Source organism: Lycium barbarum, chromosome 6 (genome assembly GCF_019175385.1).
Source record: "Lycium barbarum isolate Lr01 chromosome 6, ASM1917538v2, whole genome shotgun sequence".
Taxonomy (NCBI): domain Eukaryota; kingdom Viridiplantae; phylum Streptophyta; class Magnoliopsida; order Solanales; family Solanaceae; genus Lycium; species Lycium barbarum.
In genome coordinates this window covers 109,689,975-109,834,153 of record NC_083342.1, presented here as the reverse complement: position 1 = coordinate 109,834,153, position 144,179 = coordinate 109,689,975, and the positions used below count along the sequence as shown (strand labels likewise).

At 35.5% G+C, this 144,179-nt stretch overlaps 11 protein-coding genes across 17 annotated transcripts; 5 read left to right on the top strand and 6 right to left on the bottom strand.

Moving 5' to 3' along the window:
• Nucleotides 1-8,031: 8,031 nt before the first annotated feature.
• LOC132645420 (auxin response factor 11-like) lies at nt 8,032-12,877 on the top strand. 4 transcript variants are annotated; one of them, XM_060362393.1, is made up of 14 exons: nt 8,032-8,394; nt 9,057-9,172; nt 9,276-9,371; nt 9,467-9,523; nt 9,682-9,834; nt 10,091-10,175; nt 10,335-10,425; nt 10,563-10,727; nt 10,828-10,941; nt 11,030-11,102; nt 11,184-11,331; nt 11,424-12,031; nt 12,114-12,301; nt 12,380-12,877. In XM_060362393.1, the coding sequence occupies exons 2-14, from the start codon at nt 9,059-9,061 to the stop codon at nt 12,534-12,536; spliced, it is 2,049 nt and encodes a 682-aa protein (XP_060218376.1). In that variant the 5' UTR covers nt 8,032-8,394; nt 9,057-9,058; the 3' UTR covers nt 12,537-12,877. The 4 variants fall into 4 exon arrangements, with proteins under 4 accessions (XP_060218376.1, XP_060218375.1, XP_060218373.1 ...); XM_060362392.1 differs by having other exon boundaries at nt 8,032-8,420; XM_060362390.1 differs by lacking the exon at nt 8,032-8,394 and adding an exon at nt 8,416-8,556.
• A 15,682-nt stretch (nt 12,878-28,559) lies between these two features.
• On the top strand, nt 28,560-30,887 carry LOC132645423 (uncharacterized protein At4g00950-like). Its single transcript, XM_060362399.1, has 2 exons — nt 28,560-29,400; nt 30,638-30,887. The coding sequence occupies exons 1-2, from the start codon at nt 28,783-28,785 to the stop codon at nt 30,713-30,715; spliced, it is 696 nt and encodes a 231-aa protein (XP_060218382.1). The 5' UTR covers nt 28,560-28,782; the 3' UTR covers nt 30,716-30,887.
• Nucleotides 30,888-31,458: 571 nt separating this feature from the next.
• Nucleotides 31,459-33,949, bottom strand: LOC132645424 (uncharacterized). The gene is made up of 3 exons (XM_060362400.1): nt 33,792-33,949; nt 32,346-32,428; nt 31,459-31,723 (listed from the first exon to the last, which is right to left on the bottom strand). Exons 1-3 carry the CDS (start codon nt 33,868-33,870, stop codon nt 31,688-31,690), a joined length of 198 nt encoding a protein of 65 aa, XP_060218383.1. The 5' UTR covers nt 33,871-33,949; the 3' UTR covers nt 31,459-31,687.
• Nucleotides 33,950-35,003: 1,054 nt separating this feature from the next.
• LOC132645421 (uncharacterized) lies at nt 35,004-39,389 on the bottom strand. 3 transcript variants are annotated; one of them, XM_060362395.1, is made up of 3 exons: nt 39,233-39,389; nt 36,835-37,775; nt 35,004-35,843 (listed from the first exon to the last, which is right to left on the bottom strand). In XM_060362395.1, exons 2-3 carry the CDS (start codon nt 37,746-37,748, stop codon nt 35,375-35,377), a joined length of 1,383 nt encoding a protein of 460 aa, XP_060218378.1. In that variant the 5' UTR covers nt 37,749-37,775; nt 39,233-39,389; the 3' UTR covers nt 35,004-35,374. The 3 variants fall into 3 exon arrangements, with proteins under 3 accessions (XP_060218378.1, XP_060218379.1, XP_060218380.1); XM_060362396.1 differs by having other exon boundaries at nt 39,137-39,292; XM_060362397.1 differs by lacking the exon at nt 39,233-39,389 and adding an exon at nt 39,074-39,190.
• A 13,382-nt stretch (nt 39,390-52,771) lies between these two features.
• LOC132644367 (uncharacterized) lies at nt 52,772-54,340 on the top strand. The gene has a single exon (XM_060360960.1). It carries the CDS (start codon nt 52,772-52,774, stop codon nt 54,338-54,340), a length of 1,569 nt encoding a protein of 522 aa, XP_060216943.1.
• Nucleotides 54,341-63,939: 9,599 nt separating this feature from the next.
• LOC132645419 (uncharacterized) lies at nt 63,940-86,087 on the bottom strand. Of its 2 annotated transcripts, none has more exons than XM_060362388.1 (16): nt 85,616-86,087; nt 81,244-83,925; nt 79,358-79,772; nt 77,950-78,178; nt 75,511-75,675; nt 75,121-75,393; nt 74,757-75,002; nt 73,110-73,502; nt 71,634-73,019; nt 71,453-71,509; nt 69,121-69,525; nt 68,558-68,781; nt 66,038-66,171; nt 65,360-65,611; nt 65,082-65,260; nt 63,940-64,980 (listed from the first exon to the last, which is right to left on the bottom strand). In XM_060362388.1, exons 1-16 carry the CDS (start codon nt 86,022-86,024, stop codon nt 64,879-64,881), a joined length of 7,551 nt encoding a protein of 2,516 aa, XP_060218371.1. In that variant the 5' UTR covers nt 86,025-86,087; the 3' UTR covers nt 63,940-64,878. The 2 variants fall into 2 exon arrangements, with proteins under 2 accessions (XP_060218371.1, XP_060218372.1); XM_060362389.1 differs by lacking the exon at nt 85,616-86,087 and adding an exon at nt 85,128-85,223 and having other exon boundaries at nt 81,244-83,905.
• Nucleotides 86,088-108,375: 22,288 nt separating this feature from the next.
• On the top strand, nt 108,376-110,521 carry LOC132645422 (dof zinc finger protein DOF2.5-like). Its single transcript, XM_060362398.1, has 3 exons — nt 108,376-108,671; nt 109,043-109,508; nt 109,816-110,521. The coding sequence occupies exons 1-3, from the start codon at nt 108,648-108,650 to the stop codon at nt 110,187-110,189; spliced, it is 864 nt and encodes a 287-aa protein (XP_060218381.1). The 5' UTR covers nt 108,376-108,647; the 3' UTR covers nt 110,190-110,521.
• A 3,548-nt stretch (nt 110,522-114,069) lies between these two features.
• On the bottom strand, nt 114,070-119,543 carry LOC132645418 (uncharacterized). Its single transcript, XM_060362387.1, has 3 exons — nt 119,165-119,543; nt 117,156-117,304; nt 114,070-114,438 (listed from the first exon to the last, which is right to left on the bottom strand). Exons 1-3 carry the CDS (start codon nt 119,348-119,350, stop codon nt 114,300-114,302), a joined length of 474 nt encoding a protein of 157 aa, XP_060218370.1. The 5' UTR covers nt 119,351-119,543; the 3' UTR covers nt 114,070-114,299.
• Nucleotides 119,544-125,625: 6,082 nt separating this feature from the next.
• Nucleotides 125,626-128,149, top strand: LOC132599962 (aluminum-activated malate transporter 10). Its single transcript, XM_060313106.1, has 6 exons — nt 125,626-126,126; nt 126,226-126,366; nt 126,481-126,753; nt 126,840-126,958; nt 127,060-127,203; nt 127,318-128,149. Exons 1-6 carry the CDS (start codon nt 125,787-125,789, stop codon nt 127,804-127,806), a joined length of 1,506 nt encoding a protein of 501 aa, XP_060169089.1. The 5' UTR covers nt 125,626-125,786; the 3' UTR covers nt 127,807-128,149.
• A 1,246-nt stretch (nt 128,150-129,395) lies between these two features.
• On the bottom strand, nt 129,396-132,840 carry LOC132645417 (protein LEAD-SENSITIVE 1). The gene is made up of 2 exons (XM_060362386.1): nt 132,677-132,840; nt 129,396-130,270 (listed from the first exon to the last, which is right to left on the bottom strand). Exons 1-2 carry the CDS (start codon nt 132,768-132,770, stop codon nt 129,600-129,602), a joined length of 765 nt encoding a protein of 254 aa, XP_060218369.1. The 5' UTR covers nt 132,771-132,840; the 3' UTR covers nt 129,396-129,599.
• A 1,362-nt stretch (nt 132,841-134,202) lies between these two features.
• Nucleotides 134,203-142,815, bottom strand: LOC132645416 (bifunctional fucokinase/fucose pyrophosphorylase). Its single transcript, XM_060362384.1, has 7 exons — nt 142,210-142,815; nt 140,458-140,698; nt 139,890-140,254; nt 138,745-138,871; nt 137,061-138,071; nt 136,095-136,825; nt 134,203-135,004 (listed from the first exon to the last, which is right to left on the bottom strand). Exons 1-7 carry the CDS (start codon nt 142,537-142,539, stop codon nt 134,606-134,608), a joined length of 3,204 nt encoding a protein of 1,067 aa, XP_060218367.1. The 5' UTR covers nt 142,540-142,815; the 3' UTR covers nt 134,203-134,605.
• Nucleotides 142,816-144,179: the final 1,364 nt, after the last annotated feature.

The window sequence follows — 144,179 nt, the reverse complement described above, 5'->3', positions numbered from 1 at the left end:
TAATTTCAAATTAATAATATTTTAATTTTAATTGATTATAAAAATTAAAAGCATACCTTTTTTGTGAGAACATCATGGGATTGGATGTTTGACAAAAAAGAATATTTATAAATATAATGCCATAACACTATTCAAATGTTTGACAATAATTCTATCAACTGTAAGTGAAAAATAAACAACATGCAATGTGAAATAACAAGTCAATAGTACTAAAGCAGATATTTTTAAAATAAAAAAATATAACCTAAATTCAAAATCCGAAAGAATATTTTTAACATAATACTCTTATGTCAAATTCTAACGTTACATAAGTAATTTTCAATATAACATAAGTAAATATTCCTATAATTCAAAAGAAAGTGAAAATATAAGTCAATAAACTCATTGACAACGAAATTCCACTTTAATAACTTCACTTTTTATATGCCAAGTTTGCTAATGACTCGTTCTTTCTAAATACAAATAATTAAAAAGTAAAAATAAAAAAGAAATTAAATAATAGAAATAAAAAATAATTTATAAAAGAAAAGAAATTAAAATAAAATAAGTAATTAAATAATAGAAATTAAAATAAATTAAAAAAGAAAAGAAATTAAAATAAAATTAAAAAGAAATAAACTAAAAGTAACCATGTAATTACAGGGTGTAATTACACCAATTCTCAACCCCCCCCCCCCCCCCCCCCCCCCCTCGTGAGAATTGGAGAGTGTAATTACACCCAATTCCCACCTACCTTTGTAATTACCTGGTCAAACAGACAGGCCAAACTGTGTAATTACACCCAGTTCCAATTACTTGGGTGACTTTCCAAACAGGCCCTCAGTAATAAAATAAGGGAAATCAATTTTATTGCTCAATTTTTAATAGTTAAGTAACTTTTTATTGAAGAAAAATAATATTTGGTGGGATATGTTAATAACACCTTAATTTCTAGTAAAATTTATTTAGACATTAGAACTATGGTATGTTCTGATTGAGCACCTGAATACATGATACAACAACAACAACAACTACAACAAGCCCAATAGAATCCCACCATGTGGGGTCTGGGGAGGGTAGAGTGTACGCAGACCTAACCCGCACCTTGAAAGGTAGGGCGGCTATTTCCGAAAGACCTTCGGCTCACACATCGATCACAATTTTGTGACGAGCGAATCCATCAAATTTTTTATTTTTTAAATAAAGAAATTATCTAGATAAAATTAGTGACAGGTGTTCTTTCTCATAACAAAGTTATGACGAATTTGTGACAAATCTTTATTTCTGTCACGAATTTGTGACGGAATTGTGATGGATTTTTATTCCTGTCTCAAATTTGTAACGGAATTGTGACAGACCATCATGTCTGATACAAATTAGTTAATTCTATCACGAATTTGTGACGGAATTGTGATGGATTTTTATTCCCGTCTCAAATTTGTAACGGAATTGTGACAGACCATCATGTCTTTTACAAATTAGTTAATTCTGTCACAAATTTGTCTCAATTTTGTGACAAATCCGTCTCAATTTTGTGACTTTTCAGTAATTTTATCTGAAGCAAAAAGGAAAAACGGAACAAATATCAATTCAATTTAAATACTTATAAAATAGTTTGCTACGTGAGATAGTGACTTCTTTAAAATTAGAAAAATGTCATATACTGCAGAGTGTTTCAATGAGTTGTAACTTTATTTTCTCTGACAATAAAATGAGATATGAATAATATAACGATGTTAAAAAACTAAATAATCAGGAAATACTTAAATTCCCAACTCACAAATAAAATAAGGGGATATGGATTCGTAATTCATTGATATGACGTGTTAAATTTTAATAGTAGTTGTATGTGTGAATCCGCGACTTAAGTAGAACAAAAAAAAAGTTGAATCAAACTAGTAAAAAAAAAAAAACACATTAATAGGTTTCACGCACGAAATTCTTGCGTGAATGTAATGATGCCATTATCCTTTTCTTTTTCTTCTGTGTAATACACTTCTACATTTAATAATAAGTGATCCATAGGTTATGCATACATCCATTCTTCTTCATTATGCCATTTTTATTACACCTTTTTTATTTAGGCACTTAAGTTTTAATTTAACAAGTATCTTTTTATTTTTTGGGGATTGAATAAGCATCTTAACTATAGTTAAAAGGCTAAATTATTGAGAAGTACTTTTAACTTTTGTTATTAAAAAAAAAAGAAGCTATCTCTCCACATTGTTTGGTATTATATCATTAATTACATAACAAAACACATATATACAAGGTTGCCACATATCCAACTTATAAGCAACTTATAAGCCAATCCAAACGGGCTCTAACTCATTTAATACGTAATTTATGATTTTTAAAGGATTTTGAAAAAAACATGACATAAAATATGGTTACTCTAAAATATTTATTGCTATTTAAAATTCCAATCATATAAATCATATATTTTGGGTGGGTGAAAGTAGATTCGAATTTAGAATGTTGAGACCCGTACCACAATCATATACAGAATTAAATACAAAAAAAAATAATTTCTTTCAACCCATCCTAACCCCCCCGCCCGAGTTTTTTTTTTTTTTTTTTAATAATAAAAGTTAAAAGTACTTCTCAATAATCTAGCCAATTAGAAAATGTAATTAATGATATAATACCAAACATTGTGGAGAGATAGCTTCTTCTTTTTTTAATAACAAAAGTTAAAAGTACTTCTCAATAATTTAGCCTTTTAACTATAGTTAAGATGCTTATTCAATCCCCAAAAAATAAAAAGATACTTGTTAAATTAAAACTTAAGTGTCTAAATAAAAAAGGTGTAATAAAAATGGCATAATGAAGAATAATGGATGTATGCATAACCTATGGATCACTTATTATTAAATGTAGAAGTGTATTACACAGAAGAAAAAGAAAAGGATAATGGCATCATTACATTCACGCACGAATTTCGTGCGTGAAACCTATTAATGTGTTTTTTTTTGTACTAGTTTGGTTCAATTTTTTTTTTATCCTACTTAAGTCGCGGATTCTTGTATGTGCACATTTTGTAAGATGCATGCATTTTGTCAATGCGCAATTGCATGTTTAATTATCACTATTATTTTATGTCCCCCTCTCCCATATTTCTGTTACGCCACAGAACTATACAAATAGCTCAAGTTTTAATGAACAATATTCAAAATTACACGAGATGTGATAGTCAATTAGTGGCTTGGTAATCAAAAGAAAAATGTCAATTAATAAAGATCAAAATTACCCTAAGAAACTCATGCAAGTTCTTTTATTTTTTCCGTTTAAAACTTAAAGTCTGATTGATGGATTTTTTCACGATTCGATAAGTTAAAAATATATTGTTTTATTTTCTTTATACCTCATTTAGCCTAGCAATTAATTAACTAAATAAATACACAGCTTAACTGAAGCTGTTTCTAAAACAAACTTGCATATTAAAATTTGGCCTTCGAGCTGATGTAATCAGTGTCAAATAATACACCATCCATGCTTAGAATTTTAAAATGGCGAATATATCGTAACGCTCAAGTTCCCCAGATTAATTTCGTGTTGTGTTTTCTTAATCATTCGGTATTCAGTTCATTTGCTCAAGGATTAATTTGAATTTGCGAGCCGAATAAACCTCTAAAAGGGGTTAAAACACTCTCATCCATTTTTTTTTCTTTATTTTTAAGACTTGAATCTTGAATCTTTAAATAAAGGTAGAGGGACTTCAACCATCTATCATATCGTTTGATCTTACTGTTGCTATTATTGCACGGTTTTAGACCTCTAATCTGCTATTAACTGTGTCTCTTAATAATTATCTAATTAATTAAGGCAATGTCATCATATGTTCAGGTGTTCGTTGAAAGATACAATAGCTCAAGTGTCTAAAAAGGAATTTTTCTTACAAAAAGAGGTCGTCTATATATTAAGCCATAGTAATTTTACTACACCATTTTTCAAATAACTAATAAGTAATCATATAAATAATAAACTATTACTCCCTCCGGCTCATAATAAGTGTCACTTTAGTCAAAAAAATTTGTCCCTATAATAAGTGTCACCTTAGAAAATCAAGACATAAATTAACTAGTTTTTTCCAATTCTGCCCTCAGATAATAAGCAACATCTAAATGATGATTGGAAAAGCCATATAATAACTTGGTATTGTTGGATTTTCAATGTCAAAAGGTTTATTTCTTGCGCATGCTTTAATCAAAAGGTAAAAGTAATTTATTTTATTATATAGGGGTAATTTGATAAATTTCACATTGTATTATTGATTTTTTAATATGCGTATTTTTTGCTAAGATGACACTTATTATAAGACGGAAGAAGTATATATAATTAGTTCTGGACAGTGCAGCACATTACCGTAAAGGCGCGTCGAACAAAAACTTGAGGGTGAAGCAGGAAGCTTACATTAAAGTGGGGCCTCAAAAGGACAGTGGCAGGTTGAGTAAATTGAGGTCATTACAAGGTTTATTTAATGCTAAAAACGGGCATCCAACAAATAAAGATAAATAGAAAATCAGTGAGGAAATATATTTTGCCGGGTTTACTCTCAACCAACAGAGGTTGCCTGCCATACTGCAGACAAAGAAAGAGACGCACGCCATAGATCACCCCTCATAACGTCGTCAAAGTTGACAGTTTTTACAACACCTCCTATTCTAGTGTGCTGTATTAGGGCTCTTCACCGGCCTGATTGGATCGGATTTAGCACATTTCGAATTATATTTTCAGATTTTAGATTTTTTAAAATGTACTCTGAATCCAATCCAAATTAACTTCGGATTGAATTTTTGATGTTTGGCTCGGATAAACATTTCAGATTTTCAGATCGAACTGTACGCCTTATTAAGATGCTTATAGCACTGGTGCAACATGCCAACATATCCCAACACCTAGTTCATAATCTTCATCAACCAATATTTAATAAAGTTCATTAAACAAAATAAACTTAAATCATCAACAAAGTAAACTGAAACCCCAAACAAATGTCTAATAACCTAAAATGAAAGTGTAACCGTTTATATGTATCCATATATTTTGGATTTTGGTCGGATTGGTTTAAAATTGTACCAATCCGTATCCGATACGTCTATCTGAAATTTAAAAAATATAATCCATATCCGAACCAAATATCTAAAATCCGAATAGCGTGGATCGGCTCGGATTCTCGGACATATCCGAATTGTGCACAACCCTAGTTTGTATGGTAGAAAAATATTTTTACCATCAAAAGTTACGGTGGGACAATGAAGGTTGTGAGGTAGATTTGGGTTCGAACTCAAAAATAAGATCTCATTCTTAATGGTAAACCTTTTAATTTTTAAAGTGAAATTTTCACGAAACAAATTCGGATTAATCCAAAAACTTATACCGCACACAAGATGGAAACAAAAGAAAATGATGGAAACCATTTCTATTATTTTGTTATAAAAGATATTTCTGAATGAGATTAATTTTCATCAACAGAGAAATGATGGCTTCACCTATAATTAACTGAATTTTGTAAGTAGCACAACTTTTTGGTCAAATAGCATGCTTCAATCAAGAGATATGTGTATGATTATCACATATTACATGCTTATACAAGAATCGATCTAAAAAGAATTATTTCTGATTTTATTTTTCATGTAAAATCTTCTTCTATGTACCAAAAGTGTGTGACTAAAAACATTACAATCTCGCGTACACCAACACAATGAATAAATTACACTGCCATTTTTTAATGTTGTTTTTCCATGACAAAAGAAAAAAATAGTCTAACAAACCTCAAATATAAGGTTGAAACACTATGAAAATTATTATCCTACTTCATGATCAAGAGGAAAAATGTTTATTAAAACAACTCATAAAGAAACACATTAAATCATAGTAACACATAAAAGTAACCTTTTAATTTTTCAATGCTATTCAAATAAATGGAGTAGTAACTTTTAAGTATTTAATCTTTATTACTCTCCTCTGTTCCAATTCGTTTGACACTTTTTTCTTTTCGAGAGTCAAACTTCTTAATTTTGATCATGTATTTAAACATAAATTTTTTAAAATTTTCAAAATAAATTTTACATGTATGAAAATTACTTAAAAAGTATTATAAGTCACCATAGTTAATAATTTAAATTTTTTAAAAGATTATGAAAAAATTACGGTAAAAAAATAACGCATTTGACTCTCAAAAAATGAAAAACATCAAAATAAATTAGGACAAAAGTAGTAATAATAGAATTAAATCAATTAAATTTCGTGTATATTTGGCTGCTATCAATATTCTAGGGGGTTACGCACTTACGCTTGTAAATGCTAAGCAGCCGTTATGTGAGGACCACCATTGTTTAATACAAGTCACGTTTACTCAACATCTCTAGTTACTTAACCTAACTATGGTTAAAGTTGACTTTTAGTAGCATCTATTCTTCTTATTCCATTCATGGCAAAATAAATAGGTATTCCCATAGCCTATAATTAGCATAGTTTAATGATATGTTGTCCATGAAAATGATAAAATGAAACTCCGTTCAAATAAAATACCATGATCTGAAGCAAAAAGGAAAAACGGAACAATTATCAATTCATTTTAGATATTTATAAAAAAAGGTTGATACATGATATAGTGACTTCTTTAAAATTAGATAAATATCATACTATTTTGTAAAGTGTTTCAATGAGTTGTAACTTTATTTTCTCTGACAATAAAATGAGATGAATAATATAACGATATTGAAAAAACTAAATGATCAGAAAATACTTAAATTTGCAACTCACAAATAAAATAAGGGGATATGGATTCGTAATTCATTGAAATGGCGTGTTAAATTTTAATAGTAGTAGTTATATGTGCACATTTTGTAAGATGCATGCATTTTGTCAATGCGCAATTGCATGTTTAATTGTCACTATTATTTTATGTTCCCCTCTACCATATTTCCGTTACGCCACAGAACTATACAAATAGCTCACGTTTTAATGAACAATATTTAAAATTACACGAGATGTGATAGTGAATTAGTGGCTTGGTAATCAAAAGAAAAATGTCAATTAACAAAGATCAAAATGACCTTAAGAAATTCATGCAAGTTTTATTTTTTCCGCTTAAAACTTAAAGTTTGATTGATGGATTTTTTCACGATTCAATAAGTTAAAAATATATTGTTTTATTTTCTTTATACCTCATTTATCCTAGCAATTAATTAACTAAATAAATATACAGCTTAATTGAAGCTTTTTCTAAAACGAACTTGCATTTCGATGTAATCAATGTCAAATACTACACCATCCATGCTTAGAGTTTAAAATGGCGAATATACCGTAACGCTCACAGAGTTCTCCAAATTAATTTCGTGTTGTGTTTTCTTAATCATTCGATATTCAATCCGTTTGCCCAAGGAGGCTAAACCACTCTCATCAGTTTTTTTTTTTTTTTTTTTTTCATTTTAAGACTTGAATCTAAAACTTTAATTAAAGGTGGAGGGACTTTAACCATCTATCATATCCTTTGGTCTTATTGTTGGTATTATTGCAGGGTTTTAGACCACCAATCTGCTATTAACTGTGTCTCTGAATAATTATATAATTAATTAATGAAATTAGAAGCCATTAGTACAGTGCATTATTCTTTTTCTATTCTCATTAGCAGTAACAAAAGAAATAAAAATAAGTACTTTCTTACTCACAAGTCTTAAACAAGGGGATTGCCTGTTGACATATATTTTCTAAATTATTTGAGCTAAATATTACACTTGGTAAAACGAGGGGACCTAAAATGAGAGTAAAATTTGCCAAAAAGGTTAAAAGACAGTTGAAAAGGGTGAGTGACAAAATCGTCAGATTTTATTATAAAAGTAAAAATCTTTTCCCATTACCTATAACTCAACTGAAAAAAAAAAGGGAAAGGTACGTACTTCCAATAAATAAATAAAGAAAAAAAAGTGTATGAAAAAGGTGGGTAGAAAAAGGAGTTAAAAATGCTTAACTGTGGTTAAACTTTAACCTTGGCATGTCCTAGTGAGTCAGTGAAATAAAAGCTTTTCATTTTCAGCTTATATAGAGGGAAGACGAAAAGATACATGTACAATTAAAGAGAGTGAAAAATATTAAGGAAGCAGTTTTTGGGATTTGGTAATGTTGATTCAGGTGATAATATGACCAAGAAAAAGTGGTTTTTTGCAACCCAAAAAAGGTGGTATTGGTAGCTAAAGAAGGACTGAAAGAAACAAGAGTGGTTTTGTAACTGAAAAAAAAGCAAACACTAGAAAGAGCACAAAAGCTGTTACATACACTTGTGTTTACATTTAGAGAGAGAAACAAACAAGGGTAGCTCAGAAAATGGCTGATTAACTGTTTTGTTTGTTAGTAAAAATTGGATCTTTGGAGTTGTTTTTGTTTGGATTTGTATATGTAATGATGATAATTTGGGTACGTTGAAGTGCGTGAACAATAAGGTTTCTTCTTCAAGCTTTCTTGTTAGCAATTAGCATCCTTTTTTTCTTTTTTTTCTTTTTGAGGGGTTTTAGTGGCCTTTAATTGTTCAATTTGAAGAACTTAGAGGAGCCTCTATGATACAAAATCAAAATACAGGTGAAAAACACTTGCTTATTCGGTTGTTTTTCCTTTTTTGTTTTATGGGTTTCTATGAAATTTTTGTTGTTTTCTATGAAGAGGTAGCAAAACTTGACTTTGCATCTGTTATTATGTTTGTTTCTCTTCTATTTCTTTGTCTTATTTTTTAATTGTTCTTAAAATTCTCAACTGTTACTTATGCAGCTAGATAAGGCTTTAGTTACTGCAATTTGCCTGATCATTTCATAAGTCATAAAATTCCTGATTTGGGATAAGTTCTGTTTTAATGAAAAATGTAGTTTAAATACCAATGAGCTAAAAAAATTTCCATATCATTGTTTCTTGAGTTTCATAACAACTACTGTAGAGTTCAATTCCTTTTTGTTTTTTTTTTTTAAGTCTCAGTGGCTTTGCTTCATTTCTTAGGCAAGCTCAAGTTTTTTTTTTCATTCTAATTATATGTCCTTTTATGTGAGTTTTGTTACATTTCTTTTTGTGGTTATTTTGTGTTTGAGTAGGTATGGGAAGTGATGATTTGTATACGGAGCTATGGAAGGCATGTGCAGGGCCTTTAGTGGATGTTCCTCGGGATGATGAACGAGTTTACTACTTTCCACAGGGTCACATAGAACAAGTATTTCTTTTGCAAACCCCTTTTATGATGCTAAGCTTCCATTCTTTTTAAAAAAAAAAAGAAATTTGCTATAGCTGTGTGTTTCTAATGGATGCATTTGTAGTTAGAGGCTTCGACAAATCAAGCTGTGAATCAACAAATTCCTTTGTTTAATCTTCCTTCTAAGATCCTCTGTCGCGTTGTTAACGTCCACTTACTGGTATGTTCTTGATTCTGAATTCTAGCTTTTGTTTATCGAATTCGTTGCCATTGTCCTGTTATGTTGAAGGAGGGAAGTTTGTCTTCAATTGACAGGCGGAGGCGGAGACTGATGAGGTTTATGCCCAGATCACTTTGCACCCTGAGGCAAAGGTACAATCAGTAGTAATTGCATTTTATTTTATACTGCATCTTTTCTAAGAATCCAGCAGTTAATGGTAAACAGAACATCAGTCCTGTCTAAGCCAATTTTCAGTTTAAATTAGTTTGATTAATTTTGTGTTTCATCACCTTAATTTCTTCTTTTGTAGCAAGAGGAGCCTTCTAAACCTGATCCATGTCCACCTGATCCACCAAAACGAACCGTTCACTCATTCAGTAAGATCTTAACCGCATCAGATACGAGCACTCATGGAGGATTCTCTGTTCTTCGGAAGCACGCTAATGAATGTCTCCCGCAACTGGTAATTCTTTCACTTTATCTTCACTCTATCCTTTTTGTTTTCAGAGAAAGATGGATGAAGAAAATGGGTTTAAAAATAACTTTACGTACTAGTATGTATTTTTTCAATATCAGCAACTGCTGTGTTAGATTTATATAACAAAACTGGCAGGAGGGAAGGTTAATTTCTTCTCCTTCCTGTCTTAGACTTGATTATTTTAGCAAATCTTTAGAGGGTTATATGTTCTGACATTTGGACTGGTATGTGGCATCAACAGGACATGACTCAGGCGACTCCGACCCAAGATTTGATCACCAAAGATCTTCATGGGTATGAGTGGCGATTTAAGCATATCTTTAGAGGTAATTTTTTTCTAGCGTGCAGGAAGAATAATCAATCTTGGTGGTTGAGTTTTTGAACTTGGAAACTCTCCCGGTATAATAGAATTTTTTTAATTGAATTTAGATTCTGGTATACGTGCATGCTGTCTTGGTTCCTTAATCGACCTAGTTACTTTTCAGGCCAACCTCGAAGACACTTGCTAACTACTGGATGGAGTACATTCGTAACATCCAAGAGATTAGTTGCTGGTGATGCTTTCGTATTCCTGAGGTGTTAACTCTCCTTTTCTCTCTCTCTTTTTTTTTTTTTTTACTTGTTAGGAATTGTTGCTGGTTCATTTTTGATAAAATTCAACCATAATTTTTATTTTCCATAAATAGATGTAATGTATGTCTTAAATATTGCAGGGATGAGAATGGAGAACTGCGTGTTGGGGTTCGACGTCTTGCTCGGCAGCAAAGCCCTATGCCTCAATCTGTGATATCCAGCCAATGTATGCATCTTGGAGTTCTTGCAACTGCATCTCATGCTATTTCAACACAGACTCTGTTTGTTGTGTATTATAAGCCAAGGTATTTTTCTTATATTCATGTAGATGCACAGAGTAAATGTTTACATGTGCTTGTTTTATGACATTTTCCTATTCTTCTGATACCATATGACATCAATCAGGACAAGCCAATTTATAGTTGGATTGAATAAGTATCTGGAGGCCGTGAGTCATGGGTTCTCAGTGGGTATGCGTTTCAGGATGAGGTTTGAAGGAGAAGATTCTCCTGAAAGAAGGTTCACTGTTCATATCCTTTTCTTGTGTGTTAATTTGAAGGCCATGCTGCTGTTGCAGCTTTTGATTTCTGCGAGTTTTAATTGTCAGGTTTACAGGAACGATAGTTGGAACTGGTGACATCTCCTCGCAATGGTCAGAATCTAAATGGCGATCCTTGAAGGTTAGGAATATGTTTGGATTCATAGATGGAAAAGTTTGACACATACATTGGTCTTGTTTTGACTATTTTGCTCCCTTCTAGATTCAATGGGATGAACCAGCATCCATAGTAAGGCCAGACAGGGTTTCACCATGGGAGATAGAGCCTTTTGTTGCTCCTACTTCTGTAGATGTTGCACAACCAGGAATAAAGAGCAAACGACCCCGTGCCCTTGAGCTTCCCCACACTGGTATGTAATAACTTCTGCACTCGTGTCTCACTTTTCCTTTCCCCTTATACAAGCCCAGTCATTGAAATTCAGCAATAATTTGTTTGTTGCAGAAATCGCTGTTGCCCCTGCTGCTTCTCCATTCTGGTACCCTGGATCTGGTCCTACTGTTGAAGTGAGCCACATAGGTAGTATTGCTGAAGTTCAAAGCCATGACAACCAACTATTCTGGTCTTCAAAGCAGAATAGCAGCCTCTCCAATGGCGTGAACAACAGTAGTTGTAGGACACATCTCAGTGGCGTTTGGCAGCATAGTATGCTTGCAAATGGTTCCCCTATTGAAGACAACAAGCAGCTGATCACACGATCAGCTCTGTTGGATTATGGTTCTCCGATGTCATCAAGGGCAAGTAATGCCCTCTTACTTGACAAAGTGGACAGGGGTAATAAGCGTGAGATCTCTTCTGCTTGTCGCTTATTTGGCATTGACTTGCGGAAAAACGCTAGTAGTACGCCTACTAGGGAGAAAGAAATACTTAGTGCTAATGTTATATCCAACTGTGCTGATGATGCACCCATTGTGCCTGGCGAGTCTGAAGTTGATAAGGACCAGAATGTAGAGCATCTGAATCCTTCGGAAGAAAAGAAACAAGTCCAATTGGAGGCACTACCAAAGGATACACACAAACAGGGCCTCACTTCTTCAAGAACTCGTACTAAGGTACAGAAGATAGTTTATGTTCTTTAGATTGTTGGAACGTTTGTTCACTTTAGTTACCTGTAAGCATAATTATCCAAATTAGGTGCAAATGCAAGGGGTTCGTGTTGGACGTGCGGTTGACTTGGCTGCACTAAGTGGTTATGATGATCTTATCAGTGAGCTGGAGAAGATATTCGATATCAAGGGAGAGCTTTGCCCTCGAAACAAATGGGAAGTTGTCTACACGGATGATGAGGGTGACATGATGCTTGTGGGGGATGATCCATGGCCGTGAGTCTCTGCAACTGTTTGAATTTTCATTTGCTATTCTGTTGGCTACATGTTTTAATTTAATTTATTTGATTGCAGGGAGTTCTGTAAGATGGTCAGGAGGATATTTATATATTCTAGTGAGCAAGTGAAGAAGATGAGTCCTAGGTGTAAGCTTCCTATTTTATCATTAGAAGGTGAAGGGACAATGCCGAGTGTAGAATCAGAGCTAAAATCTGAAGACTTGTTGATATAATGGCTACAATATATATGGGGTAAAAGGCTTAACGGGTAGACGTGTTTTCTTTTTATCTAGTTTTTGCTTGTTTCTCTTCTCTTATAAACTAGGAAGGATGTGGAGTTTGTGATCTGCTTCAAAGTAGCAGAGTACTGAGGAACTGGATTCGTGGATTAATCTTAGACTTTACTAATCATGTAGTTAAGGAACTTGGTGAAGGTTAGTTGTGGAAAATGTGAATACCTTTGTGGTTGTTGACAGGTTTTGGTGGGGTTTGATTTGATCAGTCTGTAAAAAAAGCAAACAATTGTAGACATGCTTGTTTCTTGATGACAAACTATGGTTGAGCTATTTCTTTATAGCACTGAGTGGAAAAGAGTGGCAGTGACTGTAACATAACAGCTATGAGAGTTTGTGGCCCCCCATTATCTTTTCAGGCTCTGCCTCATATCCGTACCATTAATTATTTGGCACATACTACTGACTTTACAATATATATACAGTATTTACATAGATTGATTTTTAAGGCCAATGCATATGCACATGGTTCACAGTAATGGTCCTTCTGAGCTCTGCATGTGATCTTCAACTAAGAAAATTATACTTTTAGGCCTGTGGTCCTAAAAGTTAGGAGTCTCATTCTATTCATGTTGTTTTTTTATTAAATCATTAGTTAGTTTTGGTGGGATTACAAATGACAGCCCTTTAGGGTGGCATAAGGATTAAAATGTGTGCGGATCTAATTCTGGTCTGTTAGTGAAGAAATTATAGTGAGGTTTGATAGCTAGTGTTGTTCTTTCTTGAATGTGGCCAAAGAGTTGATATCTCAAAAGATTTGTTGCTTTGAAAGGAGATAAAAAGCCACGTACAGTATCTTTATGACAAAGACCTGAAATATTTTTCGGTTTGGGGATCGTCTTTTTCTTTAATTTCAAATCTTTCAGGTCGTCATCCTCGTGCTACTCAAAATTTGCTTAGACTTTTTGGATTGTCCTTTAGTTTACAAAAGACTGGATATTTCTACTTTTTAAGAGGGGGGATGGGGTTGGGATGCTCATACTTGATAATATTTAGACTGTTTCTTCGACTTTACCTTGAGGGCTCAATGCTGGACAATGGGCCAAGCATTGAATAGCAACAATACTGTTCAATTAGGTATGACCCCTGCACACTGGACAACCATGTTACATGCGGTACTCTTTTAGCTGTTGGACCCTACTTTGGGCTGAGTCGTATTCAGAGTGGGGTGGGCAGGCTGTTACCTGACTCTCCAATGCATGCTTCATGCCCGAGCTAGCTTGAGGGGCATGTCAATGAGAGCCTGTGCTCCCACATGGTATAGCATCGTGCATAGGGATGCGCCCATACATGGCGCCACTAGTGCCGTTTGCAATTTCGTCCCCTATTTTAGCTTGATACCTTTATAGAAGCCTATCTCATCAAAACCTTAGCTCGCATTAATAAGCTGAAAGGAACTGTACCACTAGAATGGTGTGCTATTTGGATTGAGTTTTTCGGTAATAATTTACTGACTCAGACATTTAAGGGAGCACAAACACTTCATTTTCGTTGGGCATGGGACATGACTAGATGTACTAGTATTGATATGATTGTACATGTATCAAATCGAACTAGAATTTGACGTTCTCGGTTCTCTATTTTGATTTTAAGTACTATGTTTGTTAGAAGAAATTGCACGGTTTCCCTTCAAATGGACCGGTCTTTAATTTTTACCGTTCAAATGAGCTCGTCTTTAATTTTTGTCCTTCGAAATCGAACTTACGCCTAGCGGGGCGTAAGTTCTTTAAGGAATCATGCATAACTTATGGGTTATTATGATGCCAAAATATAAACTTATGTTTCGCGAAAAAGTTGTTTGTCTTCAGAGGCGGATTCAGGATTTGAAGTTTCCGGGTGCCATGCGTCATTCAATCAATTTGGGCTTTGGGTCGGATTATTCGTCTTTTCTGATGAAACATTTATTTATAGCAATATACAGAAGAGAAAAACATAAAAAAAAAAATAAAAAAAAAGGGGAAGCCCGGTGCACTAAGCTCCCGCTATGCGCGGGTTCCGGGGAAGGACCGGACCACAAGGGTCTATTGTACGTAGCCTTACCTTGCATTTCTGCAAGAACTTCCAATAATATTACTAATATCATAAATATTCATCATTCATTTACAATTGTCCTCGACGAGGTTTCATCTTCTGAAAATGATCAATGATGACATCATTACTTACATTTGTAAATACATCACGCTTTACGTAACAAACTAAACAATCATTCAAATATTGATCACCAATGCTATTCCGCACTTCATTTTGGATCCGCTTCATGGATGAGAATGCTCTCTCCACAGTTGCGGTAGCAACAGGTAAGATCAGAGTTAATTTCACAAGTAAATAAACAAGTGAATAAGTATCCACAAGATTTGCCTCAACCAATGCTTTTTCCAAATCACGAATTCCTTGCAAGTTGGAGAACTTGGGATTACCACTTCGCATATGAAATATGAAAGTATCGAGTTGGTAACTCAAATCTCTAATCTGTACTTCATGAAGAGGGTTTGTTTATTTGATGAGAATTGAGAAGAGAGAGTTTGTTTCTTTGATGAGAATTGAGAAGAGAGAGGTTTTTTTTTTTTTTTTTATGAGAAGGAAGAGAGGGAAACTTATGTTTTCAACTTTAAGAAATAAAAAAGTTCTGCCCAGTCATATTGCTGACTGCTTATTGTTGCTAGCAAGGTAAAAATAAAAATAAAGTGCAGCGTGCAGCCGCTAGGATTTGATCCTGCGACCAGACAGAAGAAAACAGAGCCCTTCGCCATTGGCACCAGAGGGGCATTTTGTAGTGAGGGTGCCACTTTAAATATTTGTATATAGTTTCTGTATATATACATAGGGTTTCGGGCGAAGCTTGTGGGTGGCGTGGCACTCCCACGACCTTAATGGATCCGCCCCTGTTTGTCTTGACTCTGGAGGGACAAAATTAAAAACCAGCACAAAGTAGGGCCAAAAGTGCAAATGACCCAATTGTTATCATGTTCAAGTCATGTTCTCTATATTTTATTTGTTTGTGCTAAAGGCTTATTAAATGGGCCGAAGGGCACAAATACCTGATTTTGGGACTGTCATATACATTTTTTTGTGCAGAGTACCGTAGAAATGCATTGGTCTTTAATTTTTGTCCCTTTCGCCTAATACCATGAGGTTTGGAATTCGAATCCCGACTCAGAAAAAAAAAAACAATTTCGTAAGGCAGAGTTTTGTAGCAAAATTAGACCTGTTCGGGCCAAAGTTAGGCCTTAAGGCAGAATTTTTCCTTCAGGTATAAGGCAAAACTCTGCCTTAAGGGAGAGTTTTGGCATGCCTGAAGGCAAAACTCTACCTTAAGATAGAGTTTGAAACTCTATCTGAAGGTAGCAAAATTCTTCCTGAAGCAAAATTTTGCATGCAAATCTCTGACTTGCGAATTCAAACTCTATCTTGCGATTTATTTTTTTTAATAATTTTTGACAGGGGGGTGTTTGTGCTGGGTGCGGGGGGGGGGGGGGGGGGGGGGGGGGGTTCGAACCTGAAACCAAGAAATTCTAACGAAGGACAAAAATTAAAGACCCACCCCCAAATAAGGGCGTTCTTGCGAATTGCCCTGTCATATAAGCCACGTGTCTGAAATTTAGGAACATAGTTGAGCCTAGTCCTTTTTGTCTATACTTCAAACACATATGGTTGAAAGTACAAACATTTTTGCCTAAACTTCAAAAGCACACATTGCTGAAGTGTAGCCATCTTTGCCTGATTTTAATTATATGTCGCTGGATTCAACCATTTTGCATGAACTTCACCCCACTTTTGTCTGCATTTCAGGCATATATGGCTAAAGTTTAGCAATTTTTGCTTGAACTTCAGGCATAAACACCTGAACTTCAATCATATGTAACTTCAGACATAGCGTCTGAAATTGTTATGAAATGAGTAGATACAAAAAAAAAATAAAAAAAAATAAAAAGTGAGTACATGTTAATTCCCGAAAATTTCTTACATCTAACAAGTTTATTTCAAATGGTTAAAAGCAACTGGATTTAGTTCCAACAACTGCAATCTTGATGATAAGATGCTCATAGCTCATACGGTAGTTTAGGCCCAATTACACTCTTCGGCCAAAACGTGCATAGTGTCATAGCGAGCTTAGAATGAGGGGAAAAGGACGCTGTGTGTCCAATCGGCCTAACTAATCCCACATTTGGCCAATATTTGGGCTTAATGTCACCAGAAGTCCACTCGGCCCAAACTAATCCACATTTGGCCATTGTTCTAAATTCTTTCAAACTTCACTTCTTTCTTTTTGTTTTTCCATATTGGTTTCATCCAGATCTATTGGTATGCACCCATTCCTTGCATATGGGTTTTCTATAGTCAAAATTCTATCTTTTACGTTCATACAAGTTCAGTTCATAATTCATTTTTGTATCTTGTAATGTTGGGAAGTAGGCAATTGTAGATCTGGATCAAGGTTTATGTGTAATAAGCCCGCATTCTTTTTATGCTTGATGCAAATTAGATCTGCTTCTTTCAAGTTATAGATCTGATTGAAGAGTTACATCATTGAGGATCTGATTGAAGAGTTACATCATTGAGGATCTTCCTTGGAACTTTTCATCGTCTGCTTATATTTGCTCTTGTACATTGTCTATGATTCCATTCACTGCTTATATACACAAATGATACATATTATATATACAAAAATGATACAATTTTTTATTCTATATAGGGCACTGTGCTGATACATATCTTATACACAAATGATACATATTATACAAAAATATACAGTTTCTACTCTATACAGGGCACTGTGCTGATACATATTATATACACAAATAATACATTATTATATACAAAAATGATACAGTTTTCTATTCTATATAGGGCACTATGCTGATACATATTATATACACAAATGTTACATATTATATACAAAAATGATACAGTTTTCTATTCTATATAGGGCACTGTGCTGATACATATTATATAGGGAAAATTTCAGTTATAAACAATTTATGGGTCAAAATTACATATTCATAGCCGATATTTTAAATTACAAACCTACAGCCCAACATTTCATGGCAAAACTTGAATATTCACCTTTATATAACAATATACAAATTTATACACCTACTGTAGATAATGTATACACCTTGTATAAAAGTTTATAATAATGTATAAGACTAGTATACAATATTATACAACAATATATAACTTTATACATCTACTGTAGACAATGTATAAACCTTGTATAAAAGTGTATAATAATGTATAAGACTAGTAAAAAACTGAAGAGGAAAAAAATGGCTATGGCGGGTAATTTAAAAAAGATGGGCTAAAACGGGTAAATATTTTTTCATAATTGGCATACAGTGTAAAATTCCCTATTATATACATAAATGATACATATTATGTACAAAAATGATACATACCTTAGTGATTCATATTTTATACAGTTTCTATACATTACAGATAGGTACTGATACATATTTTATACACAAATGATACATATTATATACAAAAATGATACATACCTTAGTGATTCATACAAAAAAAATCTAAAAATTGTCGTTGATAAAAAAGGAAATTATTACAAAAGAAAAAAACTTAGAAAGCCTTGAAGCTAACCAAAAAGAAAATGAAAACCTAAGTATTAAAACAAAAAATATTTATTTTATAGAGATACACAAGACACTAAGTGTAACACCTCGTACTCTCATACTAAACCATATCGGTAACATCCCGTAAGTTCGAATTAGGTCCTAATGGGTAATATTGGTATTATAATGACATGTTAGTTATATGAATCCCTTCGGAATGATTTCGGGCGATAGATAGTCTTTTTGAAGTCAAATCAAAAAGTGAAATCCTTAAGGCCTTCTAAATTTGTCTAAATCTGAGATAATCTTCAATCATTGCCAGTTTTAGAGAATGTGCATTAGTAATTTGAGAAAACTTTCTTCTTAAAAGTTGTAGATAATTGAAGTACCTTTCCAACGGTATACTTCGGAGATCAAACGGATATCCGTACAAAGAGTTATGACCATTTTACTGAAGGTGGCAGAGCTGAATCTTCATTCATGGCCAGTTTTTGAGAAAGTACGTTAGTAATTTGAGAAAACTTCCTTCTTGAAAGTTGTAGATAATTGAAATATCTTTCCAACGGTATATTGCGGAGATCAAACGGACCTCCGTACAAAGAGTTATGACCATTTTACTAAAGGTGGCAGAGCTGAATCTTCATTCATGGACAGTTTTCGAGAATTTGCGTTAGTAATTTGAGAAAACTTCCTTCTTGAAAGTTGTATATAATTGAAATACCTTTCCAACGGTATATTGTGGAGATCAAACGGACATGCTTAGAAAGAGTTATAGCCATTTTACTGAAGGGTGGCAGAGTTGAATCTTCACTGGAAATTTCACCCAATGTACGCCCAGGGAGTATTGGACGTACTTTCAAGGACGGGCCGTACATCCTAGGACGTACATTGTCCGTTTTTGGCAGAAAACTCGTTTAGAATGGGTATGGTCTTATTTTGTTCCCATTTTTCATTCTACCAAACCCTAAGGACGAAATTTTCCTCTCCCCAACTCAAGATACTCTAAGGTAAGCCATTCTAAGTCATTCCAAGTTAATTCTAACATGTACCCATGATTACTAATCAAGAATTCATCATTCCTAACCTAGGGTTTTCAACGAAACCCACATAAAGATCAAGATTCTAGCTTTTAGAGTTCTTCTTCAAAATTCAAGTCTTTAATTCAAGTTTTGGAGCGATTAAGGTATGTAGAACTTCTATCCACATGTGGGAATCTCTACGTTCTTCCCCACGCTCCGTTTCTTGATATCCATGAAGTTCAAATCCCAGGGCATTAAACCCAACATATTGATAGCCCGTATTTATGTATTTATGAACATGAATTTTGTATCTATATTCGTTATTGTATTCCTAATCTTCCATTACGGTTATTAGTAATCCTAGCTTAATCCATGAATCATGAATTCTTCCTCATGTGTTCTCATTATGTTTATATGAAGCTTCATAATTTTATCTAGCAAGTTACAAGCATGTTTTCAAGTTAATTATATAAGTATTTATGATTATTATTATTATTATTATTATTATTATTATTATTATTATTATTATTATTATTATTATTATTATTATTCATGAATCCAGAACATGTTTGCAAGACTATGACAAGTATCTCATGAAACCATGATCTCACAAGCTATCATGATAATTCACATGTTTTGGGATTTGCTTAGTTAATCGAGAAGACTCAGTAAAGCCTGAAACTACGTAGCCACCGTAGGATAAGGGTTGTCAGCAAGGAGGCAACACCTTCATTATGCAGTTTGGATCCTTACATGCTTATTATTATTTAAATCTCATATCCCTGGCAATGTGTGAGTGTTCTGCTGGTAGGACGCAAGTACCAGATCACGTTGTCGGTTATTCTATAGCATTCCCCACGTTACAAACAGTTATATATACATGTATTTCCATTGGTTATTGTTTTCAAACTTTACTCATGCTCATGTTCAGGTTATATTCAGTTTCAGTTCATGTCCTATACCTATATTGTGCCATGCTCTTCATTTCAGCAGGTTTTTACATACTAGTACTATTCACCATGTACTAACGTCCCTTTTTGCTCGGGGGTCTGCACTTCACGGTGCAGATACCGATTTTCAGGAGCATACACCTGCGCAGTAGAATCACCTCAGGTATCAGCTTATTGGTGAACCCCACTTCTCTCGGGGTTCAACATGGAGTCTGCACTAGTATTCAGTTTATGGTAGTCCAGGGCCATATCCTGGCAGTTAGTATTCAGACATGTTTTAAAGGTTTCATAGACAGATGTTAGTACACGGAGTCAATTGTGCTTTTATGTTTGCAGACTATTACGTTTTCATGATATGTCATGCTATGAGATTACTTCAAGACTTTATTCCGCAATTATGTTTTCATGATTCATTTAAATTGCATCATATAGATTATGTTGTTTTGATGCCCATGTTGACAAGCAAGTCATAAGGTTCGCTCGGACACATGCAAGCAAGGCCTGAGTGTCGTGTTGCGCCCATGCCATGGTTCGAAGCGTGACACTAAGTCCTCCTTTCTCTAATTATGTGAATTATTGTAAAAGAATTGAAAATAAGGATATATATAACATTATATTTTTTTTTTCACACACTTGTTGCAAAAGAGAGAGTCAATTATTAACGAGGAGATGAAATGAAAACAAAAATAATATATTCGTGTGCGGAGTTCTTGTTTCTGGAAGACAAGTTATTATATTAGGTGACTTGCAGTGATTAAATAAGGTACATATATATGTATTGACTAACGGATGTGATTAGTTTAGTGGGTATAATTTGGATTTGAAAGAACTTTGGCCATGGGATTAGTTTGGCCGAGACGTCCAATTATGTCCTTTGCCCTAGAATGCGTGTATGTTGGGCCGTGGAATATGTCGAGAAGTTGCAGGGACCAACTCGAAGGCCCTTTTCAATAGACACTGAAAAATAAAATCCAAAGCTTAATCTCTCATTTTAGGCATATATATATATATATATATATATATTTTATTTTTTTTTGGAAATTTCTGATGAAATCGAAGGCATTTCTTTTTCCTTGTTTTTTCTCCATTTATTGGTCCCTTTGACGCTGTGTTTCTTGAAATCTTGCGATCGTTTATAACAAAAATTGGAAAATCTTCACTACTTAGCTTTTATGAACTCTGAATTAACTTGAATAAAGTCTTAAATTCCCATAAAAAGTCGACCATTTAGATATTTTGTTACTCCTGTGCACCTCCACTTCCCCCGAACTATTTTAAATTTCGTTTTATGTTAATAAAATCAACCTAAAAGAGTTAGTACAATATATCAAAAGATGAAAGTAAGAAAAAATAAAGAGATAAAGAGAGATAAGAGCGGAGAACTTTCTTATTTCTTCCATACGTTTCCAAGGCTACAACAATGATACAACTATATATATAAGAATAAATTGAGTACGCCAAAAGGTGTGTCATAAACACGAGTTGTAACAATTTGGGAATTATTGTATAAATTAAGTGTAAAAGTAGTGGTCATGAAGTAATTTTCACTAGAATTATGGACATGAAGTAGTGAGTGTTATATATTTGGAAGAGTTATAGACATCCACATGTTGATATTTTCTTAACATTTTACATTTACCCCTGTATAGTTTTTCTTCTATTATTGGCTACAACCCACGTTGTGGAGCATAATTATTTGTTTAGTGATATAAAAGTATTCAAGTAAATAAATATGCAAAAGCAGAAAAATTAAGAGAAAATACATTAAAAATTTTGCTTTCTCCAAACTTCTTTTTTATGATTTAAATATAAAATGAGAAAGTTTCGGATAAAGCTAATATGATGTGAATCCTATCATGATTTTCACGTGAATAACTGAATAATAAGTATACTTATAAGAGAAAACTAATGTAATGAAGATATATCGCGTTTTAATGCTAAAAATTGTCGGTATCGTCAAGCTCTCGCTTTCTTTATAATATTTCCTATTAAAAACATGAAAAAGTCGAAATATAATAGTTAAAAAAAAAAATCTAATTCTCGGACGCAAGTTAGACATCTTATTTAGTTTTTAATAATATAATTTGTACATTCACAAACTCTATAAAAGCATTACAAGTCATAATTTATTGTTAAAACTATTTTAAAAAATTAATAAAATGCAACCAAAGAAGAATTTGACTTTTCAAATAGTAATAGTATCATTCTTTCTTTTAAAGAAAGCATATAAGTTATATCACCAACTCGATAATTAAGCACCATTCTTTTTTCGTTGCTCCAAGTGGTTAGCTTTTTACATTAGGAGACTAATAATTTAGTGGAATAAGCTTTTCGTTATTTTTTTTGGTGTTGCTTTTAAATGCAGCTTATCCTTGCTATCATCTCCATCCTTAAGGAAATAATTTAACTTTCTAGCACTACTCATTTGGAGTTTTATTTACCAACTTACGCCACTTTCCATTTATTTGGGTAACGATCGTTTGCAACTTAATTACGACATGTTTATCCCATCAACTATTAACGGAAAGATATCAAACCACATGTTGTCATACAATAACTCTAACTCTATGTATGACATTGTCAGGAAGAGAGAGATAGAAAAGAGAGAGAAACGAAAGACAAAGGGCAAATAGAATTAATGATCATTCCTTGAATGAAAATTAGGAATTGATCAGAAATGAAGTTTCTGACGATTTTACAAACTTAACATCATGATTTTCGGATACACCTCGAGTCGGCTTAAATTTCTAAAGTAACTCTCAAATAATCTGTTCCTTTAGTTACAATGCTAGCCTTCTAATCCGTGGGATTGAATTTGCTTTTGCTGTAAAAGAAATTGTGTCAAAGTTAAAAGAGGGTCGTAAAGTGATTTTACTTGAGAAAAACATTATGTTTTGAGTTCATTACTCAAATAGTCACTCAATTATTGATAATTATATATGCCGTAAAGTTTTTTTTTTTTTTTTTTTTAATTTGTCACATAAAATCACTTTCTATAACTATTTCAAAACCAAAAACAAAACCTGATCCCCTCCAGATATGACGTTGTCACTGATGTATTCTTAAGGATTTATGAAGAAGAGGTTGCATAGTATGAAAAAATCATTCTGGCTTGCAGGGATTTCATTTTTAATACTGGGATTAATTTAGTCAACATAAACTGATATAAATGCCAAATCAAGATTTGGGTGTTCGAACATTTACAAAATCGGCCAAGATAATTGTTAGTGCACTATAAAATAATGACTTTTACGCAACAACATAGAAGAAGACGACTTTACTACATACTCGTAAATAGTTGAAGACTTGAAGTGATCATTTAAGTAATGAACTCTCTATTGTTTAAAAGTTTTTTCGATTTCCGCCATTCCTATCTCTTAATTTTGTGGTACGTGCTTCATCGAATCCTCAAGTCGACTTTGCTTTCAACTTCAAATAATCTAATATCTTTTTCTAGGGTGCACGTATCCATCTGAATCTACATCATGTGGCATTTTATAAAGAAGCAATTCTAAGGAAGATATACTCGTGCGTTATTTGGAAACACAGGCTGGGGTGTTGGCAAATTAGCGTTCCACATATTTACATGAAAGGGAATGATTAACTACTTTGATATATCAATCACAAAAAAATTGGGAGTTTTGGTCCACAAATTAATAAGACAAAACATATATCAAATCAAGCTACTTTTGCTGATCTAAGGATGGATTTGAATTACCCTAAAGTTATCCCAGTATTTGGACTAAATTATCCCGGAGGTGGGATGAAATAATATCAACCTTGATGGGATAAGATGAGTTATCCTAGACTAACTTTGGGATAAACTTTATACCTTGTTTGGTTGAAGGTATAAATTTATCCCGAAATAAATTTATACCTTCAACCAAACAAGGTATAAAGTTAATCCTAGGATATTCCACCTTATCCCGCGTACCAAACAAATACACTGCTTTATGGCTCAGCCCTACAAAAAGCAAAAGGCTGGCCAGAAAAAATGCACACTTTTATTTCTACCACCGTTTGATTAAAGTGGTGGACAATTTGTATACTATTATAACATTTTCACGTTAACTTTTTTTCTTTTTTCTATAGATTATTTTAAAGTTTTGATTATTGAATGTTCACTTGATATTGTTTACTTGAGGAAAAGAACAATACAAAGTCAAAGGACGAGCCCAAAGATAAAGGTGCCCAGAAAAATAAACTCCTATCTTTGTTTCTCTTTAATGACTAGTATTCTTTATTTTTGGCCCTCTCCTTTTTCTTTCTTTAATTTGAAAATGATGTAGGAAAGACCCAACGTTTTCTTTCTTTTCCTTTTCTTTTTCTAAGTCTGAGTTGTTTCTTTTTCTGGCTGAGGTCTAAAATTGAATTTTTATAGCTGAATCATTTGGCTTTTTCACATTCTCACCTTTCTTCAATGCCAGCTTTGGTTTCTAGATTTAGTTACTTTTGCGTACAATACCAATATTCCTCCTCTTTTACTAGAATCATATTTAACTTTTCAAGGATTGATTTGAACAACTAGTCTCTAAAATCTTTCTGGCATAAGTGTATGTGCCTGTAAATTGTCGATGAGGAGAATAAGTGGGGATGGTTTATTTATTCATTTTTTTTTTTGGTTGGAAATGGAATGGTTCATGGTACTACCACGCTTCCTTTTTAAAGTGTTCAACATAATAGTTTCGTCTTAATTTATTAGTTTAACAATAATAATATTAAAAATCCCGGGAAAGAGAGCACAAAGAATGAAAAAAATGGTAGGTAGTAACACAGAAGGTCACCTAACTATTGGTAATGATCTCAAGGTCACGTTTCTTTGTTTTGTAACAACAAGGCCACCCAACTTACCTTATATCACATTGAAAGTCACCCAATAAATATTTGGCCAGTAAAATATGATATGACATTTAATTCAATCCACACGGACTTATCCTCTTTTTTATCTAAGTCCAAATGGCAAAAAGACCCGACCCGACCCGACCCAAATCCAAGTTAAACCTATTCTCTCTTAATTAAAATAGAGTTTCACTCTCTGAAAAAAAATTGGCCCATTATTTCATTAAAATCGTGTCGTCTTCTTTTTCTTTCTCTCAGGCGAAGTCCATAAAGATTTTTTTTAACGGCATAAAAGAATAAGGATATACTAAGATATAAACAAAGAAACCAGTAACGAAATTAGATTTCTCATATTCCTTCCATAACAAGATAACAGGCAGTTTGCAACTATTCTCTTATGTCGTTCAAAAAATCCTTATGAACTTCGCCCGAGAGAAAGGAAAAAGAAGACAACACAATTTTAATAAAATGATGGGCCAATTTTTTTCAACGAGAGTAAAACTCTATTTTAATTAAAAGAGAATAGGGTTAATAAGGGTTTTGGGTTTGGGTCGGGTCAGGTCTTTTTGCCATGTGGACTTAGAAAAAAAAAGTCTATGTGGACTAAATTAAATGTCATGTCATATTTTATTGGCCAAATATTTATTGAGTAACTTTTGATATGATATAGGAAAAATTAGGTGACCTTGTTGTTACAAAACAAAGAAACATGACCTTGAGAGATCATTATCATAGTTGGGTGACCTTATACGTTACTACTTCAAAAAAATGGTTATAAGCATAGTTAAACTAACTTCCTCATATATTTTACTAGTAAAGTTTGGACGTGAATACTTATATCAGTCCAAGGATTATATAACTGACATTAAAAATACCTCAACAGGGAGAGACGACGTGCGACGGGACCAGAAGCACCCCTTATTTCAAAGCAGGGAGGACGGGTTATTTAATATTTCATTTGATTGTCAAAGGCAAAATGAAGATCCCTATCTGTTATTTGGATATACCAGCAAAGATGTTTGATTTAACGAGGCTATTATGGGGAAAATAGCCTTGTAACCTCAGGAGAAGGAAAACATCCTCATAAAGGGAGTCACGTACAATGATTGTGCCCCAACTACTGTTTACAAAGAATTTAGGTCATTCTGCAAAATTATAAGATCATATATGGGGGTTGACGTCTGTCTTAGTATAGACGCATGGCAACTCGTCCGACATGATCTCCTTGTTCTCATCTAAGAGTTGTTTATTTTGACGCATTAAGGCATATCCTCTATACCCTTATCTTCGGAAACATCTTCAGTGTCATGCATGGTAAAGCTTGTACTAAACCTTTCCCCTCATGTAGTCATCGGCCTTCCCAGTCCTCCCTCCTTGCTTTTGGTGAAGTTGCGAGTTCATGACCAAAATTGGACTCGTGACAGATATACCAAGGAGTGCTATATATCTTTTTGAGCGATTCTTACCTCTCTACATGTATGGAATATTTCGCTGTGTCTTTTTCTCATTAGCCCACTTAGGAATTGCCACTTATTTAGAGTTGAGGAGAAAGGGGAAGGGACCTAATAATATAGTTGTAGGCATCACAGATTGACCTAATAAGCCTCTCCCTAACGAGCTCTATTCAATCTTCAACAAGTCCCATATCATTACCAGCAAACACTAATACATGAAGTGACACAAACTAAATATGGAGGGTAAAATATATGCCCAAAATATTGTCTATCAATTGTATATGCTTAGCTGTTTGATAAATCACAATAATTAAGTTAATATTAGTTCACATTTAGTGGATATTCTAACAATGACTAAAATAACTTTATTTGAAACTCCGTTTAACATAAAAAAAAAAAAAAAAAGGGCACGAGAAAACGACCAAAATATTCCTTAATGTATGGGTAGACTTATTTTTTTAAAGTCACGGAGATATTTTTTGAAACTTACCAGACCCGACCCACCAGAAAAAAAAATTACCATGTGGCTTTAGAAAATTATGTCTACTAAGGAAAATATAGGTAGACTTTTTTTTAATTAAAAAATAAATTAAATGATTTTTTTTTAAAAATTCCGTTAGTGAAAAGGGTATATTTGCACAATTTTGTAACTACAGGGGTATATTTGCACTATTTTTGTAACGGCAGGGGTATATATGCACCACTTTTATAATGAGGGACATATCTGCTCTAAATCGCAAAGTTTAGGGGTATATTTGCACCTTTTCCCTTGATAAAATGAGTGCAAGATAAGGACAATGTAGATTTCCTACAAGAAAAACTTTAATGGCACACATCATAAAGATAAAATAAACAATTTTGTATGAAATGAGGATAGCTTGATCTGGTTGAAAATTTTAAAAAAGCACCATCTAGAATTGACAAGCCATTTGCAGATTCAACAGGGACAGAAAGTTGAATTCCTGTTTTCTGTACATAAAAATGTGCAAAGGTCTTGACGTATGCGTGGCGTTAAGGCGATTTTTAGGTAAAATTCAAGCAAAAATGTCCAATCTATTTCTGAAAAGAGCTGACATTTCCTATTATGCTTTAGAATCCAATGCTATCCTTCATCCCAAGTCCCAAACAAACTGTAAATTCTCACAGGAAAAACATAAATTGAAAAGAAAACAAATACTTCTCCATCCTATTAAATATCATCGTCCAAGAACATTAATTATTTCACCAAATAATGTCAATCGAAGACTTTGTATAGCACAGGCTGCTACTATCTTTACAGTAAGTAAGTAATCATAACCATTCTTATAGTCAAAGCGCACTCAATATTTAGCAAATTATTATGGTCAAAATTTCTTCTTAATTTCAACCCTTTCATTTTCTCCATATAAACACTGGGCTAATCCACTAGTACGACACACTTTTTTCGTGCATATCTTAAAAATTGAATTAAAAAATATATCTATTCTAAGTTTACATTCATTGTCACATAAAATACTACTCTTTCCGTTTCACCTTTTTCGATACTATTCTTACTAGATTATTCGAAAAATGAAGCATTTCAATATTTTCCAAATGAGAAGCTTATATAGTCATACTAATGCTACAATATATTTAAGATCACAAATTTCAAAAGTATTATAGCCACACAAGAGTGATGAAATATTTAAGATCATACATTTAAAAAAAAAAAAAATTTATACCAAGACAAACTATGATAAACAAAAATGAAACTGAGGAAGTAAGAGCCTGTTTGGATGGGCTTAAAATAAGCAGCTTATAAGCCAAAAAAAAAATAAGTTGGGGTAGGCTAACTTATTTTTTTAAGCTTATAAGCTGTTTTTAGCTTATAAGCTGCTTTAGATAAGCTAAGCTAAATGGACTCAATTATTTTTTTGGACTTATTTTATGCACAAAATGGCTTTAAGCTGGCCAGTCAAACACTCAAAAAGCATGAAAAGAGCTTTTATAAGCAACTTATAAACCAATCCAAACGGGCTCTAAATATAGTGGAATAGACTTTAATTTCATGATTAGGCTTTGTATTTACGTAAGTAGATGAACACAAACGAGAAAAGCAAAAGTTATTCACATCATGTCAGCTAACAGTAAAGTCGAGTCAATTAATACAACATGATAGTATTCCAGAAGTCAAGAAGAACGTGGGAGCAAATGCATTATTTAGTCATTCGTCTTTTCCTCTGTATAAAAATGATCGGCCATAACTGATACTATTAGTCTGCTCTATACCTATGTGAACCAAACCATCAAAGAAACAAAAAAAAAAAAAAAACATACCCTTTCTTCCTTTTCTCTTCAAACTAAATAAAAACCCTATTACACGGCACCAAAACAACAGAGCCATGGGGACAAAAACAGAAACAAGTTCAACATTAAAGCTTCCTCTATTTTCAGTAAATTCACCTGATGATTTAGGGATGTTAACCCCTCTTCATACTTCAGCTTCAATACCATTTTCTTGGGAAGAAAAACCTGGTAAACCTCGTCCATGTACTGACCTAATCCCTCATCCAAACACCAATATTTTCAATGAGCCTAAATTATGCTTAGAGCCACCTCCTAGGCTTTACAATTACTACATGGAATCTACAAATAAAACCACATCTCCCACTACTGTTCTTGATGGCCCTTATATTACTAGCAAGCCCAAGTTTTCTTCTTTCAGGTTATTGAGGGATCGACGTCGTAGACTAGGGTCTTTTGATAGTAGTGCTAGTTCAGAAACAGGACAACTCAGTGCATTTGTTCTTGGTAAGAAGAAATCTGAAAGCAAAAGGTGGTGGCGCCGACCTATTGTTAAAAGTAAACCTGGTGATACTGATGAGTGTAGTTTTGGGTTTCCATCTTCTACAGATTCAACAGATTGTGTTAGTCTTAATAATGAATGCACTATTAAAATGGCAACACTTGAGAGAAGTGGAAGCTTCTCAGGTCACTCCCAGGCTAAGACTCACATTTGGGTAAGTCTTTGCAACTCCATATATTACTCCTAATCAATTCATCTCCTGATTGCAAATTCTTTAGTGAATCTTGATAATAGTTTTTTTTTTTTCCTTCTGCCCATTTCATGTCAACCAGTTCTTTTTATATCTTTATTTTTTTTAATTACTGATTCATACTCTGCGCCTAATCCCTTTACTCCAAAGCTTTTTTGTAATTAATGAACTATGATTTCAATGCTCCTCCAAAGTAGTGATAAGTTTCATGCGCTCTAAGCTGGAAGCCAGGGCGGACCTATAGTATTAAGTATTGCTTAGACCTTATACAATATTTGCAAATTTAGAACCCATATACCTCAAATCTAGACATGGCTGGAAGGTTAGCGGCCCCACCCTACCCTTTAAATGATTAACAATTTGTTCTTGTACTATAAAACGTTCAACTATTTCTATAACTTTTTGGAGTGAGATACTGTGATCGCTTATAGTCTTGTTACTTAGTTTACATTTTGTTTAATAAATAGAACTTGAAGAATTGCTGAATGATTTCATAAGTTAAACTAGAAACTACCTTGCACTTCCTTTTTGTAACGAGAGACTAATAGGATCCTAATGAAAAGAGATTGATTAATGAGAAAGCTTAATAACTGGGGCAGGTGAGGTTGAAGAAGCCGACAGTGGGGCTAGAGAAGGGGCCTAGTTAATTTCACTTTTAGGCAACGGGTAGGTATTAATTACACAATCCACAAATAGCTGTAAGCAAGTATGTCTCAATGTTTGTAAAAACTACTATTACACCATAGATGGGGTTGACTGAATTAGGTAGATGATGTCCCAAGTTATACGGCGCCCAATGTCATCGCAGTTAATGGAAAAGGGGGTGAAGGATATGGGCTGGCAGCTGATTGAAACCTGTTTTAGACAAGGACTAAAGGATTGGGATGTGTAGACTTTTCTCCTTGCACTTTTTTCTTGCTACGCTATCATTGTCAATATTCAACATGGCCATCCCAACATTTCTCAATTAAAGCTCCAAGGGTGTGTTAGCAATTAATAAAGTCGGTAAGAATTATGGGAGAGATAAAAGTTCATATGTGATTTTTTTAATATGCCTAAGATTGGTTGGCAAGAATTACAAAGTACATGTACTGAAAGGATACGAGGTAGTAACAAGTATCCAGTAGAATAGTCAGTATGTCTTCCATTGTTTGATCAGCATATGCTAAACTCAAGTATTGTTCTTGTTGAAATCTTACAGGCAACTATATACGAGGGTTTCAAGCAGGTAATACCATGGAAGAGCAAAAAATCAAAGAAAGAAGCGCTTCTCGGCTAACTTTCAATATCAGCTATTATGCTGATTAAATGAAGACTTGATATAGTTGCTTTCTCGAGTTAGTACTCCTGGTTAAATACGCAGGAGATATATAAACAAATGTATCGTGAATCGTCTGAATGTAGCAATTTACTACCATTAGCCTTATATTTCACTAGAACATTTTTGTACATATTGTGAGATCATTTTCTGGATTCCATTTTCACTTTACTCCTGCATCATCTTGAAGTGAATATTTACGGTTCGAATGGAGGTCATACCAGTCGCAAAGCTACACGACAAGCACACCCAAGCAGCTAGTATATCTGGCTTCCTCATAAGCAACACCCTGCCAGGAAAACTTTTTTGAGTTTCCCCCCGACAAATATACTTGGTAAATAGAGACACAAGGCAGTGAAGCCCTCTCCAATAGTCACCAACATAAAATTTGAGTTTCCATCTTGACAAATAAAGAACTAACAATAGAGACACAAGGCAGTGAAGCCTTCTCTCCAATATTCACCAACATAAAATTTGAGTTTCCATCTTGATAAATAAAGAACTAAGTATGTCATAGTATGGACATACTTCAGACAGGAAGCCTTTCCCTCCCAACAGTCGCTTACACTAGTAGCAATATGATTATATCGGATCACTTCAGTTATATACGAGGTTGCCAAATTAGAAAGAGGAAGGTGCTCAGACGAACTAAATTGTTGAGAGAAAACTAACCAGAAAGCAATTCCAAAAGAGACAAATCAGAATCATGATAAGCCTCAGATGCATTTAATTAGGTTGTAAGTGAAGCCTAATTCGGTATTTGAATCCAAGTGGCACTGTCAAGTGCTTACAAATGAGGAGAGCTCTCCCCTTAAACAAAATATTTAACTGTTATCCACAAAAAAAGACTTTATTTCCATTTCTGATCAAGATGAAACAAAAGGATGGAATAAGACTACAAGGAGCTAGTTGTACTAAAATCTCACAAGTCTCTTATCCTTGTTTTTTACCAGTCATACCCGCGACTACCTGCACAAAGTTGAAAACTATGTTAATCGACGAAGAGAATGAAAAGCAGCTGAAGATCTTCGTAGACGTACGACATAAATAACTTATAAGCAGTTTGAAAGTATTTCCGTACAGAATCTCTATTTGAGTCTGGAATGCTACGTGCAGCCAGTTTCTAGAGCTCTATGATATTAACCTTAGAGAGATATCTAGCAGCCAGTAGGACAAATTTAGACAAAGTGAATCTACGAGTGGTGGTTGATCGAAGAAGTAGAGGCTAAATCTCTTAACTCGCAACCAAATCTTGACTTAGCATTTATAACGAAAAATAATCACTTAGGTTGGCACAATTTGATGCTATAACACTCCCATACAATCTGAGACGAAGCATGTCACCTAACAGAAAACAAAAGTAAAAATGGATGACATTGATCCCATTTAGCACCCACAAGAATGTGAATGAATTGGCATAGGTTGTACAGGGACCATTTATGCTTATCCAGAAAAGATTACAACCTTTATGTATAAGCAAGAGAAAACAAAGCAGAAAACATATCTAAACATGATGAGGTAACGACTAAAAAGAGGAAAAAACATAGTTGCATAAACCAGCATAAAATAAAGAAGATAGAAAATTACTCACATCACTTAAAGCAGGAGCTGGAACTTGCTTGGATGATTCAAAAGAGTCCAGAATAGGCCTTACAACCGCAGGAAGGAAGAGACCTGAAATTGCAAGCAATATTAGACAAACTATTTCCCAATCAAAGAGAAAAGGCAGATGTGAATAAAAGGTTAAAAAGTGATTTCTTTCAAAACAGTATCCAATATATACTACTTCAGTAGGTAATTGAATTATCATCATTGCACAATGCATATTGACTCCAACTTCTTGAGTCGCTAATAGGAAGCACCAAGTCATTCAGCAAGAAAATTCTTTTGAGCTACTAACTACACACACTTCTTTCGCAAGAGGGCTTCCCAGTAAGGCTGACCTAATGGCTTGTGCCATACAGGAAACTCATCCACTACGTGTTAGTGAGAAGCAATAACAGACAACACCCATACGTACAACTAACAGGCAGTAAAGACTCTCTAGAAGAGCAGAAGGGGCAAAAAAACAGAGTTGTTGGTGAATTTTACCTGCACGATCATTGGCTAAACAGTTGCTCCAAATTTTCAAAACCAGTGGGGTCAGATGAATATGTCAATTAGTATATAGTCTCAATGAAAATATCCCACTTATTGATCAAAATTAAAATCTGAAAATGATCAGCTTTTACAATCTTAAACTAAATATAATTTGAAGAATATAGATAAACACGTGCAGAAGCTGAGGTTGATAACCGCTGCTCTTCCCACCATTCCGTTTCAGTACAGCACTTCCTGGTCTATTATTCCTATACTGTGGATTCATCTGCTTGATATGCAGATGAGTACATACTTAATGCTAAAAAACAGAAATGTACACTCTTCATTAGGTCTCACTCTGTCACCTCTATCAAAATGCAGCTGGTAAACTAGGCTAAGAGTTTAAGATGCATACTAGGGTTTTTTTTGGCCTTAATAGACCTCAGATATAGCTTTTGCATTCAGGAGTTAGGCTGATCTGAGCATGAAACACAATAAGAGGAACCCATTCTCTACAGTCAGTTCACAGATTCTGGGCCCCAACCCTTTACTACAACAACAACAACAACATACCCAGTGTACTCCCATTATCCCATTAATCGCAACTCCAAAAACCTCTATATATCCTCCATCACAGATGCTCCAATCACTACCTTAAGGTTGCACTAGTTATGCTATGAAAACCTACTTAGAACCTCAATAAAAATTATTGCCCAAATGCAAAATTAAAATACCCAAATTAGCGATCATATAAATTTACAGGGAGTTAATAATCAAGCATTCAGGGAAGCTGGTATCGAAATAATCATTATACGGAGCACAAAAAGATAAATGTTATGAACTCTGAAGAGATCAAGATTTGGTAGATTCAACAACAATAGAGGCCTGATTATTAAATTGAATAATCAGAAATGAAGACTATATGTATATTGCATCCCCAATCCAAGTAGAGAATTACCAAAGCCAGCGATGAGACAAGAGGCAGCTACCACAGGTTCCTGGACAACGAACATTCTCAACTTCCCCATTACTCCCATCTTCTTCTTCCCGTAGATTTCCCTATCGCCAGAATGGTGGCTATTTGTGCAACAATTGCGAGTTTAATGGGCTCCGTTATTTTCAAGCAACCCGGCCCATGTAACGCTCAGTGGCCCTATTTTGTGCTGGTCTTTCCTTCATTTTTCTCTCTCCTAACAAACAACTTTTTTGTGTGACAATAAAGCTTATATTTCCACATCCTAAAATTTATGCCCCAACGGCCTTGAAGACATAAGTTTAATTTTGAAGGGCAAAAATTAAAGACCAGTCCATTCGAAGGTCAACCCGTTGCAAATTCTACTTGTCCAACATCTTAGTTGAATGAATTTTTCAGAAACATTGAATTTTATGTAAATCTAGACCCCACTTGGTATGTTGTTGAATTTTATTCACAAACAGTGGCATAAGCAGATTTGCACAAGGGGGCTCAACTTATTTCACGGAGTAATTAGTATTTACTATCTCTCGCCAATATAGATACTAGATAATTTATGTCCAATAAGTCTTGGACAAATGAAAAAGAAGTCGCCTAATATGTTTGTAACGTAAGACCTTATAGTTATTGACCACTACCCTTAAAATATACATTTTTCTGAACGAAGGGGGGAATTTGTAGCATGGATGCAATGTTTGGAAATAGTTACGCAATTTTTATGGTCACAAACAGAAAGGGAAATGCAGTGAACAACAGTTTGAAGGAAATATATCAACAAGAAGTAGAAGATATTAGGTCAATATTTGATACTACTCAAAGAGCATGTGAAGGCTCAAAGTTTACCATTAGCGGATTATGAAATCAAGGCTAGTAGACTATAATTTAGACAATGGTAATCAAGATAAGATAAGATAGGGCGTCACAGAATCATTCAAATTACAGTGTTCATCTTTTCCTAAGGGATTCCAATTTGATCATTCACTCTATTGAGATAGTTATATACAGTCTAATATAATGATTTTGATAAAACCCAACGAAAAGAAGCGTAACTACATGTTTTTATAATTCAACCACATTTAAGATGACTAAAGAAATCATAATACAAGAATAAACTGATTAACTTCCCAAATAGCAATGAAGTATTTTGTCAATGTCATTGCATTCCTCTATCGTATTAAATGAAATGTAATCTAATAGGACACTGAACATATCTGACATATGTAGAAAATTCATAAGAGGAAAAAGAAATTACAGAGCATAATACTAATTCCCATGGATTCCTTCATCATGACTATACAAAACAGTCAATAGAAACCATGTTTCTGGTGAGGATAAAACATAACTGGCCTAAGGTATATGCATGCTTGCTTGTCTTCAAGTACAAGCTGAGGGAAAGCTCAGTGTTTCATTTTCAATTCAAGTACTAAAAGCTAAGACCAAAGTAATAGTAGAAATGATAATCATACACCTAACATACATAGACACAACCACCCAGTCAATTCCCCTGTGAACCAATCTTCACAAAACTAGTAAATATTAACAGGAAAATTGGATACAATCTACACAGCTCAGAACATCGGTAACATCCACCCGACCGTCCACCCAAGAAGCAACCCTGCACCAACCAGACCCAAACCTAGTGCAAAAACAACTGCATATCTGCTCAAGTCATACTTGGGACGGGCTCGTTTCACCCTAGCAGGCTTCTTCCGCGGTCTCTTTGGTTTCTGGGGCAACCATGGTAACATTACTGGTAATGTGGCCGATATGGGTTGGTTTTTGTTGTTTTTAATCTGGAAGTAGAAGTTCTCTAGTTGCAGTAGCTGGAACCATTGTTTGTAGGCAAAAAGTTGTGATGCTTGTCTAAAGACCAGCTGAACGACGTGCTCCTTCTCTGCAAAGGCTTGCTTTGCCACATTCTCAGCTTCCCTTGCACGCGTTTGAGAATGACGAAGTGCTTTTAGTAGTTGGGCCTTGCTTTCATCATCTCCAGATGTCTTCGTTTCAGGCACAAGCTTTTGGTCACTATTCCTCAAACTATGTATAAGTAAAAAAAAGCTCTTTTTAAGAACAAGTAGTAAAATAGACACACTAAAGAAATACTATTTGAAATCAACCTAGAAATATTAAAAAGGAAAAAGCGGATATCAGAGCATAGGCACATTCACGTGGAGGAGTAGATGATACTGCTATCTCCATTGATCACTTGTTCCGATGACAGAAAACTGATAACATGTTGCATGCATCAGATTGCCAGCTAATTGACAACATAATAAATCAATAAACTATGGTGGACAGAATGAACATCTAAAGAGCTGCTAAATCTGGAGTGAAGTGTCAATTTTATCAAAAGAGAATGTGAAATCAACAGTTCTCATGTTCATTGCGTTTGATGTGTGGGACAATCACACATGACAGCATAAGAAATCGACACACTTCTTTAAACTAAATAAAAATATCATCGTTCTCTTGAGTTTCCAAATTCTGAGAACCCATCTCAAGGAATTCAACTTCTTGAAGAAACATAATATCAGTAATTGGAGTATATATAAGGAATGGTTTGTCAGCACAAGAAAACTGAAAGTGAAAATACATGTTACTAGGTTTAGCAATTGGGTTCATAAATTTAAATTCCCTGTTTCTCTAAATGACTCCAGTTTGACAAAAAAGGACCAAGCAAGATAAAAACAAACTACAAGGATAGGTGCGACCCATTTCATATAAATTGTGCAATTCATCCTGGAAAAAGGCACGTTTGTCAACCGAGTGCAATAGAAAACCTGCCTTGAAGTCTCACAGTCAAGATAAGCACACGCACAGCAAAATCTAAATACGTCCTAAGCCGAGAAGAATGCTAGAGACACAGATATGGTCAACATATTTCGAGAGTTCAACCTCACGTATATGGATGCGTGTAATTGTATGTATGTGCAGTAGAGATTTTTCCCATTATTATTAGCATAGTTGTGAGTATAAAAACGATGAACAATACATTAAAATAGTGAGAGAAGCTAGTCTTACACAATACCTTGATGATTTGCAAGTGTGGAGCTGCAAGTTCCCTTCAGCATATAACTGAGATGGACGTTCAAAAGAAAGATTACCACGTTGATGAATATTCACAATATGTTGACGCATAGTTCCAGCTTTTGGACCCATAGAAGAAGCATAATTCTTACTGTCAACGTCCACATCGTGATCCCGTTTAACAAAATTATTCTGAGGCTGGGGAAGATCACAATTCTCCATAAAATAATGTGATCTCTGGGCAACCAATAAAGCAAGTTCCTCTCTGTCAGCAGTTCGCCACCATGGCTCCGTTTTCTCAACACCCATCCAGGGATACTCTGTATCAAATGAAAGTTCATCAACCAGACCTTTCTTACTTGCTTCATAAGGATAGTCTGTGTCCTCAAGGTTAAGACTATCCTTGGAAATCTCAGTAAACACATCTATTAGTTCTCTGCTTCCAACTCCCAAGCCACTGTTTACATGGCTTGTAGATCTTGTAACCTGAGAATCTAGAGATCGGCCAATACTGATTTCATCCGCGTAACCACCAACTTTTTCACTCTGATCACATAACTTGCTATTTTTAGAGGTTGAATCTGAAACTGGTCCAATATTCTCCATTTCTGAATCCAGAGAATCTACTGGTTCACTCACTAAGCCTCTTCGATACCCATAATTAGGTTGAAGATGCAGCCACCATCTTGAATTAGGGGATAAATCACAATATGAAGAGTTCCTGTTAAAGGGCTGGAAATATGTGCCAGACGCTTCGTGCGCATCAGCACCATTTGCAGGCTCAGTATCAACTTGTTTCAATGAGGGTGACGCTGATGAGCAGCATGCCAACTTTGGAGCTCGTTTGGCATCTTCCTGGACCAAACATCGATTAGCTACTCTTTGCCAAGCTGTTCTTGCTTCTGCCACCGCCATTATTAACTCATTCTTCTGCACATTTTGCTGTCACAGAGAAAAGTCAATCAGACACTGAGGGCATCAAGGTTCATGCATCTGACTGAGGACTTAAGTGAAAGCAAGCATATAAAACATGAACAATATTGACAAATAGATGTAACCTGATTTGCAGGAAAAGGACGTCATTACAAAAGCCAATAATTAGAAAGTTAACCAATGTGTTGTAGAACATAAAACATCACCAGGAACAAGACTCAATATTAAATACTAGAGTAGTTCTTTAAAGAGGAAGGGATAAGAATGCATGAAGACAAGACCTTTCATCACTCTCCCCTTGCAATGATCCAGTCCCAATTCATCTTTTACCCCACAAAATACTTCTTACGGTAATAAGTAACAGAAAGCCCACATACTCTACAAAATATGTGTGAAGCTCATTTCAAATTATAAAATACTTCACATCTCAAGTTTTCCATATGATAATACGTACAAATAGAGAATTAATTCAATCAACAAAATTAGGTGAATGCCTGTTCTATTCCTATCTTTGCTATAGATCATATTCTGGAACAGAGGAGTAATAATAGAAATAGGTGCCGAAAGACAGCCATACCTAAAGATACAATGATAAATTTGTGCACGGATTAATTAGACAACCTCACCAGTACAACAGTCTAAATCTGCCACCAAATATTATAAAATCCAATGGTTTTTGAAGCTAGCCAAGCCACCCTCACACACCAACAAATCCACAAAACAGAACCCAAAAGCAACACAAAAATGAAGCACCATTCAAGATGTTTGACCACAACTGCAAATTTACCCCTCCCTCTCTGAATATTCTGGAAGAATCTTTTTTTTTTTTCCTGCCCCTCAAAAAAATGTTTCAACCACAACTTACTTATTCCAAGTCCCACTGCAGGGAATCTCCCCTTGGGACTAATTTACTAGTCTTCTGATAGCAAATACACCAAAAAAGAGAACTTTACACAATCACATGCAAAGTCAACAACCACCAAATGAGCAAGATCAAATCCAAAATTCTTCCCCATTAAAACAATTCATACTAGATATTAAAGAAAACAACAGGGGTTAGCTAATAAGCAACTACAGATTTCTCACTATCATAATCCACAAAGAAGTAACTTAAGCTTGCATAATTAAGAACCATAAACATCAATCTTTTATAAGCACACTTAACTCCCAAAACCCATGTAGCAAATCTTTACATATTCATCATCAGCAGCAGCAGATACTAATACAGCAAACACTATTACACCACTTCAAGAAGCAAAAGAGAAGAACACCACAAGAAAATAATATAATAATAACAAGAAAATTACCAACAACTTCAAAGTTCAAACATGTCAATTAAATCAAACAATTATCTTTGAACATCTACTAACCTGAAAACAGTGAAGACAAGGGGAAAAAAAAAAAAAAAAGATGGATATGCAAGAGGATATATAATCTGGATGACGTGTTTTTTGGTTTATTCTTACTTTTAGTTTCGTTCAAAGGACACGATTTTTAGTCATCCTCTGTCAGAGAAAAGAGACCCACTACCACCCCTTAGCGCCAGCAGTTTTTTCAGCATACTTTTTTTTTCAGTTACTTCTTCGTCTGTCAGTTTTTGTTTACAGTTTTGCACGTTATCCTGTGTCGTTTTAATAGCTTTTCTCCTAAAGGACGTCATTTAATAGCTTTTCTTTATATTTTTCCTGAAAATTGAAATTTTGTATAATTCACACTACACTATGCCTAGCTTGTATATACAATACTTTTGTTTGTTATGTTTAGCTTTAAGGAAGAGACTTGTGATTAAACAAGACACGTTTTGCTCGCATTTTATTACATTTGAAGCGAAGAAAATACTAAAAACAATATTTGTGTGTAAAGGCAAGTAGGATGATCATATAACTTGTTGTTTTGGGGTCTGAGTCTCTAGTAAAATTTTCATATATACGAGTGAAAATTTGACACACGTGAACATAGTAGTGGAGTTGAAAAAGAAATACATATTACTGTTGATCAAAATTATGCTCCACCTAGAAATGTAACTCCCTTAATATGACACAGTTTGAGTCAATATGGTTTTTTTTTTTTTTAAATTAAAATCTTTTTAAATTTGAGATTTTAAATATGTCATAGCATTTATGTGGTTATAAAACTTATAATCTTAAATATGCTATTCCATAACATTTGTAAAGTTGTAAAAACTTCTCATGCAAAATAAATAAAAAGTATAAATTTAATTACTATAGAATTACATAAGTATATAATGTTATATAAATTTAACTGGAAGGGGTATATTATAAGTAGTGGAGTATATACGAATTACATAGTACAAACTATCTTTGCTGACTGGATGAATAGATAGGTAGTAGAAGATTAGATTGGGAATGGTGGGTCCGAGCAGTGATGAATAAGGGACCAGATTGTCTAATAATTGGGATCTACTACTATATACTATTACTTTCTTTTTTGCTATCATCAGTTGTATTTATTTGGCTTTAGCTTGCAAGGCATTGGTGGAATGTTTATTTCTTGATATTTTTATGATAATGATAAATTACCTACACATACTATTGAAAAAGACTCCAAAAGAGATCTCAAGTTGCAAGAAATCTGTTACTTTAGCTGTGGGGTTTTTTTCTTTCCAGTAGAAAGGGTTTTTTTTCTTTCCTGTAGAAATATAACGTGGTCCACTATTCTTATTGCTAGCAAAAGAAAATTGTAGAAGAATGATTTGAATAATGATCTCTTAAGACCAAAGGAACAATTTCTATTTATTTTATTTAACAATCAATAATAAAAGTCCATCTTATCAAGAAATTTTTCATTAGGATCGGATTCGAGACATTTAATTAACAGTAATCCATTCCGCCACACTACTTGATGTACAGGGAACGATCTAATAATTAACAAGTAATTTCCTTTGCTTTCTCCAAACAAAAGAATAAAATAAACTCCTTTCCTTCTATCATTTTCACGAAAGTTAATTAACTCCTTGATTAGTTGATTACATTAATTGGGAAAGACCAAACTTCAACTACTCCATCCGGCATTTCTTTAAAAGGAATTACTCCAGTAATTAGCAAATTCAAACGAAATCAAGAATCTTGTTGTCCTTTAATACTTCATCACATACATATTTTTAGTTTTTTCTTTCATCAAACTAGTGACATGTAAATAAATGTATGCCTTGTATAAATGTTAAAATATCACATCACGCTACCTAGAATAACAACAAAGTTTTAATGATATAAGCAAAAAATCAACGTTTGGAACTTTGGATGCGTTGCATTTTCTGGGACACAATTTGTATTTTTCGACTCCGTTGTGAAGTTGAGAAAACAGTGGATTATAAAGAAATAATTTATTCTAATCACATATTTTTATTTTTTATTTTTATTACATAGGGGTAGGGGAAGGGAAATGGGCGAGGGGATTACAACGTGGAGATTTGAACTCTCACCAACAAGGTGAAAATTCAGGTAACCAACTAACTGAGCTACTAGATTCCTACTTCTAATCGCATATTAAACACTCAAAACTAACTGAACGCAACCTCTTAGCAAAAAATTTGAAAAACTATAAGTTGTTTTATATTACTTTAGGTCTCAGTTCTGAATTACTTGAGATAACAATATGAATTATCTACTTCCATTTTTACCTTATCTTAGAATATCTAACAAATACTCCCTTCGGATCAAAAAAAGTGTCCACTTAGCCATTTGCATACCCTTAAGAACCTACTCACTCTAAGAAAAAAATATTTAAATTGACTAAACTATCCCTAATTAAATAAGCATTGAGATTTTATCACATAACACTTAATAGGAGCAAGTCTTAAAAGATAAGGTTAATTGTTTCTTGACTTAATAAGTGGATACCTTTTTTTATCAAAAAAAAAAAAGGCTAAGTGAACATTTTTTTTTATACAGAAGGAGTACAAGATAAGCTTTATTTATCTTTTAACCCATCGAAACTTTTTTTTCCCCCAATTGATACTCGAAATAAACTACGCTTTGCGGAAACCACAACGAACAATTTCCTTTTTTTCTAATAACCTAATATTTTTTATCTCTGAACTCATGATGCTCAATTCACTTTATTGAGTAATAGGTCATTGATTGCCAATTTTCTTAATTTAATTACTAATCAATTAAAAATTACACTAATTATATAAGCGTATGGGGCCCATCATAGCTAATGGAAACTTGTATAGTAGTACCCCAGAAAAGAAAAAACCATGTATATATATGCCCATTGGAATCCGCCAAAAGAAAGTAATATAGGTGTACGTGGAAGAGAAAGTTGTGTTTGTGCTTACTCAGCTAATAAATTGTGCTTTACGTGTCCTTTCCAAGTTCGGCTACAATAAGTCACAATACTAAAAGTTAGGTGGTGCCCCTCCCTGTTACTTCTAAGTTGGGATAAATCGTCAACACATGCATTATTTTATTGGTAATTAAGCCTCATCATTACAAAATTAGACTTTGTAGTTTAGTGTTTTTATTTACCGGGGACAAGTTCCACTTACCTATAAGTCTGTTATGCTGACTTGGAAGGATATTACTACAAGAACGAAATCATGTTGCTGGAAGAGGAAAATATTGTTATTAAATCATACGGCTTGTTATAAAACTATATAATTGGAAATAAACAAGAGAAGCAAATTAATAACTTTGTAGAAAGGAGGGAGAGATTGTATTTCACTTCTTGTTGATATCTCTTACAAATTGAGAACTTAACCATCTATTTATAGAGATGGTAAATCTCTTGATGAAGTCATCAATGACAACACCAAGAGTTAAAATCAAACTTGTGTTGCTTCATTTCTTCATTTCATACATGTCACCAAATGTACATGTACCTTGCTTCATTTTCTTCATTTCATACATGCCACCAAATGTACATGTACCTATTCTTTTTAGGACATGTGAAAAATCTAGACTCTATGGACATTCATATATATATATTTTATAACACTCCCCCTTGGATGTCCATTGATAGATAATATGCCTCGTTAAAACCTTACTAGAAAAAAATCCAGTGGGAAAAATTCTAGTGAAGGAAAAAGAGTACATATTTCTAATAATATACATTTTGGTTGCCTCATTAAAAACCTTACAAGAAAAACCCAGTGGGACAAAACCTTGTATGGAAAAAAGAGTACAACATGTATTAACTCCCCCTGATGAGAACTTCAGGCCAAATATTTGAGTCTTCGCATTCCAATCTTGTGCACCATCTTCTCGAAAGTTGCGGTTGGTAGAGACTTGGTGAACAAATCAGCCATATTATCACTTGAACGAATCTGTTGCACGTTGATATCACTATTCTTTTGGAGCTCGTGTGTGAAGAACAACTTTGGTGAAATGTGCTTTGTCCTATCTTATTTTATGAATCCTCCCTTCAATTGGGCAATGCATGCTGCATTATCTTCATATAAGATTATGGGTATTTTATCACATTTTAAACCACACATTTCTCGAATGAGATGTATCATTGACCTCAGCCACACAACTTCACGGCTCATTTCATGAATAACTATTATCCAGTATAATTTGATGAGGTATCCACAATAGACTACTTTGTAGATCTCCAAGATATGGCAGCGCCCCCACAAATAAATACATAGCCTGTTTGAGATTTAGCTTTGTGTGGGTCAGATAAATACCCTGCATCGGCATAACCAACAAGATCGGGACTGCAATTGCTAGAATAAAATAAGCCCAAATCGATAGTTCTCTTTAGATACCTCAATATGTGTTTAATTCCGTTCCAGTGTCTCTTTGTAGGAGCACAACTATGTCTCGCTAACACATTAACTGAAAATGCTATGTCAGGCCTTGTGGTATTGGCAAGATACATTAGTGCACCAATTGCACTAAGATATGGTACTTCTGGACCAAGAATTTCCTCATTCTTTTCTTGAGGTCGGAACGGATCTTTATTCGCATCAAGTGATCGAACAACCATCAGAGTACTTAATGGATGTGCTTCATCCATATAAAATCGTTTCAACACTTTCTCTGTATAGGCAGATTGATGGACAAAAATGTCATTTGTCAAATGTTCAATTTGCAAACCAAGGCATAATTTTATCTTTCCAAGATCTTTCATCTCAAATTCCTTCTTTAAATAATCAATTGCCTTTTTGAACTCTCCAGGAGTTCCAATAAGGTTTATGTCGTCAACATATACAACAAGTACAACAAACTCCGATCTTACTTTCTTTATAAAAACACATGGGCAAATTGCATCATTTGTATAGCCTTCCTTTAACAAATATTCACTAAGGCGGTTATACCACATGCACCCGGATTGCTTCAAACCATTAATAGATGGCGTGCCTCGTTAAAACCTTATTAGGAAAAAACCCCGTGGTAAAAAGTCCTAATGAAGGAAAAAGAGTACACATATCTAATAATACGCTTTGAGAGCTGCCTCATTAAAAACCTTACCAGGAAAACCCAAATGGGACAAAACCTTGGTCAAGGGAAAAAGAGTACAGTGCGTATTTACTCCCCCTGATTAAAGCATCACATAATTCTTGACGATGATGTAACAAATCTTGTATACCAACTTATCATATCTTGAGATTGACAGAGTTTTTATCAGATCTGTCAAATGATCATTTGACGAACTGGTTGATGATCTGCATCTTCCTTTCTCAGATAGAGTTGCATCATCGCCGTATAATATTGTTGCAATTAGGACAAGTACATCATGACTTGCTTCATAATCTCTTGTTGTCTTTCTATGATTTGACTGTCATGACAATAATCCTTCATGAAAATAGATAAAACATTTGGATTGAATTCTTATGTCGATCAGATGAATACCATGTATGTCCAAAACACTTGACAGTATTGGTTAGGACAAATACATTCATATCAGGGCTTTCATTTGCAATGTGCAGTTGATCTATTTCAATAACTCCATGTTGGAGTAAATTATATCATGCCTGTAGTTATAGCAAGATATATAAATGCATCAACTGCACAAATATATGGTACTTCAGGACCATTTCAATTTTCTCATTTCAGCAGATATAATCAAGTGCTTTTGGAAACTCTTCAAGAGCTCCAATAATATTCAAGTCATCAACTTGCATAATAATATGAAAGGTTCTGATTATCATATAGAGACAAGGGTAAACATGATCTTATTGGTACCCTTCGTCAATAAATATTCATTAAGGCGATTTCAGTACATCAGCCTTGATTCATTTAATCCATTTAAGGATTTATAAACAAGTTTTCCAAGAATTTGTATATGCTTCAGGCATTTTGAATCCTTCAGAAATTTTCATATAAATTTTGTCAAGTAATTCATATAGGATGTGAAAACATCTATTTCTATTTAAATGATATGACATCTTCTGGTGTCTGGACAGCAGGTCAAATAAGCTTTATGCTTACCAAGATGCGTCATTTCACTTGATAATAATTTCTAAGTCAGCATGCTTTAATAGACGTAGAATTTAGATCCTCACAATCTTTTACAATATTGCGCTATATTGTATCAAAATATTGTCGACAAGATATCATGTTGTATCGGTTCGCAATTCGACATAACTTACTGAGATCTCATCACTTCATTATTTTCAGGTACCTGAACCTCGCATAAGGTTTCATGAAGTGTTATGTCGTCGGCTCTTCAAGAGCACTTTGCCTCCTTATTATGATCATTTGCTCCTCCCTTTTTTCAAGGATTATTATATTTGGAACCGATTGGTCTACCATGCTCCATGCATGTTGTAGACTCTGTCCTTCAGGGACATTAGGAGCATTTTGCAGATGAAATATGAAATAGTTGGGTCAGGAAATGCTTCCAGCATTTGACTTGAATTATCTGAAGATCATACTGATGATAATTCACAACATATTTCTTAGCTGCTTATTCTCTCCCATTTATTTTAGTGACATATGTCCCCATTGTCTTTGGGAAAATCCATTTGTGTGCATCATGGTATATCCATTAATCATGTACCGCACATCAAATGCTAAAAGATGAAAATATCTAGTTCCTAACCCTGAACCAAATATGAGGGGAGAATTTATCAAAATTTATTGATCTGAAGCACACAAGTGTTGTTGTATGCAATATATCATATCTCAGACCAACTGTTGACACCCAATTTTGTCCCGCCTCTCCTCCGAAATACCTATTTACGCTTCTAATATTTTTGGAAAAATTAAAAAATATATATTGTATTTTACTATAATTACTAGCCTCTTATCAATACCGGTGTTCATTTTTTCTATTACAGTCACTAGCCATTATTTTATTATTATTATTATTATTATTATTATTATTATTATTACTATTATTTATTACTATTATTATAATTCACAATTTTTATCATTTTGGCATTTTACCAGCTCAGGCACACGCATCGCATGTATCTTTGCATAATTAAATAATAGTGTTTATTTTATTGCGGATTTTTCGAAATATTATTGCACGGCTATTGCAACGCCATTTTTTTATCTGAGCATTAAGGATTGCATATTTCATATTGAGCAATATTTTAACACAAGTTGTTTAAACAGGCCTTTTATTTAAATTTAGAAGCCAAACTATTTCGTGCACTCAGTCCGTATTTTTAATTTATCGGACTCCAAATCAAAGTCCGATTAACTCCTAATATTTTTGGGCTAGCCCATATCTTTTATCTCAATTTTTAGATCAGTCTATGTTTTAATTCACTAGCCCATCCTTTTATTACTCAGTCTAAAAATTGACCCAGTCCATTTATGGACCGGGTCCGACCCGCACCATTTTCAAAATAAGGGAAACCTACCCTTCATTTCTTCATCTTCTTTTCTCTCCGCCTCCTCTTCCCTTTCCCAAACCCTCCTCCGCCGCACCTCCCCTTCTCTTTTTCCCTGTCGCCACATCCTCACCGCCTCCAACCTCCGCCACCTACACCCCTTCATCGTCACCTACCATCATCACCAACCCACCACCTCCACCTTCCACTCCATCGCACCCTCACCCCCACTGTTTCATCTGACACACCCCTACCACACCACGTGATCCCCGCCTCCATTCACCATATCACGCCCACACCTATCGATTCCTCCACGCCGTTGCATCTCCACGCTCCCTGACACCCCCACTTCATCGTGTCTCCCCCACGTGACCTCTACCACCCCACACTCCTCTATACTCCCACTTTACCCCACTGCTCGCCTCTTCCCTCACCTGTCACCCCCACCTCCGTTGGTTCCCCACGCTTCTGCCATTCTCCGACACCCCTGTTCCCCACACCTTCCTGTTCCCCACGCTCTTCCCTCTCTCGCCCTTCAAGCAATTATAAAGAAAGGTTTTTTTTTTCGATCAAAGGAGCCCCCGGAAAGGAAGAGGATTTTTGGATTGGAAAACCCCCCAAAGAAACTAAGTTCTCAGCCGCACAAACCCCCTTGAAAAATTTGAGTCTTTTAGTCTGAAAAAGTTCCATAGAAACAAAAAGCCTTCGTTTTTGTCGTTAAAATCCCCCAAGCAAAAATTTCAATTTTATCAATCTCTTTTATGTCTGTGAATTGAGTTTTGAAGTGTTTGAGTGTGTATCGAAGGCTTCGCACCCACTTCGCTGCACCCGAAGAAGGTCAGTGAATTTTCTCTTTTAATTATTTTGAATTTTAATTGTTTCTTTTCTGCTTATATGTGTTCTAGGATGTTATTTATGGTAGTTAATTGCTTGTTTAGCCCTTTTGCTTATGGGTGTTGATAATCATTCCTGCCTAGCATGCTCAATAGTTCTTAGTTCGAAGATGTTTGCTCATATTTGAATCCTGTTTAATCATGTTTATGGGTATTAGCTTCCTGTGTAGTACCTTTAAGTTAATCTTAGTTCGTTTATCGAAGGTTAAATCTCAATCATATAGAACTAGACCCTATCTTGCTATTAATATAGTTTAAAACTATTTCAAATTGTTGTTTGTCCTGTTTTAAATTTGCCTTATGCCATAGAGAGTTTGCATAAGTCCAAGTTGCATGCATAAGATCAGTATAAGTTGTTTTCATTCATTAGTATGCTTTGTGATATTACTTCAGTTAAGTGGTTTGAGATTAGTATAAACCTTGTTAGTTGGCTAAGGATTTAGTATGACATGACTTGAGGTGATTACAGGAAATCCTTGTATATGTTTACACATGTTTTCAAAGCCATATCAATCCATTGGCTAGCTGCTACAGTCTTTAACCTTTAACATTAATGAGTATTACATGTCTACATACATATTTTCGAAACAATATCCATTAATTAGCTAGCTGGTACTGTCTTTAACCTTTGTTATTTGAGTCTATAACTAAAACCATCAGCACCTTGAGTTTGATTTTTTTGGATTGCCTGAATTCTGTATTAAGACTTCATTCTCAGTAGTCTTGCATAGTTGGTTTCTCCCTGGTGAATTCTGTGGTATTGCATCTCATTTTGGATATCTTATTGATCATGAATACCAAACTTCATCCTTGTCCTGTTTTACTTCTTGAATTTTGCATTGCTGTTTGTGATTTATCACTTCCCCTGTTTGTTTCTTCATGGCTGGTTGTTATGTCCAAATCCTTTTCTTTGTATAGCATGTTTAATGTGGGTGCATGGTATCACTGTTTTCCCTGTTTTGATTTCCCATGGTTAGGCAGTATCTAATTCTCCCCATTTGGGGTATATCATAAGATGTAAAGATTTTAGTTAATTTGCTTGATTGGTGCCAGCTGATTCGGAGATAGATCTGTGTATACTTAAAATATACACAATCTGTTAGTTTGCTTGAGTTTATATTTTTACATGTTTTAACATAATTCATCGATTGCACACTAATCTTTTTCCTTTCATTTTATGCATGACCATCGCACATGAGTCTGAGGGACTCGTTCTTCGCCCGCATTCGAAGTTGGGCTAAAAGCCCAACGAAATCTTCCGAGTCATTCTCTGTCCAGCTCGTGTCCGCGGCAAAATAATGGAAAACAGATTCTGGGCCAAGCCCAAACAGTTCTGAATAGTATTAGAAATAGGCCGAGCCCATTCCCAGCAGCAGCAGCCCAGTCCGCAGCAATATAAAAGTTGTTGGGCCGAAGCCCAACATCAAATAGATCCAGCTATCCCAAAATGGGCCGGGTCCATTTGATATGATTTGCCTCTTTTATCTCATTTTCATGCATTTGATTTGTATATGCAACTAACCTTTTACTTTGTTTTATTTTCTGATTTAGATGAACCCTTAGCGAATTTAGCGGGTTAACTCTAGTATAACGGGTAGTGAATTTAGGGGAGGAACTCACAATTAATCTCCCATAAATTTCATTTCTTTTCCCTTTTATATTAAAGCTATTTACGGTATCTATAATAATTACTTCTAGAATAATTGATAGCATAAATTCATATTGTTGAGTTAAAGGAATCATATTTATTTCTTATTATCTTAATTTCAAAACATCACTAATATGCGAATATAAATTCAAACATATTTCCATTAACTTTTCAAGTTTGGATCAATTATGTATTTTTCTTATTTATTTATTTATTTATTTATAAAGCAATGTAATAAAAGATAATGAAAAAGAAGAAGAAAAACTCATACCCTTTCCATCACATTTAAAGAAAAAATAAGTTTAGATTTTTACATTGCCATATGCATGTCACATGATTTTATTCAAAGTTTAAATGTGCTAAGTCCTTTCTTAAAAGTTATCACTTATATGCAAATGTCGTATTTCTTGCAAGCTTCATGGTAAAATAGCATTCTTTATTTTAAATCTTATCAACATTTATAGTTTATTTTAAATGGCATTCGAGGTCTCTTTTTTTGTGCAAAATTATCCTACAAGTTTTGTTTTAAATAACATTTTTATTTAAAGTTTTAGCATATTTCTTAAGTCTTATTTTAAGCAACATTCTTATATTTTTCTTAAAAAACCTTAGCAACATTTCCTAACCCTTTTTCTTAAAATTTAAAGCATCTTATTTAGCATTAATTCATTAACCTAAGTTTGGCCGGACAACCGTAGTTAACGGATTCTAGAGGATGCCTAACTCCTTCCCTTTAGGATAATATAGAACCCTTACCTAGAATCATACTGATTAAGCAGACTATTAACGGAGGTTTAGCTAGATTTACCTTAGTTAATATCTAGGTGTCCTAATTCACCGTTAAATTAATTAGGTGGCGACTCCTTAAAACAAAGTAATATAGGAATCACCAATATGTTGTACTCCGCTTCAATCCCGGGTTAAAAAGGGGTATAACAGCTTGGCGACTCCGCTGGGGACATTTAGGTTCTAACCATAACAAACTTAGGTTAATAATTAATTTGTTGGATGTTTGGTTGTTTTCTTTATGTTTGCTTTTATTGTTGCCTTATTTGTTTCTCTTATGTTTTAAGTGATTGTTTTATTATGCGAAATTTTCTATGTAATAATATGTTACTGCTTTCTTTAACTGGCATTCCGTTCATATTCCTTCCACTCCTGGAAAACTCACACATATTCACACACTTAAAACGGCTTCGCGGTTCGCGCCCGTGCACTACTAAATTATCCCTTTAGTTGGATTGGTCTAGTGGATTTAGTCGATCGGCGGTGCAGTCGACGGCCACGGACTTTCCACTCCCAAGTTGTCCGCTTGGGGGAGCCTTGTGTCATAGGAAAACAACTCTTAGTCAGCCTAAGATAGAGCTAAGCCAAAACCCTTTTAAGGACATGCACGAGCCTAGGAGGCTTAATACCCAAGGTGTATTAAGTCCATTAGTTAACCTCTTCCAAATGTCCGAGTGGGTCTATGACCCCAAGCGACAGCTATCACGTTATGTGCATTGATTTGAAGGATAAACATGTGCGTTATGTGGACCATGTGCTATTTAGGTAGAACTAACCGTTTGTGAACGCAGGTAGCCATAAATCGGTACAACGCGAACATCATGCAAGAATTAGATACAGTTTTAGCTGAGCAAAGAGAGATCTGTGTTAAAGAAGGCATCAAAACGGGAGGAGTTTTGGCTATGTCATACATTATCCAAAATCGACGAAAGATCGGTGAATATATGCAAGCAACCAAGAGGCTCAAGGATGACGAAGGACTTTTCTCATTGTTAATTAGCTTATGAAAGTCAAGTTGTAATAATTTCCTTTGTACCAAGATTTTTAAACTTTGTATGGGTCTTTAATTAATAGCACATTGGGATGATATGTAATCGTATATTTTATCCTTCAAATTCGCGTTAGGCCTACCTCTGGCATAAATAGGTCCCTGCATATTAGGACGTCTTATCAATGTTTGTATTATAAACTTTGTAAGGCATTTGCTTGCTAAGTGGTTTACTTGAATTTATTTGCAATATGCTTGCTTTTGAATTTATTTGCGATTATCACCTGATGCTAAGCTCATTACTTAAACTTATTTGCAGGTTCTTATTTGAATTTAGTTATTACTTGATATTTACTAACATCATTTTTATTTCAGAAGAAAAGAAAAATTCATATTTGCTTTGCCGCACAATTGCATATTGTTCACTAATTATTTTGCATCACCTTCACTTCAAAAAAAAAAAAATATAAAAAAAAAATAAACTATTTATTCCGCGGTTAGCGTACTTTAGCCACTCTAGAGCACCTTTAAGATCACTCGCATTCTTAGCATGACTCTCGACAAATTTCTAATCGTCGGAGCAAATTTCCTAATTTTCGCATACATGAACTAGCTTTGAAAATCCTAAAGTTAGCTCTTATCATTCCAACTTTATTTTAATAGGCATTCTCTTATCGTTATTCGCTTAGTTACTCAAATCTATTAGTGTCGGACAATTTGTCTCGCATCAAACTGCAAATTCTAGAGCTTTTCGTGTCCTTCTTTTACGGGTATGATCTTCGGTCTCAAACGACGGAACATTTGACCCGTTAGCTCCATGCCTCGTAGAATCCATTTTGCACTCGGTTTACGTCATGGAACTTTTACTTTCAAATTCTATCATTTTCAGCATTTATCGTTTCTTAAATTGGTAGATGTCCAAATTTATTGGTACAATCTATCAAATGGCACTTCTCGATATTTGTTCAATTTTTTGCCATCAAGTTGTTCAAGAATGACTGTTCAAGTACCTTGCTTCTGCGGAGTCTTCGCTCAGTCAAACGCGTCATTCTGGGTCGCTAAAATTTATCTTCGCGCACCTATTAATTTCAATTTCTAGCATGCAAGTCGAAGGACAATCTCACAGGCCTCTTGTCCTTGACATTTTGCAACCCGCCAGTGCTTCGTAACTCTCGGGTACATTAAATTCAACTGTCTTGCACCCGATCAATCATGATCTTCTCTAAACTAATCTCTTGCATCATTAAAAAAAAAAAAAAACTTTTACACACCAGGCGAACTACGCTTGACCTGATTCCTCGGTGGATACGTAGGCAGCCCACATAGGGACTCGGTCATATTGGGGTAGAATGTTTTTTTCCTATTTGCATGTTACCCGAACTACGTTTGACCTGATTTCCTGTCGGATGCAGGATACGTAGGCAGCCCATATAAGGCTCGGTCTTATTTACTGCAAATTTTAATATTCCCCAAACGAAGGAGCATGAAACTGGGACAGTTTTGGAATGCGACCCAAGACATCTTTTCAAAACGTCCTAAAACTGGGACAAATTAAAAAAAATATATATGCCGAAATTGGTAAGAATTAACTCAGATTCAAGCTTTGGCGTTCGATATGCGTCAACCTTTCTTCAAATGGCATGTTCCACTCCAATGCAGTTTTCTTTTCTTCCGATTCATTCACAATAGTCAGAGCCAAATAGCTCATAATTCATTTTCGTCCTCAAGTCATCTCTAATCTAGAGCCTGTTTAATTAGATCACTCAAAAAAAAAAAAAAAAAAAAAAAGGGAGATATATATACATATATTGTTTATGAAGCTTTCACTTCATGCACTAACATTTTATTTTGTTTATGAAGTTTTACTTTTCTTTTTAAAAGGTTGTCTGGCATTGAACATTGTTTTGGCTGCGAATCTGCATTAAGGACGAGGCTACAATGGCAGAGAGATTTGAAGCTTTCAACACCGGCATGGGTTTGGTGCAAGAACAAAACGATAGCAAGGGAAAGGTGGTTCGAAAAAATATTGTAGCGAATCTGGGTAATACCTTAAGCCTTCTTCCTAACACAACCTCAACTTCCAGCAACGTTTCCTTAGCCATTTCGCCTCACTTAAATCCTACCTATACCATTCCACAAATGCCTTCGACCTACACTCCCGATCAAGTAGCAATAATTCCTAATCCTCAATTTTCCATAGCCACCACTCAATTCGAGAAAAGTAAGGAAAACGAACTGGCAATATCCCCATACAGGAGGCCTGGAAAGGAAATCAAGTCGCTTTACCATGAAGATTTGGGAAAAGAACTCCACAATTTGAGGAAAGTCATTAATGAAGAGCTATGTTCAAGGAATTTTCAGATTTTGAAGTATGAAGATTTGTGTGTGCATCCAAACGTTGAGCTTCCGTCAGGGTACAAAATACCTAAGTTTAACACTTTCAATGGGAAAGGAGATCCCGTCGCTCATTTAAAGGACTATTGCAGCAGATTAATTGGTATTGGACATATTGAAGCCATACGAATGAGATTGTTCATTCAAAGTTTATCAGGATCAGCACTCTATTGGTACACTAAACAAGATTTTAGCAAATGGCTTACGTGGGAAGATATGGCCCGCGGATTTATAAAGCAATTCGAGTTTAACACTGGAGGCGATCCGCACATAGCTGATCTGCTTAGAATAAAGAAAACGCCACATGAGTCTTTCCAAGAATATGCCATACGATGGAGGTTAGAAGCTTCAAAAATACATCCTCCATTATCCGAGAGGGAATTGATCTCAACCTTCGTCCAGATTCAGGAAGACTTATATTATGATAAGTTGCTCGGAGCTTGTGCACACAACTTCTCTGATTTGATTAGGATTGGTAGAGAACTAGAAAATGCCATTCAAGAAGGGAGAATTACAGATAGCTCAGCAACACAAGCCGTTCACCAAACCTTCCAAGCGGAGGTACTAGGAAATCTGCAAAGTGAAATGAAGGAAAACCAATTTGCTTCCACGACTATGCGTCAAGCGCAATGCCATAAAAGTCACCAAATTTTTCAATCTTATGCCACCATGCAATGTCCTCGTCAGCAAAACTCCCAGCAAGGCTACCAACGACGGTTTCACCAAGCACAATCAAGCTCTCAACATAAAAAGAAGAGGAAATCTTTTTGCTTCACTACTCTAAATGAACCATTGGCAAACATATTTAAGAGGTTGAGTTCTAAGGGTATTCTACAACCAAAGAAGGGATTTATACCTAAGCATCCACCGCCAAACTTTGATTTATCTAAGAGTTGTGCTTATCACTCAAACATCCAAGGACATGACATTGAAGAATGTCCAGCACTAAGATTTAAGATTCAAAGCATGATTGAAAGTGGCAAGATAAAGCTGCAGCTAGAGCCTTCAGCCGATAATATTGCAAACACAAAGACAACTGTTGTTAAGGGTGATCCATCGAAACTGGCACCAAGGCATTTGAAAAGAAAGCGTGCAACAAGTCAAGCCGACTGATAGGGACATCATCTCGACACTCGAGAATATCATCCTCCACATGCCCATCTTTAGGAATAGCCGCTATCTTGTAATCTTTTCTAGACTTTTTAAATGAACTACGGTCGACCTGATTCCTGTTAGTAGCAGGATACGTAGGCGCCCATGTTGGGTCCGGTCTCAATAAATAAAAAATTCCAATTTCCCCCCCAAGTCGAACTGGAGAAATTTTGCAGACGGCTTATCCCAAGCCATATTCACATAATCAGATTTCTGCAATGGCATAGCAACGAGAAGCACAGATTCAAAGCCAAAGCTTCAATGTTCAACGCAAGGCAACCACTTTCTTTTATACTAACAAATTTTCTTTGAGTAACACAGAACCGATTTTAGCTGCTCCTCAACGATAATGCACGGCATACGAATCTTAGCATCAAGAAAACCTCACGAAAGTCATTGAAGCAAAGGGTGATTCAAGGATGATTCAAAATCAACACGAATTTCGAAACTCATAATTTTCTTTGAGCGTAGGAATTTTACTCATGGAAACATTGTAGCAAGGTGAAATATCGTCAAGGCTTCCAGTTGCGGAAGCCGAAGTATGCTTACAGCTTTGCAGGGATTGCGCACCGAGCGGTTTGAATCTTCCTATAACACGCACAAATATTATTGCTTTCAAATGCTCTGCGCATGCACTATTATTTTCAATGCCACGCACCGCATATGCACTATAGCTTTAAATTTCCCGCGCTGCATGCACTACTATTTTAAATGCCCCGCACTGCTGCTTTAAATTCCCCGTACTGCATACACTATTATTTTTTAAATACCACGCACCGCATATGCACTATTGCTTTAAACTCCCCGCACTGTAGGCACTACTATTTTAAATACCACGCACTGCATATGCACTATTGCTTTAAATTTCCCGCACTGCATATGCACTACTGCTTTTAAATGTCCCGCACTGCAAAAGCACCGCACCTGCATTGCATTGCATTATTACTTTCAAATGTCCCGCAAAGGCACAACATCATTGTTCGCAAACGCACAGCTTGGGTTCTTCCACCCTAAAATAGGATATCGGGTTTTTCCACCCTAAAATAGGATATCGGGTTCTTCCACCCTAAAATAGGATATTGGGTTCTTCCACCCTAAAATAGGATATCGGGTTCTTCCACCCTAAAATAGGATATTGGGTTCTTCCACCCTAAAATAGGATATCGGGTTCTTCCACCCTAAAATAGGATACTTGGGTTCTTCCACCCTAAAATAGGATATCGGGTTCTTCCACCCTAAAATAGGATATTGGGTTCTTCCACCCTAAAATAGGATATTGGGTTCTTCCACCCTAAAATAGGATCTTGGGTTCTTCCACCCTGAAATAGGATGCTTGGGTTCTTCCACCCTAAAATAGGATATTGGGTTCTTCCACCCTAAAATAGGATATCGGGTTCTTCCACCCTAAAATAGGATATCGGGTTCTTCCACCCTAAAATAGGATATTGGGTTCTTCCACCCTAAAATAGGATATCGGGTTCTTCCACCCTAAAACAGGATACCCGGGTTCTTCCGCCCTAAAATAGGACATTTCGGGCTCAACCACCTTTCATATGATGCAGGGGTTGCGCACCGCCCTTTGCATCGTTTCCATATATTGCCTGGGCCATGCACCGCCCCTTTTAAAATTTTTGCATAAGGCTGCGCACCGCCTCTCATATATCGCCTGGGCCATGCGCCACCCTTTCAAATTTCTGCATAAGGCTGTGCACCGCCTTTCACATGATGCATAGGCTGTGCACCGCCCTTTGCATCGTTTCCATATATATTGCCTGGGCCATGCACCGCCCTTTCAAATTTCTGCATAAGACTGTGCACCGCCTTTCATATGATGCATGGGCCGCGCACCGCCCTTTGCATCGCTTTCATATATTGATTGGGCCATGCACCGCCCTTTAAAAATTTCGCATAAGGCTGCGCACCGCCTTTCATATGATGCATGGGCTGCGCACCGCCCTTTGCATCGCTTTCATATACTGCCTGGGCCATGCACCGCCCTTTAAATTTTCTGCATAAGGCTGTGCACCGCCTTTCATGTTGCATAGGCTGCGCACCGCCCTTTGTAGTTTCCGCATAAGGCTGCGCATCGCCCTTTGAAAATTTCTGCATAAGACATCGCACCGCACCTGCCATGTCTTATTATTATTTCCAAATGCCCTGCGTGCGCTCGCAACCGCATTTCACCGCACTTGCATCGCTTTACTTCAATACTTATTTGATACTGACTATTTTTATCTAGTTTAAAGTTTTGCAGGAGCTTTAGCGCAACGTGGAACTATTTCTTCGGCAGCGAACTGGGGCGACACGTCCGGAAGGATAAGCAGACTTCCCGACAAGGGTCAAAGATCTACCTCGAACACTCGGCTCTACTTCCAAATTTCTTGTTCACGTTCCATTTTCAGAGTTCTATCACAATACCCAATGTCATCATAATTCGACACTGGGACAAAATTTTTTGCGAAGATTCGCATCAAATCGTGAGTTGCCAGTCATAGGTGTCGTAGTCTTCCCAGAACTACACACGGCCTGATTCTCGTGCAACCCGAGATATGTAGGCGATTCAAAGACCAGAGTTCGGCCGTAATTTTTGTTTACCCTTAGTCCTCCGTAATCCTTTAGCCGGGACAAAATAGGCTACTAAGTCAACGTCTTTGCCCGACAACTCTTTTCATCATTACCAGGCAAAGAGGGACAAGTTGTTGACACCCAATTTTGTTCCGCCTCTCCTCCGAAATACCTATTTACGCTTCTAATATTTTTGAAAAAATTAAAAAATATATATTGTATTTTACTATAATTACTAGCCTCTTATCAATACCGGTGTTCATTTTTTCTATTACAGTCACTAGCCATCATTTTATTATTATTATTATTATTATTATTATTATTATTATTATTATTACTATTATTTATTACTATTATTATAATTCACAATTTTTATCATTTTGGCATTTTACCAGCTCAGGCACACGCATCGCATGTATCTTTGCATAATTAAATAATAGTGTTTATTTTATTGCGGATTTTTCGAAATATTATTGCACGGCTATTGCAACGCCATTTTTTTATCTGAGCATTAAGGATTGCATATTTCATATTGAGCAATATTTTAACACAAGTTGTTTAAACAGGCCTTTTATTTAAATTTAGAAGCCAAACTATTTCGTGCACTCAGTCCGTATTTTTAATTTATCGGACTCCAAATCAAAGTCCGATTAACTCCTAATATTTTTGGGCTAGCCCATATCTTTTATCTCAATTTTTAGATCAGTCTATGTTTTAATTCACTAGCCCATCCTTTTATTACTCAGTCTAAAAATTGACCCAGTCCATTTATGGACCGGGTCCGACCCGCACCATTTTCAAAATAAGGGAAACCTACCCTTCATTTCTTCATCTTCTTTTCTCTCCGCCTCCTCTTCCCTTTCCCAAACCCTCCTCCGCCGCACCTCCCCTTCTCTTTTTCCCTGTCGCCACATCCTCACCGCCTCCAACCTCCGCCACCTACACCCCTTCATCGTCACCTACCATCATCACCAACCCACCACCTCCACCTTCCACTCCATCGCACCCTCACCCCCACTGTTTCATCTGACACACCCCTACCACACCACGTGATCCCCGCCTCCATTCACCATATCACGCCCACACCTATCGATTCCTCCACGCCGTTGCATCTCCACGCTCCCTGACACCCCCACTTCATCGTGTCTCCCCCACGTGACCTCTACCACCCCACACTCCTCTATACTCCCACTTTACCCCACTGCTCGCCTTTTCCCTCACCTGTCACCCCCACCTCCGTTGGTTCCCCACGCTTCTGCCATTCTCCGACACCCCTGTTCCCCACACCTTCCTGTTCCCCACGCTCTTCCCTCTCTCGCCCTTCATGCAATTATAAAGAAAGGTTTTTTTTTTTCGATCAAAGGAGCCCCCGGAAAGGAAGAGGATTTTTGGATTGGAAAACCCCCCAAAGAAACTAAGTTCTCAGCCGCACAAACCCCCTTGAAAAATTTGAGTCTTTTAGTCTGAAAAAGTTCCATAGAAACAAAAAGCCTTCGTTTTTGTCGCTAAAATCCCCCAAGCAAAAATTTCAATTTTATCAATCTCTTTTATGTCTGTGAATTGAGTTTTGAAGTGTTTGAGTGTGTATCGAAGGCTTCGCACCCACTTCGCTGCACCCGAAGAAGGTCAGTGAATTTTCTCTTTTAATTATTTTGAATTTTAATTGTTTCTTTTCTGCTTATATGTGTTCTAGGATGTTATTTATGGTAGTTAATTGCTTGTTTAGCCCTTTTGCTTATGAGTGTTGATAATCATTCCTGCCTAGCATGCTCATTAGTTCTTAGTTCGAAGATGTTTGCTCATATTTGAATCCTGTTTAATCATGTTTATGGGTATTAGCTTCATGTGTAGTACCTTTAAGTTAATCTTAGTTCGTTTATCGAAGGTTAAATCTCAATCATATAGAACTAGACCCTATCTTGCTATTAATATAGTTTAAAACTATTTCAAATTGTTGTTTGTCCTGTTTTAAATTTGCCTTATGCCATAGAGAGTTTGCATAAGTCCAAGTTGCATGCATAAGATCAGTATAAGTTGTTTTCATTCATTAGTATGCTTTGTGATATTACTTCAGTTAAGTGGTTTGAGATTAGTATAAACCTTGTTAGTTGGCTAAGGATTTAGTATGACATGACTTGAGGTGATTACAGGAAATCCTTGTATATGTTTACACATGTTTTCAAAGCCATATCAATCCATTGGCTAGCTGCTACAGTCTTTAACCTTTAACATTAATGAGTATTACATGTCTACATACATATTTTCGAAACAATATCCATTAATTAGCTAGCTGCTACTGTCTTTAACCTTTGTTATTTGAGTCTATAACTAAAACCATCAGCACCTTGAGTTTGATTTTTTTGGATTGCCTGAATTCTGTATTAAGACTTCATTCTCAGTAGTCTTGCATAGTTGGTTTCTCCCTGGTGAATTCTGTGGTATTGCATCTCATTTTGGATATCTTATTGATCATGAATACCAAACTTCATCCTTGTCCTGTTTTACTTCTTGAATTTTGCATTGCTGTTTGTGATTTATCACTTCCCCTGTTTGTTTCTTCATGGCTGGTTGTTATGTCCAAATCCTTTTCTTTGTATAGCATGTTTAATGTGGGTGCATGGTATCACTGTTTTCCCTGTTTTGATTTCCCATGGTTAGGCAGTATCTAATTCTCCCCATTTGGGGTATATCATAAGATGTAAAGATTTTAGTTAATTTGCTTGATTGGTGCCAGCTGATTCGGAGATAGATCTGTGTATACTTAAAATATACACAATATGTTAGTTTGCTTGAGTTTATATTTTTACATGTTTTAACATAATTCATCGATTGCACACTAATCTTTTTCCTTTCATTTTATGCATGACCATCGCACATGAGTCTGAGGGACTCGTTCTTCGCCCGCATTCGAAGTTGGGCTAAAAGCCCAACGAAATCTTCCGAGTCATTCTCTGTCCAGCTCGTGTCCGCGGCAAAATAATGGAAAACAGATTCTGGGCCAAGCCCAAACAGTTCTGAATAGTATTAGAAATAGGCCGAGCCCATTCCCAGCAGCAGCAGCCCAGTCCGCAGCAATATAAAAGTTGTTGGGCCGAAGCCCAACATCAAATAGATCCAGCTATCCCAAAATGGGCCGGGTCCATTTGATATGATTTGCCTCTTTTATCTCATTTTCATGCATTTGATTTGTATATGCAACTAACCTTTTACTTTGTTTTATTTTCTGATTTAGATGAACCCTTAGCGAATTTAGCGGGTTAACTCTAGTATAACGGGTAGTGAATTTAGGGGAGGAACTCACAATTAATCTCCCATAAATTTCATTTCTTTTCCCTTTTATATTAAAGCTATTTACGGTATCTATAATAATTACTTCTAGAATAATTGATAGCATAAATTCATATTGTTGAGTTAAAGGAATCATATTTATTTCTTATTATCTTAATTTCAAAACATCACTAATATGCGAATATAAATTCAAACATATTTCCATTAACTTTTCAAGTTTGGATCAATTATGTATTTTTCTTATTTATTTATTTATTTATTTATAAAGCAATGTAATAAAAGATAATGAAAAAGAAGAAGAAAAACTCATACCCTTTCCATCACATTTAAAGAAAAAATAAGTTTAGATTTTTACATTGCCATATGCATGTCACATGATTTTATTCAAAGTTTAAATGTGCTAAGTCCTTTCTTAAAAGTTATCACTTATATGCAAATGTCGTATTTCTTGCAAGCTTCATGGTAAAATAGCATTCTTTATTTTAAATCTTATCAACATTTATAGTTTATTTTAAATGGCATTCGAGGTCTCTTTTTTTGTGCAAAATTATCCTACAAGTTTTGTTTTAAATAACATTTTTATTTAAAGTTTTAGCATATTTCTTAAGTCTTATTTTAAGCAACATTCTTATATTTTTCTTAAAAAACCTTAGCAACATTTCCTAACCCTTTTTCTTAAAATTTAAAGCATCTTATTTAGCATTAATTCATTAACCTAAGTTTGGCCGGACAACCGTAGTTAACGGATTCTAGAGGATGCCTAACTCCTTCCCTTTAGGATAATATAGAACCCTTACCTAGAATCATACTGATTAAGCAGACTATTAACGGAGGTTTAGCTAGATTTACCTTAGTTAATATCTAGGTGTCCTAATTCACCGTTAAATTAATTAGGTGGCGACTCCTTAAAACAAAGTAATATAGGAATCACCAATATGTTGTACTCCGCTTCAATCCCGGGTTAAAAAGGGGTATAACACCAACATCTGAAACTCTGTTCTCATAAGCAATGGTTTGACTGTATTATGGAGGCATCTAATGCCAAACCAACTTAGATATAAACCAGCATTATCAAGATGATTGTCTTGATTACATATTCTGAAAATTGTGCTTCCAACTCAATCATTTTGAGCAAGCAACTTCGTAAATGTCAAACTGCCAGTTGACAATAAACATACATGAGACCGTCTCATAGATGCATCTATTTAAGACATTACATTACAGGTGAAGGGGCCCACATTCACCTTTTATATTTTTCAGAATTTTGGGGATTCAGTCCCAACATTAGCTGGTGTAATCAACTTATCATGAGAACTAGCAACACAAACAAATTCTTAAAGAATCTTCTAGTTCTTCAATATGTTTTTAATACTCAATTAGCACATCAGATTTAAATCAGGACGATCAAAATGGTCTTGTCAACTGATAAAATTATCTGTACCAGTAAACTTTAAGTTTACTATGACGAGTGCTATTTCTTTTAATAAACTTCTGGTTTACTATTGCATGAAATTGTATATCAATAAACTTCTGGTTTATCGTGATATGTGATCTCATCATGCTCGGGTAACATTTCACTTGTGTATTTCTTACCCATAGTAACTTGAAGATATTTAATATTCCGATCATTTGTAATCTCAATATGATAACCATTTTTTATTATAGTAAACTTCAGGTCTACTACAGTATTCCGATCGTACCAATTACGATCTACGATGAATGGTATTATCATATATAACATCTTCAAGAGACTTCAATTTATTTATCATAATCAGATATTATTTGGACATTGCTAGTGTCATGATACTTGTAAATAAATAATTATCTCTTCTGGAGATGGATCATGATATTTTCACAATCAAATGCACGTTTTATATTTATAGGCTTTACTACATATTATCGCATTCACTTCAGGGAATGGATCTATATTTATAGCTTATATCAAAAGTTCTCATTCTTCAAAAATGGAACACAATCATCTGAACGTGCAGGCCTTAAGCATATCAAATTGTGATAGCTTAAAATTTCTTTTAAGATATTGCTACTTCAGGAGCAAATCGAGATATGCATATAATGTAGAGATTTTTCTCTAACATATTTTCAATATAAATCACAATATGGAGGCCTATATATGAATCATCACTTCCAATGATCGTGATCCATAAATATAAATAAATTTAGTGATACTTTAGACTTGTGAAGTATGAATGTCACTTCTGGGATCATTCTAAAAACAAGTACCAAATTAATCACGATATACGCATATATAAACATAGCATGTAACATTAGAAGTGAATTAAAAATATTAAACCAACAATAATAAGCAAAAAGGCTCAAATCACTTTACCTGTGATGGAAACTGTTTTTATTATAAGATACAAGTATAACTTACTAGATACCCAAACCTCATGAAGAATTGCAAACAATACTTGATTACATACACCGTCGTGAACCGTTTCCCAGATGATTTATAATTGCAACCCCTTAAATAACAAAAACTTCTACATAAGTATATTATTTTAGATGGGTAGGACAATACCTTGATTTTCTGTAAGGCATGGATAACACAAAGACGGTAGTACCGATATGGGCTAAACTCAAATAAAAGATTAGAGACTCGTGCTGATAACGTGTTATAAAACTATATAATTGGAAATAAACAAGAGAAGCAAACTAATAACTTTGTAGAAAGGAGGGAGAGATTGTATTTCACTTCTTGTTGATATCTCTTACAAATTGAGAACTTAACCATCTATTTATAGAGATGATAAATCTCTTGATGAAGTCATCAATGACAACACCAAGAGTTAAAATCAAACTTGTGTTGCTTCATTTCTTCATTTCATACATGCCACCAAATGTACATGTACCTTGTTTCATTTTCTTCATTTCATACATGCCACCAAATGTACATGTACCTATTCTTTTTAGGACATGTGGAAAATCTAGACTCTATGGACATTTATATATATATTTTATAACACGGCTATAGAATTTATGTGGTGTGCCAGCTTTTCCATGGTCTAGCTCAGGTGACTCACAGCCTTTCTCCCACCAAAATAAATAAAATTGAATGAATCAAATCAATAAGACTTTTAATTAATTTAGGGTGCATCGAAGCCAAATTCAATTAAGACAAGAGATTGATTTTCGGGAGACTGATTCATGCCCATTGGATGGCGCCACTGATTCATTTCCATTGGATGGGCGCCTATTTGAACAACCTCCATCATGCTATGATCAATTTTTATTCTATCGGAGAGATCTGTCCCTTTAAGTTTTTTTTTTGTTTTTTTTTGGGTTACCTGTCATTGATAAATAATTATTTTTGTTTTAATGGGAAAAAGACAAAAATAGTTCATGACTCTACGTAATTTGTCTTATTTGCCGTTGATTGCCGCTTATGCTCTATTCAATGGGAAGACTACCGATTTGATTTCTGAATACCTTTTCATGTTCTTTTAGCAGAACAAGTATTCCGGGCAATTCGGGTAAAAACAATAAAATTTCTTTAGTCAGCAAAAGAAAAACGAATTCAAAATTCTTTTAGCTCGTTTTAAGCTTTAACCTACAACCTACTACACGTATTACCACAGTGAAACATTAAACTAAAGGTCGAGCGTCCAACCACTGGGAACCTGTCAAATCTGGTTGGTGGATTTACGACTCTGAAAGCAAAATATTGAATCAAGAATAAGAATCCGCAATTGCTAAAGTCGAAAGAGCAAGTTTCACTCTTTTAGATGAAATTTCTAGTTTACAGTTTCATACACGGGCACCAAAACCAAAATCTACTAGCCTACATCAACAGAAAGCTCAAATTGAAAGGGAAATACCAAATCTGTCGTATAAGGAACACGTAAACGCTAGTCCTCACATTTTAGCGATTTGACAATGTTTACAGCCAGAAAGGAAAAAAAAAAGAATAACTGTGGGATGAACTGCCCTGCTGTTATTTTGGCAATTCACACTAACCCTGATTGATATACAAAACCGACTGAATTATCTCTCTATCTACACATCAGTTTAGCAGGTACAGAAATCAGCCCAAAATATTAACGAACCTGAAAGACTGAGCCATACTCTTTCGCTAATGTTATCTAATTGAACTCACCTTCTCCTGTGTGTTCGTGCTATAGGCACCTGGGAAGTAGTGTTTTCCCAAGTCAGTACAATAATCGTTCAAAGCATTCAATTAATTCTTGGAAGCAATAGCATACAGATACTCGCACGGAAAGAGCTTCAGCAGCAGGGATGGTCAGATTTTAGACCACAATAAGCTGGCACTGCACCGACAAGAATTCTTGGCTACAGGTCAAGTGTTTTGCAATTGCTTTTCCTCTGTATGATCTGATCGTCATTCCTGCTCCCTTTCGCTTAGCTTCTCTATTAAAAAAGAAACCGCTATCCAGAAGCCCAACTATGGCCCTTTTCCGCTTTGTTCCCTTGAGACCCAAAGCACCACCTTCTGATTAGATGTAGAGAGGGTCTTTATCACTAGGCTATCCTTCCATTTTCAAGTCAAGGTATCAACTCTATTAGAGCCTATAGAAGTGGATCTCAATGCAAATTGCCAATGAGAAACCACTGCAGACTATACTTACACAACAACTAGTTCTTTGCTGTGCTACTAATCCATGACTTGTTCAACGCCTTAAATGATCATTGAGCATCACAAGCTTTACAGCACCATCTCCACCACATGTAACAAAACCATGAGAAACAATTTGAATATCTGTAACAGCTGCCTGAAAACAGAGGAAAAAAGAATCTCTTTAGTTATTGTGCAAGCTCAAGAACTCAGGAATTTTTTTTTCCAATTATTCACACATCTGATCAAAGAGGTTACCTGAACCACACCACCAAAGCCACGGGAGCTTGGCTGCAAGAAGGTGTGTCTTTCATGCAATTTTGGCCAATGAAATACTAGTTTAGCATTTTTGGCATCCCAAAGTTTTACATCTCCATCTTTACTTCCCGTCAAGAAGAAGCTGGTATGTGGTATGGTAGATATTTTGGTAACACTCCCTTCACAATACAAAGCAGAATTAGAGAAAGATCTCATTATGTACTGCCAACCAACTTTCTACAGCATTTTCAGCCACAATCATGTAAAAATGTCAGTACCTGCGTGAGCCTTTGGTATATACCAGAGCATCCCATTACGATTCTGATCACCGGTTTTCTTCTGTGTGTCAACCATGGAATTCACACCATGGTCACCAATTTCTGTATGCTTCTGTTTTTTTGTCTTTCCAGTAGCTATATATCGGAAGTCATGAAGTCCAACATCACCACCTTTCCCACCCGTTACAATGAGTGGAGAAATAGAACCACTTCCTAAATCATTATCAAACACTGCAAGAGAGTGTGCACCTCCTGGAAACATGCAGAGGGACAACAATCTTAGCAAGTTAAAAGCTTATAACGGCTGACAGAATAAATGGACACCACTGTCCAGGGTTTGCTTAGGTTCTGAAGAAAAAGTCACCACAAGTAGATTTTAAGTGGCTTATACATATGTTCCTGCCAAGGAGATGAAGTCACTGCAAGTCAGCTTATTAGCTCTTGATAGATGAAAACACCCATCTCCTCCTCCAACTCCACAAATACAAGTAAACTCACATGTTTTCTTGTCATGAGAGTCGCACGCTTTCTAAACAAGAGCTTTTTCTTTCTATTACCGTGGCACTGATATTTTAAGAATAATTGACATATCTTAGTTGCATTTCGTCTTTTTGCTAGAAATAATATTAGAAACTGTTGCATTTATTGACAAAAAGGAAAAATGCCGAGGGAACCAACCTTCGTGACACATTATGGAGGCCCGAGACGTTGCTGGTGGAGCAAGTGTGTCCCATATGACAACATTAACCCCACTGGAGCTATACCCTGCGGCAGCTATGATTGAACCACTCGAAGTAACATATGTGGCATCCCTGCAGCCATTAAAATAGGGCATAGCAGGCTTTAAGAAGGCACAAGATGGAGGTAATAGCACAAACGTAACCACCGCATAGCAAGGCTGACAGCAGGAGAATAGAAAACAAGGAAGAACATGTGCGTAACTGTATTATCTCTTTCAAATCAAGCCAACAAGGTTACTAGATGGAACTGATTATCACCGGAATCCTTGTGGGTTACTAATGACACCAGTGTTCAGGAAAGCGTGAAGCGGAAAAAAGCGACAAGGTCCCGCTTCACGCTTTAAGCGAAGCGTGAAGCGAAGCGCCCGCTTCATTGAGGTGAAGCGCAATTTTTTTTTTAAAAAGAGCAAAATAAATAGAGAATATATATATAAGCAAAAGTTCAAATTCAAAACTAAAGTAGATATCCATAGACTAAAAGTTCAAATAAAAAACTAAAGTGGATATCACAAAATCCTCCAGACCATAGGACAAACAAAATCAAAGCTACTAATAGTTCGACATCTAGTTCTTATTCTTCTACAAGATTGTCAAAATCTTGTAGTCCCACATCATCATAATATTGCTCATCTTCTTCAATTTCATTATCATCTTCTTCAACTTCATCAATTAGGGAATGACTTGTAGCTACTTCTTTTCCCCTCCTATGTTGGCTTGAAGTATTCCCCCTTAAACCATACTGGTTCTCCTCTACCCCCATTTCCTCGGCAACAACACCGAAAGTGAAATCAGAATCTCCCTCAAAACCAGAGCAAAAAAAAACAGCAAAACAGAGCAGAACCCTAGAATTCGAGAAAGAAAAAACAGTACGAATGTGAAGAAAAAAACAGAGCAAAAAAGAGAGCTTGAAAGAAGAAGAAGAAAGAAAGAAAGAAGAAAAGCCGAGCAGAACCCTAGAATTCGAGAAAAAAACAGAGCTTTCCTGGAGAAAAAAACAGAGCAAAGAAGAGAGCTTGAAAGAAGAAGAAGAAGAAGAAGAGGAAGGAGGAGGAGGAAAGAAATTACCTGAAAGTGGAGAAGAAGAGCTGCTGCAAAACCCTAGCTGATTGTGAGTAATAAAATTTCTCAAAGTCTGAGGATTTCAAATAACTGGACTAATTATTTTATTAAAATTGACCTAGACTTATTATTTTATTAAGATTTAGACCTTCAAGTATTATTTTATTAAAATTGACCCAGACTTATTATTTTATTAAGATTTTGACCTTCTAGTATTATTTTATTAAAATTTTGACCTGGACTTATTATTTTATTAAAGTTGTCCTTTCAAAAAACAGCCCACAACATAAAGCATACGCTTCAGCCGCTTCACCGCTTCAGCCGCTTCACCGCTTCAGCCTCAGAAGCGTCCGCTTTATTAGGTAGCCTCCGCTCCACTTACCTGAAGCTACAAAGCTTCGCTTCACCGCTTTAAGCGAAGCGTAGCGGTGAAGCGCCCGCTTTCCTGAACACTGAATGACACAATGAAAGAGCAAGTTCAACAACTATGCCTAAGTCCCAAACGAGCTGGGTATGCCATATGAATCCTCACTGACCATGTTAATCTGCTTAAGCTCAAGTGCTCAACTCATTTCATCATCATTACCAAATAAAAAAGCAAAAATAAGTTTTTTTATATATATATATATTAATGACAATAGCAATAATAATAATACTAGAAGTTCTCTATATTTTTACTAGCATGTAAATTTATGATAAGGTCAAATATTCCAAGAAAAGCAATAGGTTCAAAATCAACGTACTAACAATTATAAAAGCTACTCCCAACTAGTAGATCACCTATAAGGATTTTTTTTGCTCCCATTGCATCCTATCTTTAGCTAAATATGCATTGATTCCAAGAAATTGTAGATCTTTCTGGACACCTTGTGATTTAGGTCGACCTCGTCCCTTTAAAACATCTTCACTTACCATAGTTTCACATATATGGACCAAGCGCATCTGTAAGTCAGACACAGGACATGACCAAACCAAGGGGGAAAAAGGGATATAGTGCCAAACACTTGCAGCACCTCATCCCCCTCCAAAGACAGCATAGGATATTCTGAGGGTTCCGTGGTGAGGGTTAGCTAGAGGAGACACAGAAGAAATAAGAGACCTTTTCCTCAGATAATGTGACATTTCAGCTTGGAGACAATTTTGAGGAGATACTAATACTCAATTTCACTGTATTATAATACTTTACCAGGAAATTCACACAATTTTGGGTGCTTACATTGTATGGCAATTAAAGCAAAGAGAGTGTTATGTCCACTGAATGTTAGTAGGTAGCAACGAGGCGGTAAAGTGCTAAGAGAGCATATCCATTAATCTAACATTTCAGCTTGGGTTTAATTTTGAAGAGGTCCTAATACTCAGTTCCCACCTAATATAAAGCTAACAAAATTTGGATACTTACGATGTATAATTATTAAAGCAAAGAGAGGATTCTGTTGGCCGAACATTACTCCTCCCTCCTACTTCAAGCTGCCACGTGCACACAGTACCATCTGATGCAGCAGAGACAAATCTGTGACCACAATGATCAAACTTCACGGCAGATACCGAGGCAAGAGCATATGGCGGAGGGACATTTGCAGCGGGAAGCACTCCATATGTAGCAGTAGCTCTATCTTTGCCAAACTGCAGATATCATAAATTATTCTCAATGCCACATCTTAAGAAACGAACAATGACACAAGTACGTAAAGAATAAACAAGTTTTCAATTTCAGGCCAATAACTATAAAAAGGACATAGCCTACGAACAGTAAAAGAAACAACGGAAAGAAAAATTGGCCACAGATAACATGCCACTCTGTGAAGATCTGGTACAGAGTGTTCTCTAGCAAATACTTGCTAATTCACAGGTATTTTATCACATTCATTTGAAGAGCCAAACTTGTTCAAAGTGCAAATTAGCACTTGCTGTTGCTACTGCAAAAAAAAGATCTAAACTAATCTATTGATATGAATGTTTTACCTCCCATAAATATATGTGTGTATTGTTTGATCCAACCAAGAAAAAAGGCCTTGAAGGGTGAGTTGAGAATGCCCTTGTCCGAACATTTTCTACAGTGGCAGGAGGGTCAAGAAACTCATCAAAATCCTCTTGAAACCCCCAGCCAAGACTGGATCCACCCGTATTGGCGTAACCTGGCAGCCCGAATGTAGGTCTTGCCAAAAAACCTGCGCCAACAGTTGCTCCACCTAACCCGAGGTGTGTACCCTTCTTACTTCCCAGACCCACTCCAGGAGAGACGCAAGTGGGAATTGGTGTAGATTCGGATCCCGCCCAACCATTATGTGGCCAGTCAGCCTCTGCCCAGACATTGCCAGCTTTATTTCCACAAGCAAGTCCATCTTCCCAGTTGAAGAATAATAAACCCTGAATCAGATAGAAGTAAAACGAGTTCAAATCAGGAAATGATGCCATTGATTTTACAAATATAGATGACTGATGGGAACTATAAGATGCGAGACAAATAAATACAAACAAATTTACTTTATGGCCAAACTGTAATACGCAGAGTCACAGGCCAGAATAGGCATGTATTGTGAATGTTTTACTAGCAAGACACTTCCTGAATATTACAACAACATCAATCTCCGTGTGACCTATAGGTCGCAGGTTCAAGCTGTGGAAGCAACCACTATTGTGAATGAGTTAGGTTGTCTATGTTGATTCTCCCACATTGGTTTTGGATGGGTTAAGTGGTCTCCTTATATGGGCTCAGGCAATCCTCCCCTCGTGAGCTAGCTTTTGGGGTTGAGTTAGGCCCAAGATCCACCCTTTACGTGGTATCAGAGTCAGGCCCATCCTAATTCATTGTTTACCTGATGTTGGGGCACCCCATCTTATATTATCCACGCTCTAGATGTCCAGTCAGAGGGGCATTGATTCTGTCACATCAGTTGTGGATGGGTTAATTGGTCTCCTTATATGGGTTTATATGGGTTTGGGCAATCCTCCCCTCATGAGCTAGCTTTTGGGTTGAGTTAGGCCCAAGATCCATTTCTTTACATGGTATCAGAGCCAGGCCCGTCCAATTCATTGTTTCCGATGTTGGGCTACCAAATTAAAATTGCCCACGCACCAAATGTCCATCCCTGGGCGTGAGGTGGGGTGTTAAGAGTCCCACATTAGTGGGTTAAAGGGTACATGGTCTCCTTGTATGGACTTGGGCAATCCTCCCCTCATGAGCTAGCTTTTGGGGTTGAGTTAGCCTCAAGATCCATTGCTTATCAGTCTACTCTAGACCCCATGCCTGCGGCCCTTCCCGAACCCTGCTAACGTGGGATGCTTTGTGCACCGGGCTGTCCTTTTTATTAGAAGGCAGCTAAATCAACAAAAATCTTTCTAGCAAAATACTTTCCGCCTACTTGCCCTAATTAGCAAATGAGATCATTATATTTTTCAGCACAATGAAGTGATGAATTCGGAGAAGTTACGGAGTTCATGAGAAGCATCGGATACAAATGTCTCCTATTGAAGTGACAGTTGTGATACATTTGAGACACCCCAGATCCAACTGAATTTGTACCCTCCATATTCCTAAACTATATAACGAATTTGATATAGCAAACAGGAAAAGGTACAACGTGAATCTTTAGATTCACTTATGCTGATCTCATATCACAAGTATACCACTCAAAGTTCATAATAATCATGAAGTAGCATGCTCTAAAAGTTTCACAAACATGCATCGAAATCAGTTTAACATCTCCATTTTCCTCAACCCAAATATGTTAAATTATCCCAGTTTTACAATTCAAATCATTTTTATAAAGTATGAAACAGAGAGCTGGATGTTAGGGTGTGGCTGGTACAACGGGAAATGTTTTCCAAGAAAGGAAGTTGTTTTGTTACTTATTTTCTGGTGTTGGGTAAGTAAGCAAAAAATATTATCTACAAAGCATTTATATATAATCTAGAGAAACACTATGAGAGATGGGGGTGGGGGTGGAGGCGGTGGGGCTGGGATGGAGTGTGTTGGAGGATGGGGATGAGTGGAATGTTACTTACGGAACTTGTTTTTCCTACTTCCACCGGGGAAGTCATTTCCTCATTTTTAAGGAACCTGTATTCCTTGAGAAGTGTTTTCCAAAAAATTTTACCAACCAAACATGCGTAAATTGGTTCATACCAAACACACCCTTAATGATCTTAAAGTGACATTAACCCTGGTAGTAAGCCACACGTTGATTTTTTACGATCAGATGATGTATCAAATGCACCCTAAACACTAGCAAAACGTCAAATTCATATGCATAAGAAAACAGACAGCTAAAGAAGCCCCACAGCCCTATCTTACCTTCCGATTGCTAGCAAGAGCAGCTTCATGTTGATCAATGGAGTTGATGCACAAAGCCTGCTCAAATACAGGGGAGTTGCAATCGTTAGCTTCATGAAAGAAAATCTGCAATTAAATTTACTGGTAATCTCTAAGAAATAGAAATTTGCAACACAATACAAAGGTTTAGGAGAAGATTTACCTCCAAAAGTTCGCCATTTCTCTTATATATCTCTATCGGACTACGGAAAGGCAAAACCTTTTTTGTATGGTGTGTATCCTTCCCCCCAAAACTTTGAAAAGGATGATTATTTGGTGACAAACAAGCAAGAGGAGATCCAGCTGCGCTACTTGGACTACCAAGCCTTTCATCTCTGTCATAAGTTTCGTCAACTTCACACTCACTCACGATGCTGGGGTACATTTCACTCCATCCTTTAAAGGACTTATGCAAGGTATGCTGTAAAATTTTCTGGTCTTGAAGCACAAAATCCTGATTAGCTTTCTTAAGCTCAGAACAAAAATCCCATAACGCCTCAAACGCTGATAATTCATCTTCACCAGTCACCTTATCCAGATCATTATTGTTATGACTAAGTTTAGTATCTGCCGCTTTAACTTGGGACTGATAATCTTCAGAACAGAAAAGTGTACTTGCACCTGGATCTATGCTCTCCAGCAGGACAGATGCAAACTGATTCACACAATAAGAAGAGATGTGACCGCATGTGACCTTTACTATCTTAGCGAGAAGTCCTGGAACCATCCCATTATGGGTTGAGACATTGTTGCCATTTACAAAAATTGATGTAGATATACTGGGATGTCCGCCTGGAGGTAGAAACAAACCGCTTTCTTCAAGTTCCGGACATAGCAGATTTAACTTGTGTTTTAAAAGGCTAGATACATATCCCCAAAAGGAAGCAACCATGACATGCCATCTCTCTTCCGGAACTGACAATATGACATCCCCAAATTGCACTTGTGGCATTTGATTCTTGTTCGGAACAGAAGATCCAGCAGCATGAATAGGTAAATCAGAAGCCATCATTTCGAGAGACTCACGAAGCAGTTTCTGTATGTCCTTTATGTCTCTCTCGTCTGAAGCTTTTGCCATTAAGAGAGGTTTCACAATCGGGATAAGAACACTAAAATTTCTTTGGACCCAAGCAGATGCAAACAGTAAAAAATACTCTGATAAATCAAGGGCAGTAAAATGTGTCCCTACTACATTTTCTGTACAAGAAACAGAAGAGAACTGCATCATGGCTCTAAGACACCAGAATGACCAACATAATCTCCTGTTGTACAGCTCTGGAATGGCACAATAGAAGCTTTCATCAGCTCTGTTACTCCTAAAGGTGAATGACTTCAAGTAGAAACAGTCCATGCTACACATAGTGATGTATCTTGCAAAAATATAAAATAGTTCTCCAGATACTTCGAGAAATAGCTCTGGAAGGCAAGGATACAACGAGCAACCATCAAGTCCACCGCCTTGCTCACTTGACAGATATCTATTTATGTAGTCTCGCAACAAGTGGCATCCTATATACGCCAAACCGCGGTTGCAAAACGACAAAAAGATCTGTACAAGGGAAAAAAGAGAAATCTGACTATCAGTCTTCGCGAAACAAAAACCGCAGACATAACATTTGTTCTATGGATAAGTAGTTACCGAGTACATAAGATGTTGAGGGATTATGGAGAATTTCAATTGAAAGGATGCAACTGTAGTCATTAATTCATCTTGAAAAGCTTCAAGTAAAAGCTTGTATTCTTGATTCTCAGATACAGTATACATGTGTTCCTGAAGACATGTTATATCATTGTCTACCCAGCTTGGATGTCTCCTTAACATCTTAGACATGTATTGCATAGACAAATCTGATCTAATATGTGAATCTATCTGAAAAGCCACATCCAATGATAGCCAATTTGAGGAAGTTTCAATTAGCATTGCACTCAGCATTTCATGCAGGCATCCAGAGTCCACATTATCAGGCACACTTCGTCGATTTGAATCACCAGTGACGCTCACAGAAGATGAAAGGCATTCCAAAGCTTCAAGCTTACACATAAAAGGAATAGAAAAACTATTAGTCCTTCTACAAAAAATACCTAATTAGAATGAACATATAATAGTACACCCATACACATGGACAGGCTGGCTGAGAGGGTCACCTCGCATGCATAACATTAAGGTATACTGTCTCTTAAGGGGTACTGGAGGAGCACCCCCCATAAAAACTGACTTGGAGGAGAAAAGCTAACATAGAAGTCGATGTGTTCCAATATGATGCTAAACTGTCACATCAGTTACGAGATGGCAGCACTCACAATGCAAACACTAATCAGCAAATAGTGTTGTCATGGTGGTACACCATCCACCATCACCTCTGACGTGGTATTTCGGAACTTAATCTGCTTTTAGTAAGATTTAGCACATTACCAAATTTTAGCTTTACAAATATTAAAGTCATGTTCTTTTTTTTTTTCTTAGATAAATTAGATCGGCCCTGACTTCAAAATTGAGTTTACTCCAAGCAGTACTTTACATGCAAAAGACGATCTAGATTTGGGTTGCGATCAAGAATATATCCAATGTGTTTTCTTTAAGTTCTATAATATCTAATACGTTACTGATTCATATATTATATACATGGACACTATAAGCTATGTATTGACTTGAAAAGGAACTAATCTAGGTCAACGGATTCGCCAAGACATAAGTTACATTGCAAAGGGACCTTAGCCAATTTTGTTATAAGAGAAATTTTTTGATGGATTTATTATAAGAGAATGCTTTACCACAAAATCACTTCCAAGTAGTTCAAGGGGACTTGAAGATGGTGAAATGTGACAGTTAAAGTATGAGGTTAGGGGCTTAGGGCATTGGTTGGTGTTTGGAGCTGTTTATGTGTAGTGAAGAGCAAAACATGCTTACAATAGATAAAAACACATTATATGAAGCAGTAACGGAAAGAGCTATAGTGGAAAATGAATTATAACCTCCAATTATGTAAGTCATTGTTTTGAAAATGATTTTTTAAACATAAAAAAGAACCTCCAATTATGTAAGTCATTTAGCCCCATTTGGTGTAAATTAATAGTTTGAGAAGACCAAATAGCAGTATGATTTCATCAAGAAAAATGTTTCACCTAAACAAAAAAAAAATGGATTGAATCGAAGTTAGATCAGTTCTGCATTCTAGATCTCAAAGAGGGTCATAAAAATCCACGATCCTTGAAAAGAATCCTAAAAATAAGAAAGCTTGTGAATCCCCAAACTTTAGGAAAAACAAAAAAAAATAGATGAACTTACAGGCAGGCCACATCTGCGTAAGGCAGTGGCCCTCATCAAGATCGCCCATCTACTCAAGGAAGCAGCATTTTGCTCCCCAATAGCATTCTTCATGGTAGTCTTGGCTGCTAACATTAGGCAAAAGTCTCCAATGTTTGGATCTAAGAAGGCAGGTTGACGGGATGAAAATATGCACTTACTGTTCAAGGACCCTGTTGGGAAAGCAAGCATTCTAAGATAAGCCTGTGGATACTTTCCCAACATCCACTGCAAATAAAGAACTTGACATAAATATACAAACAAGGGAACAAGATGCTACAAACACAATCCCTTAGAATTAAAAGCATCACTTTGTCGAAAACTAACTAGATTTCTTGCTGAATACCTCCAGAACACTTGCAAGCCAGTAGTCACCTTTGGCAAGAGCAGACGGGAGGAGGAATTTTGAAATAAGATAATGTTCTAATGTTCCACCATAACCTTCAACAAGACGGCAAATAACAAGAGCAAGCTGCTCATCCCCAAGATTCTTCACACAAACAGTCACAGCAGATGTTGTATCTCCTCCAAGCAAAAAGAAAGCAATCGCGAGCTCCAACTGATGTTTCCCCAGTAATACGTAGGCATTCTTTAGGGCAGCAGCCTTATTTTTATCTTCCTAAGAGGGAATCAGTAAAATTTCTAAGCAACTAAACGTTGAGTATGGATGCTCCACAAAAAGAAAACAGAAAACTAAAACTTGCATTAAACTGAAATAGCAGATGTTTAATAATACCTGAAAATTGCGTGAAAGAAATGCCACCAACGGCTTATCTTTCTCATCTTTGCTAATCTTAAAAAGGCCCGCCAATACTTGAAGTCTATTTAAAGCAATATAAAGAAGTGCACATGCCCTGGGATCTTTTTTCTTTAAATATTGTTGTCTTGCCAACTTTTCCATCTGCAGAAAACCCACCCGTGTCAATGAAAGATAAAAATATAAGACGGTTCCCGATTTTTTCACCCCTTTCAGTGGAAAGAGCAATAGGAGTAGATGTAGTTTTACGTGGAACTTTTGAGATAACATTGTACTATAAGACCTCACAGCATGTTAACTTAAATTGCTGCAATGAATTATGGATACGGAACAAATTGGTGAAACTGAATAAAGATGGCCCTTTTTATTTTTTGATAACAGAAAAATCCTTTGATTATCGCAATGAAACTTGGTGGATAATTAGCCTGCCGCATTATCCTTTTCCACTTATATATTAGACTTGGTTCACCACAGGCAGGAGTGCACCTACCACACATCCAGCGATGTACTACCTTTGCCGTAGAAACAAATCCTGGAACTAAAGATTGGCCTCTTTCCTAGTGGTCCCGTAACCAGCAATGTACTACTTCGCCATAGAACCAAATCTAAATATTGGCCTCTTTTCTAGTAATGCCGCAGTCCAAACTCACGTGAATGAAGTATTAACAGAAGATTTTGTGCCACTCATTCACCAATGAAAGAAAAGTGGTTTACTAATAACTGTATGGTATACTCAACAAGCGAAACTTCTTCCAATATGCTAAACTTCAAAAAAGAACGAGATAAATAGGCTAAAGTTCATGCTCCTTGCATCCTATTTTTCGTAAGCATTTGACATAGCAAAGATTAGAGATTTGAATTTGACTCGGCTACTACATTAATAGAGGAATAAAATATCAGAGTAATTATTGAAAAGTTAGTCCTATGGAGAGAACATCATATCAAATTCTGATTTTAATACTAAAATGAATTAAATTTTTGAAATTCCTGAAATTTGGTTTAGGATAACATCATTAATAGACCTGTCTCAAACATTCACATGAAAATGATCAATATTTCTTTATAACCGAAGAGATCCCCGAAGGGCAGTGGCGCACGGTTCAAAACTCGGTGCATAATGGGTTCGCACCTCTACCCTTCTCCACTTACGTACCAGCAGAGTTCGAACCTATTACGTGCGCATAACTCACACATCATGTTTCCGCTTTTACCACTAGACCAAGCCCTGGGGCAAAACTGATCAATATTTAAGGATAAGAGTTCCTTGGCACATGATAAACTTTATCAAAAAATAAATAAATAAATAATAAAAGTTAACAAGAAAAGGACTCTTCTCCATACATTACCATTCTAAAAGAAAGGACTCTTCTCCATTATGTTTGAATAGAAAAAAGAGTGAGAACAGAACCTGAACTTTACAACCTCTTCGCAAATTAGACACAGCAAACAGGGTTAATCCTAATCACAAAGAAGGGAAACCAAAAATGGAAAACTAATGACGAAGATCACTCATATTTGAGGAGAAGCTATTGCCTAAAATATATACATTTAAAAAAAAACTCAAGTGATGTGACCTCACATTAACTGTGTTGGAAGAAACCAACCTTTTCCACCAAACAGTTCTTACTAATGAAACCAAACAGAAGCTGCATGTATGCAGAATTCAGAAATATATACAAATTCATGACAGATCTTCATCACAACAGATACCTTGGACTCCCTTATTTAGTAGTGTTAAACAAATTCTTTTTTTTTGATTAGTTATTTTTAGTGTTAAACAAGTCCAGTTCTTTTTTTACTGATTTTGGTACCATTTTGGTACTGTTCGTGAATAAAATATTTTGCCTTATCAAAAAAATATTGATGACAGACCTTCATTATTTTTCTGACATTAATAATTGACGAAGAAGGTAAAGGATGGTGCGCTTAATAAAATAGGAAGAAAAATGGACAAGCAAATGATAAATACTAGAAAGAAAATTTTAATTTTCGAAAGTCTCATTCTTGACCAGCAAAAGAGGATGGAAAGAACTTGAGCTGACTAGTTTGAGAAAGGAAGGAACATTAAGCAATGCAGAGCAGTAGACTTGGGCTGCATCAGTATGTTTATCCCTAAAACTAAATATTGGGAGTCTATTTCAGGTTGTCATGTTGGAGATGTGGAATTGTCTATTTCTATAGAACTGCACTGCACCGCCCAATAAGAATAAATATAAGACGAGATAGTCCCGAAATCCACCACCACCACCCCCCCCCCCCCCCCAGGTCCAGGAGTCAACAGTTGCACTTTCCCACTTGGGTCCCTTGGTGATTCAAATTTCCAACCTCTTGGTAAGAATTGAAGTCCTCGCACCACTGGAGCAAACTCACTAGTCATGCTGCAACTGAATTTAACATTATCTTAATGAAAACAATTACCTTCAGTCGCAGTTGTGCCACACTTGTATACCATAGTCCAATACCCATATCACGCATTTCTTGCCAAGATGGTTGCTTAGATAAAAGAGAATCAAACAAATTGTCTTGGCAGTCAGAGTGGAAGGCCCATCCAATCAGCCCAGAGTACACAACCAGCTCACTTTCTGATGGCAGTCTGCCAAATCTTTGAACAAAATATAGCTGCTGAAACCTCACTGAAACCCAAAACCTAGGAAGAAAAGATGAGTAGCATCAACAATTAAAATTTAATTAGAAGCAACTATAACTGAAGATAAATGTTTCTGCACGACTCCATGTCCTCTCATTTACTATGCAAGATAGAAAAAAATGTGACTTGTGTGATAATGAATAAAAAACGACCATGAGAGAGGAGTCGCTCTTTTATTGATATTGGGGAAATCTTCGTATACAAACAGTATGCCAAAAGTAAAGACCCTACAATCACAATTATTTGAATGTTGATAAAAAAGATTTAAAGATATCACTGCACACACTAAGAGAAGAATCTAAATTTCATTTAGGGTTTTTTTTTTTTTTTTTTTTTTTGATAAAGCATTAAGTATTTGAACATTTGGTTTTGACAAACTTCATCTTTTTGGGCAAAAAATAAAAATCTGTAGTAAAAACACCTCAAAGAGAAAGAGTTAGATATCAACTGGCTGATGGGAAGTTTGAAAGGAAGCATGATACAAGAATACCTAGATCATCTGCTACTTTTTCCTCTTTGTATTAAGTTGAAAAGAGGAACAATTGTGCTTCAATCTTACATAAAAAACTGGTTTTTTATAATTATACATAATTCCACAAAGGAAAAAACCATCTTTGCAAGAATGATTGGGTGAATAATGGATACGTTGTAGAAGTCAAATGAGAACACTGTGTGTGTGTGTGTGTGTGTACATGAGAATAGCCCATTTCGTACTACTGCCATGACATGACACAAAAAATGAAACAGAGTATAATCATTGTCCCTTGCAATTGTACCCAAATTTACCCCACAACCATGAAGCAGAGTAATTCCCATAAAAAGTCTTAGCTTATCTATCAGGGAATATTGACGTGTAGTTGAACGATTGGGTTTTTATCCACACCACCCATTTACAGCTTTTGCAAACTTCATCCCAAGCATAGGAAAGCAGGATATAGCATCATTGAAACTTTTAGCATATATACCTCAAGAAAAAAGTTGGAATATGTTGTGCATGTTTGCCAAAAGCTATACTTCCCTAGTTGATATCTTAGCATATATATTGAAAAAATATGGAATACAAGGACTTATCAAAAAATTGATCATAAAAAGAATGTATGAGCTTTTACAAACTTTTCATGCCAATACATTCACATGGAATGGAAGATTATGTATTCTAGGCTTCTTAAGTAGACTTACCTACGACCAGGTCCATCAAGGCTATTATAAGAAGAAGTGGACTGCATATTGCTAACTTCATCTAGAAGTTGAATAGCAGCACGAATTTGCATCATTTCAGTGGCAGATATAGTTGCAAAATTCTGAAGTTTATCAAAGGCTTCTGTAAAGTCAGTTATTTCAGATCTTGCTGAAGAGATAGAGAACGCATTATCAGATGCAGCATATCCCCAGCTTGAGGTATCTGAAGGTCCACCCCATTGAAATGACTTCTCACCAGAACTTAACAAGACACTTCCTTCCAGATAGTTTGACAATGAAATGGGAAATATTAAACCACTGAAGACACGAAGGCAGCATATTTTCGCCGATAACTTTGTGGAAGTTACATGTTTACTGAGAGACTGCAGAGCTACATATGAACGTTTCCAATTACCTATACACATTTGAAACACACAACCGTGAGGTCAAACTCAGACTAGCAAGTATGATTAAGTCCAATAGAATGGCTGGAATTTCATAATGGCAACGTTAGCACATGAGATACAAATTGGCAACAATCTTCTCATGGCAGACAAATCTGGCTGTATTTTCAGGCAAGTGGGAAACATAAAGCTGAAAAAGAATGGTACAATTAAATATTCATTGCACAACCGACAGATGTGACGATTTAAAACAAAATTACATTCCGAGAGTAATAACAAACAGAGAAACAAAATCCAGTATAGGCAAACGATTTCGCAAGACCGGACTTTGGCAAATGATTTCACTAGGAGAGCCTAAGAATTGAAAAAGAAGACGAGGAACAAAATTAAAAGGCAAGACCAATTTCTTATGAAGAGCTTTTTCTCTTCAAGACCGGACTTTGGCATTGGGGAAAGATGGAAACCAGTTGCCCAAACTAAAGTAGAGTTGCTGCTGAACGCTGTAACGAGTCTTACAATAGAAGAAAAAAAAAAAGATAAGAATGAGGTATAAATTAAAAAGAAATTCTGACCTTCCCATATAATGAGGCCCACAATATTACGTACTAAAACCAAACAACAGTATATAAAATTTCTCTGCCTAGTTTAATTATTCTTAGTGAGCTCAATCAAGTGACTTCTTCTCCTTCTAAGGATGACAACTCGATGCATTTACTAGTTTTTAACAAAACCAACTTAAAAATGCACCTTTACCCTTTTTTTCTCCTAATTTTTTTTTCTCAGAGCAAGTTAATTCTTGAAATAACAATCGAGAAACGAGCTTTTAACTTAAAAATGAAAGGCAACAAGTCATTACTTTCTTAAACTTTCAAAAGTACTTTAACTCTCAGTTAATTTGGTTTTCAAAGGAGCATATAGGATAGTATCAAAGAAAACAACTTAACAGGACAGATAGACGTGCTCATTTGTAAGGCAAGCAGGACTGGGAAATTCGTTACCTATTTCAAAAACGAAAAGGAAAGCCAAATAAGATATACAAAAAAATCCACTGGTCAAAATGTGCATGATCAACACGATTTCTAATCACAAGACAAGGATCCGCAACCTTATATACATATTAGGAAAACTAAATCAATTAACATTGGAGAATTTCATTCAAACTGTATGCTCAAACAAGAAATTTTTGGCTTTACTAACTAACGAGTAAAGAGTGTACTTCAGTTTTTAGTCGTCAAGAATCTGCTAATTATTTGGTTTAGAAGCTTAGATGCAACAGCTCTACTTCCTAGATGCACATGTCAGTTCCTTAAAGCAGCCAAGCACACATTAGTTTCTCTGATGCACAACGGATTTGTAAGCACACAACAAATGGTTTGCCTATATAATATTTAAGATGTCTTCTATGAAGAAGAAGATGGTGCATGGGTATTTGAGTTTGGGACGTGGGGGAAGCGGAAAGAGCATCAAAAAATTCATAAGTACCTGAAAGTAAGTTAACAAGAAATGCCTCTGGGTGAACAAGAGGAATAGATCCTCCTACAACTTCTGCAATCTCTAAAATGCTCCAAATCCCATTTTTAACAGAAGTAAAGCCTTCTTTAGATTTTCTCACACTACTAAACAATGAAGTCTCATTGACCACTTCCAGTTTCAACGGGAGATCAGACTGACGCTGTGCATTGTCACAATTTTCATCACCAAGAAATACTGGCACTTTATCAGAACCATAGTGACAAACGGAACTCTCCTCGCAAGCTTCTCCACCAAGCTGGGGCAGAAGTTTCTTGTCCATAAAATATGAGAACTTGCTAAATACAGAAATGTATTCATCGTGAACAACCACTATCATGGCTTTGGGTCCCCAAAAGAAGTCCTGAATGGTTGGATTAGTATGACTTGCTGCAAGACATACCCAAATGTCGCCTTCTAATGATCTTTCCGGTTCTAAAATGCACTGACCTCCACACCTCTTCTGAGCATATACATGCAACTTATTTCTAGAGCAAACACCTAGTAAAAACTGACCATTCCCAATCGTCAACCAATTAGAAGAGACAACGTCTGCGTCAAAATACAAAGTGTCTTCTAGTATAAAGCTGCCAGCACCCTCAACACGCACACATTCCCATATATGAATAGTGGTAGAAGTACTTAATGGACCTTCTTTCGAGACAGTTGCAATCTTTCGGCCAGAGACACTTGCAGATATAGCCAAAATAGGGCCTTGACACAGAGCAACCGTACCAACAAGATCCCATAGAGAATTCGAGCTCGCAGCAGGCACACTTCTCCATAATTGCAAACTACCATCAAAACAACCAGTGACCATATGATAAGCAAAGTAGTTGCTATATAAATTATTAGCAAAAAGCTCTTCACTGCAACCAGAGTTTGTGGGACAGATAACAGCAGAACTTGAAATTTTATCATGGTGACGAGGGTCTGGAAAAACTGATGAACAAGGCTCAACCGAGACAAGGTATGCCTTACCAGAATAACTACTCTCAAATTTCAATGTATTATTCTGGAAGGTGTTTGTACTGTCAAAACTGCACCCACAGCGACTTCCAGACAAATCATAGTGATGAAGGTAAATTTTCCACGACAAAGCCTGAAAGGCTTTCTTCCACACAGCTAACAACAAAAAGCTATTGGAAATGAAGGTTTTGTTACAAGTGGAAGGCAAAGGAATTGAGAAGACGCTGTCTGGCCCCTGTTCTTGACTTCCAGCGGTAAGTGGTATAGTACATATTTTGTGACAAACTATGTCCAATTCTTTGGTTTTCACAGCCTTAACTAATAAGAAATCTATTCCATCTGCATGACCAATGACAAGAATCCGTTCTTCACTTAACAGAGTAGGAACCCATCTTAAGCTTGTGTATTTGGGTTGAGGGACTGAAGTAGCACCTTTCCCAAGAAGTTTCCAAGATGGACTCAAAGTTGGGAGGCCCAACATAGTATTTGAAGCAGAAGAAAAGAACCAAAAAAGGAGCTTTCCATCAGTGTCCAGAGAGGCAGCAATTTCCAACTCAGATAAACAAGGATGAACTGCAACTTGCAGAATTTTACTGCTGTGACTGTCCATATTTGAAAGTCCCCTTCCACATAATGATAATAAACATTCAGTCTGACATTTATTTGGATACGGATCATCGGTGCTAATCAGTTCTGAAGATACCTTTGCACCATTGGGGAGTTTTGAAGAATAAAATTGCATCCAGGCTAGGTAGTTACTTGGTAATAGATTAATAAAAGAACATACAGCTGGTGGACCAAAGACCTGATTTCTCATGATAAAGACTTTATTTAAGAGCAATCCCCTTGGCATCTCGTTATGACTGCTCAACTCTTTTCTTTTCCACAATGTCACCCTCGGGGCTCTCACAGGAGAAAAATCATCGAGACAATGAATAGCCCAAAAAGTCAGTGTTGTTTGAGGACCTACAGCAATTAACCATTCACACCTACCAGCATTGCCATGTTGATGTTCATCTGCTGAAGAATAAGACACAGCTTCACCATTAACTGTTATTATACCATTAATATCTGTTGCCCATCTTACATATACATCTAAGCCCAGCCTTCCATTTAATGCTTGGTTTACCTCAATAACAGCGACAACACGAAAAGAGAATTTATTCACTTTGTGTTCATTACTATCCTTGCCAACTTTTCTAACCCTCCCATCATCAATCTCAGTCCAGAGCCTTGCAGCTCCATCTAGACAGCATGTTAATAACACCAACCTCCTTGAATGTCTGCCATCTCTAGTTGACCGTGTAACTGTAGATGGTCTCCACTGAATCATAGAAACAGGTAACGGGTGTGGTAGAATAGCTTCTAAATTTCTAGAATCTGCATCTCTTTGACATACGAAAACACATTTGTTTCCTGCATAGATATGGGAATCGGAACCTTCAACGTGCAATCTATACGGAGGTGCAGCAGCAAAAGGTCCTTCAATTGACCAAGTAGCAGAAATTAGAGTCTGAGGCAGTTCTGGTTTAAATCTCCAAGCTATTTCCCATGACCTCTCCTTCTTTCTCCATAAGATCAATTCAATGCCACCTGAAATTATCCCGTCTCCTGACCCCGTCCATGTGATTGAGTCCACCTTTGTGGATTGTACTAGTGTTGATGTCTGGCTCCAACAAAAAGAACCTGAATATGAGTAAATAAATTTATACATCTAAGAGGGAAGGGAGAGACAGAGAGAGAGAGAGAGAGAGAGAGAGAGTTAAGCTCCAATTAACCAATAGTAGTAATTAATGTTTGCAAAACAAGTGCTTAGAGTTTCATATTCATACTCATGCAGAACTGGATCACCTCCTAAAGAGATTGCTTTTTAGTTTGGCGCATACGATCCAACTAATGCGGGAGTAATCTTTTCATTTGGCAAGTTCATCAGATGATACACAGCTCTCACTATGTAACCTACCAAAGAAAAACTTTCTTAAAAAGAAAACATGCTTTCAGCCTTTCACCAAATTTGACATCTTTCCGAGCCATTTTTATTAGGCATTAATTTACATCCACTAGTTCTCAAGAACCCCTAATTTGACTTAAAAGACAAATAATTTAGTATTGAAATGAAATAGACCCAAACAAGCAGAACGAAAACAAAGATATCAGTAAGCAGATCCTTACCAATTGGGGATTGAGACGTAGTTACTGAATTTTACTCTCTATTGTTTTCTACAACTTCCAAGGGCCATAATAAAGCTAAGTAAATTGCCCCAAGAGGACACAGAAACCAACACAACTGCTCCTATTGTAAAAAATATTAAAGCCTACTCCTCACCTCTCCTCCTTTCTAGTAGCATTATGTTATCGTGTAGTGTCTTATTTTTAGTAGTATTATTTAGTTACCGCGTAACTCCTTATTCTTCAATGTGTATTCCTATTTTTTATTTTTATTTTAAATTGGTAACGACTCCTACTGTTTTGTGTCTTACTATTTCGCTGTCCTTTTTATTTTGATCTGAGAGTCTATCGGAAACCGCCTCTCTACCCCCACAAAGGTATGGGTAAGGTTTGCGTACATCTTACCCTTCCCAAACCCCACTTGTGGGGGGTATGTTGTTGTTGTAAAAAATATTAAAGCCGTTCTCCTAACATGCACACTCACGTATAAAAGTATCACTCATATGGCTTGATCCAGAGATCCAGAAGGAAAACGGTTCGATATCAAATTACAGAGGATATAGCTTAGATATTCATCACAATTAAATCAACGAACTTGTACCACACTAGTATGCAAAGAAACTTTGTTAATCAAAAAACAGCAAGACAGTGCTGGACATGTAGAGGTAACAAATGAAGTCTCAAAGAAGACGAATACGATATAGACATTACATACTTACTGCTCTATGATTCATTCAAGACTTTCTGAACCTGTACATCAGTTCTCTTCTTACTCTCTTAGGACTACCGTCTGTATTTGGCTACATATGCCTGACCTATCAGAATACACCACAGAGGTCCATCTATAAGATCTCAAAGTTAAAAGGACACATGATTCGTACAAAGTTCGTTTAGGAACGTAAAGCTTGGAGTACGGTTTCAACTCTATAAACATACTGACGGAGAACTCAAAAAAGTTCTACCACCAACCTGTATAATCTGGGAACTCATCCGCAATCAGGAGTATGATAAGATCCTATGAAAGCTCAACAGAATCACCTGATCTCATGAACGACTGAGAAAAGCTATATCGATACGATTCATCTTACGATAAAGTAGTATAACCCAATGACAGGTAATTCTGGAAGCTATTGATATGATTCACCTTAAATAAGGAACTATAACCCAATAACATTCGAAAGTGAGATCAGAAACTTATAAAACTTACTATTCGAAGCGTTCGAGTTATAAGAGAACAATCCAATACAGTTATCAAGTGCAACAGCAAGCTCTCCACAACAAGGCATCACCGGTGACCAAGCAACAGCCGAAACAACACCAGCGCCATCAATCGACAGCTCAATAACCTGCTGAAAAACCGTACCGATTACAGTCTCAGTTGGTGAATTCGGGTTAGGTAATTGACGTATAACGAGGAGTGACGTGGCACCATAAGCGATCCATGAGTATCCACAGAAGTTCGGTTGCCAGTCAATTGCTGGTTCGAATTCGGTGTGAGATTTTGATCGGTTCGGTGAAGGAGGGATGATCTCAGATTTGATCAGTTGAAGTGGTAACAGTGAAACGACGTCGTTTTCGTCTACTGTGTTACGGTTAGTGGTACTGTGACTCTCCATAACGGAGGAGTTCTTCTCGTCTGAAGTGGTGTTGCCAGATTTAAGCTTCGACTTCAGAGTGAATGAATTGTAGACGAGCTTAAGAATGTTTGTTAAATTATATTGGGTACCCAAGGTTTTCGAATATGTCAATTGGGTCCTTTAACTCTTCAGGACTTCAATTTATGCGTGAAACCAACAATACATATTTTATCCCAAAATATTATGATGCTCTAAGCTATTTGATTGGCATGAAAAAGAAAATTTTAAGAAAAAGAAAAAAGGAAATTAAGAATCATTAAACATATCTTTAACATTTTACATGACTAATTTATTTATTTTTTTACGGCTTTAAGAATAAAATAATTTTTAAGTTAAATTATAAATATAAAAATATTATTCTACTTGAAGTTGACTAAAAACGAATAGTGTTACAACAAACTAATATTATTCTTACCATGAGTATTAAACTTCTCAAAAATAGGGAATTTGTATCATTATCATATATGATTAAAAATAATAGTATACCAATTCTCGTTATTCAAAAAGACATAAATATGAAAGTTAAAATGAGGTATATTACAATATCACGTACATAAATAATAAATATATCTTGATTTCTTATTTTAAACACGAAAAGTTTATATTAGATATTTTCTAATGATTTAGAAATTATTACCAAAATATTATTTGCACACAAATCAGAAGTTATAAGTAAAAGATAATAAACTAGATAAACACGTGTTTGTAGGATATTTCCATGTTATTTGAATGATTTAATATCTATATTACTAGCATTAATATTTGCATCATTGAAATTCATTATAAGATAATTCATTTTGTAGAATCTTTTCAAACGATAAACACTTGTCGGATTAAAAAAAAAAACTTGTCATATGTGAATTAAAACGTGTATAAGCTATTAGTAAGTGTGTGAGTCCCAGTCTAAAATTAAAATTCGCTTAATATACATACTATTTTGTTATACAATTAAAGTTACATTACTTATATCGTTATTAAAAGAGATTTCAACTCAAATATTGTTCTTTGTTCTTGAAAACTTGTTTAGAAAAAAAAAATCATTATGAGAAATTTAGATCAAGATCCACAAATGTTTTACATTATATAATTAAAATTGAGTATTCTAATTTTTAGTATGCCAGATAATTTTTTTAAACATAAGATAAATCGACTTTACACTTGGAATATTATCGGAAAAAGGTCAAATATAGCCCTCGTTATATTTTGAATCTAAATATACCCCTGCCATTATACTTTGGGCCCAAATATACCTTACCGTTATATTTTATCACAAATATACCCATTATTTTAATGGAGGGGCATAAGCCATCATTCTATTAGTTTTTTTAAACTATCCTCTAATTAATTAAAATTAAACTCATAACCAATATCCAATTAAAAGAGTTGATTAAAACAGTTTCATAGGTCCATATTTGGGTGAAGAATCAAGGAATGGATTCAACGAGGACTGCGATTTTTTCGCCATTGGGTTAATGAAACTTTCAATTGATTTTCCAAGGTTTCGCCTTTAGAAATGCTAGATTAGCATTTGAAAGACTGATTAACACACTTTCAATAATCGGATATAAGGTATGGTCCGAATTCTGATTAGAAGTGTCCGAATTCTGGTCACCGGAGAATGATCAACCTCTCTCGATAGGACTATTATAATCGGATATAAGGTATGGGTATCGTCTTTTAATTAGACTAGTTGGAATAGGTCCAGGCTCAACTCGCGCCCAATTACTGTGTAAATTCTCTTTTTTCTCCTGTGAAGTTTGGTTCAAGCAATTAGAACTAAAGTATCTATAAATGATCGCAATGTTAATTTAATTTAGTGCTTTTGAATTTATGTTATTAGTAAATTACTTATATGATGTTGGGCTTTAGCAATAGCTGGTCAATGGACAATGATGATAGTCGTGAGATGGTGACTAAATAGTGATAACTGATGGCGATTGTTATATGAAAATTCTGTTCACCCCAACATCTTGAATCTGAAACCTTTATTAATGGTGAAATGATCATATTCATTCAATCACAATCTTTAATGGTAATTTCTCGTTATCCTGGATAGCAATGAATTTTTATCACTAATTAGTAAAACCAAATAACCTATTATGTTATTTGGATTATAATCACTAAGTTAGATTAGGCCATTTAATAAGCTTTGATGTTTGATTCATTATGTTTTTTTTATTTCTCGTGAATATTAAAATATCTTTTTGCTATTACTGTTTAGTCCACTTTATAGTTTAGCAGGCTTGATTAAATTAAGCATTAGTGGATGAAACACTATTTGGATTAAGAAATTTAAGCATAATATCAGTTTCATTAGAAAATATTCATTTTAAACAAAAATGAAAAACTAATACAACCTCAAAAGAAATTCACGAGTTTGAGATAATTGTAGCAAACGATTACAAACCATTTGACATCAAACATCAAACCAGGGGCGGATCTACATATCAAATTTGGGGACTTAAGCACCCATTGAACTAGCGAAAGAGTGTGTGTTATTATATTGAAAATGTAAGAAAATGAATATATAAAGTTAGCGAGCACCCCCGTAGTAAAAAGTTTTATGGGTGCTTTGGCCAATAAAAGGTGCTGGAAGGTTATGAAAGTGGGGCAGTGAGAGTTCAATTCTCACTTCTAAGTTAACATGTCCTTTTTAATAAACATTTTCCTTATATTATCAAGCTAGCTACTTTCCTTTTATTTTTATCCCAGTTAGATCTACTCATACACCTTTATTTGGTTTTAGATCAAAATAATACATATTCTTTCACATGGTGTATTAATAGTCTTTATTCTTTATTAAAGTAGAGCACTTTTAGTCATAACCTTAACCAAGGTTAACTTTTGAACAGAGACTACTTTTTACCTCCAAAAGTACTACTTCTCTATTGCTATGGCGCTCTGTCTTCTTTCTTGCTAAGAGAGTAATACCCAATCCACGAAAATAGAACACCAATTCATATTCAGCCTTAATTGTATCTATAGCAAAATCAGTTATTGGAAAAAATGATGTTCTTAAGAGCGCAACACTGGGAGTCAATGACTTCTTTTTTATGAGAAATAACATTTGATATCATTTATCCAAACAATTCATTACATAGAAAAGTAAAAGGTACATCTACACATCGTAATTACATGTATTCATGCTTTAAGAGGCCCATTTGAAGGCTACACGCTACAACTCAAACACACATCATTATTAACCAAATGAAACTCTATTAAGGCACTTTGGTATTCATCTTTTTCTCTTTCAGTTTCTTAATCTCGTTTTTCATTTGTATCTCCTTTTCACTTCTCCTAGTTATGCGTCGCCACATTCCGCATACCTCCAATTTGTTTCCGAACTCATTGATTTTCTCCGATGGCTCGAATCAATGGTAAAAGTAGCATGATCATGGTTTCTACAAGAAATAAAACACACATTAAGTACAGACCATTTTTTTTTGAACAAATGCAATACTACGCTAGCAACACATCTGTAAAGGAACAATTATATATATATATATATATCAAGTATATAACTTTCTATTTTTTAATTTAAGTAGATGTATATTATAAGTATATTCTTAGTATATTTTAGGTATATTCCTAACTTAAGTAAGAATATGAACACAAGTAAATAGAAGAAAGCTCAATGAGCCATATATTTTATTCATTCATGGATAACATTTATTTGTAAGTTGTAATTTTTTTCAACTTGCAAATAATACATGAGTTGCAAAAAGTAGTACGAGAATAAAATCAAAAAGTATCAATCATTTGGCTAATCTCCACAATATTATATTCGGTCATTGAGATATCTTCAAAGGATTCCATTTGGTCTACTCCACTTGTTGTCAAATCTTCAATCTCTTCCTCTTCGCCTTCCACCGCTTCTAAGTTTTGGTTGCAACGCTCCGATCTAATCCAATCGCGAATGCAAACTAGTACTTGCAAGCTAAATCTGAATAATGAGTGTCTATGGTCTCCAATTTGTTGTCTTCCTTGGCTAAATGCACTTTCCGAAGCCACGGTTGATATTTGAACCGTAAGGGTATCTCGAGCCATTCTTGAAAGTATCTGATGACTCGCCTTGTATTTCTTCCACCATGCTAAGACGTTCAAATCATCTAGTTAGTTGATATCCACATTGGCTGCATCAAATAAAGGTGATATTCATTAAAGTTTGCATTATGAGAAGGAGTTGGATGTGAATGTAAAACTTTTAAATTCGACAAACCCGACAAGCCCTTTTTGCTACTTTGAGAAGTAGTAGGGCGTAGAGCAACGGGTGTAGCACTTTCTTCCAAAGTAGAATAATGAGTAAAAACTTTTCTAAATTCGGCATCAACCGCGAGCTGGCGTCAAGTAAAGATGGTTTAACTCCCTCAGAAATTTCTAAATATTTATAAATTTGACCAATCAATCCTCTAGTATAAGATATTTTAAAACAAAGATTTAAAAGAGAACCCAATATAAATAAAGTTGGGATGCGAAAAAAATACTTCTTAAATTTTGTTGTCATGGAAAAAATAGCCGCTTGATAACCGGATTTATCTTTATACTCATATAAAACTTTAGCTATTTCCGTTAAGTAGGCTAAAATTCTGGTTACCGTGGGATAGAATTGTCTAGAAAAAGCAAGACTTGCATTATAATTTTTTTGTAAAAGTTCAATACATTCCTTAACATCTTCCCAATCGTTAATATTTATGCAATCATCACTATCCGTATTAAAATGGTTGTGAACTTGTTGTATGGGAATCCTATAATCACATGCTTATTGTAATATAATGTACGTATAGTTCCACCTAGTGTCAACTTCTACTTGAATTTTCCTAGGTCTAAGGCCATTTTGCAAACAAGAATTCTTAAAATCTCTCATTTTTTACTTATTAGAATTACAAAAAAGAAAAGCATCCGCATTTCTAACTTTTTTGAATAAAATCTTCAAAATAGTCAAGACCATGTTTAACAATCAAGTTTAAAATATGACAACTACATCTCACATGAAAAATATTTTCTAGCGGAGTGTTTAATTCCCTTTTTAAAAAACCAACCGACTTTATATTATTAGAAGCATTATCTAAAGCAATACAAAGTGTTTTTCTACAAATGTTAAAAAAATTCATAATAGTTGACATTGAATCCGCTAAAAATTTTCCGTCATGACGACCTTTCCCTTTATCATATAAAAAAACTATAATTCTTTTTTGCATCACCCAATTATCATCAATCCAATGACATATAATAGCAAAAAAAATCTAACTTGTTAAGATTATGACCCAAATCGGCGGTAAGAAAAACACTACAATTTAAAGAATTAAATACATGGCGCAAATAAAATCTATATTTTGTATATAAATATATAATATTCGATCTACAAGTACTTCTAGGAATACCCTCAAACAACGGATTATAACAACGTTGAATATAAGTAACAAAACCCAAACCCGAAGAAAAGGAAAATGGTAGAGCATCAAAAGCAACCATTTTAGCTATTTCTATACGATCTTTTTTCTTGTTATAGCTAAAATTTCTACCGGTTCGTGAGTCTATTATTTGTTGAATACCCCTCACATTTGAACCTATTTTCTCTCCCTAAACATCCTTATGCCTAGATCTCATATGACCTGTTAGTGAACCCGTTCCACTATCCTTACTAGTTTGTTGCCTAGAAACAAATTCTTTGTTACATAAATTACATATAGCTAATTGTCTTTCCTTATCTTTAGTCATAAATTTTCAAATTCTAGCGGTTGGCTTACGAGTTTTTAGCGGTTTGTCTTGTGTATGTGATTGTGCAGGATGTGTATCTCCTATGGGATTTTTGGGGGCTTGTGTTTCATCATCATCAATTTCATTCAAAGTGCCGGTATAGTGTTGCGTTACCTCATGATCTAAAAGTGGATTATTTCCACCAATATTAATACCTAAATTAGGTGTTTCGTTCACAAATGTTTCCTCCATAAACCCATCCCTAACAGTACCACTACTACCGCCACCGCGTCTCACTCTCTTTGACATTATTAAATAGCAATAATTTAAATCACACACAAATAAATCACAAGAAAATAAATTGCAACAAATTAAATTGCGTAAATTAAATAGCAGAAAATAAAGATAGAGTTGGAACGAAGGTACCAAATGGCCAAAATAATTTCCACCAAAGTGAAGGCGGCTAGAATTGCAAATTCACCAAAGCTTTGGAGCTACTTCGGATTGTTGCAAAATCACCAACTCCACCAACAATTTTTTTTTTTATAATTGCAAAATTAATAATTGAAACTAGAATAAAAATTTATAATATTTAATTGAGAGAAATTTAAAGTGGCTCATTGTTGCAAAGTAGCTATAATTGAGAGAAAGAGAAGATTGAATTGGTGTCGATTAAAAAACAAATTGGTGTGGATTAAGATTGAAAATGGAGAGGGGTTTATATAGGCGTGGGGGATGGTTTAAAGTGTATAAAAAAAAAGTTTGGGGGGGGGGGGGGGGGGTTGGGAGGCCAAAATGGCCATTTGGAGCCGTTGGCAATGACCATTTTTGCAAAATGGACCGTTGCCCAACGGTCCAGTGGACAGCAACAATATTTGAAAAAAAAAATTGACCGGTTAACGGGTTAATCAGTCGTATTTTTGTAAAAACCGGCGCGGTAGAGAAACCTGGTAGACCAGTAAACCGGTCCACCGATTCCGGTTACGGTTCTGGTTCCGGTTACCAATTTTAACCGGTCCAACCGGACCGGTTAACAGTCTTACTTTTCTCCACTATTTTGACCCAATACTCCATAGTTTTTCAGTTCTTCTTCACTGACTTTTGTTTTACATTTTTTTTCTTCTTTTTTACTTTATTTGACTCACTGTAACAAAAAAAAAGAAAAAAATCTATTTAAAAATGGACTCCAAAGCTACCCCTTCTAAAGACGAATTGGTCCTCTAGAATAACGGTAAAACCCACCAATCTTTTTTCTAGCTAGTTGTCCTTATCCATTACAGTTTCACGGCGTCCGTAATACTTATACGATGTGATTCGTAGTACTTTATGTTAAGAAACTTAAACACCCACGAACTCAAAATCCTGGATCCGCCATTGCATCAAACCACTTCATAAAGTGGAAGCGGTCCACTAAAAACATACTACGCGATTTGGATGGACAGAAGTGTCTTTGTAGTCTAAAGCTGATAATGCATTCACGGTTATTTACTTAATTGGACCAATCAAAATAAGCATTTTATCCTAAGTTACCAAATAGCCCTTGATGTCATGCCAAGCATACAACTGATGCAGGCATGTTGACTAGGGGTGCTTATCGGGCTGTTCGGTTGGATAATTGTGCTTAACGGTTCGGCTTATCGAATATCAGTTTTTTAAATATCTCAATCCGCTAACCAACCAATAAGATATCGGTTGGTTCGGTGTGGATTTAGCGGTTAATGGTCGGTTTATCAGTTAATCAATAAAGTAAATGAGAATTTTTTTTCCTTCTATTGCTCGGACTACTGCATCAGTACAAAATTATCTAAACACAAAAGGCTCAATATTGATAGTGTATAGGTTGCGAACTCACATTTGACCCTATTTGCTTCATATCGCATGATTTAAATTGATGTATTACTCATGGTGGGTATTCTTGGGCGCATAATTTTAAATTATTGGAATACGAATTAAATTTTTACTAAAGTATCGTTATTAAATAAACTGTGCAGATTAAGTATGAGATTTTCATACTAAAGCGTGTCAATGTCCATAAGAAAACTTATTTCTTTCAAACAACCACTAGTAATCCTATCTCGTTCTCATCTTCACCATAGAAAAGGGAAGAAACATCCAAGGAAAGTAAAAAGGTTTTGAATGATTCTAGTTGGTAACATGAGATAATAAGAAACAAACACCAGGCAGAAGGAATAAGGAAAATGCGAAACTGCTACCATGTTGCGGGAAGAAAAATGAGTTTTAGGCTCAAAGATTAGTATTAGTATTTCTAATAGTACTTTATATACATAGGGATATATTTATAATTTAATTATTCTTAACGGGTTAACGGCTAAACCAATAGGGAAAATGAGGAAACCGTCCCCCGCACCGTTAAGCCGTTAACTATAAAATTCCAAACCATTCCCCATCCGTTAATCCAATTACCCGATACCAATAAACCTATTTTGCGGTTGGGTTATCGATTGCGGTTCGGTTTTGAACAGCCCTAATGTTGACCCGAAGCTCCTCAACTTTGTGGCTTCTATATTAGTAGTAATATTTGGTTACGGGTTTAATTTTAATTAATTAGGAGATAGTTTAAAATAGACCAATAAAATGATGACACGTGTTTCTCCGTTAAAATGAGGATTATATTTGTGATAAAGTATTATGGCAAGGGTATATTTGAACCCAAAATATAACTATGGATATATTTGGCTCTTTTTCGATAGTACAGCGGTATATTTGGCCCTTTTTATTGAGATATAATATTTGTGTAGAATTTTATAGCAAGAAGATCAAGTTTATAATATATTAAAAATATAATAGGTGTATTTGTAATTAATTCGTATAATAGAGGGTCCGGAACCAAAATGGCTAAAAAAAAAACATTTTGAACCAAAATGCCCTAACAAAAAAAAAAGTTACTAAAATACCTATAGCGCAATATTTTACTGCGCTATAGCACTAACGGAGACGGCCCCGTTAAGTCCTATAACGCAGTAAAATAATGCGCTATACGGAATACGATGCAGAGTATAACGCATGATTTTACTGCGTTATAGGACACCATAAAATCACAACTTCCCTTTCCATTCTTCCCTTATTACGTAATTTTATCTTTTTTACGTAGTTTAGTCGTATATTAATCATGCTTTAAGACTCCGAAACTTCAATATTTTATATAGAGCTCTAGTTATATTTGTACAATTAATAAAATAGGCTCAACACATCAAGAATACGTGATACTTTGAATTGTCGTTTTAATAGTTGAAAAGTGCTCGAAGTCCTTTTTTGTTTGAAGACTTGTAGTCATTAGCTTTAAGTTATTTATCTTTTAGGGTTTCGTCTTATTTTTAAATTAATGCTTAACTTTATTTCGAATGTGTCACGTTTTTTTTTTATTATCAATAATAAAGACTAATGATAATATTTATAAATATGCAAAAAAATGTATAATATTTACGATAAATTGTACAACACTAATGTATATACACTATCGAGGATGAGTCCCACATGTAGTATGGCGGAGACTATCCCTAGGCCTAAGGCTCATACCATCCCCACCGCCCTCGCCATCGTCTCCGTCGCCCTTTTTCCTCTTAATAACCGGGCGCTCCAAGTCATGATCATCTCCTCTTCGCCTAACCCTTGCGCCCTTAACTAGAACGTGCTTCTTCTTGGGATCTTGTCCCGCTGGCACGCTCAGAACCTCAGGCTGAGCTGGGTCTGGAAACTGGACCTCTTCCTCGTCGGGAGTCGCCACCGCAGGCGCCGAAGGATGAACCTGAAAAATATATAAATATTAGTACCATTTCTTATTTATGTTGAATACATTAACGTTATTTATTTAATCAAAACTGTGTGTCAACGGGCGCCTGAGAAGGCTCCTGAGATGGGTCTGTAGCCTCCTGAGATGGGTGTGATGGTGAATATGAGGTAGTCTCCTGGACGAAATGCTGTTCGAAGTCCAAGTAAAGGTTATAAAAATTAAATAAACATTTACCTTATATTGAATAAAATTAGTTTAAGTAAAAAACTTACATGCGCCTCGGTAGTCTCATGAAAAGACACCTCTACCTCGGCAGGCTGATGAGAATGCTCCGGAATGGGCAGCTCCTGTGGACCCACTGGCGCCGAATCCTAAAATATGAAAAAAATGAAATAATAAGTACTTTAAATGATCAAATATGTATATTAAATATTGACCTTATATTGAATAAAATAAATTTTAATAAAAAGCTTACATGTGGCTCGGTAGTCATATGGGAAGACACTGCTGGCTCGGCAGACCCATGAGAAAATGCCTGAGTGGGTGGCTCTGATGGACCCGCTGGCGCCGAATCCTAAAATATGAAAAAAATGAAATAATAAGTACTTTAAATGATCAAATATGTATATTAAATATTGACCTTATATTGAATAAAATTAGTTTTAAGTAAAAAACTTACATGCGCTTCGGTAGTCTCATGAGAAGACACTTCTGCCTCGGCAGGCTGAGTGGGTGGCTCTGATGGACCCGCTGGCGCCGAATCCTAAAATATAAAATATTACTAAATAATGAATAACATATATATATATATATATATATTTAAAATAAATAATTTAAATGAACAAATATGTATTTTAAATACTAACCGGGATCAAAATCTCATCAAAGTCAAGAATCCGGGCTCTCTCTAAATTTCTCACAGGCTGCTCATCAGCTAATGAAGCGCGTAACGCCGCCCAATCAACGTTATCACGCTCCTCCATGTATGCATTATGGCTCGGCTGTGATGAAGACCCGGGTATCTCAGCAAGTAAGAGCGCCGGCGTAAACGTAGGTGAGTCTCCAGGTGAGCTGCCACCGGCCTGGAAGGGCTGCGGATGGACTAGACCGTGAACTCCCTCTGGAATGGGATCGGCCTCATCCGCCTCATCTACCAGTCCTCCACCACCAGGTCCTCCGGCAGCAGCGCCGCGTCCTCTACGCGAACGGCGTCCTCCGGCAGCACGGCGTCCTCTGCCAACATGGCCTCCTCCTTTGAGAGCCCCCGGTGCTGCCTGATACTCAGCCTCCGAAACAGGCTCCGCCATGCGCCTAATCTCGCTTGCCTGGCGGATACCATCCTCGGAAATCCTAACCATCTCCGCGGCAAGCCCCGCAAGCCCAGGGTAAGGCATATGCTCTAACCCCAAGATGCGTAAACGCTGTATGGCTACCAGCTGCATTTGTGTTTAACAGAAACAAAAAAAGTTTATTTTTAAAACGTAACAATTAATGAAATTAGATAAATCTAAATACGATAAACTTACCAATGCCTCGTACTGCCCCGCGAGTGCTGATTATCCTACATCCCTAGGGGGACGCAAAGCTGGGTTGCCAATCAATCGGCGTGTGATCTGATGGTACCAGCGCATGTAATGCTCAATGGGAGTCAAATGGCCGACCACCGCTAAAGTGCCCAACCTGTTCTCCCAACGGTGGAGCTGTACATCCATGAAAGCCAAAAAATAATCATCAATGGCAGCCCGATCGTCCCGCTGGTAGTGTCGGAGCTCATGACGGACATCAGGGGGTATACTCTGTGTATGCCCAAACTGTCGTAAGACACGCTCAGGCATGTGATCTTCTACGATGTCCAGGTGTATCAATGGACACCGCGACCTCCAAACCCCCTAACCTGCCCTACAGAAAGGGGGCAAACCATCTAATATAGCAGCGTACGACGTCCATATAAATAGCTGCATAACATATAAATACAAATCAGTGATCACCATGTAGAAAAGACGTTTAATTAAATTATTAATGTAAATTTAAATAGTTTTACCGCATCATCCGTCATGTGAGCAAGCTGGTCCCGGAATGAAAGAATACTGTGGTGCGTATCGACATCCCGGTCAAAACCCGCTGTCCACCTCCTCGCATAAGGCATGTTAATCTCGAGGTGATGTCTAGGTACGGGCTGAAAAGGCAGCATCCTCTCCCACGCCCATAACTGTAAGCGATATTAGAAAATACGATTTTTTAGTCGCCCTTTCAAGAGGTTTGTTGACATTACAGGAACGCACACTTAAATATTACCTGGAGAAGAGCAAAAAATCCACACACATCTCTGATAGCACCAATAGACGCTCGGCACAGGCATCTGTAAAGATACACCAAAACAGCACCGCCCCAGCTGTAGTCTCCCAAGTGGTCCAGATGCTCCAAAAAAACCAAGTAACGTAAACTGACAAAGGCACCCGATGAATTCGGGAACAAGATGCCCCCGAATATAATAAGCAGGTACAAACGGGCATGACGATCAACATCGTCCTGCGGGGTGCCGTCACCAACCGGATCCAGACCCTCCAAATAAGTGCAGAGTGCACTAAGCTGAACTCGACTCTGTCCGGATATCTGGGCCGCGGCATCAGGCACGAAGTGGGTGAGCCTAGTCAACTCTGTCACCCACGTCCGACTAGGAGGAGGCTCGTACCGAGTGTACAGTGGCTCTCCATCAACCCGCAATCCAAAGAGGACCTCTACATCCTCAAGTGTAGTCGTGGCCTCACCAGTGCGAAGATGGAAGGTATGTGTCTCTGGCCTCCACCGCTCAACCATGGCCGTGATGAGCGCCCAATCATGCTGTACCCGACCAACGGACACGCAACGGTAGATGCCGTCCCGAAACAATATCTCCAACACGCGAGGATGTGGGGGGTGCTCGTGTAAAAGAGTCCACGCTCTCTGCAGCCTACGGGGACGGAGCCTAGTAGATATCCCTATACTACCGGCCCATAATAACTCTGACCTATGATTGTCTTGCAAAGACAATACTGATCTATCAGCGGGCCCCGGGTGATCATCGGCCCTAGGTGGAACATTTGGATCCATGAAAGAGTCTGGTCTGTACAAACTAAATTAGTCGTTATTCTTGAAATGAAAGATAAATTATATTAACTAATCGAAATTTAGCAGTAATATTTGTTTGAAACTATATTTTGAATATGTGATATATTTTTAGTTGACCAAATAGCCAACACAACCACGATAAAATTAAACTAAGAGTTCATATTCGTCGACCACATATTTTCCTATAAACTTTATATTTTTTTCGTTAGCTTATGTATTTATGAAAAGAAGAACTTTAACTATTCTTTTTAAGATAATTTTTTTATTTAACATATATAATCATGCTTTTAAAATTGTATAGATTAACATTTCATAATCGTTTACAACTTGTTTGGATGGTTGTTACCTATTGTATTATATTATGTTGTTAGTATAAATAAAATGTTTGCTTTGATTGCTACTTTAATTTTATTGTTATGTAACGACGAGAGGTTCTATTTTATGTAACCACTGATTTGGTCCTATATAATACAACATAATACGATAAATGTCAAAACAATACATAACAATCATCCAAACAAAATGTTAACAATATAATAATTCATTACCAATCAACTTCTTTCAATTCATAAAGAATATTTAATAAATACTCAATTAACAAAATAACAATTCATTAACAATTCATAAATAATTAACCAAATTCAACTCATAAACATATAACAAATTAACAATGTTAACAATTCATAAATAATTAACCAAATTAACAACTCATAAACATATAATGAATTAACAATGCATAAACATTTAACAATTAACAATTCATAAACATTTAACAAATAATGAATTAAAAAAAAAAAAAAAAAAAACGGAACAGTGGCCTAAGCCACTGCCCCCAGCCGATCAAACCCAAAAACAAAAATGATTTTTTTAATAATGACGATTACATGTTAAACATGCATGCAATACAATGTATATAACAAAATAATAACAAAAGTTCATAGTAGAAAACCTTAATCGAAGATTTTTTATAGATATTTTAATCGAGTTGTACGCCGCTTTTTCTCAAAATTCAAACTTAGAATCTTGCTCCTTGACTTGAATATACCGAGAATCTAAACTTTCCGGATGAAATTTACTAGAAAATGACGTTTTTAATGCGTGGGGACCACAACAACCTGCCCTCCATTGGCGTTTTTGAAAAAAAAAAGCCACTGGAGGGAGCAGTGGTGGAACCCGATTGAGTTATAGTGGAAGACTATAACGCATGATTTTACTGCGTTATAGGAGAGAAGCAAAGTCCTATAACACAGTAAAATCATGCGTTATACTCTGCATCGTATTCCGTATAGCGCATTATTTTACTGCGTTATAGGACTTAACGGGGCCGTCTCCGTTAGTGCTATAGCGCAGTAAAATACTGCGCTATAGGTACTTTAGTAACTTTTTTTTTTTGTTGAGGCATTTTGATTCAAATTTTTTTTTTTGGAACCATTTTGGTTCCGGACTCTATAATAGAGATGTTTAGTGTAATTTAGTGAAAGTAAAGCTAAATGCTGTCACGATCCACGGAAAAAAGGTCCTCTATTAGGCAGGCTGCAGCAAACACCAACGGACACGTATTCTCGCTTTCGGACTTTCCTTAATTACTCCGTATACCTCCGTCATTATATTTTGAGCTCAAATATACCTTATCGTTATACTTTATCACAAATATACTCGTCATTTTAATGAAAAACATATCATCATTCTATTAGTCTATTTTAAACTATTTGCTAATTTATTAAATTAAATTAAACTCATAACCCAATATTCAATTAAAAGACATGATTAAAACAATTTTCATAGGTCCATATTTGCGTGAAGAATCAAGGAATAGATTCAACGAGGACCACGATTTCTTCACCATTGGGTTAATGAAACTTTCAATTGATTTTTCAAGTTTCGCCTTTAGAAATGCTAGATTAGTAGTTGAAAGACTGATTAACACACTTTCAATATGTGCGGGAAACAGTCGAGAGAAAATTGAGAAAGGCGGAGAGACAATTTACTTAATAGATTACTGGATGCAAGAAGCTTTCAAAGAAAAAGTGGAGTAAAGAATAACAAAAATCAAAAGCCATTTGAATATACCAATAAAGAACTTGGGGGGTTTCTTATTCGATTTCCTCTTTGCAGCTCGAGATGCTACTACGTCTTCTTTTTTTGTGCCCATCAATACTTTTGGATTCTCACCCAGAAGTTCTAGAAAATGTCCGACGAGAAGTGTTCAAATTCTGGTCCCTGGAGAATGATCAACCTCTCCTGATAGGACTGTTATAATAGGATATTAGGTATGGATATGGTCTTTTAATTAGATATTGGGTTAAAGGTTTAATTTTTATTAATTAAGAGATAATTTAAAATAGACCAATAAAATGATGACATTGTCTTTCTGTTAAAATGAGGATTATATTTGTGATAATGTATTATAGCAAAGATATATTTGAACCCAAAGTATAATTAGGAGTATATTTGGTTCTTTTTCGATAGTACAGCGGTATATTCAGCCCTTTTTAATGAGATATAATATTTGTGTAGAATTTTTATTGCAAGAACATCAAGTTTATAATATCAAAAATATAATAGGTGTATTTGTAATTAATTTATATAATAGAGGTGTTTAGTGTAATTTAGTAAAAGTAAAGCTCACGGAAAAAAGGTCCTCTTAACAGGCAGGACAGCAACATCAACGCTACGTATTCTCTCGTTTGGACTTTCCGTATTAGTTACTCCATAAATAAAAGTTTTCAATAGCCTCTGTATATATTTTCGTCAGCATAGAATTTACAAAGACAAAAAAAAGGCAAACACAAATGTTGCGGAATCAATCAGAGGATCAGAATCCTGGGTTCTTGTCGTGCGACAAGTTAGATCGGATGGCTAATTGGTTCGGGACCAGCGTTGCCTCAGCGTTCTTCGCCTCACTTGAACGCTGTTCCTGCATCAACCTCAGCACTGAATATGATGATGAGGATGAGCATGACGCCAAGGACCACCGCCCTATTATGCTCGCTACTAAACCCATATCTCATGATGACTCTTCTGTCACCATTAAGCTTCCTTCTTCTTGATTTACTTATCTTTTGCTACATATGAAAAGATGAGAAACCAAAGTGTTTTTTTTTTTTTTTTGGGGGGGGGGGGGGGGGGGTGGTTTGCTTGTAAATAATGGTGTAGCCGTACAGGTAATGTCTGGCATGGTTTAGTGAATTGTGTCAAAATAGAATAAATCTGAAGACGTAAAGTTCTTTTTTTTTTTTTGGGTGTTAGAAGCTTGTTGTTTCTTTAACAATTTGTGCTATCTATCAGAGAAAAAAAAAAAAAGAAGGAAAGGATCTTCAAGCCCTAATTTATGGCATGGAAATGGGAGTCATCAATTGGCCTGAGTTTAATTATGGTAAAAGAAAGCTGCTTTATGGGGATATAATAGCTAATTAATCATGGTTTTTGTATGTTATCAGCTAATGGATGTATTTAGCCTAGATCAAAGTCCATTTCATTGTTTTTCAATTGCTCTTGTCTTTCTTTTCTTCTTCTTTATGTGGTCAAATTCAGACTGTTCATACCAACACTTAAGATTCTCTTGATTCCACTGCTCCAATGTTGGATAAGTATCCTCTTTTGTAAGGTTTAAATGCAGTTTAACATATATGCTGGGGGACTGGGGGTTGGCCCATGTGTGAACCTGAGCGATAGAATTACATGAAAGGGACTGCTTAATCTCACTTGTAAGAGATTACATTTTTTAAATACATTTTGGCTATTAGGTAGTCCCGCTTATCCTTTTGTACTAGTAGTCGCAGTTTTGCCTTATAGTGTCTTGTCCTTTGATTTCTACTACTATTTGTTGTTTTTTGTACTTCGACTATCTTATTATCTGTGTTTAGCTACTACTCCTTTTTTTTTTTTCTCCAGATTGCTTTATCGTGGCTTTTTCACTTTGTCATTTTCATTTTCATATTGCTTTGAATGGATTGTCCTTATCTGACTTGTTTTTGCCATGCTTTTTCTTGAGTTGAGGGTCTTTCGGAAACAACCTCCCTACCTTCTCCAGACCCCACATTGTGGGACTTCACTGGGTATGTTGTTGTTGTATTTTGGTTTTTTGGTAACCAGATTTTGTATGTTCAGTTAGTATTGTTCCATTTTGGAGAATCTATTATGAGCTACTACTGTTATTGGTTGTGGTTTTCACTTTGCAAATTAATCTGCTATTCACGGCGGATTTTGAATTTCTTGCTGGTTTTGAGATATTGTTGGAGAACATGTTTCATTAATGACTTCTAACCATGGTTTAACCTTCCTCATCTCCATGTGCTGAAAGTATCCTCATAATCAGTAACTTCTGTTGAAAATCATGTAGCCGCAGCGCAAAGCTTAGACTTGTTGAGATTGGTACATTCTTGATTTAGCAGCTTGTTGGTTGATTTGTTCCTCTGTTAAAAGACAATTCATGTCACTTCAGTCATGAAGCTTATCTCTTGTCTGCTTGCACTCATCCATGACTTCTTTGCTCCCAAAGGATCCTAAGTGGTTTTACCTCTACATTTGATATTTTATGAGCCTTGTTGAGTTTAATAAGCTATTATGCAACAACTATTCCTGCTTAATAAAATTTTCAGTAGGTTCTATGATCAGAATTGGACCCCAGATAAGCGTGTATACTACCCAAATATATATGCTTTAGGGGTGAGATATATATGCTTTAGGGGTGAGATATATATGGTTGCAACGTTGTCATCTTTTGCGACATTCATCACTCTGATGATATATGAGGAATGACCTCAACTGTTCCACCAACCATTCAGTTTCTAGTCCGGAATGCTAGAACCTAATTACTTCATGCAATTAGGAACCACACCTTTAGATGAGAAGCTTGTATGATGAATTGGTAGCATATTAGCATTAAAGATTCTCTAGAATCAGTGGATAAGATTGGTTAGTTGATTAGTAGACACTAGTTTTTGGCTGGTTGAGTGTCACAGGGTGTTCTCTGTGTTGGTGCATTCACAGTCTTGTGTTTTTTCATTTATTATTGTTTCACTATAGTTGGATAAGGCTTTCAAGACCAGAATTAATGTGCCTTGTCAGGCATGCAGTTTTTGAAAGGGCGGGAAGTTAACTAAGGAGATTAGAAAACATATCTTCCTAGAAGAGAAACACTAGGATGGATAAGAAATTTCACCACAAACACTGTTACTAGTCTTGAAAGAAAATTAGAAAAGGAGTCACGTCTAGCATGTAAAGACAATGGACTTTTGTCGATTGAATAACAGAAGACATGGTTTGTGAATTACGGGGCAATGACCTCAAATGTTCTGTGACTATGATTTTTTCAGGAGACACCAGCAGAGGAAACATTTTTACCATGCAGAGGGATAAAATCAGCTTATATCTCATATGATTCTTAGATGACCTTTTGAATATATTTTCAGTGATCTGTGCACTTGCGATAATTAGCTCGAGCTTATAAGGAGTAGGAGTATTTGCTTTGCTTTTGCTTGAAACTTTTCTACTTTAATCTTAATTCTCCCTTGATTCCTCTTATGCTGAACTAAAATAGGAGTCCTACATGTTAGAGAAGTGTGGGAAAGGTTGAGATAAGAATGATCCTGTTGCAGTATCATGGATCAAAACACAGGTTAGCATAGTCCACATCAAGACTAGCAGCTCAAAAAGAAACAGCTAGAAAAGAAAACTAAGGGTCTCTGGCACATAGGTATGCAAAAGTGTGACTGATTTATTAATTGAATGCTCACAGGAGAAAAATTGAAACACTTGAATTTCGTATCTCCCATAATGCTGTCATCAATCCACAATGTGATGGTAGATCATATTACTGTCAATTGCTGATTTTTTCACTCTGTAAAGACAAAAGAAATTGTTCCTTTCACACATACGTCAATAGTATCAAGGAGATTCATTTCAATATATATACCAGTGCTGGTGAGGGCTCTGACATCTAACAAGTTGCTAGTGTAACTCTTGCAAGATGATACCATCATTTGTTATATTTCATCTTTGATATGTCAGATGATACCATCGTTAGTTGTAGAGGGATCAATATCTTACACGTTCAAGGCATCTGATGACCGGTTCATGAAGCCATGGTAATCTGAAGCAATGTCAATCTTTGAGCACTTTCATATACAACTTGAACTGAAAGTGTCGTTCCATCTTTTAAATAACTGGCTTTCATCGTCAGTCTTGCTAGCCTCTTCTGCTGATAATATATTTCACAGGGACCGAAATTGATGGATTTAACTTATATGCACTGACAATGTAGAAATTTTACACGGTAAATGTATTTTAAGCTGTTGTAATGTACCTTTTATGGATATATATATTAACAGGATGCTTCAACATGCAACAGTGAAAATGTTGTTGCCTCTTTAAACATATGCACAAGAAGCTCCGAGTGTAATCAGAAATCCACGCATGAATGATACTTAAGCGTATAGATATAGTAGTTGGTTGGTTTGCAGTTGGAGCTTTCAGTGCAAGTTAAAACCAGAAACTGAGGTTGGTACATGGATATTCTATTACCTCTTGAACTAGCTAAAGGTGACAGGAAGGTTTAGATGGAGCAACTTTATGAAAATGTACTATCACGAAAATAGCAGAGACGAGGCATACCTCAGAAAAAATGCATATAGATCACTCAGGGTCAGGAAATTGACACATCAATGACATCTGATCTTCTCTGGATTCGTTATTTCCTGCAAGTTTCTGTAAACGAAATATACCTGAATGGTTGCAACGTTTATCCAGGCGAAATTCAATTAGCAGCTGAACCTATGAGTTAAAATTCAAAACAGAAGACCTGAATCATGATATATACTCCTATTCCCTAGAAAACATCTGAATGGAAGCAAATTGTAGAGCATTTACAGAGTTAGCATAACTACGCCCGATTGACTTAGTATATAGTAAGTAATTTCTGGAGCTCTGACTAATTAACAAAGTACAAGTACCTCTCCAAATAGAAATGCTTTAGATCTTCAACCTGCATTCGTCCAAGACTCCAAGTAAACTGTCTACACTAATAGGTAAGATTCATATTTGTATATTACAAAGATTAAATATCATGGCTATAAGTATAAAGCTTATTAGTAGTTGTTGCCTTACATCAGTCCTTGAGGAACAAATTAAGACCTTTCTTTTCCCCTTCCCTGAGAAGAAGAAAAAAAAAGCAACATATAAATTTATACGTTATACTATAAGATATACTGATGCAAGTTTTTTCCAACCAAAAAAAAAAAAAAAAAAAAAGGTTTTATCTGGTTAACTTGTCATAGATGGGTAAAATTCTGATTAGCATGCAATTTCTTCAAAGAAAGATTAATTCTAGAGCAACTGAGGTGGCCTCGATTTGTGCCCCGACACATCAAGTCCAACAAAAGTGAACAACGTAACCTGTTAACAGAAAATGGAAATTACTGAAGACAAATATCTTTTTAAGATTAAAAATGCCAGTCATTTCAAGTTGAGAACATAGTTTCAAAATCAAGTAACAGTGGCTCCAAATAAACTTTGACTAAAAAGCTTGTGCTGGCAGGTTGGGTTTTCTACATTAGGTCCTTTTCAAATCAAATTGAAGAAAAGGCTAAAGAGATCATCATTATGTCTTAGCAAAAAATGCGTGGAATAATAATAATACCCTCTCTGGAGAAAACTGTTCCACACTGAGATTTTTGAGAGAGAATTTTGGCCCTTCATTATTAATCTAATGGACGTGGGGGCCAAGACTAAGTGTCACCATCAATATATTATAAGAATTATTCACCATGGTGACATCACCTTCCACTAATTTCAAAAGTAATAGGGTCCCGTTACAATTCTGTTGTCGGCTCCTCTCTCATATATACCTCTCTTTTTTCGTCCCTTTTTTTCAAATAAGAAATATTTCAACTGAATCTTGATATTAAATCATCAAGTAAATTAGCTAAATATATTTCGTATGTCTCTTCTTTATGACACTGTAAATTTTTTGGGCATGTTGTGAGCAATCTTGCTCTAGCCAGGCGTGGTGCCTCTAACCAGGTGGGGAAGGAGATATGATCTTCGCGTGTAAGAAACTTTTATACAGTGATCGTGTAAAAGTCTTGTACATTTTCAGATTAAAAAAATGTCGATAGACTATAGATAACTGTATTTAATAAGTGTGAATTCATAAAGTGGAAATATATTGAAAAGAACAAAACTAAAAGCAGAGAGACACATATCCAAGTAAAAATCAACAAAAGCAAAATATGGTGGACCGATATGGTTGGTATGAAACGAAACCGTAATTTCTTTTTCAGAATAATTTCTAAAGGTAGTGAAGAATGCTTTAGTAAAGGGAAACACAGAAAAGGCTATATTGATATCATATCATACTTAGGAATGAAGTGATTTACTTTACGACAAAAAGAGAAAAGTGATTAGGGCAGGTTAAAGTTTAAGCATTTTCACGTTAAGTACGTAGTCACCAATAATAATATTCACACGTTGCAGAGAACTGACAAAAGGTGATGAACATACAAATAATCCAGTAGTTGGTGAATCTTCCAGCTGAGGGTTACTTAGATTTGATCAAATATATCTTCCCAACTAGCAAGGAATGTTGTTCCCAAAAAGTTGCAATGACAAATAAATATGCCAAAAGATGATTTTAAAGTGCTTGACAAGTAAAATAAAATTGCATCATAGTATATATAAATGATGTGGCTTTCTCAATATAAGATCAACAACTTTAACAAGATGGCAAACAACAAGGCACTTTGGGACATTTAAAAATATTCAAGTGAAATCCTAATGAAGCCTTTTCCTTTTTCCACAATAAAACAGAAGCATGGATTTATGCATGTTACATGTTGCAGTCAAGACAGATTCCCGGCACGAAGCTCAATTTAATCATTTAAATGTGGGTACTGAATACTGACATGAAAAAACAACAAAAATATCTGGTATATGTATTGGGATTATCAAGAAAGTCGAGCAATTTAAGGACAGTTACTTGTAGTTATTATTCAAACAATAAGATTACATATCAGTTCTTTACCCTGACAGTATAAGATAAACTAGATCTTAGGACTCGTTTGGTTTGAGGTATAAGATGAAATAATCATGGTATAAAATTTAGAGTTCTTTTATCCAGGTGTTTGGTTTGTATAGTACTCTAAGTTGTTGTATTATTCTGTACCTCATATAGCATCGGATAACAATATGGATCAAACTCTAAGAGACAAATCACTGTTTTGTCATTTCCTTAAATCCATCATAAACCTCCTTTCAATTTTATTAAGTTTAAGATCATTACATATTTAAAATTTTATTTACCCTATATATCTAATTACAAAGAAGCAAAGCTGATGCGCAGTCGCGCTAAAAACACTAGCACCAAAAAATCTGCATAGGGGTAAAATTATAATATAATCTTGATTTTGATATGCAACTACTTGAGCCGAGGGTTTATGTGTCTATTAGAAATAACCTCTCTATCTTCACAGGGTAAAGGTAAGACTACGTACGCACCACTATTTTCAGACCCCACTTATGATATTACACTGACTATTACGTTGTTTAGCATACATGACCTGTTTCTAAGTACAACTTTAATTTGTGAATTCAGTGTAAGACAGCTAATTAATCCACTCTAGTCAAAATGAGGGAAAATGATAACTAAAAATGAAATGGTAACCAAACAAATTAAAAGGATCAAAGTCCCCCTAGCTATTAAAGGGTCAAAAAGGAGAAACTAACCCCACCACAGAACATATCCATTCAGAATTCCACTCAAAAGGGTTTAAAAATAGATTGAATACTCTATCCCCCGTTTGAAATCCGGACAAAAGTTGAGATACAAACAAGTTTTGTTATTTCTAAAGTGTGTAGTCAAAACAAACACATATCTCCTCTCATCTTTTCTTTTTCTATCATCATCTGGAAAGTAAGCTAACCCCATTAAAGCCAACACACAAACAACTCAAAAACATTCTTTCTTTCTTGCACTAAGGACACAGCTCCAGACAAACCAGCTCAAATTTTCTCTCTACCTTTTTTTTTTTTTTAATCTTCTCGGATTTATGGATACTACTCAATGGACTCAGGTGAGTACAAATTTATTTTTTAGCAGGTACTTAATTATTTGCTTAACAAATGTTGAAGTTCAAATTTCCTCCTCTTTTTTGTTTTTTCAAATTAAAGTGTTCGTTCTCTTTACACATCAAAGCAGTGCACTTTTTCTTTCTACCACTTTCCACATGATAGCATATAATTAAAGCATATGGAAAAAAAGTGTTCTTCGTTATTATTGTTGTTTGCCTTTTAACTTTCCTTCAATTAATTTTCAAAGTTAGATGTTATCCAGTTTGGTCTTTGTCATTGTTTAGGCAGTTTAGCTAAGATACTTCTTGCATACTATTGATCCTTTTTCCTTTTTGTTTCCCCCCCTTTTTTGTTTGTACTTGTTAATTTTTAGGATATTGGAGTAGGGAAATCAATGGGTGCAGAAATAGGTTCAAGGAGTGCAGAGACTAAGAAGGTGAGGCCAGCAAAGGATGGAGCTGTAAATTGTCCAAGGTGTAACTCAACAAATACAAAGTTTTGTTACTACAACAACTACAGCCTGACTCAACCAAGATACTTCTGCAAGACTTGTAGAAGGTATTGGACTGAAGGTGGCACTCTCAGGAATGTTCCTGTTGGTGGTGGCTCAAGAAAAAACAAAAGACCTTCTTCGCAGAAACTCCCCGATCTGAACCCTAATTTGAGTCATGTTCAAGATCATCATCAAAACGCTAATAAGATTATTGTTGGAAGTACTAGCCAAGATCTTAGCCTCGGGTTTCAAACTGTGCCACACGATCATCAGATGTTCCATGGTGTCTCTCAGTTTCTTGGATTGTCAAAGATGGATGGCAGCAACAATGGTAACAATCATCTAGGTATTTATCTGTCTTTGTTGAAGTATGTTGCCACCTCATCTAACAAATTAATTAAGATGTTAGAGAGAGCACATATTTACTTAGTTATATCTTCAAAAAGGCCTCTCACGTGCAGGTCTAGTTAATCTTCTTTTTGAACCAAACACATGATTTCTTTCAATTGACTTGAATTTAGGACCTTTGTAAGCTCTAATTCCATATTAAAGTGTGATCATCTCATTTAAAAATTAATTAGGCTTTTAAAAAGAGCGCACTTTTATTTACTTCATTATATATAGTCTTCATTAATCATCAAGTTCAACATCAGGCAGCACACCAATTTCAGCTCTGGAGCTGCTCAGGACAGGAATTGCCTCAAGAGGGTTTACTTCATTCATCTCCTCGTCACCAACACCAGATTTGAATGCTCTATACACTTCAGGATTTCCATTTCAAGATTTAAAGCCTAGTGCTGGTAGTACTGATCATCATCCAGCTGGCTTAAGTAGTTATTCAAATGGTGGGGTTCAAGAAAATGGAGGTGCAAGAATAATGTTCCCTTTAGGAGGATTAAAGCAACTTTCATCAGGTACAAGTGAAGCTGATCATCATAATCATCATCAAACTAAGGGGCAGGAGAATAATGCAAGTGCTGGATTATATTGGAACGGGATGTTAAGTGGTACTGGAGGATCCTGGTAAATTAAAGGAACAATAATGTGAACAAATCCTACTTTTAAGTGCTTTTTTAGGGTACCATTTTTTTTTTTCACGTGCTTTTGTTACTAGTAATTTGTTTGGGTGATGTTTAGAACTAGTACTAACATAGAAGACAGCAGATCTGGTTCCATTGTATGTTAATTTGCTGTAGGATTAATTACTTTGAGATTACGGAAGCTAGCTTTTTTAAAGTCAGCTTCTAGGGTTTCTGTATTAGTATGTACTGTACCTATATATGATCATATAACTACCTTAATCACCGCCTAATTAATTATTAGCTACATTGTGTTCTGTTCATGGACTTTGTCGATAAACATCTTCAATTTTCATTTTTGTTGTTTCCTCTCTTGTGATCTTCTCTTTTCCCCCAATTGTGCAAAGAGGTGGTTTATTAATTAACGGCTCTACTATACATTTGTATTAAAAAAGAAAATGATATTTTCTTGTTTGAATAAGTTGGTTAATCGTTTTTATGCTTCATGACAATTGATAGTGAATTATTTTTAACACAATCAGTGTCAATGTACATATGAAATTAAAACTGTAATATTCAAATAGTTCTTTATTGCTATGAGTTGTCATCTTTTCATCATGTACCTATTTAATTTGTTATAATTTTTAGAATGAAGCACTCGTATACTCTTTTATTTTATGGTGCACATAATGTCGTTTGTTTCTTCTGTTAAAAGGGCAATATATATGGATCTAAGTAAAACTCTGTATATACCAACGCAATAATTACGAACTTTACACTGTCGATGTAGTTTATCGACTATAATTAACATATTATAACTTACCTTTTTCTAGATTATGTATCAATCCATTTATTCTCACAATAATATATAGTTTGGAAAAGGCTCAAATATGCCATCAAACTATCGGAAATGACTCATTTATGTCACTCGTCAATAGTTTGGCTCATTTATGCCATCGAACTATAAGAAATGGCTCATTTATGCCATCAAACTATAGGAAATGACTCATTTATGCCACTTATCAATAGTTTGACTTATTTATGTCATCATCTGTTACCAAAATGACCCATCCATGCTATATTTCAGTAAAATCGGTTTTACAATACCATTTATGACACGTGGCCTCCAACTAGATTATAGTTATGGGTGGTCAGGGTGTATGGGTCGGATTTTTTCTTAATTTGATAATTAAAATTGGACTGGTTTAATTAAATGACATAGACCTCTAATTGGAGGCCACGTGTCATATCTTGTATTATAAAATCGGCGTTAATGAAAAATGGCATGGATGAGTCATTTTGGTAACGAGTAATGGCATAAATGAGTCAAACTATTGATGAGTGGCATAAATGAGCCATTTCCTATAGTTCGATGGCATAAATGAGCCATTTCCTATAGTTCGATGGCATAAATGAGCCAAACTATTGACGAGTGGTATAAATGAGCCATTTCCGATAGTTCAATGGCATATTTGAGCCTTTTCCGTATATAGTTATCTGTAATTTTCAACTAACTTACTATCGTAAAAGATCTTTACACCATTAGTTTAGAACGTTAACTATTTTCAGACACTTCATAACGTTGCAAAGTTATGTAAGGAACTTTCGGTCATCTGCTGTATATAGGGTGGCGTCGTGCAATATTAGGATCCTTTCTTTTTTCACACCAAGGTCTTTAGTGATGTATTAGGAACCAACATGGTTTGTGGTGAGATGGTTGAGGTCCTTACCTCCTTAATTAGAGGTCGTAGGTTCGAGTCTTGGAAATGAAAAAAATCATGTTGGGAGCTCTGGCCCCAAAATAGGCCCCGCAACTCGCTATCCGGATTAAGTCAGGCTCCAATATGACTACGGGGCGGATGCAACTATCTAGCTACGGCTACATCTGAACCTAGTACTTCCGACGCAGAACATGTATTTATATGTAAAAGTTTATTGAAATTGCAATAATTAATAGGTATGAATCCATAATCTAAAAAATAAAAGAGAAATTCTCATAACCATACAATATAATGAAAAATACACATTAGATATTTTTAACATAAAAATTATTATCTCAGCTTGTAGCCAAGAAAAATCCCTTTTATAGCATAATCCCACCCAAAACGGATGCCCCATCCTTAGCCTAAAGTCTCGCAGCTTAGTTCCTTAATTATCTCATGAGAATCATGAATTCTTAAAAAAAATATCCTGCCGATTACCTTCCTCTTTTTTTTTTTTTTTTTTTTTTTTTTTTAAATTTTTTTTTGAATAACACACATATCATTTAACATGTAAAAATTTGGTTAATTATGATTTTTTATGTTAAAATATTTTAATTTTAAAATGATAATATATTCCAAGTATATATTACTGTAATTAAATTTAAAAGGTGAATATATCACAAATATATTATATATACGCATATATCTTTTTTTAAGCTTTTCATAATTGTGGTATATTTTCTGGTATAAATGTTTTGTGTCATAAATATATCATGAATAAATCATAAGTTTTATCAATTTTTTGTGTATTAATTAATCATATTTATCCATATTCTCAAAAATATTACTTGTATTGTATTTATACCATCAAAATAAAATAAGAACATGCTTTCTGCTGTCTCCGTCTCATATTACTTGTCCACTTTTTTCTTTACACGTCCTTTAAGAATTCATAAATAAAAGTGTATTTTACTACATTACCCTTATCTCCCAATTAATTGCATTCTAATTAATATTGGTTACTTTAAAAAACAATAATGTTAAGGTCAAAGTAGGAAAAACTTAATTAATTCCATCTTGATTTTGTGAATGGACAAGTATTTTAGGATAGATATTTAGAGTAATGTGGACAACTAATATGGGACGGAGGACGTATGATGTTCTATCATTCAATCCCTAATTTAGCGGTGTATTAGCATTTATGAAAAAGTGGGAAGAGAGAGAAAGTGAAAAGAAAAATTCTAAGAGAGAAAGTGAAAAGAAAAATTCTAACATTTAATTCATAATTTAATTTGAGAAGAGAGAGAAGAGAGGGAAAAATAATTCTATAGCATTCAATTCCTAATTTAGTGGGATAAAGAAAGTAAAAATTGTTGGCTAGATTAGTCATATAATATGTTATTTTTGAAATATTCAAAAAGTTCTAATATTAATGCAAATAACTTTTATAAAATGAATTGCAACTTAAAATTCTCAAAATACAATGAGTTCAGTAAAGGTTGAATCCATAGAGCTCAACTCTTATCTTAAATCAGCCCGGTGCTGGTTATGTGGCAATATTAAGTTACTAACTCTTAACTTAGTTACAATCGTTCATCCATCAAGCTCAATGATATGGATTAATTTCTCCTGGAAATTTATCAAGTACTGGTGAGAGCCATAGCTCGCAAAGAATATTTAAAGGGAGACCATCAGCTATTATTGAAGTCAATTCAAGTGCTTTGGTCTACAATTGAAATAATAATATTTAACAACGCCACTTGGCAAATTGTAATTTTCAAAGAAAAAGGAATCTACCTGCTACAACCGATACCTACTCCTTTTCTTTTAATTTAATTACCTTTTCTTTCAATTCCTAACATGCCCGACTATTGTGGGAGCTACGACCGTATAAAAAATGATTTCATCATATACATTGAGGGAACGCAAATTCTTATACTATTACTCTATTAGCAAAGTAACCGATTAAGACATATGCACTATCTTCTTTTAAGTTATTATTTCACGCTTACAAAAGAAATTACTTGTTGCTTGTCGTTTCCATAAGCTGATAGTGTAAAAAAAAAATCACAGAGTCACTATGCAAGAATTTAAATTGGTTTATACAAATTATTTGCTCTATCATTTTAGTTTGGGTTGACGTATACACCTTACTAGTTTTTACTCCAAACATTACAGTAACATGGATCGAACTAAATTATAGTATCTCATATAACGTTACAGGGTAAAATTGCACTGTACAGAAAACTTGTTACATTTATTGCTCCACTATCTAGAGAAGCACTTGTAGAGAACATTAGCACTAAAGAAGCAAGTACTCTTTCCTGTCCTGACTTCTATACACAGACGAGCTTTACGCAGAGAAAGCTTAGATTTTTTAAGAAAGACACAAACTGAAAACATAAAAAGAACCATTCATGGATCCGAATTAATTCCGAAGATTCGGACCTTGTGCATACTGGGGAACTTGGCAATAACCAGCACAGTCACAGCAATGGTATTGAACAAGAGCATTGGATGTTGGTAATCAGTTGTATGTGAGGCTATCAAGTACCTGTCAGTCAAACAACTTGGTTAAGAAATCTCCAAAGTGAAATGTCATCAATACAGTAGAAAAGAAAAGAGGAAAAACAAAAACAACTAAAGCAGATTGCATAATGCATCCCTGATATGCCTCATTAAACAACTCAATCTTAAACCTCAAGTTATCCTTCTCACTGGGCTTTCGCAATTTGTTGAACTAGCAAATACCAAGATTTTGGGCTAAAACCATCTTGAGTGTGGACTGTAGGTTTCTTACATGGGGAAAGAAGCAACTTCCATATTTTCTCTGCTTATACTTGCAAAAAATTGCCCTTGCTAACTACATTCAACATGTACTTTTACCCGCAGAATACTAAGAATTAAGTTGAGAAACATCACAGGCTTCGCATTAGGTTCCATGCATCTGGAGTTGGCAATTTGTATCCCACATGCTTTGGATGTGTGACACCATAAATTTCAAAAATCAGGATATATGTGTGTATGAGTGTGTATACAAACATATTTGAGGAAATGTGACATCCAAATAATTCGCCACTAAAATAAACGACGGAAGTTGACAAATTCATATACAATTAAAACAAAAGTTATATAAACCATTAAAAGTAGTTGTGTCACAATATTAATAGCCAAGTAACATTAACATACTGGAAAAAACCTGTAGTATCATTGTATAGAAAAGTATAGTGATATTAAGAGAGGTTCTGGAACTTCTTGATTGCTCATTCAGTAGGTGTTTCATTGCAATGATCCAAGAAATTTAAAACTTAAATACGAGTATTTTTTGAGGAATTTAAATGAGTTTATTAGGAGAGAGATTTGCTTCAATGTTTTCTTCTTCTCCTGCTCTGGTTCTTTTTCACTTGTTTCTAAACTTGCTTTCTCTAGAAAAATAGAGCACGTTGCTTTCTATATTTTTTACAGGTAGAACCCTTTGTTTGAGAATACTTTCCAAATATATATGTACTCCACATATGTGTCTTAAGTGTGACTCTTCCTCGAAAAGTGTCAAGACTCTTAATGTAGAAACATGGATGTAAATGTTATAAATTCTTGAAGTATTTCGGAAATATTAAGAGTCTCACACTGCAATTAGCAGTCTCAGACCTGCGTATCGGGGATAAAATTTTCAATTTCTAATTATTTTTATATCTGGATTAGTTGAATGCTTGTCGTTGTGCTGAGGAATATCAATGTCAGACTCAAGTTAACATCTTAGTTGAAGAAGTATTGGGGAGAGGTGATTAGACAGGATATGGCACAATTTCAGCTCACCGAGGACATGACCTTAGATAGGAGGTTGTGGAGGACTCAGATTAGGATAGAAGGCTAGGTGGCTAATCCTTTCACCATAGTAGTTGTAGTTTTGCTCATTTGTTTATTGCCATTTGATTGCTGCTTATATTTGTTGGGCCGTTGTACTTTGGTTATCTTAGTTATCTATAGTAGTTAATGCTCCTTTCTTTCCGGACTGTTCTACCATGACTTTCTCGCTTTTGTTATTCCTTGCTTTCATATTGTTTTCGATATGCTTGGTCCTATCTAACCTTTTGTCTTGTTTTTCCTCTCTTGTTCTCCTCTCTTGAGCCGAGGGTCTTTTGGAAACAGCCACCCTACCTTTCAAGGTGGGGGTTAGGTCTGCGTACACTCTACTCTCCCCAGACCCCACATGGTGGGATTATACTGGGCTTGTTGTTGTTGTTGTTGTACTCAAGTTAACATCTACATGCCCAAGAATCTCACACTTCAATTAGCAGTTTCAGACCTGCGTATCGGGGATAAATTTTTCAATTTCTAATTATTTTTATATCTGGATTAGTTGAATGCTTGTTGTTGTGCTGAGGAATATCAATGTCAGACTCATGATTAGTTGAATGCTTGTTGTTGTGCTGAGGAATATCAATGTCAGACTCAAGTTAACATCTACATGCCCTTCTTCTAGTGTGTGTGTGCGCAACACAGTTAGCATGCAGGTTATTAGAGCGTCAAATTTGAAAGGGGGGGGGGGGGGGGGGGGGGGAAAGGAAACAGGAAAAAGCAGAGAGCTCCTCCCTCAAAGGAATACATCTCCAACGCAAGAGCACATGGTTTTACCCCCTTGGTTCTGAAACTATCTTTCATATTGCACCTCTAAAATCTAAGAATGTGATAATTTGAATACATAATCTGGGTGTCTGCGTTCAAACAGATCGTCATTGTTCAAATGATGTATGCTCACCACTGACTCTAGTCTTTCGTTTAACTTGCTACTTCGTCAAAGTTCTCAATCCCTTGAGAGTGTTTTACACACCTCTATATCTTTGCTTATTAAAACTGCTTATAACAACTGGCTATCCATCTAGCCCAATCATAATGCCACCCATGTCCTTTTTTTCCTTTTAACAAGCCTTCTAAATTCATATTTTTTTGTCCTTCTATCTGAGTTGATAATAATAACTGGTAGATTTCATTAAGAAAGCAGAGGCCTGCCATAGCATGAAATTTTCACAAGAAACATTCTGGTTAAAGATTCTTTCTGAGGCATAAATTGCAGAAAATTTGTGCATTTAGCTCAGAAAACTAATTAACTTTAGAAATTAAATTCTAGCATAAGTTTAACCATCGAACACTCTTATTGCACCAAAAACGAAAAAAGGAAGAACAAGCATTATCTTAGCACGTTACGTCACAACGATCTCAGCATTTCCAAACCAAATTGTAAAAGTCAACAGAAAAGAAAGATGAACTTACAGCACCACAGGCACAACAGTTAAGAATTTTCTGTTACGAGTGAGCTGTTTCCCATTGTCCATTTGCTCCCACCAAGTCAATTGATTGTATATCCCCTGATCATCTGCAAATGGAGTTCCTTTCTTCCAATGGAAGAAGTGATATGTGACCTGCATGTTGAAGCGTACTCAGTCACATGTGAAGATATCATTTTTTTTTTTTTTGGGGGAATAAATCACGAGAATATATCAAAATAAATCAATCAACCTCGTCTCAACAGTAGCAAAAATAAAAAAGATGCTGCAGCCAATCAGAGACCAAATTATAGGAAAGTATTTGGAAAGTTGAATTTTAAAAGCATACTTTACCCAATTCATTGTAATTTTTTTTTTTTTGATGAAGCCAATTCATTGCAAATATATTGAATCGTTCATCAGCTGTTTCCTTAATAGGTCACTCATTTCACACCTCTGTAGAGCATTACCCAGTTTCCGTAGTTGGCAAAAGTTCAAGAAAAAAGGCATTTTTTCACTTCTAGGGTTTTTAGTAAATTGAATTCATTTTATAACAGTGAAGCAAGAAAGGTTAAGTTCAAAAGCACGCAAACGATTTACAGACAACGAAAGCAAAAAGTGTAAAAGCCCCAAAATAACTAAGCAATTTTAAGTCCGCTCATTCTCTTAAGGAGTTAATCAGGAGTATACTCTAAATTGGATCATTGACAACTGATCTTCATTCCAGTGGTGAGTACACCCTTTATTCCAACTATGTTTTGCCTGGTTTGCTTCCTTTGATTAAAATTTTATCTAGATAGAAACCTTAAAAGTGATGTGAGTTTCTACCTCCCAAGTAGGGGTAAGGTCTGCGTACACTCTACCCTCCCAAGACTCCACTTTGTGGGATTTCATTGGGTATGTTGTCGTTGTTGTTGTTGTCTGTAGAACCCTTAAAAGTGAAGTGAATATCATTCAGTTGAAACCAAAAATCCTTGTACTTAGCTCAAAAGTCCCAAATCAGAAACAATTTGGGCCAACCGTAACCCATTCAAATTCTCAGGACCCAGACCAAGATCTCTAGAGAAACAATAATGAATACAAATGAAAGACAGACGCATACAAATCAAAACCGTAATATGGGTGAATTTTAAACCATTATCAAAATCCTGGACTGAAAGATCAAATCTTTAACATAAAAGACTCACATACTCTTACTCCCATAACAACAAGGAAAAAAAAAAAATCCTTAAATGAACAACAGAGACGCCTATAGCTCGAAACCACAAAGAAAGATCAAATCTTTCACATAAATAATCGAAGCAAAAGCTCTTAAAAAGAAACCTCAAATGAAAGACCTAGAGGCATATAAATGGAAACAGTAATATGGTTGAAATTTAAGGCATTCAATTTTGCCAATGAAATCAAAATCCTGGACCAAAAGATCAAATCTTCAACATAAAGAACTCACAAGCTACTAACTCCTATAACACAAGGGGAAAAAAACCTAAATGAAAAATCAGAGACGCCTATGGATCGAAACCAGAAAAGGGGTTGATCTTAAACTACTCGAAATCACGAAAACAATCCAAATTCCGAAAGAAAGATCAAATCTTTCAACATAAACCATCGAAGCAAAAGCTCTTAAAAAAACAAATGAAGGACATAAAAGGCATATAAATTGAAATAGCTAGGTTATAAGAGAACATACAAGACTAAATCTTACTCCTACTATGGGTGAATGTTAAACCATTATCAAAATCCTGGACCGGAAGATCAAATCTTTAACATAAAGTACTCACGTACTCTTACTCCTACAACACGAGGAAAAAAACTCAAATGAAAACAGAGAAGCCAATAGATCAAAATCACAAAAGGGGTTAATCTTAAACCACTCAATTACAGGAAAACAATCCAAATTCTGAAATAAAGATCAAATCTTTCAACACAAAGGTCGAAGCAAAACCTCTTAAAAGAAACCCCATCACATAAAAGGCATATAAGTCAAAAGAGGTAGTGGGTTAGAAGAGAACATACAAGAAAATGAGAGAGATTAACAACGGTCCAAGCCATGCCAGGAGAGCAACCAAAAATGGAAAGAACAAGAACCCATGAGCAGAAGAGGATGAGTATATATGTTGTCCATACACCAGGATACATGAACCAGTCTGTATTCCTGTTCAGATCCGCTGGTGGCACTGCTTTTACATACAAATTAGCCATTTCCCCCCTTTTAATTCAGTTCAATCTAACACTGATTCTATCTAAATCTATTAATTGAATTTTCGGTTTCTCCAGTTTTTCTTCTTTGGTTTACTCCTATTGGAAGGACTATTATTTTGGAAGCAACAGACCAGTTCATAATTATCCACTCTAAGCTATAGTTTATCTAGGTTCTTTTGCGCTCTCTCTCTCTCTAACTAATAAATTAATGGTTTGGCCACTAGAATTATTCTCTTTTTTTAAAAAAAAAAAATTCACTTTATTTGAGATTTAAAAAATATCTAAAATCCTGTTTTAACTTTTTTTTTTTGTTTTTGTTTTTTTCACCTTCAACATTCAAAGTTCAAATAACCAAACATTCTTTGCAAAAACTATAAACAAATACAACTTTATCTTCAACTCCAAATTCGCAAATTCCAAATAAAATGGAAATAATATTTGATTTCTATAGCCGAACCACTTACTAATTTGAGTAGCATACAATGGTCTTTTTATATAACAAAAATAATGTAACTCATTTTATATTATGAGATATAAATTAATCAACGGAAAGCGTGGCCAGCCTCTACAACAAGCAAAGGATGTTCGGTGGTTTTGCATATGCCATTAATATTTTTACAAGCTTTTTCTTAAGTTTGTTTTAACTACGGTCGCTAGCAAAGCGATAACGTATCTATTAATCATTTTCTACGAGTACAGGTCGTACGAGTATCAGAATGGACTTTGGTAATACAATTCAAAATGCAGAGAGACATCAAAGTAATTGTTATATGATCGAAGGCAAAAACGAAAGCGATGCGGGGTCTAAATCTTCAAAAGATCGCATTTGACCACCCACATCAACAAGTCTCAGAGGAATCATAAACCATGTCGAACACGTGGTTTTCAGTATCACAATTTATTTTTTACCCGGAAGTGGGATTTACTACTTGTCTGCCCGAAAGAGAGATTTATTACTTGTTTACCCGCATGTGGGATGCTTACTATAAATGTATTTACTTGTCCACCTTAGAAAGGGATATGCTTACCATAATAGTAACGTATTTACTTGTCCACCTTAGAAAGGGACATGCTTACTTTAAACGTATTTACTTGTCCACCTTAGAAAGGGACATACTTGCTCGTCCACCTTAAAAAGAGACCTATAAGTGCTTGTCCACCTTAGAAAGGGATATACTTGCTCGTCCACCTTAAAAAGAGACCTATAAGTGCTTGTCCACCTTAGAAAGGGATATACTTGCTCGTCCACCTTAGGAAGGGACGTGTACTTGCTTGTCTAACTTAGAAAGGGACATGTGTATCTGCCATTCATTTCAAATGTTTTCATGCCAAAAGGGCCATTCATTCAAACACTTGCATGCCAAGAGAGCCATTCATTCACACAAACATTGCTGAGAGGGCCATTCGTTCATACGAACATTGCCGAGAGGGTCATTCATTCATTCAAACATTTGCATGCCAAGAGGGCCATTCATTCATACAAAACGAAACGCTAGTCACCATAGTGAAAACGCTATCTGATAAAACGAAACGCTAGTCACTATAGTGAAACGCTACTCGATAAAATGAAACGCTAGTCACTGAAATAAAACGCTAACCAACAAATGAGACACTAGTCACCAAAGTGAAACGCTATCCAATAATAATGAAAAGTCATTTAAATTATTTTGTTGCTATTTTAAGTTGGATTATCCACCTTTAAGACTTTCCAACTAATTACATTGCATTTGTCTACTGATAAGTTTATTTTTAGATTTTGCAGTAGCTTCGAACCGCCACAAGGGCAGCACAACCAAACCAAAAGGGCCGATTTAAAGACAATGCGCCACAAGGGCGGTACGATCTAGCCAAGAGGGATACAAAGGATAAAGCACCACAAGGGCGGCACAATCGAGCCAAGAGGGCTACAAAAGAACAAAGCGCCACAAATGTTGCACAATCTAGTCATGAAGGCTACAAAAGGGTCATACGAGCCAGGCGGTGCCAAGAGGGTCACCCGCTCGAAAAAAGTCAATCAAAAAGGAAAATACGAGCCAGACGGTGCCAAGAGGGTCATCCGTCCAAGAAAAAAAAAGATATAAATTAATCAAACTTGATTAATTGGCAGTTGATTGAACATTTTTCTTTATGGAATCATAGAAAAGGAAATGTGCATTTATATGAGTAATATCTAGCGGAATCTCCAACACAAGTAACTAAACCCCTTAATTAAGTGCTTAGTGCTTCCTCCTCCTTTTCTTCTTCATTATTCAATTTTATTAACTTTAAACTAAGTTTCTTCTGAATTGTTATCCTATTTCCCAATTTGGTTTGGAAATTTTAACTGATTCTGATTGTTTTTAGATAAAGGGATTAACAAAATCATTTGAGAGTTAATCGATTTATGAGAACATTACTATCTACTAAAAATTGATTATTCTATACAGTAACCAAACAGTAACTATTAAAACTTTTTGTGAAATTCATTTGGTAAAAGTTCTGATTAAATTGAGGAAAGGAATCTAATAGAATTATAAATTGACTATATCTATTCGAGCTTACAGCTGACACCAAAACTAATTAAACCGCAATCATCAGATTGAAAAAGCGAAGTCCAAGAAGTCGGAAATTGGTTATTCTTCATGCATCTGGCATAATTATGTAAGATTGTTTTATACGTCTCAACTAGTTCTTCCATCATAATTTCACAAATGTCCAAGTCCAACATGTCAATAGCAGATACAGATAGTAACACTACTAAAATTCCTTACAGTGATTGACGCATTTGGGCTACGTGTTTGGGCCGGATAAATGCGGCTATGACAACTTGGCACTGGACCTGGACTATCAACAAGACAACAACGTGTTACCTCTTTCTAACTCTCTGCTAAAATATGATCTATGATAGCATGAACCAAATTATACATATGTCGTTCTCGTTCATATCTAAACGAACATGACTCATATTTAATTTTGTGATACTTCTTCATGTTTGTCTACTAGTTCTGTATCTCAAATATGAATAACTTTAAGTGTTTTCACTTATATACACTATGAGAAAAATACTCAAAAGATATCTACCGGTAACCCTCCATAAAAGTGAAGAAACTAATCTTATAAATAAGATGATACATTTATATCAGATAAAGGTGATCTGCTGATACTGTGAAAAGGTTAGGTCTTTTGGTCATTATTCTCTTGAAGAATAGAATATTGCTCTAAGAAGGTGACTCGCAGTCCCTTTTCGAGTATTATTTTTAATTCGTTGTGGATGATTCAGTTGATGTGCGTATGACCGAACGGAATAGCGCTTCCATCCTTTTAATTACTGTGGTTGTTGGCATAATATTTAGTTTTCTTATTCCCCAAATACCGTCAATTGTTTCTTCTACAGGAAAAGAAGTTTATGATCCATAGGTCTTCTACCTCCACGATTATATTAGTTAAACTCTAAACTTAAAATAGAGATGAAATTCTATGCACTAGCGGTGACAAGATCTTTACACGGTTAGGTCACTTATAAATTAGTCATTGCTGATAACTTTTATGTAATAAGTTTCAATTAGAAGCTTGATAAGAATAGCAACTGACCACCTATAATTAACATGTTAAACTACAACAATATATATTTTAAACAAAAATTTTATACTGTAAATGTGTGTGTGTGTATATATAACCTAAAACAATTTAATAATCGGTCCACCCGTCAAGTTGCACAAAGGAGCTTCCTGATCAAAGATCCACATCAAACCCTAAGCTGTACAGCACTAAAGAATTTTGCTTGCATGGTGATGCATGGCCACTAATGCTATATGCACTTGCTTGTACGTATCTCCCTTTTACAGGAAAAAATATACTTTTTTCTTGAAGCGCCAAATATTTTAACCTTTAGGTCCTCAAAATCAGTTTTTCCTGGTGGTTCCAATCAGCATTACGATATTGATCCACTGAATAAAATGATTTGACTGATTTAATTAAATAGGCTAAAACCATTATTCCGAGACTTTAGAATAATCCCATCCGATTCTAGAATCTTCCTTTATATATTCTTTCATTTATAGAAAGGGGATGATATGGCCAAAATGATATAAATAAAAGGATTTAAATAAATTTTATCCACTGATGGTACAATAAAACTTTTACACTATCAGTGTAATTTAACTTTCCGTAAAAGTTTACTTCCCATGGTTATTTTTCATATTACTAGCTAATTCCGCTTATTAAGTGTAATTATACCTTTCAAGTGAAGTGATAGTCATTTTATAAAAATTACAATGTCAATGCATAGAGAACTTAATATGAAAAGTTAATGTAACAAACTAAGAATTTGATAGTTGAGAGAGCTTTTCAAATTATATGCTGTTGTTCGCGTAACGTGGAGTTACGTTCCTTTCAAACTTTCCAAACTCCAACTGATGAGGGCACTTATCAGCTTAAAATAGTTTAGCAGACTAATAAGGAGGGATATTCATGATAACACAAGGCGAGTCGTGCTTCATGACCTAATTTGAAGACATAATTAACTTGATTTTACGGACATAATTAATCAGATCCCTTTTTTTATGTGAGGGATATTTGTCGGCGGGTGTTAGCCATATTTTAACCATTTATGTTTTTAAAATCTGCACTTATAACTATAGTGAGCATGAAATCAAATTTAAATATATGAAGAGTTAAAGGGCCTTTTTAGTTTGAGTTAAAAGGCACTAGCTACTAGTAGTCGTGCAGAATTAGGTCATGTTGTTTTCAACACAGAAGGGCCTAAATTTAGGTATTAATAAGTACGCAGAGATGATTTCACTTTACTGCCAAGTCATTGGAGGAATATTTTCCAAATACAAAATTTTCTATTTTAGGTCTATTTCTAGACTATTTACCTTTTGAATATAAGTAATAATACAGCACTGACTAGTTTACTACCTTAGTTGTAATTAAGATAATAATTAAAAATGATAACTAACCTTTTATAATATGTTAAATTATTATTATTATAGAGTTAATAGTTAAAAACACACCTGACCTATCGCTTTTTCGTGAGTTTCTTACATGAACTATCACCAACTACTTATCAAAATACACCTCAACTATTAACTCTATAATTTGACATGTTATAGCATGTTAGTTATCATTTTTAATTATTATATTAATTACAGCTAATGCTTATCGTAGATATATATAATTAAATGTAATTAATTACCTTATAAGTGATCTAATTGTGTAATTTTTTTTTTTTACATTGTGGGTGAACTGAACTCTTTAAATTTTTATTTTTTGAGATTTATGCACAAGTTGTGACGATTTACTTTTTTTGTCAGCGGCAAGTTGAGAAGATTTCCTAATGTCACTCCTATCTCTCCAAATTGTCTAAGACATAATGCACTAACCAGACATATATAGGTGATATATAGCATAAACACAAAGATAATATTTAGTGCGGAACAGATTTTTTTTCTTCTGGTTATTTCTAAAACTATTAGAGTTTAATAATTTATCAGACTTTGGATATAATACATCACGATTAATTTAAATTTTATACCATAATGACGAGGACAATATAATCAAATGCATTTTCATATTATAATTAAGTGTTCTACGTAAGAATTTCATTATCAACTCATAGATTTTTGAAGAACTCTTGCTTTTATTAGTATTTTGATGCTTTAATCATGTGTCTAGGCAAGCTGAAGAGTGGGAAATTTCATTTTTTTTAAAATTAAAAATTCATGTATATATATATAACATATTGGATAAGAAGGACAACAAGGAAAATAAATGGCCTCCAAATTTTTTGGTTTCCATTTTGTTGTGGTGGACCGATTATTGCACTACAACAACTTATGATAGAATTAGAAAAAACACTAAAGGGGAAAAAGGAGTCTGAATTTGATTGAATGCAAGCTGAGGGTGAACTCATTACTGCAATTTTCTTAAAATTCTGATATATGTAGAAATTTGAAGGAATAGGAGTATTTTGATTATATATGAGCGATAATAACCTAATCAAGTTATGAAGATAATCTTAGTCGATAAATAATATAAAAAAAAAACCAACTGAATGACGTTCTACATTCGGTTCCACTAAAGTTTGATATGTTAGTTTTTAGGCACACTGCAGGTGTGTTCTTATGACAAGCACTAGGAATAGATATGAATATCAAATTAATGCCCACTATTTTTTTTAAAACAAAAAATGCCTGAGCTTACCCAACTAAAATATAAAGTTTCCCGTACAATCCTACAAAACGTACAAATCAAATCTTGGAGCATGAGTATAAGTATGTGATGCGTGCATTATTAAGACATACTTGACCAGCAATTCATGATAACTTATTAAGCTCTACAAGTACTCCAGAAATCACATAGTAATTTTAAGTCTCCATCCACAGCAGTCCTTCTCAAACAACCTTAAGCAAATCAATCTGAGTCTTTAGCAGACAAAAAGAAAATTTTAGACAAAATGGTTAAGGAAAATGAAGTGCCTGCAAGCTTGGAATGGAGGGTGAACATGCCTAGTGGCTCATCGCGAATTTTAGCGCCAGAGTCCAGGCAAACATGCAGGTTTTTCAGTAGATTCCAGAACTTAGTTACGGGGATTGTTTTAAACATTAAGGACTTCTTTGAGAAGGCATGGACTTTAGCTGTAAATGAGCCAAAAAAGGTTATTCATTGTCTCAAAGTAGGACTGGCTCTTTCCATTGTGTCAGTGTTTTACTACATGAAGCCTCTGTATGATGGTGTTGGAGGGAATGCTATGTGGGCAGTTATGACAGTTGTAGTTGTTTTTGAGTACACTGTAGGTGAGTTTTCCTATGTCACACCTATAATTCTTCTCCGTTTTATCTTTTTATTAATTCATTGTGCATGAGAGTATTGATTTGGAGTCAAATGGCATGCAGGTTCCACACTTTATAAGTGTGTAAATAGAGCTATTGGAACATGTCTAGCCGGATCTCTAGGAATTGGTGTTCATTGGGTTGCTAGTCAAGCTGGGGATAAATTTGAACCTGTTATTCTCCAAGCTTCAGTTTTTCTCTTAGGTATGTAACAGTTTCTTATATATGTTTATGAAAACTTTTACTAGTTGCCGATTGCTGTTTGATAAATGCCTATGGATGGGGACCTCACATATTTTACACTTATGTTCCTTGCAGCTGCTGCAGCAACCTTTTCTCGGTTTATACCTACAATAAAAGCGCGATTTGACTATGGTGCCATGATCTTCATCCTTACATTCAGCTTAGTGTCAGTGTCAGGCTATCGCGTTGATAAGTTGGTTGAATTGGCTCATGAAAGGGTCTCCACAATTGCTATTGGGGCCTCCATCTGTATTTTAATTACCATGATTCTTTGTCCTGTATGGGCTGGTACTGAGCTGCATCATCTCATTAGCAGTAACCTGGAAAAACTTGCTGATTCCTTGGAAGGTAATATACATTAGATAACTGAATAATGATACCATCAGTTTATGCTCTCAAAGAGAGAAGAAATTAATACTCTTTTTGAACTTCAGGATATGCTGCTGAGAACTTCATATTAGATAGCAGCAATCATTCAAATGAGAAAGACTCCAGTAAGAGACTGCAAGGCTATAAATGTGTACTTAATTCTAAGGCTGGTGAAGAATCCATGGTAAGTAATCAACTTTCTCCGATAATGATTCATGTGTATCTCTCAAATCTCTCTCCTGTTTAGCTAATAAAAGATAAACTAAACCTCTTATATTACGACAGGCCAATTTTGCTAGATGGGAGCCAGCACATGGAAAATTCAATTTCCGACATCCATGGAAACAGTACCTCAAGGTTGGAGCTTCAATGAGAAGCTGTGCCTATTGCATTGAGACCCTCCATGGTGGCATCAACTCCAATACTGAGGTAAAAAGCACTCATATTCAAAAGTTCCTAGCTATCTAAACAAGTGTTGCTGGTATCTTTTCTGCTAAGATAGTATTTGAGTCTAAAATCATTCTTATTTTGCTTGTGCCACAGACTCCTGAGTTCCTTAAGAAGCCTCTCAACGATATCTGCATGAGATTAGGTACCAGCTCCTCCAAGGTGCTAAAAGAGCTGTCGAGTATGATAAAAATGATGAAAAATTCAACAAAGCTAGATATACTTGTTGATGAAATGAATTCTTCAGTAGAAGGACTTCAAAATGCCCTCAAGACCTTCCCAAGTTACCAGCATATACCAACCCCAGATCCTGCAACTGACGAGCCACCTAATGGTACAAAAGAGCCTAGCTTGAAACCTATTGCTTTATCGCTCATGGAAATTGTTCAAATGGCCACTCTAACATCACTGCTCGTAGAAATAGCATCAAGAATAGAAGGGATTGTAGAGGAGGTCAAAGAACTGGCAACTCAAGCAGAATTCAGGGATGAAAGCAGCAAGAAGTCCAAACAAACTCAGACAAAACTAAATGGAAATGATAGTAATGAACATGAAGTAACAATGACAACTGTTCAAAAAGTCTGAGTTAATTACCATTACAGGATGAACTGAACTTGGTGGGGATTTGACAGGCTCCCCGCTTTTATGAGACATCTGTCACTATAAACTGCATATTGTACAGAAAACAGATGACTGTCATTACTATAGTAGGGACATTTGAGGAAATATAGGATGAGCTTTCTTTCTCCTTCTCTTTTGCTGCATCTCTCTCTCTATCTCTTATCTCTTTCTCCATTTTTCTACTCTTGAAATAAGCGCAGAGGATAAAGAACCATGTTTTTACACTCTGAACTTTTTTGTTGACCCAAATGCATTTGCGCAAGCTTAACTAGTTAGTAGAAATACAAATGATACAATGAGAATAACTATGCTATTTGAGTTTGTTAGTCAATAAAAATCTGTCATGACATTAGTTTGAGTTATAATGTACTTCTCCTTATGAGAACATAAATAAAGGTGGCACAGGGTTCGCCCTCTTATTCTTCTTATGATTGAGCAGAATATGATCGAGAGATATGTGGATCTAAGGCAATTACGCTGCATGACAGCAGCATGCACAAACTGCCAAGTGCATTCCAAGATCACGAATCCTGAATATTACAGCAAATCTTTCTCTTGCTTTCGCAAGTGGAACTCACTCAGTGGTGGCCCAAAAGCCAATGGCCTAATTAGATGTCAGACTTCCGAAATTAAGTGCCAGAGCTACAGCAGCGGGTTATCTTTTTTAACTTGGCAGTTTATATCTAAGCTACTTTTAACCTTAGACTTTTTATTTTACGTATGCTTTATGCATCTCTGACTCGTTGCCAAAAGGCAAACTGTTAAGGAGGCACAAATACTTCCTGGTTCTACTTTTACCCTGTCAACTCTAGGTTGAAACAGATAGAAAAATGTGAACCCCTTATAGTGCAATTCAACCAAAAAACCATAGTGACCTCACTCACGTCAAAAAAATCATAAGTAGGTAATCGTGCGTAGCTAGATATGTTTATATAAGAATTCTTTGGTAAGGAAAATCTGTTTGTAAGCAGAAATGGACATTCTTGCTGATAGATCAGAGGTGAAATATTTGTTGTTTGATATCAGAAGGTTATCCTTTCTGCTACAGGAAGGACAGGGAGTCCATGGTATACTTCTCATCTCTGGGTTTCATCCCAGAAATTGCCATGAACCCGGCAGAGTTCTTGCCTATCAAATTCAAATAAGGAAATGCTTTCCCCAACCATTAGGGAAAATGGGGTCGATAAAGGAGGGAGGTGCGGCAGGGGAAAGAGAACATTATTGAGCTGATAATCTACATCAAGTCCATCTTTTCGGTGTGTTTCACAAAGTCAAGAAGGCGCTGATATTTTCTTCCAACTTTACCCTTATAAATAAATGAAGTTTTACATAACCAAGAACCATTAAAGAGCTACTTCTTTTCAAGGCATTTGATTAATGGTAAGTTAGTAAAAACACTTCTTACTTTCTAGGAGTGGAGTAGTTTTCTTAAGGGGTGTGCCCAAGCTAAAAACACCACTTATTATAAAACGAAGGGAATACCAAAATTTGGCCACATGATAAAATGACTTGTTCAGAAAATGTGAAGACATATCTTTGTACACAGGTTAACAAACTAATACCAATAACAAACTAATACCAATAACAAACTAATACCAATAACTTACATTATTAATGTACATCGGATATGGTGGCACACATGGACAGCCAAATGGCAGTTCCTGGACCAGAATGCTTATGACAAGAAGTCAACTGGACTAATTATCACAAACATCTAACATCAATAGCATTTCCTATGCAATACAGTGAGAATGATGTCACCTGTCAAGTAGGTGATTAGAACCTTCATGTTCCACAATGGCTCCTTCGTTGCTGCTTCCCCAGCCAAGGTTTACAGCCAAGTCTTCGACTGCAACTTTTATGACATCACCTCGAACACCAATGTCAGTAGCATATCTGCTCATACAGTACATTCCTGCTGTAACGGTGGCCACGCCAACGGGACTAGGAATCAGCAACTTCAGGGGGGAGGAAAGAAGCGCAGCTAAAGGAGCACCAACGACAGAAGAAGCTTGTCCACTTCGTCCAACTCCCAATCTATCAAGTGTCAGAAGACCTGTTTTGCAATACAAAGCGAAGTCCTCACAGTTGTTTTGGAACACATCATAGTTCCCAAATCCATTCTGGAGAAGATGCATTGCTCGGTGGATAACCATTTCTGGAGGGTCTGACACAGCAGTAGTGCAAGTTCCCCCTCGCACTTTGGAAAGGAAAATGGAGGAGCTTACTCCATATTCAAAGCTGTAGAGTGAACCATTGCGGAGAAAGCAATCCAGACAAGAAAGAACAACACCACTTTTAGGAAGCCTAAATCCACAATCAGGAAAGATTGGGCAGGACGAAGAAAGGCCTGATATTTCATCAGCAGCATCAGCAGAGCCCTCGACCCGTGTAAAATGAACCACTTTGCTTCCGCCAACGAAAATACCTGTCACACCAAATTGCTTAGAAGCTAAGACTTCTGAAATATGATGACTGTCTCTCTACTAGTTTTTGGGAAGAGAATTGCAACTCTACCATTTATTACTAGTCCAAACAGTATGATAAATTGGACCAATATGAAATATGAACCAGCAGATACTCAAGCGGTAACTTGTATGTCTTAGTAATCACGACTCACGGGAAAAAGATCTCTTTTTAAGAAGGGTCATTTTTGATCGACCAACATCAAAGCTTCTATGACGGAATATTTTAAATAGTTCAATGAGGGCAAAGTACTTCCATACACATGATATTACAGGTCTCTTTGTGTGTGTGTGTAGGTATAATTAGCTTTTCCAGTTATTATTGTCCTAAGGTATAGATGGCATGCAGAGTCAACTTTAAGAGTTCAATTGTGTGTCTTCTAACTCCCCTAATCACTCCGAGACAACAACGTGTGACAAGATAGTCGTGAAGAAAAAACATAAGAAAAGGAGCCTGCAGAGACCAGATTTATGCTCACATGAAAAAGAGACCAATCATCATGAATCAAGGCGCAAGAAGTCTTGAGGCATTTAAGAGTTGACCCAAGTACACATAAGACATCATGATTGTAACAAGAATTTTGGATGAATCCATATAAGTATAAATCAAATTTTAGAAAGAAAGCATCAAAGGAGACCGCAGCATGCAAAGCATATAATGAAAAACTTAAGGACATATCTTTAGGCCTGCTCTGAACCTTGCAAGCCAATCCGCAAACAAGTAATCACTTGTGCAACAAAAATTAAAAGTAGCTTCATCCTGTGGCGGAGCCACCCTCGTCCAACTGGTGTCATAGGTAAAAAAAATTATGTATATATACTATATTGTGAATCCCCTTCAATTTTTTGTGTATTTACTTCTTTATATTTTGACTTCCGTTAATGAAAATCCTTGCTCCACCACTGGCTTCATGGTCTTTAGTGTGCATTATCATTTGTCAAATGTTGCCATATTATTGTCACGCACCTCATTGAATTCCGGAAACAGCTTCCAGAGCTATCAATTCAGCACTAACAGTACTAGAACCATTATTTCCTTTGCACGTATGGATTTGTATTATAAAATAGACAAGCACATCCATCTAATAAAAGGAAACCCTGAATGCAACATCTGGTAAACCCGATTTTGATAGGATGTAATTCAGTGGTTAGAGAACTGGCTGATGGTGTAAGCGACACCTTCAATACCTATTTTAGTCTAATTTGATCAGTGCCACACCACTACGTCCGAGTGAAACAGAAAAGTTTCAAGTAGTTGAATTTATCAGATAAAACAACCTCTCAGAAGCAAATGTACATTATTGAAGCCATATAAAAACATGAACCTCCATTACAGAATAAGCTATTTATTGTCAAACACAACAAAACAAGCTGTTTTTTTTTTTTTTCTAATGCAGGAAATTTCTACACAATTTGAGGGTCAGAGAAGAGAGAACTCAAATTAACAAAGGGAAGTAAATAAAAGCTAGCACTTGATTAAATAATCTCAAAACACATTGGAGGAATTTGTCTTCAATATGAAAACACAAATCTTGTGTTCAGAACCAAATCAAAGACTTAACACAAAAAGAAATAAAGAAGAAATTAAATCAAGGATTACAATAAAAGGAAAAAATTGGAGGAGAAAACTTAAGATAAAATCAGTGGACTAAAAGACTCAAACTTTACACAGCAAGGATTTGCACAGTACAAGGAAGAAAAAAGATGAAAGCAACCAAATAGTAAATATACTCCCCCGATCAAAAAAAGAGTCCACTTAGCCATTTGCACGCCTCTTAAGAAACTACGCACTCCAAGGAAAAAAAATATAAATTGACTAAACTAGCCCTAATTAAATAGGCGTTGAGATTTGATCACATAGCACTTAATAGTGGCAGGGCAAATCTGGAAAGATAAGGTTTATTATAAGTGGACACTTTTTTTGAGCTAAGAAAAAAAAGCTAAGTGGACACTTTTTTTTTTTATACGGAGGGAGTAGTAAATTTACAACAACCCACATTTCAGCTTTCAAATATGCATCAAAGATCATCACTTTTGAACCAGAAGAGATGAAATTAAAATGGAAGATACACAAAATTTTCATAAATTTCTTCTTTATGTGTGCTAAAAAAATGAAGAAATTAAATCAAGGACCACAATAAAGAAAAAAAAAATGGAGGAGAAAACTTAGGATAAAAACAGTGGACTATAAAGACTCAAAACTTTTAAGCAGCAGCAATATGCACAATAACAAGGAAGAAAGCAACCAAATAGTAGTAAATAAATACATTTACAAGAACCCACATTTACAAAACAGATGAGATTAAAATGGAATTTTCATAAATTTCTTGTTTAAGTGTACTAAAAAAAGGAGGCATTGTGAATTTTACCATGGTGAGAGTAGGCAAAAACAGCTCTATAAGTATAGATATGGTCTCCTGCTTTGATCTCATTTCTCTCTACTCTGTTTGTCAACAACCCCATTTTTTTCTTCTCCCGAATGCAAATGTACTTGCTTGGAATAAAGATGCAATCTTTAACAATTCTAAGACAACCCCACTCAAAAAAAAAAAAAAAAAAAAAAACAATAGATTAAGTAAAGAAAGTGTACGTACTCCATAATGGAGACAAGATGACGTGGTAGAATGTGATAGGATCACCGAAGCACCTACTCGAAAAACGTTACCGATGAAAGTTAATGTAATAAATATATTGAACAAATAAATAAAATCAATAGTAACAATTATGATGTTGCATGTTTGTTTCTTAGATATTGCTTTCTCTCTACACCCCCCCACCCTCTCCTTTTTGACTGCTGGGCTCAGAGCATAACTGCCCTACCAAATTATGTCTCTTTTTCAACCTTCATCGATTTGCATATTAAAACAAAATACTATGAATTTATACATAAATCAGGTACTTTTATTTTATTTTAAAAATGGATGTTAAATCACAACCTAAAAAAAGTTCAAGTCTCTTTTGTAAAAATGTTCAATATTTGATGCTTAGAGTTAAATTAAAATTTAAACATGATGCATGCACCGTTACACAGTAAATTTTCCCTGGAACTAATCTATGATTTGCTTTTTTTCCTTTAACATTAAATATACAAGTGAACTTCCGTGTGATTGTGTAATACTTTCCTAGATCCTAATTACTCATCCAAAAAAAAAAAAACATCACTCATCTCTTCATTTAAAATAATAATGAGAGAGTCCTGATTTTTAAAAATCCATTTGATATTGAGTATTACTCCCTCTGGATAAAAAAAAAAAGGATCCACTTATCAAATCAAAAAAAAATTAATCTTGTTTTTTCAGATTTGCCCCTTATTAAGTGTTATATGATCAAATCTCAATGCCTATTTAATTAGGGTAGTTTAGTCAAATTATCTATTTTTGTTTAGGAGTTAGTATGTTCTTAAGGGGTGTGCAAATGGCTAAAGGGATTTTTTTTTTATCCGGAGGGAGTAGTATATTGTGCAATCTTCGTTGTGTACAAGGATAAACTGGGTGAATGGTCAATGTAAAGGCTACAGGGTGTTTTTACTTTTAAAAGTTTGGATAAAGGGGACCTAAAATTGTCAAAAGTCGCGGAGATCCAAGTGAAATTTTCTGTAAATGCAAAGAGGAGTATCAGATTCTTAGGGATTGATTTTTTCATGTTTGTAACCAAAGACCATAGCAAATGCAATTTTTTGTCCCTTAGACACGCCAAGAATAGTTTTAAAGATTATACTACTAGACAAATAAAACTAAATGAATACTGTCAAACTCGGAAAGGAAGGAGTGGCTCCCGTCCCCAAACTAAGCACATTTCAGCTTTTGCATTCCTTCTAAGAATTTGATTCCTTGCTCTTACATAACTATTTTGAGTTGGTTCATTAGAAGTAGAAATGCGAAACGCATATACGTCATTGAGAAAGAAATAAACTTTATAGTTCCATTACTAGCATTTCAATCAGCGCTATGACAGTACAACAATTCATAATTTAATGTTACTACAACAATTCTGTTCCAACTTCCAAGAAAGAATCCATTTCTTCTAACCAAGTCAAACCCATAATGTCTGTGCCCAGGTAAACTAGATATCTGAAAATTTGCGTTGAAAGAACGTAGACCTTCTGAAGTTCATGAAATCTAGAAATACATCAGGAACGTGGTACATTTGCATAGATACTACTTTTACCTCTCTCATATTTGCATCTCAGAGTAAAACTGTACTTGCAGACTGGTACGATGGTATGTGTATGCATCCTCAAATATACAGATCAAAGAATTGAGTTCTGTACTAGTAATTAACTGATAGAATAACTTCAGCTAGTTCTCCAAGAAGATTTTCCAACCATAGATTTTCACATCTAAGTCAGAATTAATTGTGAGTGAACGTCTCAGTTCCTCAGCTGACTCGGCACTTTTTGCCAATAACAAGGCGAAACCTCCACCGCCTGCACCTACAAGCTTGTACCCACAGCAATAGCGATCACAAAATTCGAAAAGCTTATCAACAAACTCATTGCTGCAGAAAGGATCCAGCTCCTGATGCAGTCTCCATGCCTCCAGCATTATATCCCCAAGGGCATCAATGTCGCAGCTCATTAAAGCTTCTCTAGCAATCTTTGCAAGTTCAGTGAGGCGCTTGATGCTGGAAACAAGCAGGTTATCTCGTCGAAGGTAACGAGTAACCACCTTATGCAGCACTTGGTGTGCAAGTCGGACCTGCATATACATTGTCAACAGCTGAAATTGATAAAACTCTAGAACATAAGTAGTACTCCCTCCGTCCCAATTTAAGTGTAACTTTTTTTTTTTTTGGTCTGTTCCAAAAGGAGTGTCCTTTTATATGTTTAGTAAGTTGACAAATCAACCATCCCATGTGGCAAGTTTATAGCCACAAGATTCAAAGGACATTTTAGTACATTATACACATCTTTAATTTAGGACCACAAGATTTAAAAGTCTCTCTTTATTTCTTAAACTATGTGCCTAGTCAAACTAAGACACTTAGGATGAAGAGAGTAATCGGTTTGTAATGGGTGTAAACTTGGACCAGGGCCGACTCAACTCTCAAGCAAGTGAAGCACTTGCTTTAGGCCTAGAAATTTTTCGGTCTCAAAAGTCATTATTATATACAATTTTTAATCTTCTATTTATATACTAATAGTTAATAAATTTCTTTCTTTCTCATCCATTGGTATAACCTAATTATTTTTTACCAATCTTATTTTTTTCCTCCAAAGAGCTAATCTACCACATCTACCTAATTATTTTCTCCGTTCATTTAATCAATTAAGTCTATCTAATTTATAAGTCAACCTACTCTTGTTTATAATTTTTCAATCTCATAAGCTTGAACAATGTCCTATAATTTTAAGTGTAACTATTAAGTCAATGATTTAGGATCATCCTTTATCATTTTGAACTTGAACTAATTTCCTTTTTAATTTTGGTGTATACCTCAACACATGTTTTAACAATATATATGTGATTCTAAAAGGTTTTTACTGATTAACACGGACTACACGTGTGACACACAGGATGCACGTGTCACGCACGCGATGCACGTGCCACGCACGCGATGCACGTGCCACGCACACGATGCACGTGTGACGCATGCAGATTCTAGCTTTATTGAATAAACTTGAGATCTTTTATTAAGGTTTGGCTTTAGGCTACCAATTTCGTTAAGCCGCTCCTGACTTGGACATCAATTAACCACCAGGAAAATCATGAGCACCATGATAAATGCAAACGTGAAACACAAAAAACTGACAAATCCGATTAATTTAGTTAACAGTTCACAACTTACTTGACCAGTGAAAACTACAAGAAGCCGTTGCTGCAACTCCTTTATTAACTGAGGAGAAGCCAAGAGGGGAATGACTTGAAGCTGCAGCGGTATTCCGGGAAAACTTGCAGTAAATTTAATGCCAGCATATAGACCTCCAATTTGATCTTGCCAACCACCTCCTGTCCCCATGAGCTGTTCTAGGACTAGAACAAGTCTTGTGACATTTTCGTTACTTTCGTCTCCATTAGTAATTCGTAAAAGCCCTTTAACAACAGCTGCTGCTAAGATGCTGGAAGTTCCCAAGCCACTACCCCTAGGAACATTGGCCCATGTCCTGATTCGCAACCTAACTGATTGAAGCATCTTTTCATGGATAACATTGGTAACAAGCAATGCAGATTTTACAAGACGAAATGGATCACTGATTTCAAATGGAAGGGTAATAGATGATAGATCTTCAATTGATAACTGGTTTCCACCATCATCACTAATAAATATCCCAGTCCCTTTCTCTGTCTTTATGACTGTGCCAATAGGAAGAGAATCTTCTAATGTTATTGCCATGTTTAGAACACAACCAGCACGCTCTAGACTCCAAGGAGGTGTATCACTCCAACCGCCAACAAAATCCACTCGAACTGGTAGTTCAATCTTCACCGTCTTATGGTGGAAAGATTCATCACAACAACCATTAGTATTACTGGGATTTGCTGCGATAGAAGACCAACTGGAAGACCCAGCTAAGTTTTCTGATAAAGAAATGGCATTTCATTAAGAAATTGTATTTACACCATATGAGTAAAGCATTGCAAATAAAAGAATGGTGTGTGTGTGTTTTTTTGTTGGGTGGGGGGGGGTGAAGAAAAAGAAGCGCCAGACTGTGGTCAGATAGATCAAGAAAAATTAGATAACATGTCATAAGAAACACAGTTCTTGGATTTAGTTGGTCAATCTTCGTAACAACTTTCGACAAACCATTTTTACCTTTGAACCCATATTTCACAGCAGAAGCAGTTTCATCAGCAACAGCAGCCCATACTTTTTGTTCAGCTTCAAGTGCCATCTCTTCATTGCCGCATGCTCGTAGAAGATCAGCATGAACTTGATATGCCCTGCTCTTAGGAAGGATTGCCGAATTTTGAGCTTGAAGATTTGGGCAGTGGGATAGAAATCCTTTGCAAACTTCAATTCCAGTTGATTCCTTTTGAAGAATCTCTTGGCACAACTGACTTAAGTTGCGCCCAAGTAAGCCAAAGTTAAGGCAAGCATTGACAATCCCTGAAGCTAAATCAGCCTGATGATTACTAGAACCTAAACACATGTGTGGAAAGTTGATGGATCTATGCAACTCCTCCAAACTGATCCTCTGGGAACGCTTCCACGAAGAACCCAGGGTCTCATTTCTTTGGTTGTCCAAGCCCATTAACCATGATGCCAAGGTGAGCATTTCAAAGTATGGAAGAATAGGGAATATTTTGGCATTCCACAAGCATTTTTCCTGAGTTTTCTCTGAGGTCCACAGATCAGTATCTTGAATGCCTAGATCATCTAAAACCTTCCTCCAGGGTTTCCCACAAAAGGTACCATTTGAGATTGGAATCTTTGGGTTATCATGGAGGCCACAGTACACAATAACTCTCTCAGTGCGTTCCCCTAAAGGAACCTCCCAAAAGCAGTGACGATCTGGAAGCATAAATCTAAATGAAACCTTTTCTGTCATATCACTGGCTGCTGGCACATTAACACCAACAACAACAGACTGGGAACCAATCTGTATACCGCCCGAAATGGAGGAATCATAAATGAGAGAGTCTTCTCCTATAGAGACTCCCGGCTCTATTTTACTAGAAAGGATAATAGCTGAGGCAGCAATATCAGAGACATGGGTTGCTGGAATAGAACACAGGTGCCTACGACCAACAAGTCCAGCACCAGTTTCACTCAAGTGGTCCAGAACTTCACTAGATGTTCCAAAATGTAAGAATAATAAATCACCTGCATCAAACTCAAGAAAAGAAGATTAGTTTAGTTTTAAACTCAATTTACTTGTATCACAAGCGTTATAAGTGCACAGTTAACGTTTCCATTGAGTGCAAGAATAGATATTTTATTTGAATAATACTGTCTTGATCCATAATTCTTTAACCAAGTTTAATTCAGTGAAATCCCTCTAGAATTTCAAAATCATAAAGTCCTAATATATATATATATATATATATATATATATAATATTGTAGATCCACTTAACTAGTTAAGTGACTTCTGAACCATTAATGTAAGTTATGTCAGACCATCGCTTATGCATTAATGGATTTTGGTACAGTCACTTACAAATTGAGTCTAAGATGGATAAGCAATCCCATATATTTCAGGACTTTAACACTTGGATATTCCCATTAAAACAAAGTCACTATATGACTAAGTGATTTCATCAAGACAGTCTCTTCATCAACCCATGACTTGTATTTTTGGAATATGTTTCAAAGAGTGCTATTTGTCCAAAAAATTTGGATTAAACCCTTTTTATCTAAGTAAAAGATCTACATAATAATTTTAAGTAAGAAGCCTGAATTGAAAAAGGACAAGAAAGAAGGAAGCAGACTTTGAAAATATGCAACGACTTAGGATATTACTAACATCATTACACAGTCAACAGCATTCAACCTACAAGCACAATAGCTGAACATATCTTGCTCTCCCAATCTGTTGACAAGTTCATCACCCAAAGGGCGGGATCGCAACCATTCGTGCTTTGCTGGTACCCAAGCAGCTACAAGGTCCTCATACAAACTCATCTGCCCAATTACAGAAGTCAAAAAAGCAACTCACCTACATAGATCAAGGCCCACTTGAATGTAAATAACAAAACCAAACGATGACTTCCAATAACTGGAAGAGTAACAGCTTCTTTTCAGTGCGCCAATACAAACAAAGTAGAAGTACAGTCACTATTGCATTGCAGGAAAGACAACAATTTTCTGCAACATAGGGGCTAAGGTATGTTAAACTTTTGATTAAATGAGAAACAACAAAAGCTACCCCAATAGGTTACTGAAATGGCTGTATGTCAAATAGCATCTGGATTCAAACTAAGTTTTATGACAAGCGACAAAATGGAACCGAAGAAAAAAATGAAAAACAAAGGAAAAGCTCAGCTTAGAATGATGATCACTCTTAGACTCAATATACGGGATGAAATAGCAAAAGTCGTTAGGGAGTTAAGCGTACATCAGAGATGGAGGAAACAAAAAACACGTTAAAGATGGGCAAATTTCATGCTATATTAAACCTTTGTCATCTTACAAGCTGAAATAAAAACCAAGTTAGAGGTAGGGCATATGTTCATGCTATATTAAAACATTCATTATTGCATCTTCAGAAACTAGCTACCAAGTACATCTCCACCTATATATGCAAAGAATCCTAGGACAAGATACATTTAAAAGACTCAAATGCCTCTGCACTCAGTTACTTGAAGTGCTTTTGCCAAAACTACAAAACATTTAACCTAGAGGCGAATGAAAATTTTAATAACTCACTCTTTGGCCTTAAACTCGAAAATGAAAATTTTAATAACTCACTCTTTGGCCTTAAAGTCGAAAAGATGTATGAAAAGTTAAGAAAAGCATGTCATTGTGAAAAAATACACCTCTGCACATCAAATGAAGTGTCAACTATCTAGTATGATAAACTTGTTGAGATCAGTGTAGAATACTTCTTCTTAGAGAACAGTAAACATTTCCAGGTGTTACATACTGGTACTTGAAAATCAAAAAAAGAGTTGAGTAAAGCCACTGATGAATGATCACTCACCTCTTTTTTCCTTTCCAGAAGTTCTGAAATCATTGATTGGCTCGAACAGGCAAGTTTTACTAGATTTAGCCATGCCTGACCTCTAACTGCTATTATTCCAGTATCAAGCAAAGTTCTACCATCATCCAGAATAGCTTGGTGCCTAACAAGCTCATCCAAGCAAGGTTTCTGAAGCAGATTCTCCACCAAGTTGATGGAATAAGTATCATTTGAAATCCCGGATTTTGCTGCCACTATAACGCCATGATTGGAAGCAATGTCCAGAGTAATAGGGACAGTCACAATGCAGGATGCATCCTTCGGCAGAACCATAGTTGAGGCGTCAAAACAAGGAAGAACATCTCCAGTCATTGTAAGCATCCCACCTGCAAAAACGCTTAGACTCTGCTCAAAATGGTGTTTCATAAAGAAACAGCAATAATACCCCAGTATGTTAGCGAGAAGTTGACACGTAAGAATATAGGCAATGTTTTTTAACAGAATAAGAATATAAGCAAAATAATCAATTATCTTATTGAAAATAAGTATCACTGATGATGCATGCTGATTATTTGATAGGGTTAAAAACCTTCATTTTCAAAAGCTTGTCTTGCGCAAGATGCAATAGCAAGGATGTGATCAAAGAGCAGGGGAACTGGCCCATCTTGGTCATCAGCTGCCAAATAAGGAAGTGGCAGAAACACTTTTCCCATAGGATTTGCCCATGGTACCCGTTTAGAATCACCTCCAGCATGAAGTAATAAGATGTGTTTTTTGGCAATCAAGTCAAAAAATGACGGACAAGGTTCTTTTGCCTGAGAACTTCCGCACTGCACCAAAGAGAAACAAGTAATTCACTTACAAAGTTACACCAGTTCCCTGCTGATGGAAGATAAATGATATATTGATATCCCAAAAAAAACTAGCAAGAACACTTGCATGACTGGTCTTTAACCAGTATGCAATTAGAACTTGGCTTACTGATCTATTTTAAATCAAGAATTAGCTTGGGTATTCAAACAATGACATCAAGAGCAATGTTCATCCTCTTTTCATCTAACGGAGATACCTGAGAATCCTCTCAAGGGAATATAAAATTTACCTAATTCTCAAAATGCATGTGCTTATCTTGTATAGACTCATGACTTGCTTCAAATTTATATCAAACTAAGCTTTCTAAGCTCATATTCGACAGAGATTCTGGATGGAGATTGGTGGGATAAAGTGTGCAAAAACTGGCGCAGTATGCCCAATGATAACCAAAGTATTTGGAGGTATCACAGGTAAATAACAAAATGTCGCTTTAATTCAAATGTCATTACTGAATGTTGAACTAGAGAAACAAATGGGAATTAGCGATAAACTATGGGGTTGTAATAAAGAAGCACTAGCTTCAGTTATGATCCATTTGAATAAAGGAATTTGGCCAAATGTATCTCAAATAAATAGGCTCAGTGACAATGCCTGAAAAGGGAAGGTGTTTCCCCAACACCTTCCACTAAACAATATAGCCGGATTCTGCATACAAGTAGTAAACGCACGTGTACACATCATCTCAAACTAAGACTGTCCATGTGTAAATAAGAAAATTAAAGAAAAATTTGAGGATATACTCCCTCAGTCTCAATTTGTGTGATACTTTCCGCTTTTCGAGAGTCAATTTGACTAAATTTTGAAGCTAAATTGGATTAGACTAACTCAATATTTGAAATTAAAATTTATATATTTGAAAACTACATGACAAGCACTATAAGTTCCAACTTTTCTCATATCAATTTGGTGGAAAAAAAATATTGATCAAAGTTCATGCCGTTTGAATCTCAGGAAGCGAAAAGTATCACATAAATTGGAATAAAGGGAGCATATATATACACGTGCCTTTAAACCCCGAATCTATCCATAAAATTTTATTACTCCCTCCGTCCCAATTTAAGTGTTTTAGTTTAACTGGACACAGAGTTTAAAAAATAAAGAGACTTTTGAATCTTGTGGTCCTTTAGTAAAGATGTGTGTAATGTCTTTCAATCATGTGAGTTTAAACTAAGATATTTGAATTGTTAACTCACTAAACATAGAAAGAGACTCTTTTCGGGATAGACAAAAAGGAAAGTAAGATACTCCGTCCATGCATGAAGTTTAAGAAAGACTTTTGAAATCTGTGATCCACAAGCCTTAGATAAATGTGTGACTATAAATCATGTTAAATTATTTCTAAATATAAAAGGTTAACATTCTTTTTTGGAACAGACTAAAAGTGGGAGACGGAGGGAGGTACAAGCAGCAACAACAACATATGCGGGATCTAGACAATTTGTCAAAAGCATTGCATCAAAATGAGTACCTGAGAATCGAGATCAATCTGTTGATAATGTTTAGCAAGTTCCAAAATAGCACGAAGAGTAGCAGCACCAGAACCGATTCGCTGTCCACGTGGATCAGGAACAGCAAGGGTAATTGTGGAATCAGCGATTCGACCCATACGTTTGGCTCGATTGAGTTGCCATTCATAGAGCTGAGCTTGTTCAGGACTCGCTGCCGTTAGCACGATTGCATCCCATGTCGGAACCCTGGCAGGATGTCGTACTGATAACCTTAAATGATACCATGATTTCCGTAGTATACAGGCTAAGTCTGCTTTAACACGGCTTCTATTCTTGTACTTTCTTTCCATGAAATTGTTATTGTTGTCGGTGTAACCGATACTGTATATGCATACGATTTGCTTTGCAGCTTCTTTGGATATTGTAAGGCTAAAAGTAGAATCACATATGTTTCACTTGACTCAACGGAAAACAGTTGCTTAGAAAGGATATTATTGATGATGGGGGAAAAAGAGAAATATGGAGAGGGCGTAAAAAGAAAATGGCGTCGCCCGGACCCGAACCGGAGAACTTTATGTAGTTGGTAGACTGACGTGATAACCAACTACACCACGATACCTGCTTGTGCTCCTCGTCTTATACACCAATTCGCAGAATTGCCCTTCTTTTGGCTGGTCCTTAAATTTTGCCCCTGATATTTGTGTGGTCTTTAAGTTTTGTCTTTAGCTTGAATACCTGAATTTCTAGGTTCGAACCCCCGCTCAGGTATAAAATAAAAAAATAAATTCGCAAGGCAGAACTGGAGGGAGTGTATGCCGAATCCGACATAAAGTCCTTAACAAAAAACTAAAGTTATGTCGCAAATGACATAACCTTTCCTCAAGGCATAGTTTAGTTATGCCTTATGGGGCAAAACTTTTCCTTAAGGAACTATGTCTTATGGGACAGACTTTTAATTAAGTCATAACCAAAAGTATGCCTCATAAGGCAGAATTTTTCCTTAAGGCAAACTTTTATACTAAAAGTACGCCTCATAAGGCGAAACTTTTCCTTAAGGCATAATTAAAAGTTTGCCTTGAAAAGTAAAATAAAATAATATATATATATATATATATATATATATATATATATATATATATATATGTCTCAAGGCAAAGTCTGCTCCCTCTGGCATAACTTTAGTTTTTCCTTAAGGATTGTATGCCGGATCCGGCATACACTCCCCCCAGCTAGGGGTGTACATGGACCGGATTAGTTCGGATTTTTTAAATAACAAATCAAACCAATTGCATCGGGTTTTTAAATTTATACACCAAACCAAACCAATAAAATTCGGGGTTTTCAACCTCGGGTTTTCTCGGGTTATTCAGTTTTCTCGGGTTTTTTGGGTTTTTTTTTCCGGAATAGTCTTGATACAATACATATAACTTTTACTTCAAATATTTCTTTAGTCCTAGTAAGATACAACTATATAATTAAGGTGTTTCTTAAGAAAATAACATAAAGTGTGAGAAGAGTGATGACATTGTATTAAAATATTCAACAAAAACTAATAAAATCGGTTAAAATAAATATAGCTAATTAACAAGCCATAAAGAAAATGACCATAATCTAAAAATACTAAGTCATGCTAAAATAAGCACGGCTAATAAGTATTAATTACATGACAAAGAAAAAAAAAACTTAAGTTATGTATTTTTATTCTCTAAACTAATTATGCAAAACTAAATAATAGATATCTAACATTATTGTCATTCCTAGTGGTAAATTGAATTTCTTTTATTAGTGTTAGTGTTGAGCTGGTTTTGGTTTGAACTTTATTTGAGTTACAAATATCCATAGGATATAAAACTTATTGACATTCAAAATTCTAAGTTCAAGCTTGAATAATATGATAATAGATTAAAAAAACTACAAAAAAATAAAAGAAATATTTATAAATTCCATTACAAATAAATATTTTTATGTATAAAATATTTTAAAAATTGAA

Bases quoted from the DNA above. Each gene is read 5' to 3' on its own strand.
- LOC132645424 (XM_060362400.1), bottom strand. From the start codon at position 33,870: ATGGGAGTAATGGGGAAGTTGAGAATGTTCGTTGTCCAGGAACCTGTG. The intron at 32,429-33,791 runs GTAATTCTCTAC...TTGCAATTTCAG, and splicing joins TTGTCTCATCGCTGGCTTTG to GTCTCTTCCTTCCTGCGGTT. The intron at 31,724-32,345 runs GTGAGTAATTTT...AACTTTGTGCAG, and splicing joins CAGCTCCTGCTTTAAGTGAT to GTAGTCGCGGGTATGACTGG.
- LOC132645423 (XM_060362399.1), top strand. From the start codon at position 28,783: ATGGGGACAAAAACAGAAACAAGTTCAACATTAAAGCTTCCTCTATTT. The intron at 29,401-30,637 runs GTAAGTCTTTGC...GAAATCTTACAG, and splicing joins AGGCTAAGACTCACATTTGG to GCAACTATATACGAGGGTTT.
- LOC132645417 (XM_060362386.1), bottom strand. From the start codon at position 132,770: ATGGGGTTGTTGACAAACAGAGTAGAGAGAAATGAGATCAAAGCAGGA. The intron at 130,271-132,676 runs GTAAAATTCACA...TTGGTGTGACAG, and splicing joins TTTTGCCTACTCTCACCATG to GTATTTTCGTTGGCGGAAGC.
- LOC132645419 (XM_060362388.1), bottom strand. From the start codon at position 86,024: ATGGAGAGTCACAGTACCACTAACCGTAACACAGTAGACGAAAACGAC. The intron at 79,773-81,243 runs GTACTTATGAAT...AAATGTGTATAG, and splicing joins TCTTGTTAACTTACTTTCAG to GTAATTGGAAACGTTCATAT. The intron at 68,782-69,120 runs GTAAAACATTCA...TGATATCTGCAG, and splicing joins CACACATATATTTATGGGAG to TTTGGCAAAGATAGAGCTAC.
- LOC132645416 (XM_060362384.1), bottom strand. From the start codon at position 142,539: ATGGAAAGAAAGTACAAGAATAGAAGCCGTGTTAAAGCAGACTTAGCC. The intron at 140,255-140,457 runs GTTTTTAACCCT...GCGTTTTTGCAG, and splicing joins ACAAGCTTTTGAAAATGAAG to GTGGGATGCTTACAATGACT. The intron at 138,072-138,744 runs GTAGGTTGAATG...AGTTTGATGCAG, and splicing joins TATGTTCAGCTATTGTGCTT to GTGATTTATTATTCTTACAT.
- LOC132599962 (XM_060313106.1), top strand. From the start codon at position 125,787: ATGGTTAAGGAAAATGAAGTGCCTGCAAGCTTGGAATGGAGGGTGAAC. The intron at 126,367-126,480 runs GTATGTAACAGT...TGTTCCTTGCAG, and splicing joins AGCTTCAGTTTTTCTCTTAG to CTGCTGCAGCAACCTTTTCT. The intron at 126,754-126,839 runs GTAATATACATT...TTTGAACTTCAG, and splicing joins ACTTGCTGATTCCTTGGAAG to GATATGCTGCTGAGAACTTC.
- LOC132645418 (XM_060362387.1), bottom strand. From the start codon at position 119,350: ATGGCTAATTTGTATGTAAAAGCAGTGCCACCAGCGGATCTGAACAGG. The intron at 117,305-119,164 runs GTATGTTCTCTT...TTCAACATGCAG, and splicing joins TTAATCTCTCTCATTTTCTT to GTCACATATCACTTCTTCCA. The intron at 114,439-117,155 runs GTAAGTTCATCT...TTTGACTGACAG, and splicing joins ACTGTTGTGCCTGTGGTGCT to GTACTTGATAGCCTCACATA.
- LOC132644367 (XM_060360960.1), top strand. From the start codon at position 52,772: ATGGCAGAGAGATTTGAAGCTTTCAACACCGGCATGGGTTTGGTGCAA.
- LOC132645420 (XM_060362390.1), top strand. From the start codon at position 8,535: ATGATACAAAATCAAAATACAG. The intron at 9,372-9,466 runs GTATGTTCTTGA...TTCAATTGACAG, and splicing joins TTGTTAACGTCCACTTACTG to GCGGAGGCGGAGACTGATGA. The intron at 12,302-12,379 runs GTGAGTCTCTGC...ATTTGATTGCAG, and splicing joins GTGGGGGATGATCCATGGCC to GGAGTTCTGTAAGATGGTCA.
- LOC132645421 (XM_060362395.1), bottom strand. From the start codon at position 37,748: ATGGCGGTGGCAGAAGCAAGAACAGCTTGGCAAAGAGTAGCTAATCGA. The intron at 35,844-36,834 runs GTATTGTGTAAG...ACTTATACATAG, and splicing joins CACACTTGCAAATCATCAAG to TTTGAGGAATAGTGACCAAA.
- LOC132645422 (XM_060362398.1), top strand. From the start codon at position 108,648: ATGGATACTACTCAATGGACTCAG. The intron at 108,672-109,042 runs GTGAGTACAAAT...GTTAATTTTTAG, and splicing joins ATACTACTCAATGGACTCAG to GATATTGGAGTAGGGAAATC. The intron at 109,509-109,815 runs GTATTTATCTGT...GTTCAACATCAG, and splicing joins CAATGGTAACAATCATCTAG to GCAGCACACCAATTTCAGCT.